Here is a 144,179-nt window from a genome sequence, read left to right as displayed (position 1 = left end):
GAGGTGTTCAGTTACATCATCCTTGATTATAGACTCCAACAATTTCCCCACCACAGTTGGACCAACTGGTCTGTAATTCCCTGATTTTCCTTTTACATCCTTCTTAAAAAGTGGAGTGACATGAGCCTTCACCCAGCTCTCACGTGTGGCTCCAGGCTGCTGTTACTCTGCGACAGTGACCACACACAGCTAAACTGCTTTGATGAGTGGGCCAAACTAGGTAAGGATGGCCATCAGGAATCCTACCCTCGGTGACTTAGGGATTTGTCTACCCTGGCATGTAGAGACTGATTCCAGCCGACCTGGCAGATGAGACCAATCTAAGGTCTAACAGTCTTGAAGGTGGAACAGCTCGACAAGACACAGTCGACATCCTGGTCATCCCTTGCACCAGACCTTCCCCCGGCCGTCTGGACACATCCTGTCACTGAACCAAGGTAGGTCAGGAAGAGATTGTGTAGCTGGCGATGCACAATTCTCCCTCGCTGTAATCCAATTCACGTGCAAGTCATGTACATCATCTCTCTATCAACTGTCATCCGTCATCCATCTGTCACAAGTCCTGTGGCGATGGCTGAGTGACATAGCAGCAGATGTGGATCCACTGGGGGCTGTAACTGGAAACCTGCACAAGTGGCTCAGGCCAGAGGATTATTTACGCTGGAAGGAAGAAGAGTTGGAACTTGGCTGCGCTCTGAGTGACTGAGGAGCCTGTTTCAGTCCTACCCTGCTCACCTCCCACGTATGAAGAAGGTGCTGGAAAAGGTGCCCTGAACATTGGGCTGCACATCACAGGGGTGCGAATTTTTAAGGTAAGGTTTGCTTGCAGGCCAGAAGGGAAAGACGTGCTTTTTTATATAGCCCTCGACCAAACCTTGGGCCTCCTTCTCCTGGGCTTCCTCTCACTTACCAACTACAATTGCCTCCTTCAGCACGATTGCTCACTCGGTCCTTGGTAGGTACCAATATTATGCTCTCACCCAATATATTGCTCCTGCCCGATATTCCCCTCCCATCCGCTGGTCACCAGGTTTGAGCACAAATGCTTCCTCCTATGTGCGATCAATCATTAGCACACATCAGGAAGGCCATGACAACGTTGGCCCATTCCCTCCCCCCACGCTGCACCACACTCGGTAAAATTGAGTTTTAAGAGTTTATCCAGAACTGACGCGGTTACACAATTTATTTTCTCCTCTTTTTCTTCCGTAAAGGAGTCACGTCAGTTAACCTCCGGCCTCCACACCGGCTCAATTTGCACATTTGAGGAGGTTTGAAAAATTGAGGTCAGTGTCTCTGACCCCCCTGTGTTTCAACGTCCTAGGCTGCATGCCGTCAGAGCCAAGTGACTAAACTGTATTGGATCCTCTTAACGTTTTCAGATTCAATTCCTTTTCTACAGTTATCTCTGACAATTGTTCTATTTCCTCCTTGGTCACACCCACATTATAACTTCCATAATCATTTGTAAAACCGACGCTTATCTCTGCCATATCTTAATCCTGCATAACTAGATTCCCTCCTTCACCTCTGAATCATCTTATGCTCTCTTTAAATGTTCTTTCACTTTTTATATGCTTACATAAGCCCTTACTGTTTCCTTTTATAGTATTTTCTATATTTCATTACATTCTCTTTTCACCCTTTCCATTTCCCCTCTATCCTTTCCACATTTCTTGTAGCTACCTTTAATATTGTTGCTGTTAATTTTATTATATTTTCCTATTTTAGATTTCAAGTTAATTCATTTTTTTCTTTTTATACATGATATTCCATACTTTGAGATATTTCACTTTGTCTAATAGTAAAATACTTTGCATTCTATCTATCCCCTACTTTACTTTTCATCTATTTCCTAACTCATTAATTTGAGCCAAATCATTTTTATCTTAATTCATTTTATTCCTTCTTTTCAGTCCAGCGCCGTTACCTTTGGTTCGACGTTATTATTTTCTGTTCCTTTATTGGACCTGGCTATGCTGTGGTCACAATTGTTCTCTTATTTTTAGTTCAATTATTTGTCCCAGTTAATTTTGCAGAGCTCAGTCAGCAGTCCTTGATCAATTAGAAATATACTGACCCTAGAAGCAGTCTTGGATGCATTTTGAATTGCACTTCTCACTTTCACAATAGGCGTTACCATTATTTCAGTTTGTCTTGGGATATTCATTGCCTAATATTATTGCCCAGTTTGCAGATCTCACCTCTCATCTCTCGTTTCCACTCTTTGTTGGCTGTGGCATGCCCCGATTGAAATCATGCCCCGCAGCTCCATTTATCCTCTCTGCGAGGACATTTGTGCTATTGATGACGGGAGTTATAATGTGGATGCAGCAAAGGAGGAAATTGACCAATTGTCATTGCGGGGGAAGGCTTTCCTTTAAGAATAACCTTCCCTGGATCAGAAAGACCCACCAAGGATGTAAACCCTTTCTTCCTTCTCCAACTGTGCAGCCCCTTGTTGACCCTCCTACTCTACTTAATCCGGTTCAGTCCATGGTGCAAGAAACAATCTAGAAATTAAAACATTTGAGGTTGTAATAATTTCGCAGAACACACGTGGTGGGGTCGATTGTTTTCCCCCCGTGTGGCTCAAGGGGCATGGGCTTCCCCTCTAACTATGGGGCTGAAAACCATGTTGTATAACAGGTCGGCCAGATAGTAACCTACCGACAACTGAGAGAGGACCCGGTGTGGTATAACCGGGCCTCATGTAAATAGTTGTTCTGATAAATAAACATCTTTTTTTGTTTACTTGCCGGACTCCTCTTGCCTTTATTAAAGAGGTTTTCTTTTGCAATGCACATCTCCAATTCCTTCAGTTCCATGTGCAGAACTCAAATCTAGATGGTATTGCTTTGAAGGTGGCCCACAACATTTGGCTTCCCTTTTTAGACAATAGCACTCAGTGTTCCCTCTAAATTAAATTTTGCTGGGCAGGCAACAATCTCCTTGAGCAATTCTTTTTGTCCATGGACGGCTTATGTTTTGAAAGGCACTAAACTGTTATGATGCTGTGAGGTGAAATGAAATGAAAATCGCTTATTGTCACAAGTAGGCTTCAAATGAAGTTACTGTGAAAACATAGAACAGTACAGCACAGAACAGGCCCTTCGGCCCTCGAAAAGCCCCTAGTCGCCACATTCCGGCACCTGTTCGGGGAGGCTGATACGGGAATTGAACTGTGCTGCTGGCCTGCCTTGGTCTGCTTTAAAAGCCAGCGATTTAGCCCAGTGTGCTAAACCAGTGCACGGTGCATTCCAGAATGCTGCACTGCAGCTCGCAGCAACACCTTAGAGAAAACATTGCTCTCCGATGCAAGATTTGAGCGTTTTGAGGTATAAACCCTTCTAATTAAAACTCTTAAGATCTGAATTCTTAATTTCTAACACTAACACTAACACTAGGGTCCCCAGTTGTGCTTGGCTGAACAATCGAATCGAGTAGAAATTATTAAGCAAGATTTTACAGAATGCACAAAGCAGTAGAAGACAATATGGAAGTTCCACATCCCTCAAGTTTCTAGGAGTCATTGAATGCTGCCGGCACAGACGATGTCTTTCTCTTTTCTGTCTTTGAAGTGATGTTGAACTGTATCCAGAATAGTCACACACAGAAATCATGGTAACGCAGTGTCAACAAAGATGATTTTTCAATTTTTTTCCTCACTTCTCATTATTCCTCCTCTCTAATTTGGACCTCTTCCATTGGCTGTAAAGTACAGGTCATCGCAGGTCACCCTCCCTCAGTAATGAGAGCCAGAGCGACTAAAGATACATTTCCATCCCTTGTTTCCTCAGGCCCCTCAGGGCTTACATCCCATTGCAAACAAATAATATATTTTACCTAGATACAGTCGTCACAAACAAAGTCACATTCTCTCAACATATTTTAACCCACTGCCAAAATTATGAAAGCATTAAAAACAAATGTGAAAAAAACATAAATATCAAAAAAATAAAGGTTTCCATCTGGTACAGATTAATTAAAACAATGCATGGTTTGTTTAAACATAAATGTCAGCAAAGGTGGCAGAGGCTCCGCGTCAGGTGGAGCCATGCCAATCACAGTCCATAAGCTATCCTTATATATGGGTTGTGTAATGCCCCCTTGTGGTAGTGTCACCTCTGGGTGTCTTGACTGCCCACTGGTCGCGTCCTATTCTATGTGTTCATTAGCTGTATGTCTGCATGTCGTGACGTCTCTGGTGCTCCCTCTAGTGTTTACTTAGTCGTAGTGTATTTACATTAACCCCTTGTGTATTTACAGTGATGCATCGAGGCTGTTTAGCACAGGGCTAAATCACTGGCTTTGAAAGCAGACCAAGGCAGGCCAGCAGCACGGTTCAATTCCTGTAACAGCCTCCCCGAACAGGCGCCGGAATGTGGCAACTAGGGGCTTTTCACAGTAGCTTCATTGAAGCCTACTTGTGACAATAAGCAATTTTCATTTCATTTCATTTTCATCACCACCTCAGACCTTCCACCCCCTTCAGCAATCCCACTGATGTGTTATGTACTCTGGGATAACACAGGCTGCAACTTGATGCAGCTTTGACCAAAAGATACTCCAGACTTTGAAGTAAGTTCAATGTGATTTATTGAACCATTAACACAGTTCTCTATGAGTTCGACTCTCCTGCTATCTTGCTATAGTAACTCAGTCTAACTAACCAGTCTGCTCTAAGCCACGTGGTGGGTGTGATGCTTCTGATCTGCCCCTGTCCTACTCTCTAAGTGTCGCCTGTGGAAAGAGACAGAGCATGTGTGCCCTGTCATTATATATGGGTTGTGTAATGCCCCCTTGTGGTAGTGTCACCTCTGGGTGTCTTGACTGCCCATTTGTCATGTCCTATTCTATGTGTTCATCCCCCTTGCTTGCCTTGGCAATCGAGATAGAGAGACAATTCGGCAAGCACTTTGAGAGGCAAGGAAGGGGGATGCTGGAGGCCCTCAAAAGATCTGTGGAGGACGCACCGGGCCCAATAAGAGAGAGATTGGGAAGGACTTTGGAGGCGATGCAGGAGCAGGGAGAGGTGATGAAGGGGTTGGAGGGGGCCCGGTATGACACAGCGACCAAATAACCTTGCTGGAAGCTGAGCTTCTGGTGGTGGAGAGGAATAAGGGCCTGAGGGAGAAGGTCGAGGACCTGGGAAACAGGATCCTGGGTGTGGTGATATTAAGGGGTTAATGAAAATACACTATGACTAAGTAAACACTAGAGGGAGCACCAGAGACGTCATGGCATGCAGACATACAGCTAATGAACACATAGAATAGGACACGACCAATGGGCAGTCAAGACACCCAGAGGTGACACTACCACAAGGGGACATTACACAACCCATATATAAGGACAGGGCACATATGCTCTTTCTCTTTCCACAAGCGATACTTAGAGAGTAGGACAGGGGCAGATCAGAAGCATCACACCCACCACGTGGCTTAGAGCAGACTGGTTAGTTAGACTGAGTTACTATAGCAAGATTAGCAGGAGAGTCGAACTCATAGAGAACTGTGCTAATGGTTCGATAAATCACATTGAACTTACTTCAAAGTCTGGAGTATCTTTTGGTCAAAGCTGCATCAAGTTGCAGCCTGTGTTATCCCAGAGTACATAACACATCAGTGGGATTGCCGAAGGGGGTGGAAGGCCTGAGGCCGACCAAGTACTTTGCCCAGATGTTTGCAAAGGTGATGGGGGTGGGATGGGGAGGAACAGATGTCCACTCCTGAGCTGGATAGGGCCTACCGAACAGGTAGGCTTCTTGGTTAGGGTAAGGCGGCATGGGGGAAGAAGGGAAGGTCGATTATTGATATTGACGAGAGGTTTTTCTTTGTCTCACCTGCAGCCATCTTGGGTGGGGCTTGGTCCTAGTAACTTGGAAGTGGGAGAAGGTGTGAGAAACCCGCGGTCAGTCTGGGCTAGTGGAATATTAGGGGTTTGGGGGGGGGCCCAGTGAAATGATCAAGACGTTTCTCTCATCTGATGAATTTAAGGGCTGATGTGATCCTTCTGCACAGACCCACCGATGGGTGAGGAGTCAGCCTAGGAATCAGAAGGACTGGATAAGTCAGGTCTTTGAGAGAGGAGAGGCAATCTTAATTAATAAAAGGACCTGTTTACTGGCGGGAAGGGTCATGGAAGATTATGTACATTATAGTCACTGGGAGGTTGGAATGTAAGTTGGTGGTGATGGTGAATGTGTTCACCCTAAACTGGGACGATGTTACATTCATTTTTTAATAATTAATTTAGAGTACCCAATTCATTTTTTCCAATTAAGGGGCAATTTAGCGTGGCCAATCCACCTACCCTGCACATCTTTGGATTGTGGGGGCTAAACCCATGCAGACACAGGGAGAATGTGCAAACTCTACACGGACAGTGATCCAGAGCTGGGATCGAACCTGGGACCTTGGCACTGTGAGGCAGCAATGCTAACCACTCCGTCACCATGCTGCCCCGATGCAACATTCATGATGAGATTGTTGGCCGCAATACCAGACTTGGATACTCATCAGGCGATCTTGGGGGAAGATTTAATTGGGTCTTGGATCTGAAACTAGATCAGTCTAAGCAAAAGTCGTTGGCCCCTTTGGGGGTAACAATCGTGCTACGTTGGCATTTATGGAGGAGATGGGGGGGCAGGGCTGATCTGTGGTGGTTTATGAACCCTGGGGGGGGGGGGGGGGGGGCGGGTAAGGAATTCTCTTTTACATAAAGCATATTCGAGGATTGATTTTTTTTCTGATGGGAAAGTCTCTTCTGCCTGGGATGAGGAAAGCTGAATACTCTGTTGTAGACATCTCAGACCATGCTCCACATCTGGAAATTTGGTATTAGAAATAGTAAATAGGTCGGGTTCAGCGTCCAGCATGGAGGCTATTGACAGACATCGGGTTCTGTGGATGGATATTGAAGGTGACAGACAAGTATGTGGTTTAATGGGAATGGATCAGTCTCCCCCTCGCTTCTGTCGGGGACCCTGAAAGCAGTCATTTTCCAACCACTCATGCTTTTACCATTGGGTTTGATACCCAGACCTGCCCTGCGCTGGAGCTTATACAGTTGTGAGTGTCCATTTAATTTCAATTAACGATAATTTCCAGATTGCCGCATGGTTGAGAAAGCTCCTTGGAGGGAACACTATTTCTCCCCAAGAAACATTCCAATGTAGAGCAATCCATAGAATCCCGAAAGTGCAGAAGGAGGCCATTTGGCCCATTGAGTCTGCATCGTCCCTCCGAAAGGGCACACTTGCTAGCCCCCCCCCCCATCCTATCCCACAATCCTACCTAACCTGCATATCTTTGGACACTAAGGGGTAATTTTAGCATGGCCCACCCACTTTAACTGCACATCTTTGGAGTGTGGGAGGAAACCAGAGCAGCCGGAGGAAACCCACGCAGAGACGGGGAGAACATGCAACAGACAGTCACTCACGGCCGAAATTGAACCCATGTCCCTGGCGATGTGAGGCAGCAATGCTAACCGTGCCACCTTGTTGTGTAGCTTTATTGCTGGTTTCCTATATGAACTATTTGGAAGATTTGAGTATTTCCGGCTCTTCTCTCTGTTGAAACAAAAATCGTTCTCGTTTGCAATTCCTGAAGGCCTAAGTGCTATTTTCAAAATATGATTTGATGCCTAGAAGTAAAAGAATGACCAAGTATGACGCAAGATGCCAGAAATATTGTGGCTATTGTATGATCACAAATTCCTTTTCACAGGGAATCATTTTGCAACTTTACTGCTGATTATTCATAAATGATGACAGAGGTCACTACCGGCTAAAACGGTTTCCCAAAGATGCCTGAAATGTGAGTTATGTTGCAGGGAGGTTTTCTGAATGAAGCTGAAAAATCGCCAGGCCTTGGATTGCGCTGAAACAGAACATTGAAGGGCACAGTTCGAAAATGTCAAGAATTATTGTGTGGGGGAAAATTGGTCATTTTCTATTGCTACTCTGAAATTGGTCAATTTGCCACTGCTGAGTTTGGAAAAAAAGAGACTGTAATTTAGCCAAAGAATGTTTTATGTTTTATTATTTTCTGATACATGTGCAACAGGGACATTATAGCTCAAATGAGGCAGATTGATACCTCATGAGGATTTAGTGCAAAAATATGATTTGGGTTATAAAAACATATCTTTAATATTTTGACTGATTGCATGTGTCATTCCATCATTTGTTTTTCCAATTGAGGGGTAATTTAGTGTGGCCAATCCACCCACACGGCATATGTTTTGGGGTATGGGGGTGAGACCCACGCAGACACGGGGAGATTATTTTCTCCATGCTTTTGATATCCTTTCTGGGGTTGTAACCAGATCCTTTTCAAGTCAGTTGATGAGTAATTAGGCAATTAAATTGTATCTCTTATTTCCCCAAAATTCTTCTTTTCTTCTTTGGCGATCACTCGCAATGATTGTTCAGGTCTCTCCACCGCGTGACGGTAGCAATTCAAGGAAGGCCTTGTGTTCCCCTACATTAGGCAACACCTGAAATACAAGTGTGGAATAGTTTTGTGGACAGAACTCAGACGCACCAACAACAGCAAATATGTGGAAATAGGAAAAGGATCAGATTGAATCAAATTGGAGAAAATAACAAAGGTTAAGGAGTTGGCAATGTGCATTTTTTAAACGTTTGAGGGGGGACTTGTTTTTCTTTCAGAATGTAGCAAATCTAAAAGCAGTTAGCAAACCAACAATTCTTAAAAAGAGTGTAAGGCAGCTGGTGTATAAGGTGTAAGAGGCATTAATAAATTGAAAACAAAGCTGAAATCACCAGATTTGTTTTAGTTGTAAATGGTTTTACATTGGTCTCTTTGTGGCCATTGGTGACATAACTCAGGTGTTGGATGGGTCTCAAGAATAAAATATCATCATGCCACCATTGATGTCCTCAAGCTGCAACCTTTAATTCTAAAGAAGGTTCCTTGTTTGTTGATTGAGCCTGAGGCTAATAGCCTGATCGTAACCCCCTCCCAGGCTCAAAGGAGGAAGGGGTTTAAAGCAGCTGTTATAATCTTATATTATACAGAAAGAGTTAGTAACTACTTGTTATGTGAATATTTATCCAGGGAGCCACATTGACTGTTGCACTGCAGTCAGATGCCATTTAACATTATATCAGTCCACCAGCCACATAATAATAATAATAATCTTTATTCATGTCACAGGTAGGCTTACATTAACACTACAATGAAGTTACTGTGAAAATCCCCTAGTCGCCATATTCCGGTGCCTGTTCGGGGACACTGAGTGGAGAATTCAGAATTTCTAATTAACCTTACAGCACGTCTTTCGGGACTTGTGGGGGGAAACCGGAGCACCCGGCGGAAACCCACGCAGACATGGGGAGAACATGCAGACTCCACACAAACAGTGACCCAAGCTGGGAATCAAACCCAGGACCCTGCCGCTGTGAAGCAACAGTGCTAACCACTGTGCTACGGTGCCACTCATTGAGCGTCGCAAGAAATAAAGTTGATGAAGCCCCAGCATTTTCAGTTTAAAAGTCTGATTACTTTAAACTTATAAGAAGTAGACGACATAAAATGGGAGCAGCGAGCGTGTGTAAGACTCCCAGTTTAAATGGAGTTAGTGTTGAATTAGATTGAGAAAAATCAACCCAAATTTGTGCCAGAGAGAAACAAAGATCTGAGTGAATCATGTGGGGGGTAAAAATGGTCACAACTGCAACAATGAACACACAGCTACTGATCATAATAAATTGGGAAGATGGTGACGGCGAAGAGGCATTTGAGAAGTTTAAACAAAGTTCAGACTGCCACCAATGTCTTTCTAAAAGGCAGGAGAGAAGAGGACAGTGTCAGCTACATACTTTTGTGGGTAGGAGAGAAAGGCTTAAATTTGTTTAACAGCTGGGAGAATTTGAAAAAAATATTTCGCACACATCTTCCGCCAAAGGCAAATCTTGGATCCATCAACATGAGTTTCAAACGTTGAGGCAGGAACCAGATGAGCCTGTTGACAATTTCTCAACAAGATTGAAAAATACAGCCAGAAAATGTAAATAATAATAATCTTTATTGTCACAAGTAGGCTTACATTAACACTGCAATGAAGTTACCATGAAAAGCCCCTAGTCGCCACATTCCGGTGTCTGTTCGGGTACATGGGGGAAGAATTCAGAATGTCCAATTCATCTAACAGCACGTCTTTCGGGACAGATAAGATGAATCAGCTCCTATTGGACTCTGTACACCTTGATGTCCAAAAGCATTTGATCTGGAAGAACAAGCTCTCAATATCACAGTATGTAGATTCCATCAGAACATAGGAAGCCACAGGTAGATTAATGAAGATATAGATTACCCAAATTGCTAGCTTTTGGTTAAGTCAAGAGAAAGGCAACAGGGTGTATACAGCAGTGATGCACATACCAGACAGAGAAATAATGAGTGCACAAGCTATGGATGACAACATGTGTTCACAGACAGAAGGAAATGTCCTGCATGTGGATCAAACTGCAGAGATGGTGGAAAGCCCAGTCACTGGGAAAATGTATATAGGACAAAGAAAGAAGATGGTAAAGGAGTTATCAGAGGCAGAGGAACAGGGCAAATGAGAAGGGACAGAAACCAAAATATCCATACCCTGGAAAGTATTGATAAGTTTGAGAACATAATAGACATAGGGACGATACAACTGCATGAAAAAGCTGGATGTAACGGAGAAAACAAACTAAAGTATTATTCAGATAAGGGAGAGGGTGGAAAATGAACCGACAGCCATAGATTTGAAGATGAAGCTTCTTTTTGAAGCAGACAGTAACACATATTGCTCAGACTATCCCAGAAGATCATTCCTGAAAATTTGAAGAAAAATGGTTACCCAAAGAATGATGCTTTATAACCGAACAAGATCATGCTCATGGCATTGTGGAATTGGGATTCAACAGATAGGAATGATCCAAATTAGAGAGACACAACAAAGAAAAAGATGTTAACTGTATGTTTTACATCACCGAAACAGACAAACTCCTGTTGTCCTGAGTTGTGATGAGCTGTAGCTTAACTCAGTAAACTACATGGTCAAGGAGTTGACACTAAAGATTGAAGGTTGAAGGTAGTACATCTATTAAAAAACACCCTTGACAAGAAGCAAGGAAGATCTGGTACAAATATATCCAGAGTGCTTTGACGGGAGAATTTTCAAGATTTTGACAATCAAATAACTATTGACCTGGTGAAGAAACCAATGATTCACCGTACCCAACGTAATGCACCAATAGAACCAAATGGAAAGCTTGAAAGCGAGTTCCAAGAGATGGAAGAGAAGAAATGATGGTCACAGTCACTGAACATAAAGATTGGATGAATTCCATTATGGTGCGAGAGAAGCCAAATGGATGGCCAAAACTTTGCTTGGATCTCAAAGGTCTTAACCAAATAATAAAGAGGAATCAGTGCCCTATTCCTATACCGACACTGACAAAGTCATAGGTTCTCAACAAGCCCATTGCTGCAAATGGCTCCTGGAAGGTAAAGCTTGAAGTGGAATCTTCACTGTTGATAACATTCAATACAGCCTTTGGCTGTTACAAATTGTTTGTCTATCTTTTAGCCCTAAAGTGAGCCAAGATGTGTTCCAGCATAAAATTGATGGGACATACCAAAAATGTAAAGGAGCATAGCTGATGATATCCGTATCTATGGTGCAGATGGGAATGTTTTTGGGCACGATCTTCCCAAAAGGGAATAATGTTCCCTAGCGAGTGCATTTAGCCACGTGTTTCCCGGCACTTGCATGTGTATAAGGAGCCTAAATGAGAAACGCACAGCTGAGGCCACACAGAGCCCTATTTTTTACAATGGGGAGCTCCGTTCACCGGAACTACCTGTTGTAGCAAGATTTAAATGGATTCCCGATCTCAGAGGTACACAAAAAAAAATGGCCTCCTCCCAGCCCGAACGCACATAAGACCATAAGACCATAAGACATCAAGACATCGGAGCAGAATTAGGCCACTTGGCCCATGGCAGATATTTTCTCATCCCCATTCTCCTGCCTTCTCCCTATAACCCCTGATCCCTTTATTAATCAAGAACCTATCTACCTCTGAATTGGCCTCCACAGTCTTCTGTGGCAAAGAGTTCCACAGATTCACCACTCCCTGGCTGAAGAAATTCCTCCTCATCTCTGTTTTAAAGGATTGTCCCTTTAGTCGGAGATGGTGTCCTCTGGATCTAGTTTTTCCTACAAGTGGAGATTTACCAGGATGTTGCCTGGTATGGAGGGCATTAGCTATGAGGAGCGGTTGAATAAACTCGGTTTGTTCTCACTGGAACGACGAAGGTTGAGGGGCGACCTGATAGAGGTCCTCAAAATTATGAGGGGCAGAGACAGAGTGGATAGTCAGAGGCTTTTCCCCAGGGTAGAGGGGTCAATTACTAGGGGGCATAGGTTTAAGGTGCGAGGCGCAAGGTTTAGAGGAGATGTACGAGGCATGTTTTTTATACAGTGGGTAGTGGGTGCCTGGAACCCGCTACAGGAGGAGGTGGTGGAAGCAGGGACGATAGTGACATTTGAGGGGCATCTTGACAAATACATGAATAGGATGGGAATAGAGGGATACGGACCCAAGAAGTGTAGAAAATTGTAGTTTAGTCGGGCAGCATGGTCGGCACGGGCTTGGAGGGCCGAAGGTTCCTGTGCTGTACTTTTCTTTGTTCTTTGTTCTTTGTTCTTGTTCTATGTTCTGCTTTCCGAAGCATTTCCCCATTCAGAAAATTGTCTATGCCTAAATTCCTCCTTCCAAAGTGCATAACCTCATACTTTTCCGCATTGTATTAATTGCCACTTCAGTGCCCACTCTCCTAGCTTGTCCAAATCCTTCTGCAGCCCCCTTGCTTCCTCAATACTACCTGTCCCTCTACAGATCTTTGTGTCATCTGCAAACTTAGCAACAATGCCTTCAGTACCTTCTTCCAGATCATTAATGTATATTGTAAAAGGTTGTGATCCCAGCAAAGACCTCTGCTGCACACCACTAGTCACCGGCTGCCATCCTGAAAAAGACAGCTTTATCCCCACTCTCTGCCTTCTGCCAGTCAGCCAATCCTCTATCCATGCCAGGATCTTAACTTGAACACCATAAGCTCTTAACTTATTTAACAGTCTCCTACATGGCACCTTGTCAAAGGCCTTCTGGAAATCTAAATAAATCACGTCCACTATGGGCAGCACGGTGGCACAGTGGTTAGCATCAGTGCCTACGGCGCTGAGGACCTGGGTTCGAGTCCCGGCCCTGGGTCACTGTCCGTGTGGAGTTTGCAAATTCTCCCCGTGTCTGCGTGGGCTTCGCCCCCACAACCCAAAGATGTGCAGGATAGGCAGATTGGCCACGCTAAATTGCCCCTTAATTGGAAAAAATAATTGGGTACTCTAAATTTTTTTTTAAAAAAATCACGTCCACTTGTTCTCCTTTGTCTAACTTGCTTGTTACCTCCTCAAAGAACTCTAACAGATTTGTCAGACATGACCTCCCTTTGACAAAGCCGTGCTGACTCAGTCCTATTTTACCAGGCACTTCCAAGTGCTTTGCGATCTCATCTTTAATAACAGACTCTAAAATCTTACCAATGACCGAAGTCAGGCTAACCGGTCTATAATTTCCAGTCTTCTGCCTCCCTCCCTTCTTAAACAGTGGTGTTACATTAGCCACCTTCCAGTCCTCTGGGACCCTTCCTGCCTCCAGTGATTCCTGAAAGATCATCACCAATGCCTCCACAATTTCCTCAGCTATCTCTTTTAGGATCCTGGGGTGTAGTCCATCCGGTCCAGGTGACTTATCCACCTTCAGACCTTTCAGTTTCCCCAGAACCTTCTCCTTGGTGATGGCCATTGCACTCACCTCTGCCCCCTGGTTCTCCTGGAGCTCTGACATCCCACTGGTGTCTTTCACAGTGAAGACTGATGCAAAGTAACTATTCAGTTCATCTGCCATTTCTTTGTTTCCTATTATTACTTCTCCAGCCACATTTTCTAGTGTTTCAATGTCTGTTTTTGCCTCTCTCTTACCTTTTATATATTGAAAAAATCTCTTCCTATCTTCTTTTATATTACGAGCCAGCTTGCACTCATCTTCTCCCCCCTTATTGCTTTTTTAGTTGTCCTCTGATCACTTTTATGTGAGGCCCTTCCCCCTGCACCCCCCACGGTGGGCAACCCCGGCCTGATCGTGCACGCACACAAAATGCCATCTTAGCACTGCCAACCTGGCACTGCCCCGGTTATTCCCACCCCCTGGCATACCAGAACAGCCAGCTGCCACTCTCACCATCCCCTGGTACCCTGGGGCTCTGCCGCGGCACTCTGGCACTGCCCCGACACCCTGGCACTGCCCCCGGAACTGCACCTGGCTCCCTGGCACTACCCTTGACACTGCCCCAGCACCATATACTGCTCTGGTACCCTGGTACTGTCTCTGGCACTGCCCCCAATGATGCTCCCGGTACTGCCTCACACCCTGTCACTATACCAAGCTCTACTCCCTGGTCCCAGCATTAACCCAGGTATTTCCCTGGCACTTCCTCTAGGCAGTCTGTCACTGCAACCGGTACCCTTGAACTTCCCATTGGTACACTGGCACTGCCACTTGGCACTGTCCCCAGCACGTCCCCTGACACTGCCACATGGCACTCTGGCACTGCCCTCTGTTGCTAATCGGCACCGGAGTAATGTCGGCAATTAATAATGACGCGCTTTAGAGTCGCCAGGTGTCAAATGATACCACCACAAGGCTTTACCGGATATCGATCAAAGACCAAACAACCAGTTAGTTAGTTCAAGTTCAATGATAGTTTATTTACACACAAGAACTACTTCAACATGCAACATAAAACACTACAAGCTTAATTACACCTCACACTACAACAACTTGTACTTAACTTCAGGCACCCGGCTTAATGCGGAGGAACAAGGCCTTTGTTTGGATCTTGCGTGGCTGGGTCTGGAGAAGTGACTTTGTTTTTGCTGGGCTCACTGTCTGGTAGAGATCGTTGGTCTTGAACTTGCTTCTGGTCGTGATGCTGCAATTGGTTTTAGGCGTAAGCCAGGGCCAAGAGAGACCGAGCGCCGGGACCAAAAGAGACTGAACACATGGCAGTGTTTTTTTTTATCCTTCGGGGGGTTTCGCACTCTTTGGGGCGGTCCTTAGCTTTGGACCCAATAATTCGGCAGGCTTCAATTACTGCCTTCGATTTTAGCCAATAAAGGGGCGGGTGCCTTGATGGCTGGGTATGTCCTGAGCGGTCATTGACCTTGGCTGTTTGGGCATCCTGGGTGAAGGGAGTGGCGCTGATGAGTCTGGACCTGTATCTGATACCTGAGTACAAGTCTTTTGTACTGGGGAAATGGGCCATTAGAATGCAAATCGGCTAGGGGTTTCAATAGTGTCTAGTTATCCAGTGGCAAACATACACTTAAGCTCTGAGTTTGTCTGGATCCTGCATTGGCCATATTTCCCATGATTCTTTGCAAGTGGCCATGTTTCCCTTTGTAAGTGGCCATCCAAGATGGCTACATCTCTGGCCCCTGGCACTGCCACTTGGCACTGTCCCTGGCATTTCTCCGGCACTGCCACATGGCATCCTGGCACTGCCCCCTTGCACTGGCCACTGGTGATCGCTCCCTCTGAACTGCTGATCCGATACTTCCTTCTTGCATTAGCTTGTCGATCAATAAGGAGTCAGCTACCTCTCCAGCCAGTTTTGGTTATGTGATGGCAGTATTGATACATTCCATTGGCCACACAATTGGTTGAAACTGACGTAATTGTTACACAAGAAAGAAATGCTTATATCACATCAATGTTGCAACCATGTTCATCTCACTGAATTACTTTATTAGATACCCCACCTTCATAGGGCTGGCAGGTCTTGAAGCCATTGTCCTTTAAACCTCTTCCATGGGAATGGCAAAGGGTAGTTACAATGAATTTGCATTTCGAGTAGCTTCCCTGGCATAGTCTCAGTCTGTCCAGCGGCCAAAAACAGAAGTCACTTTCTAGAATCAAGTCTGTGGTGAGGTGTCACTGACCTGTATTGCTGTTTCCATTTGTTAAGGAAAGTAAAGTGCCTGTTTTCCAGGTTGCTTTGCTGGCATGCCGTGACCATCACATCATTCGTTCATAACCTTTCAAGGACCAATACAACAATTCCCAAATGCATTGGGTCACAATGCCCTCTTCTACAGCTTGTTCTTTTCCTTTTCTAAACTTTTCCATTCTGTCCCTTTTAATCCACTCTCAATCCACTCTCTTTCTGTGCCGCTCTTTATTTCTCTTTCTAGATATAATCTGATTCTAGTTCAATCTATTAGCTCATTTCTCATCAGCACTTGTTTCTTCTCTAACCTTAAAGTATCTTTGATTACAGAGATAGACTGATGGTCACGCTGTTCACAAGGCCCGAGACGTGACAGTGACATTGGTGCATTTCTGGCCATTTGCAGTGCAAATATAGTGTGATCAAAAGGGTAAGGAAATAAATGTGATTGAAGTTAATCAGCAGGAGATGTGCCATTTCAACAGTTTCTGGGACATCATGTCATGGATAACCATCAAAGCCAGCCAGACCCCTTGGAAAGTCAAGAAAAAGCATGCCCTATAATTGACAGGATGATGCAGGTCTTGAGGAATTAATTTACCTTCAACATCGGAGAGGCGTTTCCTTTAACATTAATGGCGTTGTGCCATTTCCTGAGAATTATCTTTAATGTAGTAAGATGGCCTGAGAAGCACATAGCACATGTGGGAAGTGCATCTTCGATGGACTCATATTTAGTCTGCTGCTATGGAAACAAGAGGTAATCATTTTCAAAGCTCAACCATGGGTGAATAATCTGAGAGGTTCCGAGGATATGTCTGAGACAGCAAAGGTGGAAACTGTTTGGCCTTTTCCCCTGCCTCGCATGTGTTGTCCACACCTCAGCACTGTCGAGGAGTGCACTTTCTCTGTGAGCAAGCAGTCGGGCTGTCCTTTAAAGAAGGCATCCTCGGACTTCCAGTGGCGGCGATGAGTGAGTGAGCTGCACATTCGGTGGCTCTCACTCCGACAGGATTTGAGGACCTGGTTCCCCGGTTAGTCAGAGGACTAAATGGGCCAGTTAAAAGGGCACGTGTGTTCGCACACTTGCGGGCTCTAAAGCCGGACGTAATTATGTTGCAGGAGACACATTTGAAAATGTCTGACCAGACTAGACTAAAGAAGGGCTGGATCTCCACATCTTTATTAAAAGAGTGCTGGGGGAGATCCCAGACCTAGACTCACGTAAGTTGATGATGGGGGGGGTCTTTAATATGGTCCTCGACCCGGTGCTAGACTGTTCATGTTGCAGAATGGGTAGGCTCCCAGCAATGACAAGGAAGCTGAAAGGGTTCATGGAGCAAATGGGGGCTGTGGATCCATGGAGAGCCGGACAGCCAACGGGAAGGGGCTACTCATTCTACTCGCATGTTCATAAAGTATACTCTAGGATTGATTTCTTTATCTTGAGCAGGGACTGTGTAGGGGAGGTAAAAAATACGGAATACTCAGCACTCGCTACCTCGGACCATGCCCCACATTGGGTGGACCTGCAGGTCGGTGGGGAAAATTACCAACGCCCGCAATGGAGGTTAGACTTAGGATTGCTGTTGGAGGAGGGGATATGTGAGAGACTGCGGAAGTGTATGCAAAATTACTTGCCGGTGAACGATACGGGGGAGGTTTCAGCAGCGACCCTGTGGGAGGCGCTGAAGACAGTAGTGAGGGGGGAGCTGATCTCAATTCGGGCTCACAGGGATAGGACGGGCAGAGCAGAAACGGATAGATTGGTTAAGGAGATTCACTGGATAGATGAGGAGCATGCGGCGTCCCCGGGGGAGGACCTACTCACGGAGAGATGGAGACTGCAGGCGGAACTGGGAGTGCTATCCCGAGTAGAGCCGTGAAATGACTTTAGGTACTTACAGGTGCGGGAGTTTGTACGCAGACAGGTCCCATCCTTCCCATGCCTCCCGCCAATAGGGATTCAGGACAGAATAGTCTCTGGAGGAGAAGGAGGAGAGGGTAGAGTCTCGTATATTTACAAGGTGCTCATGAAGGGGGAAGAGTCCCAGACAGAGGAGCTGAAACTCAAATGGGAGGAGGAACTCGGCGGGGAAATGGAGGATGGGGTATGGGCGGAAGCCCTGAGTAGGGTAAACTCAACCGCAACGTGTGCCAGGCTCTGCCTGAGTCAGTTTAAGGTCGTTCACCGGGCTCACATGACGGTGGCTCGGATGAGCAAATTCTTTGGGGTAGAGGCCAAGTGCGCTAGATGAGTGGGAGGACCAGCGAACCACGTCCACATGTTTTGGGCATGCCCTAAGCTTAGGCAGTACTGGGAGGGATTTGCGGGTGTCATGTCCCGGGTGCTGAGAACAAGGGTGGTGATGAGTCCAGAGGTGGCAATTTTCGGGGTGTCGGAAGACCCGGGAGTCCAGGGGGAGAAAGAGGCTGATGTTCTGGCCTTTGCTTCCCTAATAGCCCGGCGACGAATACTGCTGGCATGGAGGGACTCAAAAACCCCCGAAGACCGAACTATGGCTTCAAGTTTTCTGGGTATGGAAAAAAATCAAGTTCGCCTTGAGGGGATCTGTATTGGGGTTTGCCCGAAGGTGGCAACCACTCATCGACTTCTTTGCGGGAGAGTGAGCGTCAGCAGGGGGGGGGGTGGGGGGGGGGGAGATTAGGGTAGAGTAGGAGGGATAAACAGGCGGGGAGTGTAGGTGGGAGAGGAGTATGTGCATTGTGGTTTGGTTGAAATGTTGGTTTTCGGTTGATGCTTGCATATTTCTGTAATCTGTAACTGTTTACAATGCCAAAAAATACCTCAATAAAATTGTTTGTTTAAAAAAAAAAGATGGCATCCTAAAGCCCCTTGCCAGCAGTAACTCCCACCTGACAACCACTTTTGTTCGCTCCCCCACCGGCGTGCCAAAGGTTGGCCACATTGCACAATAAGCCTACAGGGCCTCAAGCCATTTGGCAAAATCCAATCTTAAGAACCAAGCTTCAAGGCGCTATCACCCCAATCCTTCACCGCCTGCAAGCAGAGCCGAATAGAATTGAGCTGATAGCTGATTTATGGTGAACTGCAAGTTTGCCTGGCAGGATGTGAAAAGTATATTTCATTTAATGCCGAGGTCCATTATTTTCCTGCATTGACTAATTGTTCTGATTGCAGATCAACACTACTTGGATGGTCTTAATTTTTATAAAAACAAATTTAATGTACCAAATTAATTGTTTCCAATTAAGAGGCAATTTAACGTGGCCAATCCACCTACCCTGCACATCTTTGGGTTGTGGGGACGAAACCCACGCAAACACGAGGAGAATGTGCAAACTCCACACGGGCAGTGACCCAGAGCCGGGATCGAACCTGGGACTTCAGTGCCATGAGGCAGCAGTGCTATCCACTGTGCCAGGGTGGTCTTAATTTAATGCCCTCCCGTGTGGTGAGTTTGGTGATGGGGACGTATTTAATCAGGCAGGGTAGTGGTGAGTGGGGGACTCCAGAAAGGCTGAAGGACTTGAGGCTGTTTTCGTTAGAGAGAAGAAGGTTAAGAGGTGACTTAATTGAGGCAAACAAGATGATCAGAGGATTAGATAGGGTGGACAGTGAGTGCCTTTTTCCTCGGATGGTGATGTTTAGCACGAGGGGACATGGCTTTAAATTGAGGGGAGATAGATATAGGACAGATGTCAGAGGTAGGTTCTTTACTCAGAGAGTAGTAAGGGCGTGGAATGCCCTGCCTGCAACAGTAGTGGACTCGCCAACACTAAGGGCATTCAAATGGTCATTAGATAGACATATGGACGATAAGGGAATAGTGTAGATGGGCTGTAGAGTGGTTTCACAGGTCGGTGCAACATCGAGGGCCGAAGGGCCTATACTGCGCTGTAATGTTCTATGTTCCTGCCTCCATTCCGATTAATTCCATGGTGAAAAGGCCTGTGGACAGCTTTCTGACCCCACTGTCAATTTATGCCCTTAGTTCAAAGGCATAGTGCCTATCACAAGAACCCCCCCACTCCCGCCATCACTTACCTGTGGCCACCACTGCCTCCGTGCTGATGCTGTCATTCAATCGAGATGCGACTTTGATTGGCTGGCAGCTCTCAGCAGGTGGGACTTCCACCCCTGGAGTCCTTGATCCTGGGGCTAGCCCGTTGGTGACCAGTTAAGTGCCTGAGTGGCCTCTAATTTGGCAGACCTTCTCTAAATGAGGTGGCATGGAGGTTCCCCTGCCCAGCTGGCAGGCGAGAGCCCCATCACTTTCATTAAACAACGTCCTATGTTCAACCATTAGCCTTTGCTTTCCGGCATATAAACTCCACTTCTATCTGGGCTTAAGTGTGAACAAAGAATGTCATACAACTGCATTAGAACACAAAGACTAAATGAAATACAAATCAGACCTAGTAAGTCTAATATTTCTGAGGTTATATTCATTGTGTTTGGTACAAAAATGCAAGCAACTACATCAACACACCTTCACACGTGTGTAAATAGATTTAAGATAGATTTCACTCAATGTTCTCATGGATGCCCCTCCATGTATAGTGCCAAAGTTAGAAGCTAAGTAGAGCTGGATCAGTTAATATTGTTGGATTGAGTGATGCTAATGCCATATTAAGCATCAAGAAGATTAGTGAGCAGTTTCATTGTTTTATTTATTTTCTCTCTTCAAACATCTACTTTGATTAATTTTGAGAACTTAAATTCTGTTTCCCGTTTTATCTTACTTTAGTATTGGACCATCTTAGCAAACCAATTCCTCCCTAATTTGGTTCATTGTATGGGATAGAAGTGGACCTCTCATTTCTCTTGCTTCAGTCACATGTTCCAGCCAGTGGTCCAATGAGAGCAGATCAATTTGAATATCAGCTCAGACTGGGAACAGAATTTAAAGGGGATTTAATGCTCAACTGTTAAAATGATTAGTGTAGTCACTGACATTACTGGTGTGCAGTAAAATCAAAGGAACTAACATAAAAACACAGAGCGCGATCGTCCGGCCACCCTGCACCGGAAAAGCATCTCGCTGTGGCGCAATGTGGCCGTTGAAGCTGGGAAACCCCGCCCCGGGATCCTCCCGACTCGCAACGCCTTGCGAGATTCAACGCGATCTCGCGAAATGGGCGGAATCACTTTTTGTCAAATCTGCATATGAGAGCGAGGCAGTAAGACTTCCTCTAAAGTCCAGATCCCAGAGGTACCAGAGGCTTTGGGATTCAATCCCTTTGCCTCGGGGACCTTGGGTGAGTACTGTTTGGTACTGGTTTCCACAAATGGGGACCAGATGGCACTTGTGGGGGTCCATAAGGGGATTGGAGGCCACCAGCTGCATGGACAGGGTGGTGCTCTGTCACTGCTGGTGCCACCTGGGTACCATCCTGCCACTGGCAGGGACACTGCCATGGTGCCAGGTTGACACTGTGAAGGTGCCAAGCTGGCATTTTTTGTGGGTGTGCCATTAGGCCGGGTTGCCCACCGTGGCTGGGTCCAACCATGTGGTAAAAATGGCGTCCCGATCTCTCGATACAAAGGGTGGTACTGGTGAGCGGACTTCCCTGTTGTAATAAACGGGGTTATGTGCGGCCTTGGCCACGCGTTTCCTGTTTAGGCCCCTTATTCAACAGGAGTAGCATTGAATAGCCAAGTGTTTCTCGGCACTGTGGCTGCTGGGAAACGCGCGGATAAACGCGCTCGCTAGGGAACTTTGTTTCCTTTTGGGAAGATCGCACTCATAGAAAATAGGAGCAAGTGGAAGGCATTCGGCTCTTAGAGCCTGCTCCACCATTCATTATGATCATGGCTGATCATCCAACCCAATAGCCTGATCCTGCTCCCCCACTATATTCTTCGATCCCTTTCGCCCAAGAGCTATATCTAACACCTTCTTGAAAAAAGACATTATTACTATTACCAGCAACATTTGTGACATGCCAGCTTCTTTCATATGTTGCTGTGAGTGGGAAATGATTAGATTTTGTTGCCATTCACATGCTATCAGTTTAGAGTAATAGAAAACCAGTTGTTAACCAGGCATTGCACTGGGTAACTGGGGCTCATTCTGGGGTCGGTGGGACCTCTACAAACGGGATGGGCTACACCTGGACCAGAGGGGCACCAATATCCTGGGGGGGAAATTTGCTAATGCTCTTCGGGAGGGTTTAAACTAGTTCAGCAGGGGCTTGGGAACCTGAATTGTAGCTCCAGTATACAGGAGGTTGAGAGTAGTGAGGTCATGAGTAAGGTTTTAAAGTTGCAGGAGTGTACCGGCAGGCAGGAAGGTGGTTTAAAGTGTGTCTTCTTCAATGCCAGGAGCATCCGGAATAAGGTGGGTGAACTTGCGGCATGGGTTGGTACCTGGGACTTCGATGTTGTGGCCATTTCGGAGACATGGATAGAGCAGGGACAGGAATGGTTGTTGCAGGTGCCGGGGTTTAGGTATTTCAGTAAGCTCAGGGAAGGTGGTAAAAGAGGGGGAGGGGTGGCATTGTTAGTCAAGGACAGTATTACGGTGGCAGAAAGGACGTTTGATGAGGACTCGTCAATTGAGGTAGTATGGGCTGAGGTTAGAAACAGGAAAGGAGAGGTCACCCTGTTAGGGGTTTTCTATAGGCCTCCGAAAAGTTCCAGAGATGTAGAGGAAAGGATTGCAAAGATGATTCTGGATAGGAGCGAAAGCAACAGGGTAGTTGTTATGGGGGACTTTAACTTGCTAAATATTGACTGGAAACGCTATAGTTCGAGTACTTTAGATGGGTCCGTTTTTGTCCAATGTGTGCAGGAGGGTTTCCTGACACAGTATGTAGATAGGCCAACGAGAGGCGAGGCCGTATTGGATTTGGTACTGGGTAATGAACCAGGACAGGTGTTAGATTTGGAGGTAGGTGAGCACTTTGGTGATAGTGACCACAATTCGATTACGTTTACTTTAGTGATGGAAAGGGATAGGTATATACCGCAGGGCAAGAGTTATATCTGGGGGAAAGGCAATTATGATGCGATAAGGCAAGACTTAGGATGCATCGGATGGAGAGGAAAACTGCAGGGGATGGGCACAATGGAAATGTGGAGCTTGTTCAAGGAACAGCTACTGGATGTCCTTGATAAGTATGTGCCTGTCAGGCAGGGAGGAAGTGGTCGAGCAAGGAAACCGTGGTTTACTAAGGCAGTCAACACACTTGTCAAGAGGAAGAAGAAGGCTTATGTAAAGATGAGACATGAAGGTTCAGTAACGGTGCTCGAGAGTTACAAGTTAGCTAGGAAGGACCTAAAGAGAGAGCTAAGAAGAGCCAAGAGGCGACATGAGAAGTCTTTGGCAGGTAGGATCAAGGATAACCCTAAAGCTTTCTATAGATATGTCAGGAATAAAAGAATGACTAGGGTAAGAGTAGGGCCAGTCAAGGACAGTAGTGGGAAGTTGTGCTTGGAGTCCAAGGAGATAGGAGAGGTGCTAAATGAATATTTTTAATATTTTGGGAAGCTAGGGAGGAGATTGCTGAGCCTTTGGCTTTGATCTTTAAGTCATCTTTGTCAACAGGAATAGTGCCAGAAGACTGGAGGATAGCAAATGTTGTCCCCTTGTTCAAGAAGGGGAGTAGAGACAACCCCGGTAACTATAGACCAGTGAGCCTTACTTCTGTTGTGGGCAAAACCTTGGAAATATTTATAAGAGATAAGATGTATAATCATCTGGTTTCGTGAAAGGTAGGTCGTGCCTCACAAACCTTATTGAGTTCTTTGAGAAAGTGACCAAACAGGTGGATGAGGGTAAAGCAGTTGATGTGGTGTATATGGATTTCAGTAAAGCGTTTGATAAGGTTCCCCACGGTAGGCTACTGCTGAAAATACGGAAGCATGGGATTCAGGGAGATTTAGCAGTTTGGATCAGAAATTGGCTAGCTGGAAGAAGACAAAGGGTGGTGGTTGATGGGAAGTGTTCAGACTGGAGTCCAGTTACTAGTGGTGTACCACAAGGATCTGTTTTGGGGCCACTGCTGTTTGTCATTTTTATAAATGTCCTGGAGGAGGGTGTAGAAGGATGGGTGAGTAAATTTGCAGATGACACTAAAGTCGGTGGAGTTGTGGACAGTGTGGAAGGATGTTACAAGTTACAGAGGGGCATAGAAAAGCTGCAGCGCTGGGCTGAGAGGTGGCAAATGGAGTTTAATGCAGAGAAGTGTGAGGTGATTCATTTTGGAAGGAATAACAGGAAGACAGAGTACTGGGCTAATGGTAAGATTCTTGGCAGTGTGGATGAGCAGAGAGATCTCGGTGTCCATGTCCATAGATCCCTGAAAGTTGCCACTCAGGTTGAGAGGGTTGTTAAGAAGGCGTACGGTGTGTTAGCTTTTATTGGTCGATGGATTGAGTTTCGGAGCCATGAGGTCATGTTGCAGCTGTACAAAACTCTGGTGCGGCCGCATTTAGAGTATTGCGTGCAATTCTGGTCACCGCATTATAGGAAGGATGTGGAAGCATTGGAAAGGGTGCAGAGGAGATTTACCAGAATGTTGCCTGGTATGGAGGGAAGATCTTATGAGGAAAGGCTGAGGGACTTGAGGCTGTTTTCGTTAGAGAGAAGAAGGTTAAGAGGTGACTTAATTGAGGCATACAAGATGATCAGAGGATTGGATAGGATGGACAGTGAGAGCCTTTTTCCTCGGATGGTGATGTCTAGCACGAGGGGACATAGCTTTAAATTGAGGGGAGATAGATATAAGACAGACGTCAGAGGCAGGTTCTTTACTCAGAGAGTAGTAAGGGTGTGGAATGCCCTGCCTGCAACAGTAGTGGACTCGCCAACACTAAGGGTATTCAAATGGTCATTAGATAGACATATGGACGATAAGGGAATAGTGTAAATGGGCTTTAGAGTGGTTTCACAGGTCGGCGCAACATCGAGGGCTGAATGGCCTGTACTGCACTGTAATGTTCTATGTTCTATGTTCTATTGCACAGTGATCTTTCTCAGCTTTACTGCCAGGTGATGGAATCTATGGGTCGGGATTCTCCGTTGCTCAACGGCGATAACGTAATCGACGATCGGGCGGAGAATCCCTGTTCACAACTGAATCGGGGGCGGCAACTGTATTCGGATGCTCCGCCCCCTCCAAAACAGCATCATCGAGGAGTACGCCGTACGCCGTTTGGACGCCCTCAGGACACTATCTGAAAGCCCTCCCCCGTGCTCAGCCCCCGATGGGCCGACTTCCCGATGGCGCAAGACAAGTGTGCTCTTAGTTTTTGTGAACCCAGCGTGGCAGCTGCGGACTGTGTCCAGCGTCGCCACAGTCGGCGAGGGCTGGGGGGAATGATGGGTGATGGCCCGGGCGTGGAGAGGGGGTGTCCATGGGGGCACTCTCTGGCAGGTCGGTTCCGCGTGCGGCCGGCGCCATATTGTACGGCGCGACCGCTGCAGGTTGTCGCCGTGCACATGCACGGCCACGGAACCGGCAATTCTCCAGGTGTTTAATCGGGAAGGCCATGCGATTTACGTGGCGCAGCCGAAAGCTCCTCACCAGTCGGAGGATCAGTGCTGGGGCCTCGCCGATTTTTCCGTCGTAAATCTAGACACTTCCTCCGGACGTAGCCTCAAAATCAGAGAATCCAGCCCACGTATTTTTGAGGAGGAGAATTAGACGACCCTAACTCAAGAAAGAAAATTGCAAAGTGAAAAGGAAACTGAACTTTTTGGTTTCTAAGGAGACTAAGTCTGAATCTGAGACTGGAAACCAAAACCTCTGGGGAACTTAAACCGGTTGAGGCCACATAAAAGGGCACAGTGTCCCCAGAGCCGTCAGATCACAGACCCCCATCGTGCTGAGCAAACAGGCTGAAGAAGACAGAGGCTGAACCCAGGAGCTAAGAATCGGCACATACACAGTTGCTGCAATGGGTTCCGTTACTTGAATGCAACGTTAGTGGATCATTGCAGGGCAGCACGGTGGCGCAGTGGGTTAGCCCTGCAGCCTCATGGCGCTGAGGTCCCAGGTTCGATCCTGGCTCTGGGTCACGGTCCGCGTGGGGTTTGCACATTCTTCCCGTGTTTGCGTGGGTTTCGCCCCCAGAACTCAAAGATGTGCAGGCTAGGTGGATTGGCCACGCTAAAACTGCCCCTTAATTGGAAAAAATTAATTGGGTATTCCAAATTTTAAATAAAATTAGTGGATCATCGCCACCAAGCCTGTGGTGAGCTGAGCTGAGGAGGTTCTGCAGACATTTGCCATTTTTGGTGGAAATGGAACTTGGGTTGGTTGTGTGCTGCTGTCGCCTGGGAACCGGGCTGAATCCTGGAAGGAGAAGAGCTGGATCCCTTTGTGAGGAGGACAGACTTTTGAAGGACTTTGTTGCTGAGATTGGAGTCATCGCCTGCTGAGAATACAACCTGAGCCATCAGTAAGATCCACCCTATATCAGCTATTTAATGCGCAAATTATAGTTTGTAATTAATTACAGTGTTCTGTAAACTCATGTTTAAATTATTTGATTTTAGGCTTGCTTATTACAGATTTGTTTTTAAATTTAAAGTATCAAATTATTTTTTTCCAATTAAGAGGCAATTTAGCGTGGCCAATCCACCTACCCTGCACATCTTTGGGTTGTGGGAGTGAGACCCACGCAAACATGGGGAGAATGTGAAAACTCCGCACGGTCAGTGACCCGGGGCCGGGATCGAACTCGGGTCCTCAGCACTGTGTGAAGCAGTAGTGCTAACCACTGCACCACTGTGCCGCCACCAATTGTTACAGATTATTTTGAAAAGTGAAATTTTATCCATTGGTTTTCTCACTATGGCCACTTGGGAAGTTTGTTTTTTCTCACATCTCTGCGGGAATCGTAACAACTAACATTTCATTTATGCGGCAATGGAGACTTGTCACCTTCTGCTCGTGATTATTATTTCATGCTTGTATTTTCACTGAGATAACCAGTGTGGGGGTGGGGTGCGGGTGGGGGGAGAAAATAATAAGATATTTCTCCTTGCATGACATGAATGAGATTACCAGCAGTGGTTTACAGCTGGAATTGTAAGTCTCGGAGTGGATGCTAAATATTACCCCTATCCATTAATGGTCACTCACTCGCTACCTGTCTCTCATAATTCGTTCCTTTCTAACTTATTCTCTGTATTTTCCCAGGTTCAACCTGTGCCGTTCATCATTCCCAGTCTGGTTCTCTCTGTTGGCTGTCTGCTGTCGTCTATTTTACTTTCACCCTTGTCTGATTAGTAAGACTTGTTAAATGCGCACAAGGCTCTCAGTCACCCAGAGCCACCAATTGCACCCCCCCCCCGTACCAATGAAAACTGTAAATGTTGGAAATCCACAGCAAAATCAGATATGGCTAGAAACCGGATCAGTCAGCATCCGTGCAGTGAGCAAAATGAATGTTCCAGGGGAAGGAACGTCTTAATAGAAACAGAGGAAAGAGGGAGCTTAACCTTCCATTTCTTCAGTTTGAAAGACCTAACCTGAGACATTGCCTTATCTGTTTTAACTAATCCCATGTGTGTTCCCAGCAAAGTCTGTAAGCACTTGTACCAAAAATGCACAAAACGTACCGAAATCTCTGTGCCGCACGAGTCAGTATTTTAAATAAAACATGAAATAAAACATTTTTTGTTCTGAATGAGATGCGATGTAAACAAAATGCATGTTCGGACAGTGCTCGTGGAGCACAAGAAACAGGCTGCTCGCAACATAACTAATCCAAATTCCTTATCGCTCTACTACACATGAAGTACTGCATTCAAAACTGAGCATCTTTTGCACTATCCAGTGCCTTCAACCATTTCTGGTCATCACGTGGAGGCAGTTCAGAGGAGGTTGGCTGACGAGAAAAGGTTGGACAGGCCGGGCTTGTTACCACTGGAGATTAGAAGAGTGAGGGGTGACTTGATTGAAGTTTATCAGATCATGAACAGTCCTGGCAAGGTGGACGTGGAAAGGATGTTTCCCCTTGTGGGTGAGTCCAGACCTAGAGGGTAGTGTTTGAAAATTAGGGGTCGCCCTTAGAGGACAGAGATGAGGAGAAATAGTTTCTCTCAGAGGGTTATGCGACTTTGGCACTCTCTGTGTCAGAAGGAGGTGCAGGAGAAATAAATATATTTCATTGAATAATTTTAAGGTGGAGGTAGATAGATTCTTGTTAGGCAAGGGAACCAAAGGTCATCAGGGATAGATGGAACATGGAATCGAAACACAAACATATCAGCCATAAGGTTATTGAATGGCGGAGCAGGCTGGAGGGGCTGAATGGCCAACTCTGCTGCTATTTCATATGTTCATGTGGAGTGAATTGAATAAACCGAAGAGTGCCATCTGTGAGCTGGGGACCTCAGGAGGAGGCCGAGATGGCCCTTCTGGTAAAAGATAGTCATAATTGTTATCATTGTCTTTCACACTGAAGTGCTTTGCTTTACCATTCTCCTCCTTCCATTAATTGTTGAATTGTCCACCGCCATTCAAACTTGACATGGAGGGGGTTGAGAGCATGGGGAGGCCGTATCGTAGTGGTATTATCGCTCGACTGGTAATCCAGAGTCATGCTGGGGGTTCGAATCCCACCACGGCAGATGGTGAAATTTGAATTCAATAAAAATATGGAATTAAAAGTCTAAAAGGTGACCACAAAACCATTATCAGTTGTCGTAAAAACCCATCTGGTTCACTAATTTCCTTTAGGGAAGAACATCTGTCATCCTTACCTTGTCTAGCCTACATGTGTCTCCAAATCCACAGCAATGTGGTTGAACATAGGAATTAGGAGCAGAAGTAGGCAATTCAGCCCTTCGAGCTTGCTCTGCCATTCAGTCAGATCATGGCTGATCTCTTCCTGGTCTCAAATCCACCTCCCTTACTGTTCCCCAAATCCCTTTAACCCATTTTTAAAATCAGAAATATATCTATCTCCCTCTTGAAACCATTTAATGACTCTGACTCCACCGCACTATGGGGCAGCGAGTTCCACAAATTCACCACCCTCTGCGAGAAGTAGTTTCTCCTCATCTCAGTTCTAAATCTACCGCCTCTCAACCTATATCTGTGACTTAACCTATATCTGTGCCTCTTAAATGCCCTCAGGGGTGGGCAAAAAATACTGGCCCAGCCAGCGATGTCCACATCCCATGAGTGAATTTAAAAAATGATCTGATCCATTGGTTACGGGGTTGAAAAAGTCTGCTTATCGTCTGCTGCTTCTGCTGTTTATTTATTTGTTCATAGGATCAGTGCTGGGATCTTTGTTGTTGGTAGTATATCTAAATGATTTGGAGGAAAATGCAGCTGGTCTGATTAGTAAGTTTGTGGTTGACACAAAGATCGATGGAGTTGCGGATAGTGAAGAGGATTGTCAGAGGAAACAGCAGGGTATAGATCGGTTGGAGACTTGGGCAGAGAAATGGCAGATGCAGTTTAATCCGGACAAATGTTAGGTAATGCATTTTGGAACGTCTAATACAGGTGGGAATTATTCAGTAAATGGCAGAACCCTTAGGAGTATTGACAGGCACGGAGATCTGGGCGTACAAGTCCACAGATCACTCAAAGTGACAATGCAGGTGGATAAGGCAGCAAAAGGGTATACGGCATACTTGCCTTCATCAGTCGGGGCACTGAACATAAAAGTTGACAAGTCATGCTGCAGGTGTGCAGAAACGTATTTAGGCCACATTTGGAATGTTGCGTACAATTCTGTTCGCCACACTACCAGAAGGGTGTGGATGCTTTGGAGAGGGTACTGAAGAGGGTCACCAGGATGTTGCCTGGTCTGGAGGGTATTGGCTATGAGAAGATGTTGGACAGGTTCAGATTGTTTTCACTGCAACGATAGAGATTGAATGGCGACCTGACAAGTTTTACAAAATTATGTGTAGCATGGACAGACTGTGTAGTCCGACACTTTTTGCTGGAATGGAAAAGCCAATTACTAGCGGACATAGGTTTAAAGTACGAGGGGGAAAGTTTAGAGGAGATGTGTGAGGCAAGTATTTTACACAGAGGGTGGTGTGAGTGCCTGGAACGAGCTGTCGGGGGTGGTGGTTGAAGCAGGGACGATAGTGACGTAGAAGAGACATCTTCACAAATACATGAATAGGATGGGAATAGGGGGATACTAACCCCAGAAGTGCAGAAGGTTTTAGTTTACACAGGCATCATGACCTACGCAGGCTTGGAGGGCCGAAGGGCCTGTTCCTGCGCTGTACTGCTTTTGTGGGCATCGTTGAAAAAGCGAGCATTTGATACGCATCCTTAATTTCCCTTGAACTGAATGGTTGCTGGGCCATTTCAGAGGGGTAGAAGGGTGTTAAGATTCAACCACACTGCTGTGCGTCTGTAGTCACATATAGACTGGACTGAGTAAGGTCAGCTGATTTCCTCCCTCAGGGACATTGGTGAACCAGATAGGTTTTTACGACAATCAATGATAATTTCATGGTCGCTATTACAGAGACGAGCTCTCAACTCCAGATTTAGCGAGCTTGTAGTCCTCTGTTGTAACTTCACTATGTTGACCCCGCATTTTTAGGTATGCCTGGTGCTGCTCATTGTATGCACTCCTCATTGAACCTGGGTTCATCACCCAGCTTGATGATGATGGTAAAGTCACAGATTGTGGTTGAATACAATTCTGTTCCTACTGATGGCCCACACAGCCTCGTGGATACACAGTTTTGATCTGCTAGATCTGTCCTGAATCTATCCCATTTTGCACGGTGGTAGTGCCACACAACAGGGTTGGAACTAACCCCAGTGTGAAAATGGGACTTTGTCTTCACCAATGCTGAATGGTGGTCACTCCTACCACTACTGACATGGACATATACACCTGCGACAGACAGATTACTCAGGTGAGATCAAGTACGTTTTTCTCTTGTTGGTTCCTTCACCACAGGCCACAGGCTCGGTCTGGCAGACATGTGTCCAAGATTCGGTCAGTAGTGGTACAACTGAGCTACTCTTGGTTTTGGAAATTGAAATCCTTCACCCAGATTACAGTCTATGCCCTTGCTACTTTCCTCTGACTGGTGTTCAACATGGAGGAGTACAGACTCATCAGCTGGTGAAGAGCTGCAGGTGATAATCAGTAGATTTCCTGACTCTCGTTTGACCTGATGCCTGAGACTATCTGGGCTGGATTCTCTGTCCTGCGGTGCGGTGCGCCCTTGCCGGCAGCGGCATCCTCCTTCTCACCAGCCAGCCAATGGGGTTTCCCATTGTGGGCGCCCCCACGCCGTTGAGTGCGCTGCCGGCGAAGCGGATAATCCCGCCGGCAGAGAACCCAGCCCCCTGTCTCTTTAAACCACCATCTCCCCCTGTGTTCTGCCTGGAGCTCCTTGCATGTTGGCATTGGACCCTGGGAGAGGGTCATGGCTGCTGTCTTTAAAGTCATCACGGGAATGCAACTTGAACACCGAAGAACGGGAATATATTTTGAAAATAGAAAGGATAAAAAGAGAGGCAGAAAGGAACCTGAGTTGGTGACTCTTTACCTGACTGTATCTAACCTGAGGAAGTATCTGCAAGGTAAGAATGACAAAAAAAACATTGCCATGAAATGCAACCAGAAACGTTAATATTTCCAGATGCTGGAATCGGAAATTAAAATATCAAATGGGGAAATATTCAGCATGTCAGTCAGCTTTCATGGGAAGAGAAACAGAGTTAATGTTTCAGGCTGTTGATCTTTTATAATTTAAAAATTATTTTCCCAGGATGTTGGGGTTGCTGGAGAGGCCCAGCATTTATTGCCCATCCCAATTGCTCTTGGGAAGGTGGTGGTGAACTGCCTTCTTGAACCACTGCAGTCATGTGGTGTAGGGCTACACCCACAGTGCTGCTGGAGAGGGGAGTTCCAGGATTTTGACCCAGTGACAATGAAGGAACAGCGATATAGCTGCAAGTCAGGACGGTGTGTGGCTTGGTGGGGTCGCAAACTTGTAGGTGGTGGCGTTCCTGCTGTCCTTGTCCTTATAGGTGGCAGAGGTCATGGGTTTGGAAGGAGCTGTTGAAGGAGTCTTGGCGAGTTACTGCAGTTAATCTTGTAGACGGTACTGCTGCCACTGTGCGTCAGTGGTGGAGGGGGTAAACGTAAAAGGTAGTTGATGGGGTGCAAAGCAAGTGTGCCCGTTTGTCCTGAATGGTGTTGGTTTCTTGAGTGTTGTTGGAAGCTGCGTTTATCCAGGCAAGTGAAGAGTATTCCATCACATTCCTGACTTGTGCCTTGGGGAGTAGGAGGTGAGTTACTTGCTGCAGACCTCCCAGCCTCTGGCCTGTTCTTGCAGCCACAGTATTTATATGGCTAGTCCAAGTTCAGCTTCTGGTCAATGGTAACCCACGGATGCTAATAGTAGGTGTTCAGCAATGGTATCGCATTAAACGTCATGGGGAGATGGTTAGATTCTCTCTTGTTGGAGGCAGTCATTGCCTGGCATTTCCGTGGTGTCAATGTTACTTGCCACTGATCAGTCTAAGCCTGAATGTTATACAGATCTTCTAGCCTATGGTCATGGACTGCTTCATGTATGAGGAGTCGCAAATAGTAATGAACATTGTACAAACATCAACAAACAGCCCCACTTTTGATAAAAGCAAATGACTGTGGATGCTGGAATCTGAAACCAAAGAGAAGATGCTGAAAAATCTCAGCAGGTTTGGCAGCATCTGTAGGGAGATAAAAGAGCTCATGTTTTGAGTCCAGAAGACCTTTTGTCAAAGCCTATTTTTGACCTTGTAAAGGAAGGAAGGTCATTAATGAAGTAGCTGAAGATGGCTGGGACTAGGAACCTACCCTGAGGAACTCCTGCAGCAGTGTCTGCAGACAGTAAAAACACAACCAACTTCCTTTGTGATAGATATGATTCCAACCAGTGATGAATTTTCCCTCTGATTCCAATTGAATCCAGGTTTGCTAGGGCTCCTTGATGCAACACTAAGTCACAAACTGCATGTGGTAAACCACTGTGTTCTGATATTAGAGGTTGTACGGTGGAACCTGCACTACAGGTTCACCTGTGGCCCCTGCATGCTAGCTCCGCCCAGGAGCCGGGTTATAAATATGCGTGGCCTCCAGCTTGCAGCCATTTCGCCAGCTGCTGTGGGAGGCCACACATCTGATACTAATAAAGCCTCAGTTTGGATTCAACTTCATCTCCAGTCAAATTGATCGTGCCTCACTGCATTGATGTCAAGGGCAGTCATGCTCCCCTCACTTTTTGTGAGCCGCTCATTTGTCTATGTTCGAACCAGGGCTGGAAATGGGATCCGGAACAGAATGGCGCTGGTGGAACCCAAGCTGAGCAACAATGAGCAGGCTATTGCTGAGAAACTGCCACTTGATAGCACTGTTGATGACATCATCTCTCACTTTGCTGATGATCGAGAGTAGACTGATGGGGTGGTACTTGGCCAGGTTGGATTTGTCCTGCCTTTTATGGACAGGGCATACCTGGTCATTTTTCCACATTTCCGGGTAGATGTCTGTATTGTAGCTGTACTGGAACAGCTTGGCTAGGGGCACAGCATGTTCCAGATCACAATCCTTCTGTACTATTGCTGGAATGTTGTCAGGACCCCGTAGCTTCTGTAGTATCCAGTGCCTTCAATTCGTTCTTGATATCACACTGAGTGAATCCAATTGGCTGAAGACTGGCATCTGTGATGCAGGACACCTCAGGGGGAAGCTGAGATGGATCATCCAAACAGCACTTCTGGCTGAAGATGGTTGTCAATGCTTCAGCCTGATATTTTGGACTGATGTGTTGGGCTCCTCCATCACTGTGGATGGGGAGAATTGTGGATCCCCTTCCTCCAATGAGATGTTTAATTATCCAACGCCATTCATGACTGGATGTAACAGCATTTCACAACTTAGATCTGATCCATTGGTAGTGGGATCACTGAGCTGTGCACATCGCATGAAGCTTCTGCTATTTGGCACACAAGCCATCCTGTGTTGTACTTGATCAGGTTGACATTCATTGGCCAAGTTTTCTGGTCCTGTCAGCATTGGGAAAATCTGGAGATTGGCCAAAAATCTGTTGACTTTGGGCAAGAACTTATGGTTCTTCCGCTGGTAAGACCCGATATACCGAGCTTTTTTTACATATCTGTCCTGGTCCACCCATGTCGACACTACCACCAAGAAAGCGCAACAGCGCCTACACTTCCTCAGGAAACTAAGGAAATTTGTCATGTTGACATTAACTCTTACCAACTTTTACAGATGCACCATAGAAAGCATCCTATGTGGCTGCTTCACAGCCTGGTATGGCAACTGCTCGGCCCAAGACCGCAAGAAACTTCAGAGAGTCGTGAAAACAGCCTAGCCCACCATACAAACCCCCCTCCCATCCATTGACTCCATCTACACCTCCCGTTGCCTGGGGAAAGTGGGCAGCATATTCAAAGACCCTTCCTGCCCGGCTTACTCACTCTTTCAGTTTCTTGGTTCAGACAGAGGAGACAAAAGTCTGAGAACATGCACGAACTGAGTCAAAAACAGCTTTCCCGCTGTTACCAGACTCCTAAACGACCCTCTTATGGACTGACACGATGAATACTGCACCCCCGTATGCTTCACCCAATGCCGGTGTTATGTAGTTACATTGTGTACCTTGTGTTGCCCTATTATGTATTTTCTTTTATTTTATTTTCATGTACTTAATGATCTGTTGAGCTGCTCGCAGAAAAATACTTTTCACTGTGCCTCGGTACACGTGACAATAAACAAAATCCAAATCCATATGCCTAGTTCTGTTCCTGGCATGCCACCCTGCACTCTTCATTGAGGATCATGATTGATCCTCCACCTTGATGGTAATGGCAGAGCGGGGGATATGCCGAGGCACAAAGTTACAGATTGCGGTTTAAAACAATTTTGCTGCTTGTGATGGTCCATAACTCCTTACTGATACCCAGCATTGAGTTGCTGATCTGTTCAAAATCTATCTCACTTGAACACAACATGATGGCAGGCATCCTTAATGTGAAGGCACAGATTCTTCTCCACAATATCTGTGCGGCGGTCACTCCTAAATTACTGTCAAGGACAGATGCAACTGTGAAAGATAAGTTAGTGAAGATGGGGTCAAGTTGGTCTTTCCCTCTTGTTGGTTCCCTCACCACCTGCTACTGAGTCTTGCAGTTATGTCTTTTAGGACCTTGTCAGCTCAGTCCGTAGTGGGGCTACTGAGCCACTCTTGATGATGGGCATTGATGTCCCCCACCTAGAATCTGTTCTGTGATCTTGCCACCCTCAGGATTTCTTCCAAGTGAAATGAAATGAAAATGAAAATTGCTTATTGTCACAAGTAGGCTTCAAATGAAGTTACTGTGAAAAGCCCCTAGTCGCCACATTCTAGCGCCTGTTCGGGAAGGCTGTTACGGGAATTGAACCGTGCTGCTGGCCTGCCGTGGTCTGCTTTCAACGCCAGCGATTTAGCCCTGTGCTAAACTGATGTACAATATGGAGGATCACTGAGTCATCAGCTGAGTGGGGAATGGGGGGGGGGGGAATGAGGGGAGGGAGGCTGCGGCAAAATGAATGAAGGCGGCAGGTGGTTCCCTCTCTCGTGTTTGACCTGATGCCACATCTCATGACGTCCAGTGTCAATGTTGAGAATTCTCAGGGCAACTGTGTCCCCAACTCTTGCGTATCTGCCCTTGCCCTGGCAATAAAAAAACGAACAACTTCCCCCCAATCAGAACTGTGGGGTTACCTTCAAAACAAGGACTGCAGAAAGGTGCCTATCTTCTCAAGAGCAATTAGGAATGGGCTATAAATACTGACCTTGCCGCTAATGCCCACATGCCCAACGAATATACGCAAATAAATATGAAGGCTTTTGGAGAGATAAGGAGGGAGCAAAGAAAGCACCTGGGGAAACTAGAATCTCATTTCTATCTCCAAAGAATAAGGAAAAGTGCTAAAAACAAACTTCCAAAACTCTAAATGGAGCTCCAGATCGCAAAGAATTATTCACCTTACTGTGGTAATACCAGGTATTGCAGTACCTGAGAGGTGGATGCCCATTGGCAAGACCTAGGGGTCTACCATTGGCTAACGCACATAGCCCCGCCCTGAGAGGCGGGGTATAAGAACCCATGCCGTCCCAGCAGCCTTCACTTTCTGTATTGAAGCTGCTGGGTACAGTTCTAGCTGATTAAAGCCGATTAGTATGACTCTCCTTGTCTCACAAGTAATTGATTGTGCATCACTTACTATGACAATTCATGAAGCCTTTAATTTGATTCTAAATGCAGTAAAGCAAATTGTGCGTTTTCCAAATATTTAATAATCTTTGCTGCCCGTAATTTCTTTGAAAGGTGAATATTTTTTAAACATTGTTTTTTTTTATTTGTACATGTGTCCTAAGCTCAGACTTATTTGGACATATTTCCGAAACAATTAATGCTCATTTAAGGGCCTCATCCCATCACCGCTGGTTTTCAACCATCGGTGGGCAGGGCACTCATTGAGCATGATCCAATGGCCACGCTGTGCCCGAAAAGCAGCACGCCGCGGCGCAGCGTGGCGGATAAAAGCTGGGAGACCCCGCTTCTGGGATCTACTCGGCTCGCAACGCCTCGTGGGATCTAGTGTGATCTTGCGAGACATTGCTATGTAAATCGCGCCCATTGTGGGCGAGATCACGTTTCGGCAAATCTGCATATCAGAGTGAGACAGTAAGCCTCACTCTAAGGTGCAGATTCCCGAGGTACTTGAGGCTTTTAGATTAATCCCCTTTGACTTAAAGACCTTGGACGAATGCCATTCAACACTGGACCCACAAATGGGGACCAGCCGGAATGACACTTGTGGGGGTCTCCCAGGGGTTTGGATGCCACCAGCTGTGGGGCAGGGTGGTGCCCTGGCACTGTTGGTGCCACCTGGTCACCCTGGTGGCTGGTGGTGCCACACTGACATTTCTGAGTGTGTGATTGGGCTGGAGGTGCCCTGTGTGGGTGTAGCTGAGGGGCCCAGCCCCTCCCATAGTGTGCTCAGGCTGGGGGTGGCCAGGGGTCATTTTGGGGACCTCAGAGATCGGGGCACCACTTTGAAATGCAAAGACACTCAGTGCCTGATCGCGGGACCCGACATGGGGAGGGCCCATGACAGCCATCTGCTAACCTTCCGTCCAACCCTCCCCTCTTCATGTGACCCCCCCCCCCCCCCCCCCACTCTCCCCCAGCCTCATTCACCTTTTCCCTGGGACCCTTGGCTGCATTGCTGGTAGCTGCCTGGTTTAACTGCCCACTGAAATGGTCTGGCAAGTCACTCAATTCAAGAGCAATTAGGGATGGACATCAAATGTTTGTCTTGCCAGTGACAGCCGTGTTCTATGAATGAATAAACAGTTAAACAAAATAAACTACCTGTTTTGAAATAATTGTCCTGAAAATATTTACCTTTGTTTGAGAATGTTGACCTTTGTCTTGCCTGAAGGAAAGGGGAGAGGAAGTTACCGTTATCACAGTGGTGGGGAAGTTCTTCTGAAGGAGCAGAGCACATTAAGATGGTGAAATAAAGATTTTATTTTGGAATAGCGCACTAGAGAAGGAATGGACCATTTGACCCCTCGAACTTGATCCACGTGGGGAGCTGGATTCGATTCCCAGCTTGGGATACTGTCTGTGCTGAGTCTGCACGTTCTCCCCGTGTCTGCGCGGGTTTCCTCCGGGTGCACCGGTTTCCTCCCCCAAGTCCCAAAAGACGGGCTCGTTAGGTGAATTGGACATTCTGAATTCTCGCTCTGTGTGCCCGGACATGCGCCGGAATGTAGTGACTAGGGGATTTTCACAGTAACTTCATTGCAGCGTTAATGTAAGCCTACTTGTGACACAAATAAAGACTATTATAGATCCTGGCTGATCTGATGATGGTCTGACGTTCACCAGCCCACCACCCTTGATTTCCATGCCTATCTTGTTGCTCTGCGGCTAACCTAAGTTCTTGATCTAGCGCTGGGGAGTGCAAGGTTCCCTCTGGTTGTACCATCACAAACATAATAACCTCTCCTGATAGTTACTTCTGTGAAAATTGTGCACCTGTTCTTTAACAATCCTTTGGGGTGCCACCGAACCCCCAAATTTGACAATGCTGCTGATACATTCTGACAGAGGAAACCTTTCCCCGGGGAGTTTTTAAAATCTTGAACCAGTCACCATGACAGCAGGTTGCTGAAAGACGCCCTTTGGCGTTTAAGGGACATCTTGACAATCCATGAATAGGATGGGAATAGAGGGATACGGACCCCGGAAGTGTAGATGATTTTAGTTTGGACGGGCAGCAGTGTCGGTGCAGGCTTGGAGGGCTGAAGGGCCTGTTCCTGTGCTGTACTTTTCTTTGTTTTTTGACCGAGCTGTGCACAGTAGTTTTGCAACTTAAACAGCAGCGTACTGCTGGAGTGCAGGGTGCCGACTGATTCATAGATTCATAGAATTTACAGTGCTGAAGGAGGCCATTCGGCCCATCAAGTCTGCACCGGCTCTTGGAAAGAGCGCAAGGTCAACACCTCCACTCTATCCCCATAACCCAGTAACCCCACCCAACACTAAGGGCAATTTTGGACACAAAGGGCAATTTATCATGGCCAATCCATCTCACCTGCACATCTTTGGACTGTGGGAGGAAACCGGAGCACCCGGAGGAAACCCACGCACACACGGGGAGGATGTGCAGACTCCGCACAGACAGTGACCCAAGCCGGAATCAAACCTGGGACCCTGGAGCTGTGAAGCAATTGTGCTAACCACCATGCTACCGTGGAGCTGATCATTGGAGGGAAACACCCCCAAGAAAGTCCCCTTCACCATGGGAAGGGAGTGAGTCTCACTGGGCGTCAACCCCTCCCAAAAGGGAAGGGAGTCACTTATCAGGCGGCTGTGTGAGGGGCAGGGCACACGCCAGCATCTCAAACCTAAAATGAATACGCTTTTTTGCTGTTTGTTTGTTGGTTTGCAAGCAGTCTGTCCAACATTCCTTCTCAGCTCTGGGCTTTCAAAGGAAAGAGGACATCCGACTTAAAGCAGAGGAATGCACATTTGATCGGGGAGGCGAATGAACGACTGGAATGCAAGCAAATCAGATGGAGTGAGGGATTAAAAGAGAAAGAGAGAGAGAGATGCTATTTGGTTGCGGCTGGAGTGCGGTGGGCCTGTGGACCCCGCGGGTCTCCCGCTCTCCTCCTTCTCAATACCATTGGCATCCGGAAATGATGAAAAGTTGTGGTGTGAGGAGAAGAGAGAGAGAGAGAGAGGACTCTGTGAGGAAAAGTGAAGAGATGAGTTGGAGAGGAGGAATAACGTGAACCCAGCTTGCGGCCACTCAGCCCGTCCCCGCGGAGCGCAGGGGCTAGTCTTGCGGAGAGTGGGTAGACCGTGGTAACTTTTTTTGGGGGGGGAATTTGTTACTTGGCGCACTCGAAACAAAAATACCCAGTGAGGGGGCCCGGTGTGGTTTGCAGGTACGTAACCCCAATGTGTGTGAGCTGAGTAAAGTGTTGGGAAAGTGAGCACTCGATTACCTCAGTCTCTGCTGAGGGAGATCCATCACCGTCCCTCTCGGCACTTTTATTTTCTTCAGCTTCTTTGCCACAACTTGTTGATGTGGTTCACAGAGTTGCTTTGCAGGGGGGGGGACATAACAGTTTTCCAGATTAGATGAGTGCTTTTTTTCTTCTAAATCTGCTGCCTGATACCTTTTTCTTTTCGGAGTTTTATTCCCCTTCCTCTCTCTCTCTCCCCTCAGGATTGCTGATTCCGTTTCTCGTATCTGCGCCTGCCTGAGTGAGTGAGTGAGCTAGCTGCTTGGCAGATGTCCCAGGCGGAGGAGCCCCTTCAGGGGCCTGGAGGGCCAGAGGAGGACGTTTTTACAGAAAACAGCCTTTTACTCCACACTGAAGGTAAGGAGACTTTGAGTGGGGGTGGTGGGTTGTATGGAGGGGGGAGGGAGGGGGGGGGGGGGGTCCTTTGGGGGCAGTCCTCAGTGCTGTTGGGGAATTCAGCCTCCAGACGTTTCGGTTCAAACTGAAACGTTCGGCCCCAAGTGCACATCGTTATACAGAGCAAGCAAAGTGAGAATTCATTAGAGGTAATGCTCACTGATTTTACACCTTTTCAACCTGTCGAGCTTAAGTGCTTCACAGCCCCAGGGTCCCAGTTTGATTCCCGACTTGGGTCACTGTCTGTGCGGAGTCTGCACGTTCTCCCCGTGTCTGCGTGGGTTTCTTCCGGGTACTCCGGTTTCCTCCCACAAGTCCCAAAAGACGTGCTTGTTAGGTGAATTGGATATTCTGAATTCTCCCTCAGTGTGCCCGAACAGGCGTCGGAGTGTGGCGACTAGGGGATTTTCACATGTTAATGTAAGCCTACTTGTGACAATAAAGATTATTTCAATACAAAAACATAGAAAATAGGAGCGCGAGGAGGCATTTGGCCCTTCCAGCCTGCTCCGCCAATAGAATTAGAGAATCACCACAGTTCAGAAGGAAGCCATTCGGTTCATCAAATTTGCACCGACCCTCTGAAAGAGTACCCAGTAAACCCATGTAACCGTTGAACACTTGAGGGGCAATTTGACATGGCCAATCCACCTGCACATCTTTGGTCTGTGGGAGGAATCCCACGCTGACACGGGGAGAACATACAATCACCACACACAGTCACCCAAGGTCGGAATCAAACATGGATCCCTGGAGCTATGAGACAGCAGTGCCAACCACTGTGCCACCGTGCCACCCATTCATTATGATCATGGCTGATTGTCCAACTTATGGGCAGCACGGTAGCATAGTGGTTAGCACAAATGCTTCACAGCTCCAGGGTCCCAGGTTCGATTCCGGCTTGGGTCACTGTCTGTGCGGAGTCTGCACATCCTCCCCGTGTGTGCGTGGGTTTCCTCCGGGTTCTCCGGTTTCCTCCCACAGTCCAAAGATGTGCGGGTTAGGTGGATTGGCCATGCTAAACTGCCCATAGTGTCCAAAATTGCCCTTAGTGTAGGGTGGGGTTACTGGGTTATGGGGATAGGGTGGAGGTGTGGACCTTGGGTAGGGTGCTCTTTCCAAGAGCCGGTGCAGACTCGATGGGCCGAATGACCTCCTTCTGCACTGTAAATTCTGTCTGTAAAAAAAAGCTTGATCCTGCTTTTCCCCGTATTGTTTGATTCCTTTAGCCCCATGTGCTATATCTAACTGCTTCTTGACGACATACAATATTTTGGCTTCCAACTCCTTCCTGTGGTAACAAATTCCACAGGCCGACCACTCTTTGGGTGAAGAAATATCTCCTTATCTCTGTCCTAAATTGTTTACACCGTATCATCAGACTGTGACCCCTGGTTCTGGACACCCCAACATCGGGAACATTTTTAATGCATCTACCCTGTCAAGTCCTGTTAGAATTTTATAGGTTTCAATGAGATCCCCCCTCATTCTTCTGAACTCCAGCAAATAGCATCCTAACCTACTCAAGCAAATAGCATCCTAACCTACTCAATTTCTCCTCATGCATCCTGTCCTGCAATCCCAGGAATCAGTCTGGAATATGACACTAGACATTCAAATTTTTTGTGTATACATTTGATTGCTACAAGGATTAGATTAGTTTTAGGACTTTGGTTGAAACTTGAGATGAATATCCATCTAACTTAAACTTTGTCTTTTGGGATATGTTGAAGCTTGACATCATGCTACGGTAACTTAATAAGTTCCCCAAGTTTTTTGTTTGGTTTGGTTTGTTTTGGAAGATGCTCATATATGTTGCATTGCAGTACAAATATGTGCAGTTTAGGTGGATTGGCCATGCTAAATTGCCCCTTAGTGTCAAAATGTTAGGTGGGGTTATGGTGATAGGGCGGGAGATTGGGCCTAGGTTGGGTACTGTTTTGAAGAGTCGATGAGCTGAATGGCCTCCTACACTGTAGGGTTTCAATGATTTTCTGCAGGGTTGATATATATTTTTGAGATTCAAACTAGGATGCCTTGCTACTTAGGGCACTCGTGCAGTTAATGGTTTTTCAGACTTATACTGTCTCTTCTGCCAGGCGATGCACTCAAAACTAAAAGTTACAAATGTGTGAGTATTCATCTTATTAAAATCCAAACAGTTTCATTGGTTCTAAAAGGACTTCTTCAAAGATTTACATTGACATTTAGCAACATTTTTTAAAGCTACTGTGACATTTTAAATTAGTTGAATTGTGTAGAAGTTTCGTTCTTGAAGTTAATGCTGTGGAAAATCTTTATTAAGGCTCCTGTAATTGCAGTTTAATGCTTGCGGTTTAATGCTATCTGTATCTCGTCAATGGCTTCTCTGGCTAACACCATAACACAGTTACAACTTCAAACAAGCAATTTCAAAGTTGTAAGTTAAGTAAACAAACTGGAGGGACAGCAGTTTGGGTAAAATTGGTGCTTGGGTGTGTCACCTGATCAGCTGCCAGCAGTTTAATCTTGGCAGTTCATTGTGCATTATATGCTCGGCAGCTGTTTTACTTCTGCTGTCTTTGTATTGTTTTGTTTCTATAAAAGCCCTCAATTTTCTGATTTCAGTTGCTATGAATTTGCAAATTTGTTTATCCTTGTGCCCTGAAATTACCTTATTACTACATTGTTAACTTCTTTCATACTTGGTAAATGAACCAGTAAACATATTTTCTTTTAATGTCAGTAGAAGTGTGTCATTTTGGCATGAACCACTAAAACAAATGAGTTCATTTCATTAACAATGTTGAGGAGCAAGGGAGAGAGAGGGAGCATTAACATGCGAGATTTCCCACACCCAACTGATGCAATATATTGTGATGAATACACATCATTACAAACAAATCTATAAAAGTGCTTTTCATTTTTTAACGGTTTAATCTCTTGGTAACTGTTTCATGTAAGTAAATGACCGAGCCTAATTTAGTCATTGACTGGCGTTGAACCAGGCCGTCAATGACTATAATTTCCTGTGAATGTTTCACATGCACAATGTAAGGCTAGCTCGTGTATGGTGCTGCTTCACAATTCAGAATTTGACTATTCTCCTTTTGCCCAGGGACAGAAAATGTAAAGAGTGATAGTTTTCTTTTTTATTGGGAAGACTAAACCATTCATTCTCTTCGGGTCCTGCCACCAATTCTGTTCCCTCAATCACTGCCTTCAGCCCTGCCGCTGGCAACTGGCCGAGGCTGTAACAGACTGCCTCGCAACCATGGTGTGTTGCATTTAAATCCGAATGAGCTTCTGAACATGCACCTACGCGACCACGAAGACCGTTTATTCCCACTGTTGTAATATTGCACAACTCTTGCCTTGACTGCTCCTGGTCGGCCTCTGATCGTCCACCCCCATAAACTCAACTCGTCCGAAGCTCCGCTGTCCATTCCGCACCAAGTTCTGTTCAAGCGTCGGCCCTGTTGGCTCCAAGATGAACAAGTCTTTGACTTTTAAAAATAAATCTCACCCGTATTTTCAAAACCCCATCCACGACCTCCCGACTCCCTACCTCTGCAACCTCCCACAGCTTCACAATCCTTTGAGATATTGTACTTCACCAGCTCTGGTATTTTTCCCATCCCCAATTTTATTTTTATAAATTTAGAGTGCCCAATTCATGTTTTTTTTCCAATTAAAGGGTAATTTAGCGTGGCCAATCCACCTACCCTGCACATCTTTGGGTTGTGGAGGCGAAACCCACGCAAACACGGGGATGAATGTGCAAACTCCACACGGACAGTGACCCAGAGCCGGGATCGAACCTGGGACCTCGGCGCCGTGAGGCTGCAGTGCTAACCACTGTGTCACCGTGCTGCCCTCCCCATCCCCAATTTTAATCATTCCACCGTTTAGCAGTTGGACCTTCAACGACTGAGGCCTTTGATCTTGATTATTCCGCCCCGCCTGCCGTAAGATCACCATGGGTGAGACGCAGACAATGGAAAAGTCCATTGACCTCCGGTGGGATTCTCTGGTTGCCTGGCGGGCTCTGAAATTCACTGCCTCCTCTGCCCCAACCCTCCAAACCTAGTTTTAAGATGCTGATTAAAATTTGGTCAAAGTAGGGCAGCACGGTGGCGCAGTGGGTTAGCACTGCGGCCTCACGGCACCGGGGTCCCAGGTTCGATTCTGACCCTGGGTCTCTGTCCATGTGGAGTTTGCACATTCTCCCCATGTTTGCGTGGGTTTCGCCCCCGCAAGTGCAAGCTAGGTGGATTGGCCACGCTAAATTGCCCCTTAATTGGAAAAAATGAATTGGGTACTCAAAATTTATAAAAAGAAAAAAAAAAATGGGTCAAAGAGGAAGTATTTTAGTTCTCGCCTTTAATATCTCCTTGAGGTTGAATTTTGTTTGATTAGCGTGCCTTGGAACCATTTACTCCATTTAAAGGTACATATAAACGCAGTTGTAACTTTGCAGATCGGGGTTGAAGATTCTTGAATTCCAACATCCACAAAAGCAGTGTTGTGGGTTGGTACAGATATTTAGTTCACTGTCCATTCACCTCTTAGAAACTATTCAAATACAAATATAGAGTTACAACGAGGATGCAGCATAGAAACTGACCTTTTGGCCACTGCTAATGAACCTTCCCCCGCTGTATTTTATGAAACCAGGGATCACAGTCTGAGGATACAGGGTAGACCTTTTGGGACAGAAATGAGGAGAAATGTCTTTACCCAGAGAGTGGTGAGCCTGTGGAATACGTTACCACTGGCAGTATAAGACCATAGGAGTGGAAGTAAGGCCATTCGGCCCATCGAGTCCACTCCACCATTCAATCATGGCTGATTTCAACTCCATTTACCCGCTCTCTCTCCATAACCCTTAATTCCTCGAGAAATCAAGAATGTATCAACTTCTGTCTTAAAGACACTCAACGTCCCGGCCTCCACCGCCCTCTGTGGCAATGAATTCTCAGACCCACCACTCTGGCTGAAGAAATTTCTCCTCATCTCTGTTCTAAAGTGACTCCCTTTTATTCTAAGGCTGTGCCCCCGGGTCCTAGTCTCCCCTGCTAATGGAAACAACTTCCCTACGTCCACCCTATCTAAGCCATTCATTATCTTGTCAGTTTCTATTAGATCTCCCCTCAACCTCCTAAACTCCAATGAATATAATCCCAGGATCCTCAGACGTTCATCGTATGTTAGGCCTACCATTCCTGGGATCATCCATGTGAATCTCCGCTGGACCCGCTCCAGTGCCAGTATGTCCTTCCTGAGGTGTGGGGCCCAAAATTGCTCACAGTATTCTAAGTGGGGCCTAACTAATGCTTTATAAAGCTTCAGAAGTACATCCCTGCTTTTATATTCCAAGCCTCTTGAGATAAATGACAACATTGCATTTGCTTTCTTAATTACGGACTTAACCGGCAAGTTTACCTTTAGAGAATCCTGGACTAGGACTCCCAAGTCCCTTTGCACTTCAGCATTATGAATTTTGTCACCGTTTAGAAAATAGTCCATCCCTCTATTCTTTTTTCCAAAGTGCAAGACCTCGCACTTGCCCACGTTGAATTTTATCAGCCATTTCTTGGACCACTCCTAAACTGTCTAAATCTTTCTGCAGCCTCCCCACCTCCTCCATACTACCTGCCCCTCCACCTATCTTTGTATCATCGGCAAACTTAGCCAGAATGCCCCCAGTCCCGTCATCTAGATCGTTAATATATAAAGAGAACAGCTGTGGCCCCAACACTGAACCCTGCGGGACACCACTCATCCCCGGTTGCCATTCCGAAAAAGAACCTTTTATCCCAACTCTCTGCCTTCTGCCTGACAGCCAATCGTCAATCCATGTTAGTACCTTGCCTCGAATACCATGGGCCCTTATTGTACTCAGCAGTCTCCCGTGAGGCACCTTATCAAAGGCCTTTTGGAAGTCAAGATAGATAACATCCATTGGCTCTCCTTGGTCTAACCTATTTGTTATCTCTTCAAAGAACAAGTAGTTGAGGTCAAAGCGTTATGTTTTCAGTAGCAGTTAGATGTAGCATTTGGGGCAAAGGGGATCAAAGCAGAAAGCGCAATTAGGCTATTGAGTTGGATGATCAGCCATGATAATGGCGGAACAGGCTCGAAGGACCGAATGGCCTCATCCTTCCCTATTTTCTATGTTGCTATCTCATCCCAGTAACGTATTCTTCACTTCCTTTCTCCCACATGCTGTTACTTAGTTTCCTCTTAAATACATCCATGCTATTCCCATTGACCACTCCATGTGGTATTGGGTTCCATGTTTTCATCCCTCTTCTGAGTTTTAAAAAAGTGGCTTCTGAACTCCTGACTGATTTATTAACAACTTCAGAATCACAGAATTGATTATGGGACTGAAGGAGGCTATTTGGCCCATCATGTTTGTACCTGAATGAGCAACTCTCCCAGTATCATTCCCCTGGCTTCTCGCCATCACCCTGCAAGTTGTTCCATTTTGGAAAAGAATCTAAGGGCTGGATTCTCCTGCTCGGCCCGCCGCACGATCGCCACGGGTGGGGCGTGTATCATGTAAAGGTCCAGTCGCCGGGCGGGCACTGCTGGAGAATCCCGCCCTAACTCCCCTTTTAAGCGCTTCAGTTGAACCTGCTCCTTGTGCATTCCAAGCCTTAACCACTCACTCTATAAAATATTTTCACCTCGCATCTCTGGCTTCTGGCCAATGATGTCTCCGGAGGGGGTCTCAGCAGCCAATGGTCCAGTCGATGACAGTTTGACAGGCCACCTGAGCCCATCCCATCTCTGGTGGTGTGGCTGCACATAACCTGTTCCCATATAAGGTGAGAGTAGAATCTCTGGGTGATGGAGCGTCTGGCTCGATCTGGGCTACGGACAACGGACCTGTGCATTTCGATGGGACACTATGATCCCTTGCTGTGTCTCAGTAGAGTGTGATGATCTTTGGCGGGTGATTGATGGGTCAGGCTGAGACGTGTTCTGGCAGCTTGTCTGATGGTTGTGTATTTGACTTTGGTCAAGTCTGAATTCCAACAGCCTTCCTGAGATTTTGACTACAGTATGATTATAAAATGCCCAATTCTTTAATTTAGAATATCCAATTTAATCAGCAAATTCTTTAATTTTAAATACCCAATTTTAATTGGGCCTAAATCTAGGCCTTGCTAGGTCACCACAGTCTCTCCTCTTGCTCCAGTGAGCATCAGTGAACTGGATCACACAATACCAACCAAACCATCTTTGATGAGTAAGTATCCTGACCTTGGGTTTACAATGTCATCCCCAGCCCACAATAGTGGAAAATCTTAATAAATAGTAGAACACAGTAACAGCAAACAAAAAACAATTTCAACAACAATAAGACGCAACAATATTATGAGGAATTTACAGGTGTAAGAAATACGTTAATGTCAACAGTGAACAGGCATACCTACTCTGGAACTATTACAATATATATACATTCATTTTATACAACGGAACAGTAGAACTAGGTGCATCGGCGCTGAATGGGTCGTCACGGGCTTCCTGTATATATTCTTTCTCGAAGTCGGAGGGCCATTTCTGCCTCCAGACGGCGCATACATTTCTTTTTCAAACAGCCAAATTTGAAGAGGTGGGGTAGTAGGCATGTGCTCGGCTGGATTGGAGATTTAACGGGAAGAGGCGTATCCCTCCTCTGGACAAGTCCTTCCAGGGTGCTGTTGATTGACGGGTTTTGACACTGGATAGAGTGGGACGGGTGAGAGCCCCTTCGGAAGCTTTGGTAATTGGGGTGGATGCGTGGAGTGGACACAGTGTTTTGTGACTGGGTGGATACGTGGAGTGGATGGAAAGTTTAGTGATTGAGAACGGTTTTCCCACCTTCGTGGTGCGTTTTATTCTTTCTGCGATCCCACTGGAGTGGGGGTGGTATGTGATGTGGAACCGTTGTTTTACCCCAAACAGTTCCATTACCCTCTGCATTACCTGGGCTGTGAAATGGATGCTCTTGTCGGAATCTATACTGTGGGGGCGACCCCACCTAGTGGAAATGTGCAGCACTAGGATGGCAGCGATGACTTTGGCCATGGTCGTCCGGGTTAGGAAAGCTTTCACCCATTTACTAAAAGTGTCTACAATGACCAGGAAGTATTTGTAACCTTCCACCCCGGGCTGTAGGGGACATTAAGATTTGCCTTATCTCGCGCTCATCGATAACTCAGGCCGGTGGCTGACTACGTATGCTATCGCTGCCAGTTCTGCAGCCAGTGTAGAACATAGAACATAGAACAATACAGCGCAGTACAGGCCCTTCGGCCCACGATGTTGCACCGAAACAAAAGCCATCTAACCTACACTATGCCATTATCATCCATATGTTTATCCAATAAACTTTTAAATGCCCTCAATGTTGGCGAGTTCACTACTGTAGCAGGTAGGGCATTCCACGGCCTCACTACTCTTTGCGTAAAGAACCTACCTCTGACCTCTGTCCTATATCTATTACCCCTCAGTTTAAAGTTATGTCCCCTCGTGCCAGCCATATCCATCCGCGGGAGAAGGCTCTCACTGTCCACCCTATCCAACCCCCTGATCATTTTGTATGCCTCTATTAAGTCTCCTCTTAACCTTCTTCTCTCCAACGAAAACAACCTCAAGTCCATCAGCCTTTCCTCATAAGATTTTCCCTCCATACCAGGCAACATCCTGGTAAATCGTGTACTTGTGTGCTGGAAGTTTTCAGCCTATCTCCCTCAGGGGGCTTGCCTTCTTGGTCTTCCACTTGTATCCCACATTCTGTTCTCCTTTTTCCCCTCTTCCACCTGTGGTAGTACCAGGTATTGCGGTACCTAAGAGGCTGATGACCATTGGTTAGACCCAGGAGTCTACCATTGGCTGTTGTTACGTAGCTCCGCCCTGACAGGCGGAGTATAAGAGATGGTGCTGTCCCAGCAGCCTTCACTTTCTGTACCGAAGCTGTTGGGGAACAAGTTCTAGTAGATTAAAGCCTTCAGGTATGAAATCACTTCGTCTTGAGTGTAATTGATCGCGCATCACCACCATGGATGACCAATCTACAAAAATGTTTTAAACTGTCCTGAGCCTGGGTTTGGCAGATTCCTCCCTGGCACCTCCCCCTTTTTGTTTGGGCAAAAATGGCCCCTTGGGGTATTTTACTGCCGGAACCTGGCATTCGTGAAGTTCCTCTCCATAAGTTATCTTATCTGCCAGGAAGGTGGGGGTTTGGGTGTGTTTCACGGCAATGACCCGGCCCTGAAGCATAAGGGTCCACCTTGCTATTCTATTCTGACTAACCGTCCCGTCTTTGATCCGCCCGTTCAGCAGTAATTGAATGGGGGTATGTTCAGTGAGGATGGTCAGGGCATTGAGTCCAGCTATATAGTTGAAGGGTGTACTGCCCAGAGCACTGTTAGGAGGTGCGTCACACACACCGAGAAGCTTTGTTCCACCAGGGTGAGTAGGCGTGAGGCGTAGGCTATTGGGCCTAGGCGCCCATGCCATTCCTGGAAGAATACAGCGGCTAGTGTGCTGGCAATGGCCGCAACTTCAAGTGCAAAGGGGAATTAAGGGTTCGGTACCTGTAAGGCAGGGGCTTGTGCAAGGGATTGTTTGAGGTCTGAGGTTGCTTGTGTCCAAACCCACGGGGTGTGTTTCTCGTAAAGGTTCGGACAGAGGAGCAGCTTTAGTGGCGAAACCGTCGATGTGGTTCCGGCAGTACCCCACCAAGCACAGAAAGGAGCGCAGCGAGCTCTCATCCTTCGGTAAGGGAAGGCGTGTTGCAGACTCGACTCGCTTCCTTTCTATCTCATGCTTTCCCTCTGTCACTACTACACCCAGGTAGGAGACTTGTGGTCTCATGCTTTGGGCCCTTTTGGGGTTTATTTTGAATCCTAGGGGAGTGAGGAGGCTTAGCAGCTCCTTTAATAATTTTAAGCGTTCCCCACTTGTTTCAGTTTGTCGGAGGAGATGGTCCACATATTGGACGAGACATCCTGGTCTGGATGTCTTTCCAAAAATCTTTCCAAGCCTTTGGCCAACCTCTAGTGGAATATGGAGGAGGAGTTTTGAAAACCCTGGGGCAAACAGGTCCAGGTATATTGCTGGTCCTGGAACGTAAAAGCAAACTTACACTGACAGATGGTGTTACGAATGTCGAATATCGTGATGTATTTGGCATATGGGGCTTGTCATTTCCTGGCTTCGGGGCTGGTTTCCACTGTGGGGGCCGTGACTGGGGTGGTCTGGTTCAGTGCACGGTAGTCAATGATGAGCCTCCAAGAACCGAGCAGTTTCCTCACCGGCCAGATGGCGGAGATGGTTATTGGTGGAGGCGACGGGCCGCAGCGTCCCTTGCTTCAGTAAACTATCAGTTACCCTGGACGCTTCCACTTCGGCTTGCTGAGGAAAGACGTACTGTCTTTGGGGTTTTGGGTCGGGCCCTTCGCTAATTCCTACCCCGCCATTCGGCCACAATCGTGTTTGTGGTGGGCGAACGTCCCCGGTGTGTTTGGCTGATATACCCTGTGCTGCCGGGTCATCGGTCCTTTCGGCGGGTTAACCCACAGCTCTCCGATAGTGGATATTCTATCAATATCCTTAGCGGTGGCCACCTCGACCGGGCAGTCCCAGTTGGTCGGCATGAACCAGATGCAGGAATTGGCCGGGTCAAAAGACCAGTTACATTTTCGCATTAGGTCGGATCCCAATATATGCTCTGCCTTGGGGTGGAGTTTGACCAAGATGGCTGGATGGTGACAGACCAGGTTTCCTAACCTAAACACTAATGGGTCAGTTTCAGCCCCTTCCCGTAGATGTCCTGTGAAACAGCTCCGTATGATTGTCCTGCAGGTGAACCATGTACAGTGAAGGCCGCGGGATTTGTTTAGAGTAGTGAGGGATCCCCGTGTCCCATAGGAACTCCATGGGGCGGCCTCCTACCTTGCCTTTTACTAGGGGTCTCCCTACACTATCCAATGTGGTGTTACACACCCATGTCGGTGAGGCCTGGCACCATCATGCATCCAAAGGGAGTGTTGGGCTCCTCTACTGGGGTTATGTTCGCCTATCGTCCTAGTCCTAGGGGCATGGGTCAGTGTCCACTGTCTTGGAAATGTGGAGCCGGTCGTGGGAGGTAGTTGGGTGGGGCCCTACAATTGTGGATGTAATGATTGGTCTGGTCGCAGCTGAAGCACTGCGCTAGTGGGGGTGGGGTCTGGTTTTGTCTTGTTCCCTGTTCCTGGGGTCGGGAATATACCGGGGCTCTGCGGGTTGCTGCTGTTCTCTGTATCGATGATTGGCAGGGTGGATGCCCTAAGTTTCCCAGTCCCCTGTTTCCACCACCCCCTTCGTTACGCCATACCAGGGCCGGGTCTGGGTCGATCGGTTCATCTTTCTGTGTTTCGTGGACGGGGGTGGGGTGTCTGTTTGTCTGAATTCTAGTTCCCACACGCGAGTCATTTTGCGGATGGCCCAGGCTTCTGTATGTGTTTTGTCATCGGGGTCAAAATTCTCACAGGCTTTCCAACTCACCTCGGTGGAATGTGCTATCTGGGTGCGGAGTGTGGTGTGCGTTTTATTGAACTCTATTTAATTGGTCGGAAACCGCAACAAATTGATTCCATAGTCGGCCAACATAGGTAGTCGGGCGTTCCCCTCTCTTTTGTTGGCAGTTGTTTAAGCCGCTTACCAGGTCATCCCTATTGTAGCCTACGGCAGCCAGAACGGCTACCTTCCATGCCCGGTAGGGTTCCCCCGGGCCCGTTCTGGGGTTCAGGTAGGGCGGGACAGATAGCGGGACTTAAACATAACAGAATAAGTTTAACGTCTTCTGCCTCGTCTAGGCCGGTTAAAAGATGATAGAATCATAGAAGTTTACAGCATGGAAACAGGCCCTTCGGCCCAACCAGTCCATGCCGCCCAGTTTTTACCATTAAGCTAGTCCCAGTTGCCCGCACTTGGCCCATAACCCTCTATACCCATCTTACCCATGTAACTATCTAAATGTTTTTTAAAAGACACAATTGTACCCGCCTCTACTACTACCTCTGGCAGCCCATTCCAGACACTCACTACCCTCTGAGTGAAGAAATTGCCCCTCTGGGCCCTTCTGAATCTCTCCCCTCTCACCTTAAACCTATGCCCTCTAGTTTTAGACTCCCCTACCTTTGGGAAAAGATGTTGACTATCTACCTTATCTATGCCCCTCATTATTTTATAGACCTCTATAAGATCACCCCTAAGCCTCCTACGCTCCAAGGAAAAAAAGTCCCAGTCTATCCAGCCTCTCCTTATAACTCAAACCATCAAGTCCCGGCAACATCCTAGTAAATCTTTTCTGCACTCTTTCCAGTTTAATAATATCCTTCCTATAATAGGGTGACCAGAACTGCACACAGTATTCCAAGTGTGGCCGTACCAATGTCTTGTACAACTTCAACAAGACGTCCCAACTCCTGTATTCAATGTTCTGACCAATGAAACCAAGCATGCCGAATGCCTTCTTCACCACCCTGTCCACCTGCGACTCCACCTTCAAGGAGCTATGAACCTGTACTATCTCTTTGTTCTATAACTCTCCCCAACGCCATACCATTAACTGAGTAGGTCCTGGCCTGATTCGATCTGCCAAAATGCATCACCTCACATTTATCTAAATTAAACTCCATCTGCCATTCGTCGGCCCACTGGCCTAATTGATCAAGATCCCGTTGCAATCCTAGATAACCTTCTTCACTATCCACTGTGCCACCAATCTTGGTGTCATCTGCAAACTTACTAACCATGCCTCCTAAATTCTCATCCAAATCATTAATATAAATCACAAATAACAGTGGACCCAGCACCGATCCCTGAGGCACACCACTGGTCACAGGCCTCCAGTTTGAAAAACAACCCTCTCCAACCACCCTCTGCCTTCTGTCGTCCAGCCAATTTTGAATCCAATTGGCAACCTCACCCTGGATCCCGTGAGCTTTAACCTTCTGCAACAACCTACCATGCGGTACCTTGTCAAAGGCTTTGCTAAAGTCCATGTAGACAACGTCTACTGCACTGCCCTCATCTACCTTCTTGGTCACCCCCTCAAAAAACTCAATCAAATTTGGGAGACATGATTTTCCACGCACAAAGCCATGTTGACTGCCCCGAATCAGTCCTCGCCTCTCTAAATGCTTGTAGATCCTGTCTCTCAGAATACCTTCTAGCAACTTACCTACTACAGACGTTAAGGCTCACCGGTCTGTAGTTCCCAGGCTTTTCCCTGCTGCCCTTCTTAAACAAGGGCACAACATTCGCCACTCTCCAATCTTCAGGCACCTCACCTGTGGCTGCCGATGATTCAAATATCTCTGTTAGGGGACCCGCAATTTCCTCCCTCGCCTCCCACAACACCCTGGGATACATTTCATCAGGTCCCGGGGATTTATCTACCTTGATGCGCTTTAAGTATTCCAGCACCTCCTCCTCTGTAATATGCACACTTCTCAAGACATCACTATTTATTTCCCTTAGTTTCCTAACATCCATGCCTTTCTCCACCGTGAATACCGATGAGAAATATTCATTCAGGATCTCACCCAACTCTTGTGGCTCTGCACATAGATGCCCTTGTTGATCCTTAAGAGGCCCTACTCTGTCCCTAGTTACTCTTTTCCCCTTTATGTATTTGTAGAATCTCTTTGGATTCTCCCTTGCATTATTTGCCAAAGCAATTTCATGTCGCCTTTTTGCCCTCCTGATTTCCCTCTTAACTCTATTTCGACAATCTTTATACTCTTCAAGGGATCCACTTGATCCCAGTTGCTTATGTACGTCATATGCCTCCTCCTTCTTTTTGACCAGAGTCTCAATATCTCGAGTCATCCAGGGTTCCCTACTTCTACCAGCCTTACCCGTCACTCTAAAGGGAATGTGCTTACCCTGCACCCTGGTTAACACATTTTTAAAAGCCTCCCATTTACCAGCCGTCCCTTTGCCTGCCAACAGTCTCCCCCAATCTACCTCTGCAAGTTCCTGTCTGATACCATCAAAATTGGCCTTGCCCCAATTAAGAATTTTAACTCTTGGGCCAGACCTATCATTCTCCATAGCTATCTTAAAACTAATGGAGTTATGGTCACTTGTCCCAAAGTGATCTCTCACTAGCACTTCTGTCACTTGCCCTTCCTTATTTCCCAAGATGAGGTCAAGTTTTGCCCCCTCTCTAGTCGGTCCATCCACATACTGAATGAGAAATTCCTCCTGAATACACTCAACAAATTTCCCTCCATCCAAGCCCCTAATGCTATGGCTGTCCCAGTCAATGTTGGGAAAGTTAAAGTCCCCTACTACTACCACCCTATTATTCTTGCAGCTATCTGTAATCTCCTTACATATTTGCTCCTCAATTTCCCACTGACTATTTGGGGGCCTGTAGTACAGTCCTACCAAGGTGATCTCTCCCTTCTTATTTTTCAGTTCCACCCATATAGACTCAGTGGGCGAACCCTCGGATATATCCCCTCTAAGTACTGCCGTGATGTTCTCCCTAATCAAAAACGCCACGCCCCCTCCTCTCTTACCTCCTGTTCTATCCTTTCTATAGCATCTGTACCCCGGAACATTGAGCTGCCAGTCCTGCCCCTCCCTTAGCCATGTTTCAGTCATAGCTATAATATCCCAGTCCCATGTGCCCGTCCATGCCCTGAGTTCATCCGCTTTGCCCGTCAGGCCCCTTGCATTAAAATAAATGCAGTTTAATGTAGACCTTCCTTGCTCTCTGCCCTGCTTTCACAGGTCATGCTTTACACACTCTCCCTTCCTGCCTTTTGTTTCTGTCCCCACTGACTTCCTACATCGGTTCCCATCCCCCTGCCACATTAGTTTAAACCCTCCCCAACTGCACTAGCAAACACACCCCCGAGAACATTGGTTCCGGTCCCACCCAGATGCAGACCGTCCGATTTGTACAGGTCCCACCTCCCCCAGAACCGGTCACAATGTCCCAGGAATTTGAAACCCTCCCTCTTGCACCATCTCTCAAGCCACAAATTCACCCTTGCTATCCTGTCATTCCTACTCTGACTATCACGTGGCACTGGTAGCAATCCTGAGATTACTACCTTTTGAGGTCCTACTTTTTAGTTTAACTCCTAACTCCCTAAATTCAGCTTGTAGGACCTCATCCCGTTTTTTACCTATATCGTTGGTGCCTATATGCACCACGACAGCTGGCTGTTCACCCTCCCCCTCCAGAATGCCCTGCAGCCGCTCCGAGACATCCTTGACCCTTGCACCAGGGAGGCAACATACCAACCTGGGTTCTCGTTTGCGTCCACAGAAATGCCTGTCTATTCCCCTTACAATTGAATCCCCTATCACTATAGCTCTGCCACTCTTTTTCCCGCCCTTCTGTGCAGCAGAGCCAGCCACGGTGCCATGAACCTGGCTGCTGCCACCTTCCCCTGGTGAGCCATCTCCCCCAACAGTTTCCAAAACGGTAAATCTGTTTTGGAGGGAGATGACCGCAGGGGATCCCTGCACTGCCTTCCTACTCTTCCTCTGTCTGTTGGTCACCCTTTCCCTATCTGCCTCAGTAATTTTAATCTGCGGTGTGACCAACTCACTGAATGTGCTATCCACAACTTCCTCAGCATCGCGGATGCTCCAAAGTGAGTCCATCCGCAGCTCCAGAGCCGTCAAGCGGTCTAACAGGAGCTGCAGTTGGACACACTTCTTGCAGATGAAGGAGTCAGGGACACCAGAAGGGTCCCTGACTTGCCACATCTCACAAGAGGAGCATGACACGGGTCTGAGCTCTCCTGCCATGACTTAAACCTCAAGTTAAATTTGAACTACACTACACAGCTAAGAGAAAGTCAAAGAGAGAGAAATCACTTACCTGTTACAAGCCAATCACTCACCTGCTGGCTGTGATGTAATTGCTCCCGAGGCTCCCTCACAGGCCTGCTTCTCTGCACCTCCTTAAGATGAGCACCAAATTCCCTTAACTAGTTAATTAATTTACTTAATTAATTGGATTTTTTTTTTTGGGGGGGGGGAAACTCAACCCCAAACACCAAACTCCAAGAAACAAACACAGCCTTCACTCACCTCTTACCCGAACTCAGCCTTACCCAAACTTAGATACACTCTGTTTGCCTCCAGCACTCTGTTTCTATAGGCACTTCAGACACACCTTTTGTATCCTTCCTGATTTACAGTCAGCCAATAGGCCTGCTCCCGAAACTGATCTCCCGAAACTAACAGCTGACCTGCAAGGTAAGGAAGTTGTTAATCAGTACTTACCTCACCCAGGCAGCGACCTTTTAATCTGTCCCCTCTGCCTCGCAGCTCCCGCGCTTTTTCAAACTCCCGCGCTGTTTCCGAGGTCCCGGCTCCCTCTCTCTCCCGAACAGCTGACCTGCAAGGTAAGAAAGTGGTTAATCAGATATTGGGTTATCTGGTCAAAGAGAGCATTGGGATTCCCGGAGGGTTCGAATACTCCAACCGCTTTAGCCATGTCAGTGAGTAGGGTCATGGTGTATGGCGTTACATAAGTCACATTGGGGTTCTGTCCATCCTGTGGTCGGGTGGTGACCCCGGATTAATAATTGGAGTTACCGGGATGGGAATCTGACTAGGGGCTGAGATTGCATTTTCTGGGATGGGGGCCAGATTGGGTGTGCCGTTGGTTCCATTACCAGGAACGGAGGCGAGGGTCCACAGTCGGCATTGGCGCTAGCTGTTGCATAATGGCAGGCATCCTCTTCTAAGTCCCCCTACTCTCTCCCTGGGTCACTATCCCCGGTTCCGGTGGTGTGTGCGCACAGTACACCCTTTTTTATGGTTAGTTGTGATTTTAAATCTTCAATCTCGCGCATGCATTTGGAGTGGTTTGTTGCACGGGCAGTATGTTATTTTCCTGCTGGGTGCAAAAATTTTACTGCAGCCTGCAGATCGCTGCATTTATGTTTAACTTCCTCCACCTGTTGCAGCGCGGCGTCTCTCTCACTGACAGCGCGCTGTGCCTTTTGGTAGGCTCTATCACATTGAGCCTGGAACTGGCTCATGTGTGTCATATTAATCTGGCTCCTTTCCTCTCGTGTGCCTGCCTCCGCTTCCAATTGTTGTACGCGCGTGGCAGTGCACATTAAGTCCTGGTTTACGCGAACAGTTGCCGGAATGTGGGGACTAGGGGATTTTCACAGTAACTTTATTGCAGTGTTAATGTAAGCCTACTTGTGACACAAAAAGATTATTATTGTTATAAACTATAATTACCCCAGGTCTGTTTGAATTGCACTTACTTTAGGGTTGTGTACCAGTTTCTTAATATTTTCATTTGTCTACATTTAGAATTCAATTCCTAAAACTAACAACTATGAGCGCAATTTGATGCACAGAAAGCAGAGAGCCGTGAACAACCGCACTATCAAAGGGCCTTGGTTGGGAACCCCCCTGCCACACCTCCTCCCCTGACAGGTTCAGCTCTTCAGTGCAGAAATTAGGGGGGCGTTTTAAAATATCTCGATTTTTTTTTCTCCCCCCCCTCCCCCTCCTTTCAGAATCCCCACTGCGGTCTCTGGAACCCCCATCTGCCTACTTCTCAGAGGGTCCTCGATTTCCCCCCGAACCCCACCTCTTGAGGGCTGTGCACCCCTGGGCCCGATCCCTTGCACTGCCAACCAGGCACCTGGTAGTGCCAGGGTGGCAGTTTCAATGTGCTTAGGTGCCAGTGGGAGGACAGGGTACCAGCCTGGGAACCCCCACCCCTCCCCCCACCAGGTGCCATTATGCCTGTCCAACATTGAGTGAATCGGTGCTAAATAGCGCCATACAGAGGTCTCCCAGGCACGGGTCTCAGGACAATCGGGCGCCAACATACTTAAATTAGCGTAATGGCTCTCTTAAATATGTAAATCTGGACCTCGCCCAGTGAGGCTGAGATCCAGATCGCGACGTCTCGCGAGATCTCATTAGATGACGTGAGGCGTTCCGCGTCACAAATCTCGTGAGGGACCTTTCGCGAGATTTACCGGCCTCATCACGTCACGGGTGCGCTGAGGCCGTTTGATCGCGCCTAATCTGTCTGAAACATATGAATAAGAGATTTGTCAAATGTTATTTTCGTTTCATAAAATCCTGCTGACTCTTCCTAATTATATTTTGATTTTCTAACTGCTGTTATTACTTCCTTCATAATGATTGCAGCATTTCATTGCTGACTGATGTCGGACTAACTGGCTTCCGTTTTTCTCTGCCGCCTATCTTGAATAGCCGTGTTACATTTGATATCTTCCAATCCACTGGACTATTTCAAACCAGAACCAAGGGAATTTTTGGAAGATCACTGCTATTTCTGCAGCCAATTCTTTTAAAATCTTATGATGTAGGCGATCAGGTCACTGGATATGCCAACCATAGGTCCTGTTAATTTCTCCAATACTTTTTCCTTTACTAATATTGCTTACTTATTTGACACCTGCTTCACCATTATTTCTGGTATTCTTTTGTCTGTTACTGTGGAGGTGGGCACAAAATATTGGTTTAATGTCTCTGCCATTTCTTTAGTTGCCATTTATATTTCGTCCTGAGCGATCCAGTTTTACATTTCTCGAGGAAAGTACTCCATTTTGGTCAGTCGTTGTTCAGTTCCAGAAGGCCTCTATCTTTGCTGATGCAAGGCCTGTAAGTTAAATGAGTTGACTGATCTATATCTGGTTTCATGTCACAGTCCAAACCTATTGGCCTTTGCATTAAAGTGGCAATCTCACTTTGTGAGACTTGCACGGGAATTAGAAATGATACACTTGAGCATTCCAAGAAGTGCTCTGCGATATTCCCCGTCTTTCAGTTTACGTGGTGTGCCGTCACACCATTTGTCTTATCCAGCAGCTGACTGATTCTTTCTAGCATTCCCCACAGCAGGTCTCGGTAGAATGCTATTTGTGCAGTGATATGTGCTTTGATATCAGTGTGGGAGCAGCACTGCCCACGTGACCAACTGTGGTTATGGAAAGAAAAACATTATTTTGTATTATGGTCAGATATCTGAATACAAATATCCGAATGAAGATTGCACAAAACCCAGTAAGTGAGATTAATTGTTTCCCATCGTCACAATGGGAGATCGTCACATAGCTGCCAAAGCATCGTTATTTGGATTTGGTTGGATGCATGATGATTCGTCGCATATCTCTCTCGTCTTCTGTATGTTTTCACCCAGGTGCAAATTTCTTTGCTCTTAGTATTATTTGGCCACAGAGGCGATTTTTACAGGGAGGTGGGGGCAGCTCAATTTATAGCCGGGAGTGAGATTTGAAAGAAAGCCCATGGAGATGAATTTAAAAGTTTTTTTTCGGAAGTGTTTTTCATTTCCCCTCTACTATAAAAGTGTGAACATGTAAATTGTTCTGAAATTACCCCCAAGCAGCTCTCAAGAGATTGGATCGGGGAATCTTTTTCCCTTCATTTATTTCTTCTGGTAAGTAGAATTGCTGGGTCTGCACCTTACAGATCTATCAATTAGTTTTTGAAAGAATTGTGATTTTTATTACTTCATTAGTCAGAGACCACCCAGTAGTCTGTGCTGCTGTGTCCTTTTGGATATTCCATTCATTGTCCTCTAATATCCTTCCTGACCATGCTGCCCCCTTGGCTCTTCCAGCTCCCCAAATTGCGAACACACACAGTTCTGCAGAGGTGCCGCGAGAGTTCATGTCATGAGACATGAGTTTAAGAATATGAAGTTGTCTTTTTGGAAATCAAGGAGTTGGAAATTTTTGGGGTGGATCTCTGATGCAACAAATGCCCTTCCCCGAATGCACCACCGACTCTGTTCCAGCTTCTTGGGTCAGTGCAACGTGGGTTTATGTTTATTTACACATTTCAGGTTGCCATAGAGACCTTGTTTTGGCTGAGGTCGGGGAATTTAGTTCCTGCGAACTTTAACCAAAATCTTGCTCACTAACAGCCGTTTTCCAAAGCAGTCCATTGACCTCGATTACTTGTTGAAGGAAACAGCCTTTTAAAATTCCTTCCATTCTGTCAGGTCTTCAGCAATTCTGGTCACAGGACATGAGGGTCGTTCATGCATCCATTAGTGTATAGCTTTATAATACGCCAGCTCAGAAACAAAATATGTTGCACAAGCAAATTGCTGACAATACTCTGGACATAACGGGAGGTCACTGGCCTGAAAGGTAAACTCTGTTTTATCTCCCTCCACAATTGCTGCCTAGCCTGCTGAGTATTTCATAATTCACCAATATCTTGGCGAGTGGACCTGTTGCAATGAAGATTATTTAAGCCGTAGTTTCTGATTTGAGACACGAAAGGTCTGTAAATGCATCCTGTCCCCAGGACTTACGATTTCCTTTTTCGCCTTTCTGTTCAAGTTTTATAAAATAACTTTTAGTGTAGAGTGATAACATCAGTACTGGTGCTTAAACAAATTCAAACCCATGAGAACGAATGATCTTTTAAAATTAGTCACTGAAAAATCCTTTTGTTTGAAGAGATCCTCTGGGACTTTGTTTTGGTGTGCATCAGGGTGTTCCACCAACAGGAGGAGGATTATCTTGAGAGAGAAAAATTGGCAATGGTAAACCCAAGTCCTGGTAATACGAAAGCATTATTATCTGATTGGTTGGAATATCCTTCTGCATTGTAAATTCTATAAAATCTATGAAGTATTGGTATTGTCATGTGAGAGTACCTTTAAGAAATGGGTGTTTATAAATGGGTGTGTATATAAATATCTGTGGTTTAGAGTACCTTTAAGAAATTGGTGTTTACTACTGCAGTGATGTCAGAGAGTGGGTGGAGCTGGGCTGTCTGTCAGCGTTTTACTTTCGTTTTAGGCGGTTTGCTGCAGGGTGTGTTTTAGTTTTGTTTTCAGTGTTGGAGCTGAAGCCAGCCCAAGCAGGTGTACTGCTGTTCTCTCTGCCATCAAAAGACTATCTCTTGATCATTTGGTGAATTCAGAACTATAACTCCTCAGTAGTGAATGTAAACCTAATGTGCTTCTGCTAAAAGGTGTGTCTTCTGTCTTCTGGATGTTGTTTGGGAAGTTATTAAGGTTTACTCAGTGTTGTATTCTTTGGGGGTTGTATTTGAATTGATGGTTGCTAAGATGGTCACGATGTATCAAAAAGGTTAACTTGAGTTCATAGAATAAACATTGTTTTGCTTTAAAAATCACTTTTCCATTTCTGCTGTACCACTCTTGTAGAGTGGGCCGTGTGCTCCCCATACCACAATCTATTAAAAGTTGTGGGTCAGGTGAACTCCATGATATACTTTGGGGTTCTCTAAACCCTGCCCCATAACAGTATACGCTTGCAATTTTAACTAAGGTTCATTTTTTCTGAGTGTGTATATGGCCTGGAAATTTACTAAGGCCCGTGCAGTCTCGCTGCTGCCTAACGAGCACCTCTGACTTCAATATTGAGAGCAGAAATTACACACTTGTAGGCTGGCAGTGCACCATCTAGGATATCCATAGAATCATAGAATTTTGCAGCATAGAAGGAGGCCATTCAGTCCATCGTGTCTTCACCAGCTCCCGAAAGGGCTCACCGAGCTAGTCCCATTTCCCAGCCCTATCTCCATAACCCTCGAAATTCATGACTTTCAAACATATATCCAGCTCTCTTTTGAAACCTCCTATGGAATCCGCCACTCTCCCAGACAGTGCATTCCGAATCCCAACAACTCTCTCGGAGTAAAGAAGTTTCTCCTCGTCTCACTCCTAGCTCTCTTGCTGACCATCTTGAAATTGTGGCCCCTAGTCACTGACTTGCCAACTAGTAGGAACAGAATATCCTTCTTTACCCTGTCAAAATTGTTCATAATTTTGAACACGTCAGTAAGGTCACCTATCGATCTTCTCTGCTCCAAGGAGAAAAAGTCCAATTTTTCTAATCTTTCCTTGTATCTAAAATCACTCATTGCTGGTAACAGTCCAGTAAATCTCGTGTAGGCGGCACCTGTCCAGAGTTCATGCTTCTCTGAGCCACTGTGCAAAACTGGGTTCACCCGCTGCATTCAGGAAAAGTAAGACTGTGTGAAAGCTGAAATTGTCACCATCACAAAGCAAGTTTTTAAAGTGCAACCGGACTACAGCCCTGCAGAGTTTTGTCAGCAAACCACTCCTCCACCCCCCCCCCCCCCCCACCCTAACATCCTGATCTTTTCTATCCCCGTCATGCCGCACCAGCACCACACTTCCCAGTTGCTTTCCCTTCCCCTTTTAATCACTTGAAAGTGAGGCCTTTGCCACTGACGGCGTGGCCCTGGATTGAAACCTCCTCAGTGAGCTGCCTGAGAGTGGCCGGTAGGTTCTCGAGCTTGACACGGCAGCGGCAAACTCAGCTTTTGGCTGTGCACAGTGGCTTATAGCGGTAAATTAGTGAAGGCAGTAGCACTTTGCCGTCTCGGCTTTTTATCATTTTTTTTTTTTTAAATTAGCCCCGCCATCTCTTTGAAAAGTGTCACGAACAATCTCACTGAACTGTGCATGTGCCACACTGTGCATTGGAAAATAATGAAATGTTAACTCATCCATTTAGATGAATAATGGACAGATAGTGGTGTTCAAAATGGGGTTGACAAGCAAATACAATATCAGGGCTTTTAATCTGCGACATAGTTCTACAGAATATGAATTAATGCTCAGTCCAAAGCAATCTGTACAGAACATCAGCAGTGAATTTTCACACACGACTTGTCATGCTTGTGGTATTCACAGTGTCATTGTCTGGCACTCTGTCCCTTTACACAATTGTGTTTTAATATAGAATTAACCTTTCTGGGGGAATGTATTAAGGTGTGAAGATTCAGATTGAATAACAAATGAAATACGAAGGTGAAGCACCAAACTACATGATAAAAGAAAAATTGAAAATATACCACATAAGGACGTAGTGATACGAAGTTTGGGGTTTGGATGTTTTGATGATGCTAAGAAGAAGGTAAATTTGAGAGAGTTAAGAGGTTTTGTTTTTGAGACCCACACCAAAGTATGTTCAAATAAGTCGAGAGATACCGGCATGCAATGCTGTTTGAAAGGTGGAATGTGGGATGTCATACGTAAAGTGGCACTGACCTAGTCGTGTTGAGAAAATAGAGGACGGGTAAAATGGCTGCAGGGGTTTAAAGTTGGAGGGAGGATATAAAGTTGGAGGGTCAAAAGTTTTACAGGAATTGCAATATTACTTATTTCCTGTCAAGAATGCAAGACAGGATCCAGAAAAGTCTTCATAGATATGGGAGGACTTTTCAAATCTTGAGAGTCTTGGGTTTGCAAATACAATTGGAAATGATGGCAGGATAATCTATATTGGCTTCCCAGGAAGACCCTGACGACTTCCAAAATGGCATCCAGATGTTTGCAAATTATTTCAAAAAATTTTCCTCCACTTCTCTACCTGAAAACTCATTCCATGTGTTGACCATTTAATGTGCAGAAGAACTCCGTGACATCACTCCGAAATTTGCACTTTACTATTTTGAACCTATATCCCTTTTCTACATTGTCATGTAGTAGTTGGTCACAGCATTCTGAATTTCGCTTTCCTATGTTATATGGCTCTATAATATTTTTTGACCTTCCTTCGACAAGCCCAAATTTCTCTAATCTTATAACCCGTCGCTGATTAGCACCTGAATCTTATTTATGAACCACTTCCAGTACTTGAATGTCTATTTCTCCATTGTTTTGTTGAACAGGATTCAGCGTGTGATCATAATATGATTGAATTTTTACATTCAGTTTGAGGGAGGGAAGAGTGAGTCTAAGACTAGCATTTTAAACTTTCCATAGATATTTTTAAAAGTGTTAACAAAATGAGTGTTGGTCCTGCGGAAAGTGGGTCTGGCGAGTTAATAATGGGAAATAAGGAGATGGCAGATTAATTGAACTGGTTTTTGTGCCAGTCTTCACTACTGAAGATACAAGAAACATCCCAGAAGTGGGTGTAAGTCAGGAATCGGAAAGGGAGGTACTCTAGAAAATGACAATCGCCAGTGAAGTACAGATCCCAGGGTCCTGATGGAATTCATCTAAGGGCCTTAAAAGAAAGGGCCAGTGAGATAGTTGGTGCGTTAGTTTTAGTTCTCCCAAATTCACTAAATTCGGGGAATGTTCCATTAGATTGGAAAATAACTAATGTGACTCCTTTTTACTCTACTCAATAAGGGAGGGGGGGACAGAAAGCAAGAAATGATAAGCTCGTTAGCTTAACGTCTGTCATAAGGAAAACATGAGCTGTTATTAAAGATGCTATAGCAGGACATTTAAAAAAAAAAAAAATTAAAGGCAATCGGGTAGAGTCAACATGATTTTGTGAAAGTGAAATCATGTTTAATCAATTTATTGGAGTTCTTCAAAGAAGTAACGTGCTGTGGATAAAAGGGAACCAATAGATGTACTGTACTTAGATTTTTAGGCATTTGATAAGAAGCCATAACAAAGGTTATTGTGGAAAATAAAAGCATGGAAAATAAATTGGCATGGATTGAAGATTGGCTGGCTGGCAGGAAGCAGAAAGAAGGCATATATGGCTCATTTTCTGGTTGGCAAGATGGAAGCAGTGCGCTGAGATCTTCGCCTTTTACGATTTATATCAATGACTTGGATGAAGGGACTGAAGGTACGGTTGCTAAATGTGCTGATAATTAGGAAAGTAAGTTATGAAAAGAGGACATAGGCCACAAAAGATCATTGATAGGTTAGGTGAGTGTGCAATGTTATGGCAAATGGAGTATAATGTGGGTAAATGTGAAATTGCCCATTTCACATTATTCAGGAAGAATAATGAGCGATGTGATTTTTGCTCGTAAATGTTTGAGAAATTCCTGATATCCACTCGTGTGGCCAGAATAAAAGAAATGATATGTTCACTTAAATCTTTTACATGTTTTTAGTCAGCCGGAGTAAAGATTGATTGATTGCCTCTTTCAGATACCAGTAAACATGATGAGGGGAGAGAAGTTGCACAGCAGGAGGCCTTACCTTCACCAGGTAACTGGGCCATACATCAGGATGCAGAGCACCCATCAACCCTGGTGAATGACACTACTGGTGACCTCATCAGAAGTAAGTGCTTGGAAGGTCTTTTGACTAATGTAGTGCATTCTGGTACAAATTGCTGTCTGACAGTATTACAATAATACCACAATTACAGATAGTGGCAATATTGACATACAGTTAACTTGTGTCAAATGTGATAATGTCAGTAAAGTAACATGAGTCAACGGAATTGCTTTAACAGAATGATGGCTGTCTGAGTGTATTAACAGTCTTGCAAGTGCCACAGGTATTGCTGAACCAGGATTGATCTTTTTCATTATCATGCATATTGTCAAACTTGTGCGTGCGCGCAGTGGTATTTGCATTGCAGATTTGTTGCCTTTGTTTTGAAGACCAAAGAGCTCACTGTTGGTCGAATAGTTTTGGTACACATTCATTGGTGGCCCACTGTGTATACGCAATTTGACGTGGCACGACAGCTTAAGTTTAGAACAATCCTGGTTTATAAATTTCATTTTCCATTATTAATTGTAGAAAGAAAATTTGTACTGATGGTATCTTTCGACATGAAAAGCACTATTTTAAATCAAAATATGTGACACTTTTCATCTCTTTTTGCATCTACCTAAATCGGTTGTCATTAAAATTACTTTATAAGCAAGTTCTGGAAAACACTCCTTAGAAAAAGTGTTCATTTCGGGATTTTTTTAAACCAAATGAGGACCAAAAACTGTGAACAGAGTTATGTGATCAGCAGTTCTCTTCACCACCAACATTCATGGAAAACTAACTTTGTAAAGCGGTCTCACAATAAGTGTACACATATTCAAGGTAACTAAGGTCTGTTTTATGTTTGGGTCAGAAATGTCCAACCAGCAGTGGGGCCAGTGCCTGCACCGCAACGTGTCACGATCCAAGGCCAAACCCCCGGGTTCTTGCGCAAAATCCGGTTAGGGACCAACTAAGTTTTGTTCAAAGTAGACCAATTTTGGGATTCAAGACATTTGCTCAGTGATCTTTTCGTCCTCACTGTCAACCGGGGTGGTACCAGGGGATTGGAGACTGGCGAATGTCGTGCCCCTGTTCAGAAAAGGGAATAGGGATAACCCTGGGAATTACAGGCCAGTTAGTCTTACTTCGGTGGTAGGCAAAGTCATGGAAAGGGTACCGAAGGATAGGATTTCTGAGCACCTGGAAAGACACTGCTTGATTAGGGATAGTCAGCACGGATTTGTGAGGGGTAGGTCTTGCCTTACAAATCTTATTGAATTCTTTGAGGAGGTGACCAAGCATGTGGATGAAGGTAAAGCAGTGGATGTAGTGTACATGGATTTTAGTAAGGCATTTGATAAGGTTCCCCATGGTAGGCTTCTGCAGAAAGTAAGGAGGCATGGGATAGTGGGAAATTTGGCCAGTTGGATAACGAACTGGCTAACCGATAGAGGTCAGAGAGTGGTGGTGGATGACAAATATTCAGCCTGGATCCCAGTTACCAGTGGCGTACCGCAGGGATCAGTTCTGGGTCCTCTGCTGTTTGTGATTTTCATTAATGACTTGGATGAGGGAGTTGAAGGGTGGGTCAGTAAATTTGCAGACGATACGAAGATTGGTGGAGTTGTGGATAGTGAGGAAGGCTGTTGTCGGCTGCAAAGTGACATAGATAGGATGCAGAGCTGGGCTGAGAAGTGGCAGATGGAGTTTAACCCTGAAAAGTGTGAGGTTGTCCATTTTGGAAGGACAAATATGAATGTGGAATACAGGGTTAACGGTAGAGTTCTTGGCAATGTGGAGGAGCAGAGCGATCTTGGGGTCTATGTTCATACATCTTTGAACATTGCCACTCAAGTGGATAGAGCTGTGAAGAAGGCCTATGGTGTGCTCGCGTTCATTAACAGAGGGATTGAATTTAAGAGCCGTGAGGTGATGATGCAGCTGTACAAAACTTTGGTAAGGCCACATCTGGAGTACTGTGTACAGTTCTGGTCGCCTCATTTTAGGAAGGATGTGGAAGCTTTGGAAAAGGTGCAAAGGAGATTTACCAGGATGTTGCCTGGAATGGAGAGTAGGTCTTACGAGGAAAGGTTGAGGGTGCTAGGCCTTTTCTCATTAAAACGGAGGAGGATGAGGGGCGACTTGATAGAGGTTTATAAGATGTTCAGGGGAATAGATAGAGTAGACAGTCAGAGACTTTTTCCCCAGGTAGAACAAACCATTACAAGGGGACATAAATTAAAGGTGAATGGTGGAAGATGTAGGGGGGATGTCAGAGGTAGGTTCTTTACCCAGAGAGTAGTGGGGGCATGGAATGCACTGCCTGTGGAAGTAGTTGAGTTGGAAACATTAGGGACCTTCAAGCAGCTATTGGATTGGTACATGGATTACGGTAAAATGATATAGTGCAGATTTATTTGTTCTTAAGGGCAGCACGGTAGCATTGTGGATAGCACAATTGCTTCACAGCTCCAGGGTCCCAGGTTCGATTCCGGCTTGGGTCACTGTCTGTGCGGAGTCTGCACATCCTCCCCGTGTCTGCGTGGGTTTCCTCCGGGTGCTCCGGTTTCCTCCCACGGTCCAAAGATGTGCAGGTTAGGTGGATTGGCCATGATAAATTGCCCTTAGTGTCCAAAATTGCCCTTAGTGTTGGGTGGAGGTGTTGACTTTGGGTAGGGTGCTCTTTCCAAGAGCCGGTGCAGACTCAAAGGGCCGAATGGCCTCCTTCTGCACTGTAAATTCAATGATAATCTATGATTAATCTAGGACAAAGGTTCGGCACAACATCGTGGGCCGAAGGGCCTGCTCTGTGCTTTATTTTTCAATGTTTTTCTATGTTCTAAAGAAAACCATAAGATTCCACGGGTTTAGTTTTGAACAAACAGGAAAAAAAATAAACTTTACAAGGTCAGAAAGATGAAACAATTTGCATTAGGCGGGAGTTTCCGTTGTCAACGTGGTTTCCCGTTGAATGCACCCCTCGCTGCTGGAGAATCTGCGGTGGGCGTGCACCATCAGAGGGACGGGACGATTCTGCCGGCGTGAATGGCTGAAAAGCTCCAGCCGATTATTTATTTTGTACTCTAACATTCAGGGTTGATATCAAGTACCCGTGAATTAACAAGCAAACTATGGTTGAACACACCATCCTACTCAACAAATCTTAAACGTAACCGAGAGAGATTCCGTGGATTTCTCAACAAACCGCCCAGACGTCTGCCACACTGCTGAGTCCACCAATCTCACTGAAATTCTGTGTCTCTCACAAGGAATTCCAGTCTTCACCTTCAAAGATCTAGCCTTGAGATTCTGTTCACAAGTCGATCCATCTCTGACGGCAGCAACAAAGGTTTTCAATCTCGTCTTCTGCTTTTCCATTCCCCTGGGATCCAATGAGGCACTCTAGTGCCAACTCAGAAGCACAACCTCAGTTCTTCGTCCGTGCCAAGCAGGACCGAGCTGCAGAAAAGGAGTACCTTTTCCCCAATTGTCTGCAGCTTGGAGGCACTAACCTTAGTCTTCGTTCTTCACTTAAAGTCTGCACCCTGCAGCCCTCCTCCTGTTTGGAGTATGCTTCTCTGCTTTTTAAAAAAAAAAAATGAACCGGAACCTTTTCCTTTTTCTTTCCCCTTTCTGACATTTCCTTTGATCCTCTCCCTGCCCCCTCTCGCTCAGGTACTTTTCCCAGTCCCCTACCTGGGACTCTAGATTTCCATGGTGCTCTGTTCCTGGTCACCTGACCTGGTTTTTAACACTTTTTCAGAACTACGTGTAGTGATCTTGATGTAGTAATACATGATCAAGTAATGTTAAGCAAGTACAGGCAAATGATCACTAGATGGCCTCACTACCAAGACCTATAAAAAACATTTCCCACTCTTTCCTAAGGAGAGTGTGTTCGGAGTGTGGCAAGTACAGAAGGGAAACAGCGAGAGAGAGAAGTAGTTAACAGATCTTGGTATATAGCATTATCTTATTTGATCGTTTAATCTATAGTTATTTGTTTGCTTACTAGTTCAGTATTGAAGTAAAAATAACTCGCTAGTTTATTTCATATTACTCATTAGATTATTTTGTCATCACCTGGAAGACTACATCTATATTTCAACAACTTGGCTGGACAAAAAGAGTAATATATATGTTACAAAATCGTAATACAACACTACGCATGTAAATTGCAGATCTCTGCATGTGCAGCTCGCTCCAGCCTGCACATGTGCAAAAGCCTGTTCAGAATTGAAGCTCCTGACCCTTGCTCCCCAATGAGCCAAGTCTAATTTTCATAAATTTTCATTCACATTCAGATTGATTAACATTCACATCCAGAATGTTTCAGAGTCACATTCAGAATATTTCAGGTTGATTAAGATTCAAATACAGAATGATTCAGATTCACGTTCAGAATGATTAGTCCAGGCACTCGATGAGAAACCCCAACAATTTTGCAATTTGTAAACTGAGGAAAGGATACTTCACCCTCGGGAGTAATTGCACTGACAAAGGGGGATCTTTCATATTAAACCAAACTTTATTCTTAACACAGGACCAACTAGGTTAACATCACAAAAAATAGCTTACAATTAACAGTTAAACACTTATACCTTCTTTATCTCCAATTAAGCACAGCCCTTTACAGTTCAAAGCCATTTGTAAATAAAGTTAGCAAACACAGAGTCACTTGTCATCCTCTGTGTAGAGAAGTGCAAAGGAGAGAGACCCTTTCCAGGCACATCTTGAACGTCCTTCTGTCTTTGATAGAGTAATAGTTAAACTGCTTGCTACAGACCTGGCTCCTCCCATTAATTATGTAATCTCTATCCCACTAACTGCCTTATAACCATCTTATTAAGGCTGAACACAACCCCTCAATTACCTAAACCCCAGGGAACCTTCTTTCTATAAATAAAGAAGTCCATTACCTATGCAGATCAACAAATGAATAGTTATAATGAATGATTATCCCACTTTTATGACCTCTCAATTGCATCTCTTGCAGGCACGCCAGCTGCCTTTATGTTAAACTAGAATTTATAAGAATATTATTGCAACAGCTATATAATACAATTCATATAGCAATTTTCTATATTAACCACACAATTTAAATTGTTAATTCAAATTGGAGATAGGAATTCTTTCAGGCTCCATTTTTTTTGGATCTCCTTTTCTCTCCCAGAAACCAGAAGATAATTTCTGTCGGAAGGGTGACACAAAATATATAACAATTTTTTTTGTGGTCCTATTCCTATTGAACAATTTTGACATCTCGGTGTGTGTGCATTGAAAGTTTTGATGCTATTTAGTTATTTTCATTTATTTTTGTCTAATTTTTTTCTCGTGTTTTAAGGTTTTCTGACTTGAGTATTGAATGATTTTAGGCAGAAAATCTGAGCAGACATTTGTTTGTATTGTATGAGTTTATGGTCTGTAGAGTTTTACACCACGTACAATTTAGTATGAAGAGTTTTTAAAAAATTGGTTTTGTGCAAAGTGAAGTGTGAATCTTTTACAAGTATTTATCATTTAGTTTACGATATGGAGATATATTTTGCATTCCAAAGTAGTTTGTAGCTAACAAAGTGCTCAGGTAGAGTTGCTGTTATTTTTAAAGCAAATACAGCAACTAATTTGCACTTGGATAGACCGCAACAAGGTAAGTAACCAAACATTTTGTCTTTGAAGATGCTGGTTGAGGGATAAACCTTTGGTCTGGGAGGCAAGGGAAAGAGCCATTATAAATCTCAGTTTAATACCTCATCCAAAATGCACTGCCTACAACTTTGTAGCATCCCCTCAGTATCACACCAAACTGTCAGCCTGGATTATATCCTCAAAATCCATGACATGCATCCACAACCTCTTGATTCGGGGGGAGGAGAACCTCCATTAGATCAAATATTGATTTGTTTGCAAAGATGTGACATTTGTAATCACAGCCGCCACCAGTGTCAAAAGCTTGGGATCAAAAGGTGTTGCATTTTCTTTAGTATGCTGATACAAACGTCTGCATTTTCCATGAGGATGGAAATCCTGCCGGAAATGTGGCAGGATGAGAATGACTCACACCAGATGTCACTGGTGCTGACGCCGCTCTGATTTCTGTGGGTGTATTGTGGGTCAGTTTAATTAAAATAATTTTATATCTACTCTTTTGGTTTGGAGCTTCAAGACAGTAAACCAGCTGCTGCAGGTTTTCAAGGCCTGCGGTAGTTTAAAAAGACTGTTAACATCAAATGTTATGGCTACAACTGAGGTGCTTACCGTCCAAATGTGAGGTTAATTTTTCATGTCCATAAAGCCTATTGCATTTAGTTCCTCACTCTGCTGCTGGGAGGCGAGTGTCCTCCTAGTCCTGCCATTACAAATCAGAAAGCTATCTTAGTTTGTTTGTTGCTAATATCTCAATGGCCAGAATCATATAAAAAGAAAAGCATAAAGTTGCCAAGGATGGGCTGCTGTGAATGGGGTGCCCATGCGGCGGTGAGCAGGAAAGTCATTGCTGGCAATGTGTAGTGGACGGGGGAAATGAACCCATGCAAGGGCAATTTCTCATGGAAGCACGAGAGATGGGTTGGAGGATTGTGGTTTGATCGACTGTTTCAAACACCACAGAAAGGTTGGAATAAGAAGGGTCAGAAAAGTAGAATTGCAATTGCAGAACACGTCAAAGGACCAAGTTCACCCACGATCCGATGAATAGGATGGATGTTGGATTGAAGGATTTTGACAAGGAATTTTCAGAGGGTTACACTTGGGCAGTTATCATGATGTGAGATGAGCTTGGAGAACCATAGGAGGAACCATAGAAACCCTACAGTGCCTAAGGAGGCCATTCGGCCCATCGGGTCTGCACCGAACCTCTGAAAGTGCACCCTATCCTGGCCCAGCCCCCTAACCCTACCTAACCTGCACATCCCTGTACACTACTTAACCCTGAAAAGTATGAGGTGGTGCACTTTGGGAGGACGAATTTGACAAGTAAATATTCAATTGGGCTTGAGCAGAGTGATCACACGGAAACGGATGTTTGGAGGCAAAACGAGATTTAAGGAAATTCACAACTACTCTTCTGCACTCTCTGGAGAGCTCTCCCACCCGGACCCACATTTAGGCTGGGGCTTTTGTACCCAACAGGCTTTCCTTGGTAAGGTTGAAGCCCCGCTCCTTTGACATGGAAGTTCATACTCTGATGAGGTCACGGGGAATCTGATAGTCGATACCCCGTGTGGGTTGTAACAGAGTCAACGAATGGCAGGACACTGGGAAGTTCCGAGGGACTAAGAGACCTTGGCGTGTTTGTCCATAGATCTTTGAAGGCAGAAAGGCAGATGAAAAAGGCTTATGGGACACATGCCTTTATCAATCAAGGCACAGATTACAAAAGCAGGGAGGTCATGTTGGAGTTTTTACAGAGCTTTGGTGAGGCTATAGCTGGAGTAGTGTGTGCAGTTCTGGTCGCCACATTATAGGAAGGGTGTGATTGCACTGGAGGGGGTGCATAAGATATTCACCAGGATGTTATCTGGGATAGAACATTAAGTTATGAGGAGAGGTTGGACAGGCTTAGGTTGTTTTTGTTGGAGCAGAGAAGATTGAGGGGGCGACCTGACCGAGATGTACAAGATTATGAGGGGCATGGATAAGGTGGATAGGGAGCAGCTGTTCCCCTTAGCTGAAGGGTCAGTTACGAGGGGGACACAGATTCAAGGTGAGGGGCAGGAGATTTAGGGGGATGTGAGGAAAAACGCTGTTTATGCAGAGGGTGGTGACGGTCTGGAATGTGCTGCCTGAGCTGGGTTGCCTCTCATCTGTTAAAAAAGCACCTAGTTAGCGCTTTATTAAATTCAAGGCTATGGGCTAAGTGCTGGCAAATGGGATTAGGTAGGTAGGACATGTACTTTACATGTGTTGGTGCAGACTGGATGGGCCGAAGGGCCTCTTCTGCATTGCATTTCCTGTGATTTACTAACGCGTAATTTTTATCATGGCCAATCCACCTAACGTGCACATCTTTGGACTGTGGGAGGAAACCAGAGCACCCGGAGGAACCCCACGCAGACACGGGGAGAACGTGCAGACTCCGCACAGACAGTCATCCAAGGCTGGAATTGAACTTGGGTCCCTGGCTAACCACTGCACTGAGAAGAATGGAAAATTGTATGTGGGATGATGGTGCGAAAGGGCGAAGGAAGACAAGTGGCTTTTGTGAAGGAGAAGTTGTGGTTTTGGAGAAAACGGTAACAGGGGGTTAAACTTCCTGGGCCCGATCAACGCAGGTGCAAATCCCGTTATGACCGCTAACTCTCGCGAGAGGGCCATGACGGGATTTGCAGCGGCGAGATCTCCGTTTGAGATCTTCCCCCACCCTCCGCGCCGGCAACTGAATCAGGTTCACGCCCAGCGAGAGGGTGAACCTGATTAACGTTCATTTGCACGCATTGTAATATTCAGAAGCGGCTTAACGCCGTTGTTTCCGGTGTCATCAGATATTCCCACTCTACCGGCGTGACGTGATGCTGGCGGGAATCATCACTGGTTTCCAAAAGTGGTGAGGGAGGTGGCCTGGCAATGCCAACCTGCCAGTGGTGGGTCTTCCAGGGAACCCCATTTGGGGGGTGGGGGGTGTTCTAATGGGAACCCCATGGGGGGGGGGTTCTCATTATGTTGGGCAGGGGTCAGCCAACCATTGAGTGGTTGGGGGGGTGAGGGGAGGGATGGTGGGAGGTGGCGGAGGTTGGCCCTCTATGTTGCAGGACTGCGGGTCTTCCCCTTCTCTGCTGGGGTTCATTCATTCTGTTTCTGGGGCAGCACGGTAGCACAGTGGTTAGCACTGTTGCTTCACCTCTCCAGGGTCCCAGGTTCGATTCCCGACTTGGTTCACCATCTGTGCGGAGTCCGCACGTTCTCCCCATGTCTGCGTGGGTTTCTTCCGGGTGCTCTGGTTTCCTCCCACAGTCCAAAGATGTGCAGATTAGGTGGATAGGCCATGCTAAATTGTCCTTAGTGTTCAAAAAGGTTAGGTGGGGTCACTGGGTGACAGGGATGGGGTGGGTTTAAGTGGGGTGCTCCTTCCAAGGGCTGATGCAGACTCGATGGGCCAAAGGGCCTCCTTCTGCACTGTAAATTCTATGATTCTCTCTCCACAGATGCTGCCAGACCTGCTGAGTCTATCTGGTATTTTCTGCTTTTTTAAAATTACAGATGTAGGAATGTTGTGCTGGAGTTGTACAGGGTGTTGTTGAAATCCGATACTCAACTGATACCTGTGATTGGGGAGGGTTATCTGATGAGGAAAGGTTGGACAAATTGGCCCTTAACCCATTGGAGTTTAGAAGATTGAGAGCTGATCTCATTGAAACATTCTGGGCGGGATTCTCTTGGCCCATGGCGGGTCGGAGAATCGGCGGGCGGTGCGCAACGCCGGTCCGTCGATTCTCCAGTTACCGGAGAATCGGGGCCATTGGCACCAGCGTGGTCGGCTCTATGTGCCCCTCCCCCCGCCACCCCGGCGATTCTCCGCCCGGGATGGGTCGAGTGGCAGCCCAGAGAGTTTCCTGCAGAATTGATGATAGATTCAATGACCTGCAGGGGGCCAGCAGGGACCTAAAGTAATTCACACACCTTTAGCTGCTGATATCGGCCCCCGCACTTCGGGTTTTGAGTTCGCGTATACGCACGGTGGTGGCCACCAGCGGATCTGTCTCCCGGTCGCCTATAAGGCCCCCGCCCTGGTGTCCGATTTTTTTTTTTCCCCCCCCATCTCCCACCAGGGCGGCCGCGCACTGAGTCCGCAGCCACCACGCGAGCATCCCGACCGGCAATAGGCGGTTAGAACCATGCCGTCGGGAACTCGGCCGGTCGGGAGCGGAGGATCGCTTGGCGGGCCTCTGGCAATGGGCCCCCAGCCGGGCGGAGTACTCCGCAATCACGCCGATTCTCGGGTTCCGGAGATTCGCCAGACCGGCGATGGGCCCGATTTTGCCGTGAAATTGGATTCTCCTCCCCCGCGCCGAAAGCGATTTCAGCACGGGGCTGCGGAGAATCAAACTCAAGGTGTTTTCCATTAAGATGGATGTGATCCGGGAGAATCCGGCTAAGAAGGTCGTGCAGTTCTGGTCCGAGAAAACAGAAGAGCTCCTATGTGACTGGAATCTTTAAGAACTCAGCGACCAACCTAAATGAGTATGCCACCACCGTCACAGGCCTTGTCAGCAAATGTGTGGACAACTGCGTGCCAAAGAAAGCAGTACGTGCGTTCCCCAATCGGAAGCCATGGCTTAATTGGGAGATTGACTCAATGGAAGAGTCCTGAGGAAAATTGATGTACAGAGAGATCTGGGAGTTCGGGTCCATTGTACCCTAAAGGTGGCAACGCAGGTCGATAGAGTGATCAAGAAGGCATACAGTATGCTTACCTTCATCGGACGGGGTATTGAGTACAAGAGTTGGCAAGTCATGTTACAGTTGTATAGGACTTTGGTTCGGCCACATTTGGGATACTGCGTGCAGTTCTGGTCGCCACATTACCAGAAAGATGTGGATGCTTTAGAGTGGGTGCAGAGGAGATTCAACAGGATGTTGCCTGGTCTGGAAGGTGCTAGCTATGAAGAAAGATTGAGTAGATTAGGATTGTTTTCGTTGGAAAGACGGAGGTTGAGGGGGGACTTGATTGAGGTTTACAAAATTATGAAAGGTGGATAGCAACAAGCTTTTTCCAAGAGTGGGGGTGTCCATTACAAGGGGTCATGATTTCACGGTGAGAGGGGGAAAGTTTGAGGGAGATGTGCGTGGAAAGTTTTTTACGCAGAGGGTGGTGGGTGCCTGGAACACTTTGCCAGCGGAAGTGGTAGAGGCGGGCACGACAGCATCATTCAAGATGCATCTAAACAGGTATATGAATGGGCGGGGAACAGAGAGAAGTAGATCCTTGGAAAATAGAAGACAGGTTTAGATAAAGGATCTGGATCGGCGCAGGCTGGGAGGGCCGAAGGGCCTGTTCCTGTGCTGTAATCTTTGTTCTACTGAAGGACAAGCCTGGGTGTTCAAGTCAGGCAACCCTGACCTGTACAAGAAGTCCAGTTACAACCTCTGCCATCCGGGATGCCAAAAGACAATAACAGACCAAGTTAGAGTCACAGACTAGCGTTATAGACTCTTGTCAGTTGTGGCAAGGCCTTACTGGTCAAGGTGGTATATAGGCTTTGGAGAATGAAGGATAGTACACCTGCATTATCATATAGATCCAATCTGTGACTTTGATATGGGTTATTCTCTGTGGAGAGGTGGAAACATAATTGGAAAGGTTCAAACATGACGTTGCGGGAGAGATGGGCATGGATTTGGAAGCAACAACATTTTGAAGGACACTGGAACAAAAAGCAAAGATGAATGATTACAAGGACACTGGGGAGGTCAAGGGTGGGTTTTTAAGATGGGAGGTAATGACAGCAGATTTGAAAGCGAGGAGTACAGTCCGAGAGAAGAGAGAACTTTGAATGATATCGGAAAACAAGGAGGAATGTTTGAGTATCATGACAGTAAAGTTTTGAGAGTGGGAGGTGGGTCTCCTGGATAAAATAAGCTCTGAGAATGATGCAAGTTTAAGGCTGGGGGAAGTCTTGACTATGTGGGTTAGGAGGAGGGGGACACATCGCAGAAGCAGCTGACCAGATGGTCTCAAATCTTTGTGATCGGAACTTCTGTTAGCTGCTCAAACTATGTGGAGGGGGAAAGGCATAATGGCTTAAGAAACTGGCTGGTAGTGAGATATGCCAGGCATTATCATTTCATTTACGGATGTTCCGAGAGTAGCGAGCAATTTTGGCAGAAGAGGGCAGGACCGAATGGGACTTTTGTGGTGCAGCCAGATCTGAGAATAAATAGTTGAACCAGTTGTCTGTGAAAAATGTTCAGCTCTATGACTTTGGGTTTAAGGAGGTGGTAATGAGGGAGGCCCCATTACCAGGAAGCTCTTCAGAGACATCTTCTTTTAAAAAAAAAGCTGTGGTGAGAAAGCATACCTGCTCATAAAACGGAGCGCTTCAGAGTTAATGCAGAGCTGTAAAAACAAACAGTGGCAATTTTTCCTTTGTAATTACCTGGACCTGGCAATCAAGAGACTTGTAAAAGGTAATGGACGTGAAATTGAATGTAACAAATGCAGTTCAAAGCTTTTAGGTTTCCAAGCATGCCCAGAGGCTTGGAAAAGTTACAGGGAAATTAAATTTACTACGAAAACAGCAGTTCAATGGTTTCCAACACATTTAAAAGGAGGGACTTTTACCTTCATCTGACAGATCATTGATATTGACATGCTCGGAGAGAGTTTAAAGGTTTTAGAGCTACAGAGCAAACAATTTCACCATCTTCTGACAGATCTTTGAACTTGACATGCCGGGTGAGACATCGGAGGGTTCCAACACATCATAGGGGAGACTTTAAACTGAAACTTCACTTCTGAAAGAACGTTTAATGATTTTCAATGCTGCAGATCGGAAGACCTGGCGAACGACCACTAACCCGGGAAAGGTGTGCCACCTGAGCCCTTCCAAACCACCCCTCGACCAACCCTCGATCACTCTGGGCATCTGAGAGGCAAAGGTAGAGAGGGTACTCGCCCCTTGTCTCCCCTCCCCCAAGCCCCAGGTGTCAGATTGGCACTGCTGGAGAGGGGGGAGGGGGGGGGGGGGTGGCACGAAGGGGGGAAATTTTCATTATCTCATAATAAAACTTTGGCCCAGCCCTGAATTAACTGCACATGGTCAATGAATGTTAATTAGCTGTTTGCTAGTACAGGACTATATTGCTGAAATAAAGTCATCAGCTGGAATCTCTCCTCGGCCGTTCAAGCCGATGGGGTTCCCTGGCCCCGCCTGCAGCACATCCCTGCCGTGGATTTGCCGACGGCATGGTGTGACTTCCATGGGAATTCCCATTGACAGTGGCAGGACCAAAGAATCCCACCACCAGTGAACAGTGCTCCGCCTTCCATTACTGAGAAACACGTGGCTGGGAGACCGGTGAACCCCACCCTTGTTTTTGGACAATCAATTAATTTCTTCCAGTAATATCGAATGAATGTTATCACTGTGAATTGCCCTTGCCTATTTAATCTTCACCATATGTTGTGCTGCAATTCGATAGTGTGAGAACTGGTGCTACGCTCCCCTACGGGGCATCAGGGGTCAGAGGGAACGAAGCAAGATATCCCTGAACTAATCGGAATGAAGAACTGTGAGGTCTCAAAAAGGATCCGTTAGTTAGAATAATCATCCTATGTCAAATCCGGTACAGGAGAATAATTAAGAAGGGGAACGAAAGTCTGGAATTAAGAGATAAAGAAGTATATAAAGTTCCATTTCTTTAATCTTTATTATTGTCACAAGTAGGCTTACATTAACACTGCAATGAAGTTACTGTGAAAAGCCCCTAGTCGCCACACTCCGACGCCTGTTCGGGTACACAGAGGGAGAATTCAGAATGTCCAATTCACCTAACGGCACGTCTTTCGGTACTTGTGGGAGGAAACTGGAGCACCCGGAGGAAACCCACGCAGACACTGGGAGAAGGTGCAGACTGCGCACAGACAGTGACCCAAGCCTGGGACCCTGGCGCTGTGAAGGAACTGTGCTACCGTGCCACCCACCTGACAATTGAAACCTGAAGGAATGAGATGCCATGCTTCGTATAGTTAATTTCAAGTGTCAGCGAAATTGGTTGGCAGCCATTAACACAAATTACATTGTTGAAAGTGTATTTAGACTTGACTTTCCTTGGAAAGTTTTCTTCTTCCCTACAGGGAGGTGGTGGCCTAGTGGTATTGACTAGTAAACAAGAGACATGGGGCTGGATTCTCCCAAAATGAGACTTTGTTCCCATGCTGGCGTAAAAATGATGGAGTTTTACTCCCGAATTTCCTTGGAAAAAGTTGGACGAATTCAATGCCCTGCAGGGGGCTAGCAGGGACCCGGAGTGAATCTCGCAGCTTTTGCTGCAGATACGGGCCCCGGCACATCCTGGTCAGAGGCCGCACATGCGCACGACGGCGACCTCCAGCGGCCACGCGTGCTCCATGGCGGACTCGGACCGCGGAGCCAGACAAAAAAAAATAAACACCCTGATTGGCCGCGCGCCCGAGCCTCTAACCCTGCTCATTTAATCGGCAGCCGCCCACAAGCCCCCCCCCCCCCCCCCCCCGGTCTCCGGATCGCCCGCCCTCGACAAGGGCGGCATCCCGACCGGCAATAGGTGGTTAGTTCCACTCCCTCGGGAATTCGGATGGTCGGGAGCAGAGGTTTTCTGAGCGGGCCTCGCAATGGGTCCCCGACCGCGCGCCGTACTCCTCGGCGATGCCGATTTTCGGTGCCCGGAGAATCGCCGAACCGGCACCGGTCCCAATTGCACTGTCAAACTGGATTCTCCGACCTGGCGCTGGCTGCGATTTCGGCACGGGGCTGCGGAGAATCCAGCCCATGCTCTGGGGAAGCCAGGTTCAAATCCCGCAACTGGAGATGGTGAAATTTAAATTCAATAAATATCTGGAATTAAAAGTCTAATGATGGCCGTGCAACCATTGTTGATCGTTGTAAAAATCCATCTGGTTCACTGATGTCCACTAGGGAAGGGAAGTCTGTTGTCTTTACCTGGCCTTGCGACCATTCTGTCAAAACCTTGGCTCCCTATAAGGGAATTGTCCAGACTGCAGGAGTTCGGTAAGGGATATTACCATTACCTTCCCAAGACAATTAGGGTTGAACACGAAACTGCTGGTTTTGCCAGTGAGGCTCACATCCTTTGACTGAATGATTTTAAAAATAGAGCATAATCTGACCTGATGTTGGTATTTTAATTTAAACACTGGGGTGAATTTTCCCCAAATTCATCAGCATCCGGTTCAGGCTGCAAATCGCCTTGTAATTCTCCAGATACACTTTGTGCACAGTGAACCTGAGGATGTGGTTTGCACCATCAGGATGGGGCCTGATAGGGCCAGCCACACACAGATCGGGGGTGTGATCTGTAAAGGGCACCCTGACCTGAGCCTTGTTTAGCTGCAAATTCTAAATGACATTGTAGCTGTCAGTGATGCTTTTTCATAGTTAAGGCAACAGGGCAGTTCTTTGTGAGGTGGTATAAAATGGGTCACAGGGAATCTGCAAGCCTAATTTGCATCTCTCCCAGTGCAAGCCAGAGAAAAAAAAATCACCGACTGTGTAAAACGGCCTGCTGACTCACTGTCATTTGTTTGGCACTATTGTACAAAGTCCAGACCTGCCTCCGCACTTCTAGGACCATTACAGATTTGATTATGGAATTGTTCACTGCAATACTCACCAGGGACATTACATCTGTGCAAGGGGAAAATTTGCAGTGATGGGTTTAATTAAACTATTCTGAAACATTCCAAACATCTTGTACAATGGACTACTCCCCCAATTTTTCTAGTTTACTGAGTGGCATGGTTGTACTACCCCCAACCCCTTACAGTGCAGCTTTTTAAATGAAATTATTTTGAAGCAATTGGAAAGGAATTATACATTGATCGTGCTATTTGTTTAGTGTTAATTGGGCACTTGATCATTACTGTACGAGTTGTTTGGTTGACCAATTTACTCAAAAGTGTTGAAGAGTTGTAAGAGGTTTAGTTTAAAGGGGTTTACTGAGATGTGATAGTTCCATCACAATCTGAAGAGAGAAGGCAACACGGTAGCACAAGTGGATAGCACTGTGGCTTCACAGCGCCAATTCCCCGCTGCACGTTCTCCCCGTGTCTGCGTGGGTTTCCTCCGGGTGCTCCGTTTTCCTCCCACAGGCCAAAGACATGCAGGTTAGGTGGATTGGTCATGCAAAATTGCCCTTAGTGTCCAAAAAGATTAGGAGGAATTATTGGATTACGGGGATAGGGTGGAAGTGAGGGCTTAAGTGGGTTGGTGCAGACTTGATGGGCGGAATGGCCTCCTTCTGCACTGTATGTTCTATGACCCTTGACAGGCGCAAAGGTTTACAGGTACCAGATCCGATGGATTAAATGACCTGTTCTCTGCTGCCTGCTTCCTTTCCTTTGACCTGATCAGGATGTTAAGCCGAATCTTGCCAACGCAAAGAATTTCTCCCCTTACCGTACGTAAGAACATTTTGTCAATTTCAGAGATCATTGAATTTACAGTGCAGAAGGAGACCATTCGGCACATCGAGTCTGCACCGGCCCTTGGAAAGAGCACCCTACCCAAGCCCACACCTCCACCCTATCCCCGTAACCCCACCTATTTTTTAGACACGAGGGGCAATTTAGCCAATCCACCTAACCTGCACATCTTTGGACTGTGGGAGGAAACCGGAGCACCCGGAGGTAACCCACGCAGACACGGGGAGAACGTCCAGACTCCGCACAGACAGTGACCCAAGCCGGGAATCAAACCTGGGACCTTAGAGCTGTGAAGCAACTGTGCTACCAAAGAACAAAGAACAAAGAAAAGTACAGCACAGGAACAGGCCCTTCGGCCCTCCAAGCCTGTGCCGACCATGCTGCCCGTCTAAACTAAAATCTTCTACACTTCCTGGGTCCGTATCCCTCTATTCCCATCCTATTCATGTATTTGTCAAGATGCCCCTTAAACATCACTATCGTCCCTGTCATAATATACATCAGTACATTATGGTGCAATCACATACACACACTGATGGACATGCAGTAGGATCAACCAGCATACATAACACCGCAGCCAATCACCAGTGAGAGCACAAGCTCTATAAAGACAGGGGACAGGAGAGTTCCCACTCATTCTAGCAGCAGCCAGCTCAGAGCACAGAGCTCACAGCCTGCATCACAGACATTCACCATGTGCTGAGTGCCTCACCAGAGCTAGTGATAGGAAAGGGTCCACAGTTAAGCTGGTATTGCTTATACCCACGTTTACAGTATGTTAACATAGTTGAACAGTTAATAAAATAGCGTTACACCACTTCCAGCATTGTTGGCTTGTTTGTAAACCAGAACACCCAACACGACAGTCCCTACTTCCACCACCTCCTCTGGCAGCGAGTTCCAGGCACCCACTACCCTCTGTGTAAAAAAAAAAAAACCTTGCCTCGTACATCTCGTCTAAACCTTGCCCCTCGCACCTTAAACCTATGCTCCCTAGTAATTGATCCCTCTACCCTGGGAAAAAGCCTCTGACTAAAAGATGATGCCCTGTTTGTTTGGATAAGTGGGTGCATGCTCCCATCTTATCAGGCCCAGACTCGTTGATTTGAAGGCCTGTGCTTGAAGGAGCTATGTGATATAGATAACGAGGGCATCTGGAGAACAATAGATAATTGACTTCTGTGTTTGTTATCTCCAGCAGGAGCTGGATAGTTCCTTGAACTCGAGAGACAAACATATTGCCAAGAAAACACAGCCTCAGCATTTCTTCCACAAATATTATTTCGAGCATTTTTCTAATAGTCTTTCTAAAAATCTTTGTGCGGTGAATTTTGGTGGGCAGCACTTACAAAACAGATATTTGTGAAATTAATTTAAAAGCTTATCTGTGGTGCAAAAAAGTGAATGTGACACAAGTAGTTATTTTCAAATTGACTGGGACTTAATAATTTATTAAAATGTCAAACTGATATATATATATAAGTGCAGAAGGATTACTCATTGCATTTTCAAAATGAAAATCTCCTTTGTTCCTATTCTATGTAAGTGCAGCTGAATTTGTCCAGCTGGATTGATGTATGAGGCTAACTACGGCTAGAACAGCAAAGGGCAGCAAAATATAATATAGATCAATGTGATGCTATCCTTGACATTTCCAGCTGTTGGGTGCAGCACTTCTTTCTTTAATGTGTTTCTCAGCAATGGATTATTTTACAGGGTGAATTTTCTGCATGTGCTTCCCTCGAGTCAAAGTTTGGAATCTCTTCAGCAAACAACGATTGTTACAAGATTAATTGGAAATTTTAAATCTGAGGCCAGTAGATTTCTTTTTCCTCTCCTGGACATGTCAAGGGATATAGAACCCTCCAGTGCAGAAGGAGGCCATTCGGCCCGTCGAGTCTGCACGGTAGCCCTGGGGCAGCACGGTAGCCTTGTGGATAGCACAATTGCTTCACAGCTCCAGGGTCCCAGGTTCGATTCTGGCTTGGGTCACTGTCTGTGCGGAGTCTGCACATCCTCCCCGTGTGTGCGTGGGTTTCCTCCGGGTGCTCCGGTTTCCTCCCACAGTCCAAAGATGTGCGGGTTAGGTGGATTAGACATGATAAATTGCCCTTAGTGTCCAAAATTGCCCTTGGTGTTGGGTGGGGTTACTGGGTTATGGGGATAGGGTGGCGGTGTTGACCTTGGGTAGGGTGCTCTTTCCAAGAACCGGTGCAGACTCGATGGGCTGAATGGCCGCCTTCTGCTCTGTAAAAAATTCTATGACCCTTCGAGCGAGCGCTCTACCCATATCCACTCTCCCAACCACCCCTCCCCATTCCCCATAACCTAACCTGCAATTCCCTGAACACTTGAGGGGCAATTTAGCATGGCCAACCCACCTAACCTGCACATCTTTGGACTGTGGGAGGAAACCAGAGGACCCGGGGGAAACCCACGCAGACACTGGGAGAATGTGCAGACTCCGCACAGACAGTGACCCGAGGCCAGAATTAAACCCAAGTCCCTGGTGCTGTGTGGCGGCAGTGCTAACCCCTGTGCCACCCGATGAGCGCATCGAGATGGGTACATGGAGGTAGGTCACAGAGCAGCCACGAGCTTGTTGAAATACACATCAGGTTCAAGGCTTCAGGAGCTTACTCCTGTCCTATCTCTTTTCTTGAAAGTTGCCCACTGGTGCTGGATTTTAGGAAATTATTGGCAAGTGCGTGTCCCATGCTATTCAACCCATTAATTTAAAGTTGTGGGCCTTGCACTGACAAGTTACTAATGTGTACTCCCAAGATGTGTAAGAAGGAAACTTGGGGAGAGAGTTTTTAAAATTCATTTTTATGCGTTGTGGGCTTAGCTGGCTGGGTCAGCATTTGTTGTCCATCCCTAATTGTCCTTGGGAAGGTGGTGGTGATCTGCCTTCTTGAACCGCTGCAGACCATGAGGTGTAGGTGCACCCACAGTGCTGCTAGTGAGGAGGTTCCAAGATTTTCATCCAACAACAGTGATGGAACGGTGATATATTTCCAAGTCAGTTTGGTGAGTGACTTGGGAGGGGAACTTCCAGGTGATGGCGTTCCCATATATCTGCTGTTCTTGTCCGAGACTATTGTAGTCGTGGGTTTGGAAGGTGCGGCCTAAGGAACCTCAGTGAGTTCCTGCAGTGCAACTTGTAGATCGTACACACGGCTGCTGCTGTTTGTGTTGTGGGAGTAAATGTGTGTGGAAGGGGTGACAATAAAGTGAGCTGCTTTGTACTGGATGGTGTCAAGCTTCTTAAGTGTTTTCAGAACTGCGCTCATCCAGGCAAGTGGGGAGTATTCCATCATACACCTGTCTTATGCCTTGTAGGCGGTGGGCAGGCTGAGGGGAGACGAGAGGTGGGCTACTCACCTCGGGACAGGATTCCTAGCCTTTGACCTGTTCTGGTAGCCACAGTATCGGGATGGGCAGCACGGTATCATTGTGGCTAGCACAATTGCATCACAGCTCCAGGGTCCCAGGTTCGATTCTGGCTTGGGTCACTGTCTGTGCAGAGTCTGCACATCCTCCCCGTGTGTGCATGGGTTTCCTCCCACAGTCCAAAGATGTGCAGGTTAGGTGGATTGGCCATGATAAATTGCCCTTAGTGTCCAAAATTGCCCTCAGTGTTGGGTGGGGTTAATGGGTTATGGGGATAGGGTGGAAGCTAGGGGATAGGGTGTGGTGTTGACCTTGGGTAGGGTGTTCTTTCCAAGAGCTGGTGCAGACTCGATGGGCCGAATGGCCTCCTTCTGCACTGTAAATTCTATGGTATCTATATGGCTAGTCCAATTCCGTTTCTGGTCAATGGTAACCCCCCAGGATATTGACAGTGGGAGATTCACTGGCAATGCCAATGAATGTCAAAGGGCGATGGTTTGATCCTCATTTATTGGCGATTGTCATTTCCTGGCACTTGTGTGGTATAAATGTTGCTTGCCACGTCGGCCTAAGCTTGGATATTGTCCGGGTATTGCTGCATCTGCATGTGGACTGTTCAGGTGTCTGCGGAGTCATGAATGGTGCTGAACATTGTGCAATCTTCAATGATCTTCCCCACATCTGACCTGATGTTGGAAGGAATGTCATTTGATGAAGTAGCTGAAGGTAGTCCGGCCAAGAACTCCTGCAGTGATGTCCTCAGATTGAGATGATTGACCTCCAACAACCACAATCATCTTTCTTTGTGTTAGGCAAGATTCCAACCAGCGGGGAGTTTTCCCCCGATTCCCATTGACTCCAGTTTTGCTAGGGCTCGTTGATGCCACACTCGATCAACTGCTACCCTGATGTCCAGGGCAGTCGCTCTCACCTCACCTCTGGAGTTCAGCTCTTTTGTCCATGTTTGAGCCAAGGTTGTAATGAAGTCAGGGGCTGAGTGAGCCTGGAAGAACTCAAACTGAGCGTCAGTGAGCAGGTTATTGCTGAGTAAGTGCCACTTGATAGCACTGTTGATGACTCCTTCCATCATTTTACTGATGAGTGAGATAGATTCATAGGGCGGTAATTAGCTGGGTTGTATTTGACCTGATTTTTGTGCACAGGATATACTTGAGAAATTTTACACATTGCCAGGTCGATGCCAGTGTTGTAACTACTGGAACAGCTTGGCTCAGGGCATGGCAAGTTCTGGAGCACTCATCTTCAACACCGTTGCTGGAATATTGTCAGGGCTCTTTGAAGTATCCAGTGTTTTCAGCTGTTTCTTGATATCACATGGGGTGGATCAAATTGTCTGACGACTGGCATCTATGATGCTGGGGACCTCTGGGGAAGACTGAGATGGATCTTCCACATGACTGGCTGAAGATTAATGCTTCAACCTTTTGTACATATGGATTGGGCACCTTCATCATTGAGGATGAGGATATTTGTGGAACCTCTTCCTCCAGTGAGTTGTTTAATTGTCCACCACCATTCACGACTGGATGTGGCAGGACTGTAGAGCTTAGATCTGCTCCGTTGTTTGTGGGATCGCTTAGCTCTGTCTATTACTTGCTGCTTATGCTGTTTGGCAACAAGTAGTCCGGTGTTGTAGCTTCAGCAGGTTGCCACCTCATTTTGCCTGATGTTGGTCCTGGCATGCCCTCCTGCACTCTTCATTGAACCAAGGTTGATCCCTTGGCTTGTTGGTAATGGTAGAGTGGGGATATGCAGTTACGGATTGTGGTTGAGTGCAATTCTGCTGTTGCTGGTGGCCTACAGCACCTTATGGATGCCCAGCCTCGAGTTGCTGGATCTGTCCTGAATCTATTCCATTTTGCAAGATGATAGTGCTACACAACATGATGGAGGGTATCCTCAATGTGAAGATGGGACTTTGTCTCCACAAGGACTGTGCGGTGGCCAGTCCTATCAATACAGTCATGGACAGACGAATCTGCAGCAGGCAGGTTGGTGAGGATGAGGTCAAGTATGTTTTTCCCTCTTGGTTCCCCCACCATCTGTCGCAGGACCTGTCTAGCAGCGACGTCCTTTAGGACCTGGTTAGTAGTGGTGCTACCGACCCACTCTTAGGTGATGGACATTGAAGTACCCCAACCAGATTACGATCTGTGCCTTTGCCACCCTCTGTGCTTCCTCCACGTGTTCAACATGGAGGAGTGCTGATTCATCAGCTGATGAATGGTACATGGTAATCAGTAGGTGTTTTCCTTGCCCATGTTTGATCTGAAGCCATGAGTCTTCATGGGATCCAGTGTCGATGCTGGACCCATGGATTCCCCGTGTCACTGTCACAATTCAGTACTGTGCCTGGGGTTGGGGAACACAGGGGGGTCTCCTTTCCCCTGATGCCACACACCAGTGTCTTTCACGATCGGACTGCACTATAAGACTCATGCAGGTCCGAAGCTCGTTGGGGGAGGATGGAGTGTGAGTTGAGCCCAGGGAGAGGGGTGCTGATGAAGACAATGGGGGGCAATGTGGAAGGAGGGCTGTGCAAGTGGTGGGGGGAGGGGAGGGAGGCAAGGGCGAGGGCTCACGATGACGAGCAGGGGTGCAAGCACGTGTTTAAACAAGACAAACAACGTAAGGCAGAGGAAGGACCGAGAGGAAGAAACTGGATCCAACAAAGCTGCATGAAAAGGTACAGGCAAAAGATGTGGTGGATCGAAGTCCAATTGGGGCCTGGGCACTTCACAGGGGGGTGTGGGGGTTGAATCAAGGAACAGACTTCTTCTTGAGGCTGCTAGCCTTTTTTCTTTGAGTTGCTGGCAACCTGCACTGTCTGGTGAAGACAGGTGTGTTGGACAGAGTGATACGAATCTTCTCGACTGCTACTTAAATATGGCACCAGGACCTTTGAACCTGCCAGTTGAAGTCGGGAAGACGAAGCAGCTGCCGGCCGGCCAGATGACGCAGAGAGGACCTCCCCTGTGCATAATTAATGAGGTTTCAAGATCAGGTTTTGGGTCGGGTCATTCTGGCCAGCAGGAGAGAGACCGCTTGAGCTGTCCTCCACCGCACTTGGTTTCAAATTGGGGGAAATCCGCCCTGAATTGAATCTTCCTTGTTACAATGCAACTTTCACAATTGCACTATAATTCTAATCAAATTTCGTATTTTTCTGATGATCCAGGCATTACTTAACTTTCCAGTGGATGACAATATATTGGGGGTATTATCAGCCACCTTGGTTTAACTTTTTATTGCAAAGTTATTGATGATGTAACAAAGATAAGATGCAGGAAGTATTCAAATACATACAATTTCCTTTACAGAGTTCCAGCTTTGCCTTCTTCCACTGATGACCTCTTTTTCTTTCATAATTCACTTTTGTGGTATTTAAAAAAAAAAAAAAAAATTTAGAGTCCCCAATTCATTTTTTCCCATTAAGGGGCAAATCAGCATGGCCAATCCACCTACCCTGCACATCTTTGGGTTGTGGAGGCGAAACCCACGCAACTTGGGGAGGAATGTGCAAACTCCACACGGACAGTGACCCAGAGCAGGGATCGAACCTGGGACCGCGCCGCCGTGAGGCAGCAGTGCTAACCAATGAGCCACCGTGCTGCCCAACTGTGGGGCTGGTTTAGCACACTGGGCTAAATAGCTGGCTTTTAAAGCAGACCAAGGCAGGCCAGCAGCCCGGTTCAATTCCCGTACCAGCCTCCCCGAACAGGCGATTAGGGGCTTTTCACAGTAACTTTGTTTAAAGCCTACTTGTGACAATAAGTGATTTTCATTTCATTTTAATTTCATCTTTTTTAATGTTGCTGAAATTTCTCATTTTTATCTCAAGTCCTTCAACAATATCCCCCAGTCCTCAATCTGACGGAAGAACTTCCTACATCCAAACTGTCATGTCTTAAAAGTCTACTAATAACACCTTTCCATAAGGTCCCAGGACAGATAATTCTTCTTAGCTGTGCTCCAAAATGACAATTAGCCTTGCACCCACATCTCGCCCCCCTCAGATTCTGCATGTTTTTGATCATTTGGGAGTTTTGCTGCAAATGCAATCTCACCAAAGCCAGATACACCTTTTAATGTCACCGTTTCAGGCTTGTATATATTACATTCCCACATTTAATTTTGAGTTATTTTCCGCCTTTTGAGTGCTGAACCAATGATTTTCATGGCATATCAGCGAAAATTGTAATATCTCTATCCCGTTGCTTTCAAGCATGCTCTGTTTGATTGAAATCCACATGCTCATTTCCTTTTTCTGATCCATGTTGAATTGATTTTGTGTCTGCTACCTCTCTGGTGATTGACCTAGCTTGTGTTGATCTCTGGATTATCGCACGTTGGTTAACATTATTAATTTCACACAGTTTGCGGTACATACAAACTGGGCGACAGGGTAGTACAGTGGTCCCAGGTTCGATTCCCACTGGATGACTGTCTGTGCGGAGTCGGCACGTTCTCCCCGTGTCTGCGTGGGTTTCCTCCAGGTGCTCCGGTTTCCTCCCACAAGTCCCGAAAGACGTGCTTGTTAGGTGAATTGGACATTCTGAATTCTCCCTCCGTGTACCCGAACAGGTGCCAGAGTGTGGCGAGTATCACAGTAACTTCATTGCAGTGTTAATGCAAGCCTACTTGTGACAATAATAAAGATTATTATTATTACTTGGACATGCTGGTCAGTATCTCAAGAGTTTGTATATAGCTATCAAGTTTGTAAATACCTAGCAATAGCCTCAACATGAATTCTTTTGAGACTCTATTTTCAACAGTATTTAACTCTGACTTGTAAACATCATTCGCTCCTTCGAAAAAAATTCTGCCCATAACTTTGCTAAGTATCCCAGGCAGCAACTTGTTCACAGGCTAGAATTGGTATCATGAAACATAATTAATTTATTTTTAAATCAATTAAAATGTTTCAATCGAATGAAAATCCAATCCCTACCCCTCCCACTTCACGAGGCAACCTACCTACCATTATCCAATGGGATCTTCTGGTCCCACCATTAAATTGGGTTTCCCATCGAATCCACCCCGGCAGCGGGGTTTTCTGTCAGCGAGACCAGACCAGAAGATCGCACTGATGAGAATGGCTGGAAAATGAAAATCCCCCACCCCCCAGGTACCAGATGGGTAATAAATCAGACTATACTTATTCTTTGCATGGGTAGTAATGACCATGGCGTATAATCTGGACGAAGGTTGCTTTTACAATGGAGTGGCTTGTGACGTCCATTCACTCAGTGTTACGTGCCACATGCAGGCTGAGCTCAATAGTGCCTCTCCCCTTGAGGACGTTCGTAAACCAGTTGAGATTTTATGGAAACGTTCATTGCATTTTTTGTTTTTGGTGCCATCTCCCAAAAATGGCCACGTTTATTGATTTCAGAATTGCGCAGCCTGTTCTCGATGATTGATCATTGATTGGATCAAAGTAACCTTTTTTCATTATTCCAACAAGATTTACTGCGAGTTTTCAAATGACTCTTGGGGTGAAATGAAATGAAATGAAAATCGCTTATTGTCACAAGTAGGCTTCAAATGAAGTTACTGTGAAAAGCCCCGAGTCGCCACATTCCGGCACCTGTTTGGGGAGGCTGGTATGGGAATTGAACCGTGCTGCTGGCCTGCCTTGGTCTGCTTTGTATTTAAAGTTAATCACATCTGTGGAAGTTCTTTAAAGCTCCCTAATGTTGGCCTGAAGCAGTTGGCTTTTCATTAATCTGTGGCGTGACGTAAAAACAGCACGACATTTTGTCAAGCGAACAGGAGGAAAAAGACCTTAAAAGGTAGCACTATCCTTACCCCCACTGCTAAATGTGAAGAAAGGAGGTGCAGTTTTATTTGCAAAGCATTGTTGTTTAATGTATATGATTAACCCTTTTTAGGTTAACTATCGGCAGCAATTATCGTCCCCTTGGTATGAGCCTTGTGCCCTTGCCTTGGCTCATCCATGCCTTTGATTATTCCAGTGTTACCCTGGCCACCTTCCAGAAATATTAACTCACTTAGTGCTCCATTGTCTGTATCCTATCCCACATCAGTTCCCATTTACGCTTCAGCCCTGTGCGCACTGACCTAATGCGCTCCACGGTGCTCCAAAGTATTATGGATTTAATTTGGAAAAAACAGACTTTCAGTTCCCAGCACTAAACTTGATTAAGTACAGTGGCCCCACTCCCTCCCATTCCTCAATACTTTCATTGCCAAGCATGGCTTTGGGACGTGGGGCATCGCTGGTTGGGCTGGCATTTGTTGCCCTAATTGCCCTTGAAGAGACTGTTAAGAGTCAACCACATTGCTGTGGATCTGGAGTCACATGTAACCCAGACCAGGTAAGGATGGGAGATTTCCTTCCCTAAAGAACATCATGCTGGTAAACTAGCGAAAGCTGACTCACAACTTCATAGAAACCCTGGCATCTCCGAAATATCTCTGAATATGGGCCGATGATAAATGGTGGATGAAACATCATGGGCTGCTGGCCTGCCTTGGTCTGCTTTTTAAAAGAAAAGCCAGCGATTTTAGCCCAGTGAGCTAAATCAATGACGATCCCCATTTCTCACCTTATTAATGGAGGGAAGGTCATTGATGAAGCAGCTGAACATGTTGGGTCTAGGACACCACCCTGAGGAACTCCTGTAGCATTGGTCTGGGACTGAGATGATTGACCTCCAGCAACCACAATCATCGTCCTCTGTGCTAATTGTGACTCTTCCCCTGATTCCCATTGACTTTGATTTTGGGCAGAGCCATTTGATGCCACAATATCACCAATGGGGCATCCATCCTCCCTTTGAGGAGGAGAAGTCTGAAGACCCGCCATGGTGGACACCAACAGAAGATTGTGCTCTGATGACCAGGGTTCGAATCCCGCCACGTCAGATAGTGAAATTTGAATTCAATAAAAATCTGCAATTAAACGTCTAAATGTGACCATGACACCATTGTCGATTGTCGTAAAACCGATCTGGTTCACCAATGTCCTTTAGGGAAGAAAATCTGTCACCCTTACCTGGTCTGGCCTACATGTGGCTCCAGATCCACAGCAAAGTGGTTGACTCTTAAATGTCCTTGGGGAAGGGCATAAATGCTAGCCCAGCCAGCGACGTCCACATCCCACGAACGAATAAAAAAACAAATTTCACCAGCCCCACACCCGCCATAAAATCCGCCGGCAGGTGCTTGGGCACTAACAGAATTCCTCCCAATGTCTTTCTGAACATCAGCATTCACAAGGTTCACGACGATTGAGAAATGTTCTGCCTTTCCATCCTCCGGACCGAAGTGAATGACCTCGCACTTCCCTATTAAACCTGTATCAAACAGAACACAAATATGGACGTAAGAAGGAAGAGTTTAGCAAAAGTTATTAAAGTCTTACAGCCCCGACCTGATTAATTGGAGGGAAGGTCAGGAGAAGTGATAATGAAGGATAAGAAAATAGCAGAAATGTTAAACAATGCTTTTTTAAATAATTATTTTTGGTTGAAGACGTTAAAAAGAAATTCCGAAATGGTGTTCAGTGAAAATAAACAACTTAAATTAGCATTTAAAAAAAAAAACTAGAGTAATTAAATGGGAATAAAAATGAACAAATCGCTCGTCCTGATGTCTTCGTATTCGGGTTTAAGATAGCTAGCCACCGAGATGGATGATTGCTTGAATAGAACAATATGAAGGGGAATGACACTAAGCACAGTGCTTGTTTAGAGAGTCGGTGCAGAGACAATGGGCCAAATGGGGCCGGGATGATTCTGTGATTCAGTTCCTGACCAATCCGAGTTCCATGGGAATCGCAGAGTAATATAACACCGAAGCGACCCTTCGGCCCATTGAGTCTGCACCGTCACATGAAAAACTCCCGACCTGCCTACTTATTCCCATTTGGCCCATAGCCTTCGATGTTGTGACGTGTCAAGTGCTCATCCAGGTACCTTTCCTCTACCACCCTCCCAGGCAGCGGATTCCAGACTGTCGCAACCCTCTGAGTCTAAACAGAAAAGCTCTTCCTCAAACCCCCCACTAAACCTGCTGCCCCTGACCTTGAACTTGTCCCCCCTCGTAACTAAGGGGAACAGCTGCTCCCTATCTACCCAGTCCATGCCTCTCTCTTATGTTCTTCAACAAAATGGTGCCCTTCTCCAGAATCTGTTTAGCTCTTGGCAGTCAATTACTTCAAGTAACAGAAACAGCTGCGGCAACCTTGTGTTTGTATGTTGCCAACTTCTGGATCCAGCCTTCGTTTTCTTCAGCTTGCCTGTGCTACTGGGTGATCAAACGGCTCAGTGTCCTCTTATCTGTTTTCAACCGGTTTCAATCTCTGTTTTAGTTTGTTTCCTTAGAAACTCGACGGTTCCGGTTCCCTTTCAGCCAGGGTCTGTCTGAAAAAAAAAGCTTTGAAACCAGGAATTCCATCGTATGTCCTTATTGAAGGCTCACATTTTCCACTCAATGCAGCATTCAGAGTTTCTGAAAAGGCAGAGCTTGGACACATGAGTTTCATACCTTTACAGTGTGGCACTGGTGATAGAAAGTCCACAAATCCTGCTTCCAATGGTCATTGGCTCTCCCTCGATTTGAGGATGATGACTGTTCAAGGTTGTGCGTTTCTGCTATGGGTCTTCATGTGACTGAACAGGGCAGCTGTTGACCTGCAGATCTTTGGCCACGTAGGACGGGGGAGGACATTCCACGGGGTAGCGCAGGATTTGCTTCCTTTACTTTCATTCTTTGCCGCAAATCCGCGTCACCATTAAAGCGTTTCAGCTCAAAGCATGATGCATCTCGATGGGCAAGATGTCACCAATTTGAGATTAGTCACAAGCTCCTCCCAGTCGCTAATACCTGTGATGCACTGTTTGTTAACCTTATTTATTGATTTTTAAATTCACATGAAAGCTTACCTGAATATTCTTTTAAGGGGGAGGAAAGAGTGTTGTCACTAAGCCTATTTTGTTTTGGGTGTATTAAAAGTTAGTAAAGTTCACAAATGTTTGTTTACCGTGAAATACAGGAGCATTTTGAAGGTTAATTATAAAACTATGTCACATTTCCAGCAGTATTTGTATTCTGATGGATGGTCCACATCTGTTTATGATTAAGGTACACAACATTTAACCTTTCTGAAGCCAGTGTCTCAATGTTCTGCTTGAGCAACGTTAGTTAACTTGGAAATGCTTAAATGGGAGTGTTACTAAATGCCCCAAGGGTAGTGCAGTAACTGGAAAGCATTTGAAAGCCATTGATTCCGTGACTCTTCAACATCATAAAAGCAAACATGCGTGAATAATATGAGAGCCAGAACTTTATTTTTTACGTGAATTGTAAAATTGGTCTGTATCTGTAAAGTGGATGCCAACATTTTTCATTGAAGAATGAGAGGAATGGATAGAACAAATGTTCCAGTGTAAGGCTCTGATTTTACACGGCAAAATGCTTTTTTTTTTAAAAAAAGGAGCTTTTGGAAGGTCCACCTTTGCCAAGACATTTTGTGTGGTGACCATGTGTGCTTCTAATTACAAGTGTAGTGGGGGAAACATTTGCTTCGTTAATTGCTGGCAACTTTTATTGTTGGACCAGCCAGATGTTTTGCACTTGAGAGCCCTCAAACGTCCAGTTGTGCACACGAGTGGATAACTTTAAAGTCGCCTCGACACTTTTATGCCTGTACATGAAGGATGCAACAAAATAAAAGTGTTGTCTAATCTATTTTCTGTTTTGGGGATCTTGAAAAGCTGGTGAAGTTCAAAGATGTTTGTGTGCAGTTCAAACTGAAATGCAGCACCATTTTGAAGCTGAACTATAAAGTAAGTCACATTTTGAGCAATGTTTTTCTTTGAGTTTGTATCCTGATAAAAGAGTGGGCAATTGATTTTTTCCATATCTATCTTTGATTTATGATATACTTGCGGACTTCTTTCCAATTCCATGCCAGAACCTCTGCATATAAATACTTGCAAGAGCAGAAGATCAAAGGAATACGAGACATGACTTTGGGATAGTTTTTGCAATGCAAATATTTCTGTAATGATCGAAAAGTACCATCTTAATAAGAAGGCTTTAATAAAATGGCACATGGAAGTGTCCAAAAATAGCATGATTGAGAAATCAACAGAAGACTGCTTCTCTCTGTCCTCATTGATTTTTCAAATGAAGCACTGTTTCCATACAAGACAATCTTGGGTTTGAATGTTGGAATTTCATTTAGAAATGCCAATTAAATTTTTGTAAAGCAGGAAGCTATTAGGAAGCATAGTACGACACCCCATTGACTCAACCATATATAAGTTAAGGAAAGATTGAAAAAAAAAACATAAGTAGCTCATTATCAGCACTGTGCCTTTTTTCAAGGAAGCCCTCTTCCATAGGTAGCTGTCAACTATGATATTTGTCAGTATCTCCATTAATTAGACATGGGCCTGCATGCTTTTTATTGCTGAATTCTGAGCCGAAATTGCCCAGATATGGTCCTATAATCCTAATGCTATGCTTGTCAATGAGAGGGAAGTCTGCTGGGTAAGGTAACAATTAGCAATATTGACATCTGATGCTGTGCCCAAATATTTGGTACAACTGAAATGCGGGCGAGATGTTTGCCTTTGTGTTCATCCACTGCACCAAACGTTCCCAGTCCAGGACTATCTGACTTTGGGTCAATCGTTGGGGACAGAATGTTGCTGATTTGTTTGATCGGAATTTGCCCCCCCAAATTACATAACATAATGAATAATGCTATTGTTAAACTGCTGTCCTATAGAATATCTTCCGCTGAACTCTGCACTGGCTGTGATATAAAACTGATCCAGTTTGTGTAGGACGTTAATACCAAATCTGATAACAGCAAACACTTGGCCAGTTTGAACTGCGTTGGATACACTTCGGCAGGCTGTGCAGAGAAGATAGTGGGGTGGGGATTTCTGGGCGCCACCTGCCACCGGTCCCACCAAAAGTCAGTAGACTTTTAGCCGGGCTGCCGAATCTTTTGTGGAGGGCCCTGCCATGATGGGGCTTGAAAATTCCCTCCGGTCTTATGGCTTTTGCCACCGATTTTGATCTCTCTTGATTTATGGCAAGTTAGCTGAGTTACTCTGTGAAATCTACCTGTTACTAAATGTTATGTGCTGCACACTCAGGACAAAAGAAGGTGAGGTTGCAGCACCTGGGGTTGAATTCAAATAACAAAGCAGGTTTATTGCATAGCTGTTAACTCTGACTAGGGGCAGGATTCTTCAATAACGGGGCTATGTCCCCACGCCAGCATAAGGACGCTGGTGAATCACTCTGGACTTTCCTTAAGAAAGTCCTGAGTGATTCTCCTACCTGCAGGAGGCTCTCGCAGCTCTATCAGCGGATACTGGGCCCTGCACTTCCAGTCGGGAGTCCGCGCATGCGCACGGTGACGGGCTGCAGCGGCCGTCCCGTGGGACATGGTGGACTCGGACTGCGGAGCCACACCAGAAATGTAGGCCACCTGCGGGTCTGTGATGATTTGCCCCCCTGGCCGCCCATGAACCCCCCCCCCCCCCCCAAACCAGGGCGGCCGCAGACTGAGTCCGCAGCCACCACTGGCCGTTCCCGATGGCCGATAGGTGGTTAGAACCACGCCGATGGAACTTGGCCAGTTTTCCTCGGAGAATCGCGGGGGTGGCCTCTGTCAGTGGCCCCCTACCCGCGCCGATTGCGATCTCGCCGTGGAGGCTCGGAGAATCCAGCCCTTGATCTAGACCAAGGTAAAGCCCGCGAAGCAGCCGATGATGTCGCAAATTTTACACGCGAGTAGACTCCAGCACGTAACAATGCAACAACAACCCCAAATACAACATCCCTCCCCCTTTAATTCTGAGAGCCCATAGCAACAATTAACCATAGTACTTTTACATAATTATCAAAACATATATACAAGGGCAGGCAGTGAATCATTACACTGTAATAATACAGTCAATAGGAAAGGCCATCTGGTAGGAGTCTCTTCCTCAGTGGTTGCTTGCGCACTCCAGGAATTTGGTTGCTCTTGACCGGAGAGAGGTACTCTCCGGTTCTTCAGTCTCTTCCCCAGAACGGGTTTCAGTCCCTTTTGCAGAGGAGGGCTAGTAGTAGCAAGGGGTTCTTCGGGCAATCTCTGTTTCTGCTGATTGACAAGAAGTCGCTGTCACACGATCTGGTAGTACAGATGGTGGATCTCCCGGAGGAGATCAGTACTGGCACATTGATGAATGTGGCTAACAATTGATCTACATGTCACCTCTATGCTAGCTCCTTTTCAAGGGTGGCACAGCAGTTAGCACTTCTGCCTCACAGCGGCAGACACCCGGGTTAAATTCCAGCCTCGGGTAACTGTGTGGAGTTTGCACTTTCTCTCCGTGTCTGCGTGGGTTTCCTCCGGGTGCTCCGCTTTCCTCCCACAGTCCAAAGACATGCAGGTTAGGTGGATTGGCCTTGCTAAATTCCCCCTTCATGTCCAAAAGGTTAGGTGGGGTTACTGGGTTACGGAGATGGGGTGGGGGCCTAGGTAGGGTGCTCTTGCCCAATCCACCTAACCTGCACATCCTTGATGCCAGGAACCCAGGTTCAGTTCCAGCCTCGGGTGACTGTGTGGAGTTTGTACCTTTTCCCCATGTCTGCGTGGGTTTTATCCAATTTCCTCCCACAGTCCAAAGATGTGCAAGTTAGGTGGATTGGACATGATAAATTGCCCTTTAGTATCCAAAAGATTAGGTGGGGTTACTGGGATAGGTGCTCTTTCAGAGGGTTGCTGCAAGCTCAATGGGCCGAATGGCCTGCTTCTGCACAAGTGATTCTGTGAGTGGCGACTGTGGTGTTGTGATGTGCTGCCAAGTAACATTTAGACGGAGATTTAATGAACCTTGGTTAGTGCATGCTTCATGGACTGGACAAACCGTGCGGCTAAACCATCCATGGATGAGGGGTAAGGTGCTGATTTTGGCTGTTGGAGAACACTCTCGGTAGATAGTCCTCAAACACTGGGTCGTGATTCTGGACTGTTATCACTCTAAATTTGTTCTGGTTTCCCAAATCTGGCGCAAATCTTATCAAGCTTTTCGATGGTTTGTTCCGCAGTTGTTGACCTGCATCAGGACGACCTCAGGCCATCTATGACGGTCATGCATGAAGGCAAATGTGACAATGTACGAGCATTAGCTTGGCTCTCTGGCTGATGGTATTTGATCTCAAAGCAATGTGCAGATTATATTAAAAACTATCATTGAAGTCTGCTTGCTGCCAATGAAGGAATGCCCCTGGGTGGCCCAAAGATGGTTGTTGAGGGTCCAGAGCAGTGGCACCACGGCTGGCTCTGAGCACAGAAGAGCAATAGTAATAGGGGACTCTATCGTCAGGGGCACAGATAGGCGCTTCTGTGGACGTGAAAGAGACTCCAGGATGGTATGTTACCTCCTTGGTGCCAGGGTCCAGGATGTCTCCGAACGGGTAGAGCGCATCCTGAAGGGGGAGGGCAAACAGGCAGAGGTTATTGTACATATTGGTACTAACGACATAGGCAGGAAGGGGCATGAGGTCCTGCAGCAGGAGTTCAGGGTGCTAGGCAGAAAGTTAAAAGACAGGACCTCTAGGGTTGTAATCTCGGGATTACTCCCTGTGCCACGTGCCAGTGAGGCTAGAAATAGGAAGATAGAGCAGCTAAACACGTGGCTAAACAGCTGGTGTAGGAGGGAGGGTTTCCGTTATCTGGACCACTGGGAGCTCTTCCGGGGCAGGTGTGACCTATATAAGAAGGACGGGTTGCATCTAAACTGGAGAGGCATAAATATCCTGGCCGCGAGGTTTGCTAGTGTCACACTGGAGGGTTTAAACTCGTATGGCAGGGGGGTGGGCACGGGAGCAATAGGTCAGTAGGTGAGAGCATTGAGGGAGAACTAGGGAATAGGGACAGTGTGGCTCTGAGGCAGAGCAGACAGTGAGAAGTTGCTGAACACAGCGGGTCACGTGGCCTGAAGTGCATATGTTTTAATGCAAGAAGTATTACGGGTAAGGCAGATTAACTTCGAGCTTGGATTAGTGCTTGGAACTATGATGTTGTTGCCATTACAGAGACCTGGTTGAGGGAAGGGCAGGATTGGCAGCTAAACGTTCCAGGATTTAGATGTTTCAGGCGGGATAGAGGGGGATGTAAAAGGGATGGCAGAGTTGCGCTACTGGTTAGGGAGAATATCACAGATGTACTACGGGAGGACACCTCGGAGGGCAGTGAGGCTATATGGGTAGAGATCAGGAATAAGAAGGGTGCAGTCACAATGTTGGGGGTTTACTACAGGCCTCCCAACAGCCAGCGGGAGATAGAGGAGCAGATAGGTAGACAGATTTTGGAAAAGAGTAAAAACAACAGGGTTGTGGCGATGGGAGACTTTAACTTCCCCAATATTGACTGGGACTCACTTAGTGCCAGGGGCTTAGACGGGGCAGAGTTTGTAAGGAGCATCCAGGAGGGCTTCTTAAAACAATATGTAGACAGTCCAACTAGGGAAGGGGTGGTACTGGACCTGGTATTGGGGAATGAGCCCGGCCAGGTGGTAGATGTTTCAGTAGGGGAGCATTTCGGTAACAGTGACCACAATTCAGTAAGTTTTAAAGTGCTGGTGGACAAGGATAAGAATGGTCCTAGGATGAATGTGCTAAATTGGGGGAAGGCTAATTATAACAATATTAGGCAGGAACTGAAGAACCTAGATTGGGGGCGGATGTTTGAGGGCAAATCAACACCTGACATGTAGGAGGCTTTCAAGTGTCAGTTGAAAGGAATTCAGGACCGGCATGGTCCTGTGAGGAAGAAGGATAAATACGGCAATTTTCGGGAACCTTGGATAACGAGAGATATTGTAGGCCTCGTCAAAAAGAAAAAGGAGGCATTTGTCAGGGCTAAAAGGCTGGGAACAGACAAAGCCTGTGTGGAATATAAGGAAAGTAGGAAGGAACTTATGCAAGGTGTCAGGAGAGCTAGCAGGGGTCACGAAAAGTCATTGGCAAATAGGGTTAAGGAAAATCCCAAGGCTTTTTACACGTACATAAAAAGCAAGAGGGTAGCCAGGGAAAGGGTTGGCCCACTGAAGGATAGGCAAGGGAATCTATGGGTGGAGCCAGAGGAAACGGGCGAGGTACTGAATGAATACTTTGCATCAGTATTCACCAAAGAGAAGGAATTGGTAGATGTTGAGTCTGGAGTAGGGTGTGTAGATAGCCTGGGTCACATTGAGATCCAAAAAGACGAGGTGTTGGGCGTCTTAAAAAATATTAAGGTAGACAAGTCTCCAGGGCCTGATGGGATCTACCCCAGAATACTGAAGGAGGCTGGAGAGGAAATTGCTGAGGCCTTGGCAGAAATCTTTGGATGCTCACTGTCTTCAGGTGATGTCCCGGAGGACTGGAGAATAGCCAATGTTGTTCCTCTGTTTAAGAAGGGTAGCAAGGATAATTCAGGGAACTACAGGCCGGTGAGCCTTACTTCAGTAGTAGGGAAATTACTGGAGAGAATTCTTCGAGACTGGATCTACTCCCGTTTGGAAGCAAATGTATGTATTAGTGAGAGGCAGGATGGTTTTCTGAAGGGGAGGTCGTGTCTCACTAACTTGATAGAGTTTTTCGAGGAGGTCACAAAGATGATTGATGCAGGGAGGGCAGTGGATGTTGTCTATATGGACTTCAGTAAGGCCTTTGACAAGGCCCCTCATGGTAGACTAGTACAAAAGGTGAAGTCACACGGGATCAGTGGTGAGCTGGCAAGGTGGATACAGAACTGGCTAGGTCATCGAAGGCAGAGAGTAGCAATGGAAGGATGCTTTTCTAATTGGAGGGCTTTGACCAGTGGTGTTCCGCAGGGATCAGTGCTGGGACCTTTGCTGTTTGTAGTATAAATAAATGATTTGGAGGAAAATGTAACTGGTCTGATTAGTAAGTTTGCAGACGACATAAAGGTTGGTGGAATTGCGGATAGTGATGAGGACTGCCAGAGGATACAGCAGGATTGAGATTGTTTGGAGACTTGGGCGGAGAGATGACAGATGGAGTTTAATCTGGACAAATGTGAGGTAATGCATTTTGGAAGGTCTAATGCAGGTAGGGAATATACAGTGAATGGTAGAACCCTCAAGAGTATTGAAAGTCAGAGAGATCTAGGAGTACAGGTCACTGAAAGAGGCAACACAGGTGGAGAAGGTAGTCAAGAAGGCATACGGCATGCTTGCCTTCATTGGCCATGGCATTGAGTATAAGAATTGGCAAGTCATGTTGCAGCTGTATAGAACCTTAGTTAGGCCACACTTGGAGTATAGTGTTCAATTCTGGTCGCCACACTACCAGAAGGATGTGGAGGCTTTAGAGAGGGTGCAGAAGACATTTGCCAGAATGTTGCCTGGTATGGAGGGCATTAGCTATGAGGAGCGGTTGAATAAACTCGGTTTGTTCTCACTGGAACGACGGAGGTTGAGGGGCGACCTGATCGAGGTCTACAAAATTATGAGGGGCATAGACAGAGTGGATAGTCAGAGGCTTTTCCCCAGGGTAAAGGAGTCAATTACTAGGGGGCATAGGTTTAAGGTGAGAGGGGCAAGGTTTAGAGTAGATGTACGAGGCAAGTTTTTTTACATAGAGGGTAGAGGGGTGCCTGGAACTCGCTACTGGAGGTTGTGGTGGAAGCAGGGACGATAGTGATATTTAAGGGGCATCTTGACAAATACATGAATAGGATGGGAATAGAGGGATACGGACCCAGGAAGTGTAGAAGATTGTAGTTTAGTCGGACAGCATGGTTGGCACGGGCTTGGAGGGCCGAAGGGCCTGTTCCTGTGCTGTACATTTCTTTGTTCTTTGTTTTGTTCTTATTGGTGAAGTTTCCTCACCCGAAAAATAATGCTCTGCCTCCTTCTCCAACTGGGCGTAATTGGATTCAGCACTTATTAAGGTACACATGCAAAACCCATTGGTCCTTCTTCCCCTGAAGGGAGTTTGTGTGATACCACCGCCCCAACTCCGTATGGCGAGGCATCACGGGCAGGTTGTAATGGTATCTTTGGGTTGAAATGTATCAACACTTCTGACTTCGGTGCTTCTTTGATTGACAGATGTGCTTTTTCACACTCTGTTGTCCATTTCCATGCTTGTTTTATACACAACAAATTATGTAATGGTTTAAGCAGGGTCGCTAGATCCTAAACAAATTTCCTAACTCTCGGAATGATCTTAGCTGTGTTACGTTCATTGGTCGTGGGCCCTCCATTGTGGCTTCCATCTTCTTGGGTGCCTTGTGTGAACCCTTGCCAATGATCACATGACCTAAATATTGTATCCATGTTTGAAAGAAGTCACACTTATCTTTCCTGGCATGAAGACCATGGGTGGGATTCTCCGACCCCCCCGGCGGGTCGGAGAATCGCCGGGGGGCCGGCGTGAATCCTGCCCCGCCACTGCGATGCCAGCTGCCGAATTCTCCGGCGCCGGTTTTCGGGCGGGGATGTATCGCGCCACGCTGGTCGGGGGCCGTTGGCAGCGGCTCCCCGGCAATTTTCCGGGCCCCGATGGCCGTTTTCGGCCAGTCCCGCCGGTGTGAAATGGAAATGGTCCATCCCGGCTGGACCTGGCTTGGAGGGCGTTTAGCGGGGTCCCCGGGAGTGTGCGGGGGGAACCGGCCCCCACGGTGGCCTGGCCCGCGATCGGGGCCCACCGATCTTGGGCGGGCCTGTGCCATGGGGGCACTCTTTCCCTCCGCACCAGCCTCTGTAAGGCTCCGCCATGGCCGGCACAGAATAAACCCCCTGCGCATGCGCAGGAAACACGCCTGCGGTTCTGCGCATGCACCAGAACACGCTGGCAGTCTTGCGCATGCGCCAACTCGCGCCGGCCGCCGGCGGCCCTTCGATGCCGGTTGGCGCGCCGCCAACCCCTCCAGTGCCGGCCTAGCCCCCGGAAGGGCGGAGGATTCCGCACCTTCCAGGCGGCCCGACGCTGGAGTGGTTCACGCCGCTCTTGGCGCCAGTACGGGCCGTTCCATCAATTCCGGGAGAATCCCGGCCCATGTGTCTCAAGGCTTCTAGGTTATGTATGTTCCTGTCCTTTAGTACCAGTGATCAGTATCATCTGCAGACCACAAAGAATCTGGTCCATGGACCGTTGAGACAAACTGGGTGCCGACGTTGTACCAAAGCATAATCTCTTCTAGCAGAATAGGCCATTATGTGTTATAATACTGAACAGGTGTTTTGAAGGTAGGCCTGCGATAGGTCGATCTTGTTGAAATGTTGTCCTACTGCTCGGCTAGCAATCAAATCCAAAATCAATGGCAGCGAGTATTGATCTGTGCATGAAACCGTGATGATGGTTGTTTTGAAATCTCTGCAAATGTGAATAGTTCCATCCTGCTTCATTACAGGCACTATAAGGGTTGCCCAGCCACTAGTGATGATGGGTTCTAAGATCCCTGTAATCACAAGGCTGATTAGTTCAGATTCTACCATTTGGATGTATGGCAATGGGCGCTGCTCTAGTCTTGAGACTTTTAGGCTGGCTGTTTTGTTTGATCTTAATGCCACCTGTGCTCCCTTCATGGACCCCAGTGTGTCTTCAAATACACTAGTGTCCTTCTCCAAGATGATCTGGAGATCTGTTTTTGAATCAGCTAACCTGTTCACAGCACTCCCGATCAACTTTTATCTTCTCCAGCCAAGAGTGGCCAAAGAGATCAGGAAAACTTTCTCCAACATGGAGTGTCAGTTCTGCAGTTCGCCCACTTCTACAGTTAACTATGATGTATCCTCTTAGAAATGCTATTTCCTAAGTGTAGGTCCTCAGGGTGACACCTGGTGACTTTAATGGTAGATGATTCAATATCTGCTCATAGGTGGTCCTGGGATATAGGGAGATGGCAGCCCCAGTATCAATCTCCATTTTTGTAGGCTGTCCATTTAATTTTGGAACTACCCAGAACTGAAGTGATTCACCTTGAGCAGTACATTTAACTTCAATTCCTCGTTAGATTGATGTGCTGTGTCTTCATTTTTCTTATTAGTCATCTCTTCCACAGTGTGAATTATTTTGGTGGAATTCATTTTGTTTTTCTCTTTGGGTGTCCCCCTTTTCTTTCTTAAGACATTTTGCTCCAGTTTACTCCACGCTGTGTTTTTACCACATTCTTTGCATTGGCTATCTTTGCTGCAGCAATCTGTCTGTGAATGGCCTGTTTTTGCACAGCGATGACATGTCTGTTCCTGACTCAACTTTCTCTGGCCTGCATCTTTCTGCATTGGACTCCGATTTTCAGAATATTCCACCGATGGGCCAATGGGATTGAACTGTCCCGCCATTTAATAATAATAATCAGTTATTGTCACAAGTAGGCTTCAGTGAAGTTACTGTAAAAAGCCCCGAGTCGCCACATTCCGGCGCCTGTTCTGGGAGGCCGGTATGGGAATTGAACCTGCGCTGTTGGCCTTGTTCTGCATTACAAGCCAGCTGTTTAGTCCAATGTGCTAAACCAGCCCCATATTTTACTGGGGTACCGGGATATGCTAGTGACTTCCCTTCAGGAGCTTCCCTTAATATCAATAGTCCAGTTTATATTGTAATATAATATCATCGTAGCAACTTGTCTTGGGTTTAATGCGATGCAAGAAATCTCTCCGTCTGGCTCTACCTCTGTGCCTTGATCTAACTGCGCACGTGGCGAGCACTGCAGCCTGAATTCCTCGGGGTGTCGGTTTTAGTTTTAGGTATGGGCCTTTTTGGTTCCTGTTCTGACCTGCCGTTGACCCTGCCTCAACGTCAAAAGGTTTGATTATCTTTTCTTGATTGGAAATAATTTTTCCTGTTCCTCGTCGCCAGTATTCCTATGATCCTGTAATGTTCCACATTCGCAGGACAAAAGAATGTCACGTTGTCGCATCTGCGGTTAAATGCAAATGACAACTCCGGTTTAGCTGTTACCGCTGCAAAGGCTTGATCTAGACTGAGGTAAAGCCCGCCAAGCAGCCGATGGTGTCACAGACTAGTCACGTGACTTGACTCTTAAAGTGTGCACGCACAACACTACATTTTTTTCCAATTAAGCGGCAATTTGGCATGGCCATTCCACCTACCCTGCACATCTTTGGGTTTTGGGGGTGAGACCCACGCAGACATGGAAGAAGTTCTTGGACTCCCTTCCATTCGGGGTGGATGCGCACCATGTAGTCACAGAGCCATTTTTGTAACATTTATAAATAATACTGATAAACCGATGCGGATTACACAGTAATCCAATTGATAACGAAGGTTCATTGCTCCTCTTCTAGCTTAGTGCCTCCAGAGCATACAATGGTCAGGATTGAGCATTTTTCCATTTTATGTAATTGCAATCACAAAGGATGTTGCTGTTCTCCAAGCTGTAATTTTTCCAAAACGCGGGTTTCAAAATTTTTTTAAAAACTTTGGTTGTTGTTTGAAATGCAAAAATTATCAAATACTGCGGGGCAGTTACTACATTATGAAGAAATATGTAGAATATGCACAACAGAAACTTTCAGTTCAACGCGTTGTGCTGATGTGTATATGCCAGATGAATCACCTCCATTCTAGCTACTGATCTCTGCTTTTTAGTCTATCTTTCTATTTTATTTTTACTCTTTTTCCTTTGGAAAGTATCTAAGCTATCGACCTCAATCATGCCCAGTGGTGTTGAGTTTTATGTGGGCTAACCATTAACCAAGCAAAAACATTCTCCTTTTTCCCTATTGGTTTTATCAGTAATTATCTTAATTTATGACCCTAGTTCTGTTCTACTGAACTAAGGGGACAAAGGTTCAAATTAATTTGAAAGAAAACCAATTTTGGAACTGACGTTGGAAAGAACAACACCTGGATCAATCAGCGGAAAGTTATTTCAATATTTCATGTTAATTGCAGGAAGTTCTTGTACGTAAACCAAATGAACACAGCCCTGCAAAGTATGTTCTGCTAAGTTCCCAGGTTCGATCCCCGCTTACGTCACTGTCTGTGTGGAGTCTGCACTTCTCCCCGTGTCTGCGTGGGTTTCCTCCGGGTACTCCGGTTTCCTCTCACAGTCCAAAGATGTGCAGGTTAGGTGCATTGACCATGCTAAGTGTCCAAAAATGGTTTCCTAGGTTATCATAGAAGTTACAGTGCAGAAGGAGGCCATTCGACCCATCAAGTCTGCACCGGCTCTTGGAAAGAGCACCCTACCCAAGGTCAACACCTCCACCCTATCCCCATAACCCAGTAACCCCACCCAACACTAAGGACAATTTACCATGGCCAATCCACCTAACCTGCACATCTTTGGACTGTGGGAGGAAACCGGAGCACCCGGAGGAAACCCACGCAGACACGGGGAGGATGTGCAGACTCCGCACAGACAGTGACCCAAGCCGGAATCGAACCTGGGACCCTGGAGCTGTGAAGCAATTGTGCTATCCGCAATGCTACCGTGGGGTTACTGGGTTATGGGGATAGAGTGGAGGTGTGGGCTTGGGTAGGGCCGGTGCAGACTCAATGGGCCGAATGGCCTCCTTCTGCACTGTAAATTCTATGAAGTATTGTGAGTTGGCTTATTTTGTCTTGCTTCAGTAGTAGGAAGATCAAGTTGAGAACTTGACAATTAAGTTTTTAAGTTAGCTCCACCTTCCTTTCTGTTCATACCGTATGTTGGAACAACCTTGAAAAGTTAGCTTGGCCCCTTGTCCTTTTAAGGTTTAGTTCAGTAGAACACAACTCATTAATCAAGATGATTACTGATAAAACCAATAGGAAAAAAAGGAGAATGTCTTTACTTGGCCATATAATCTTGGCAAGAATTGCTGTACTACTCAGTAGATTGACCTCTTAAAGCCCACCTTATCAATCTACATTTCTACATTTCATTGTACAGTCAAGTTTTCAGTGTTCAGGTTCTTAAATCAACAGAGGGACACCAAATCTATCGTGCTCATTTGGCTTCCTATGTACCCCTGTCATAAATCCAACAGTAACTTGGGCAATACTAAACATGACGGAGCAACATAATTGACACTGCATTGTAAGTATCACCTTATTGAAAGGGCAGTCGGTTAACCTTTCAAGACAAATTATTTAACCCAGGAAGATTCCCCTTAAGTGCCTATTTACAGGTCTTGGAAGTAAGCTGGCAAGAAACATTCTTCATTCTATAACCTTTTTTCTCGCAAATTTTCTCACAGATTGGGCGCACACACACATACGTATGCATCAAAAGTGACATTCAACATGATTTTATTTTTTAAAACTTTGTGTACACCCGCTCTCTCTCTTTCCCTCTCGCTCACCTTCTCAAATAGCTGGTTCTCTGACCTTGTGTACTTCAGTGCATCTGTTCTTTGACTACATGAAGGATTTTAATTGCTCCAGTAATGCATAGCTTGCTATTTCCAAGTCATAGAATGATAAGAAATAGCAGTTGGCCATTCGGCCCCTTAAGCCTGCTCCGTCATTCAGTAGGATCATGGCTAATCCCATATTCCTCAAGTCCACTTTCCTGCTCTTTCCCTGTAACTCTTGATTTCAGTGTTGATCAGGAATGTATCTCTCAGCCATAAACATACGTAAGTTCCAAGGATGTAAGCCAGGATCGTATTGATTAGAAATGATTGGTCTAAGTTGTTCTGGGCAGCACCGGAACACAAGTGATTAGCGCTGTGGCTTCACAGTGCCAGGGTCCCAGGTTTGATTCCCTGCTGGATCACTGTCTGTGCAGAGTCTGCACGTTCTCCCCGTGTGCGTGGGTTTCCTCCGGGTGCTCCGGTTTCCTCCCACAGTCCAAAGACGTGCAGGTTAGGTGGATTGGCCATGATAGATTGCCCTTAGTAACCAAAAACGGTCAGGAGGGGGTATTGGGTTATGGGGATAGGGTGGAAGTGAGGGCTCAAGTGGGTCGGTGCCGAATGGCCTCCTGCACTGTATGTTCTATGTTCTTGGGTAGGATTGTGCTTTTATTGCAGCAGGTAAACCCAACTGGATCTTGATAACTATTAAACCCAGAATGTACGGAAGCAACTATTAACACTATTCTAATTTAATAGGCGGATACGCAGGTTGGGAATATCCTGAGCCCAGTTTCATTAAAGTTTGATATTTGTGGTCTCCTTAAACATCTTCTGTATAGCTTGTGTAAATGCTTGCCAAGTTTCTGTTCTTTTGATCACCAGGAGCATAATGTGTTGAAGAATAAACCAGTGTCCTGAGTTAACACCGAGAATTTCATTCCTAGTACACATACGCTTCTACTTTCACAGAATGTACATGATTGTTTTGAAAGAGGCAGCTTAACTCTCATCAAGTCCGTGGTGGCTCTCTGCGGAACAGTCTAGTCAATCCCACTCCCCTACTCGATCCCTGTAACCCTGCAGATTTATTTCCTGCAAATTTCCTTCCACTGCCCTCATGGACAGCGCGTTCTAGCTTATTGCCACTTGCATTAAAAAAAAAAGTTATTTTTCGTATCTCCCCTGCACATCTTGCCCATAATCTTAAATCTGTGCCCCCCCCCCCGGGTCCTTTGCTACTTTAGAGCAAATTAATTATCTTTAAAATTTATTGTACAACATAGTTACTTCTGGTGTTGACACGTGGGATTTAAAAACTTGCATTCAAGGATTGTTACGGCTGTTTGTCTTCTGGCTGTTTCAGCCATTCTGCTGCCCTTTGATTGTTTTGGGTGGAAATCAGCCTTTGTTTGTCAAGTAAAACTCTTCGGTTTTCTTTCTTTTTTTTTCTTCTTCCTTTTCAGCTCAACCTCGATCACTGCCTTGGCCAACTGCTTCGGCACCGGAACAGACTGAGGGGGAAACTGGCAAATTGCCAAATGGCCTCATGGGTCTGAGTAGTGTAAACGGAATGCACAACGGGGTCACGCATGGCATTCCAGACCACAGAAAGCTCTCTGCTCCAGTCTCTCAGAAAATGCACCGAAAGCTCCAATCGAGCCTTTCCGTCAGCAGTAACGGCAGCAGGAAAAGCAAATTGAGCTCGATAAACTCTCAGAAACCTGCATCCACACCAGAAGGTAAGTTTAACTCTGCAGAATTGTTTTGTCACATTCCAGTACTTGTTTTAAATAATGCTACGGGACATGACTAGTAAAGAACCAGGAGCTACGCTTAACCTGTGAGAATTCTAGGTGGCTTTTTAAAATTCTTTTTGGTTATTATATGCCAAGGAATATTTCATTCAGTAAACTCTTCAAAGCAGAGTTAAAGAAAAAAGAGAATGATACAGTTCCTTCGTAGGCTTATGAATCACTGCTTTATCCGGACATCCTTACCAACCAACAGGAAGCAATTTCTAATTTAAGGATTTAACATCATGTAGACTGGTTGCTTGTCATGTGATTCGGTGTGACTACATATTGACTTATCTCGAATTATACATCGATTTTGCAGATGTCAGCTTCAAAATCCAATCATTCCGTTCACTTAAGGCCTCTTGTGTCTTGCATAATCTCGATTCAAGGACTCTTATCAAAATAAGTATCCTATTGGCACTGAGTAATTTGTTTTGCATTCTTAACGTCATGTCCAGAAAGGTGCCTCACTTTTAAGCCAAAGTGTGTCCACATAATTATGTTGTGGCGCAAGCGCCAAGCCCTTCCCTTTTCAATGTGTCAACCATTCATATGCAGTTGGCACCTGATGGTTGGATGCTACTCAGATTCAGTATTTCTGATCGAATTTCCCCTCCCTATCTCACGATGGTGATTACTGAATGTGTTGCACATCCCACTGTCCTGTCCGGCAGAGATCAGCTGACACCCTGCAGAAGGAGATTTGAACTTGGAAATCACCGTTTTTTTGTGGCTCAATAGCAGACTGTGGGGGCAAACAGATCATTTTTGGGGGGCACTTCCTCTTGCATTACGCCATATTGGTAAAAACAGCTTAGGTTCCGAGATCAGATGCAAAATACTGAGGATGCTGGAAACCTGAGATAAAAGCAGGGAGTATTGGAAGAAATCAACAGGTCTGGCAGAATCTGTGGAGGGAGAAACTAGAGGGACGCGTATTAATTTTAAAATCTGAGTCCATTCCGGGCGGGATTAGCGGGGTACCGGGAACAACCACGCTACCAATGGCACTCTGTAGCTATTTCGGGCCCTGCTGGGGAACACCCCTCCAATGCTACACTTGGGTAAATTATTGCACTGAGGAGTTGCTCAGTACAGGAAGAGATCGGGCAGCTCTGACTCCTGACGCAAGCCCCGGACCCCACCCAATACCCCAACCCACCTATAGTGGGTTCTTCGAGGCCCCTGCATCCCACCTCTCAGGGGCAGGGCACTCCTGGGCCCGATCCCCTGCGTGGGTAAAATGCCAGCTTGGCACTGCAATCCTGGCACCCTGGCAATGCCAGGGTGGCGTCCAGGTGGCACTGCCAGGGTGCCAGTCTGGCCATGCCAAGATGCCCATGTGGCACCAGCATGCCAGACTGGCCAGAGGCTGACCACCCAAGGGCCGATGATTGCCTGAGACGCCCCCCCACCCCAAATGCTATTCTGTCTGGTCCCCATTTGCGGGGACCAGTGCTAAATGTCACCCAACTGGGGTCTCCTTGGCGAAGCCGGTAGATGCCTGGTGGCCGTCCAATCCAGACTTGGTTAAGTTGGCAATTAAGCTCACTTAACTATGCAAGTATGGACCCCGCCGATCCAAGCCTTTGTGAGCCCTTTGTGGAAGGATCCAGATCGCGATGTCTCGGGAGACGTAACCCTCGGGAATCCCAGGAGAGGCCTCTCCCAGGATCTGTCGGCTGTGTCCTGTCCTGATTCTGGCAGGACATGGCCGGTAAATCATGCCCAGAGCTAACATTTTGAATCCGTGGGACACAGATGCTTTTCCTGCAGAGTTTATCCAGTATTTTCTGTTTTACTTGCGTTCCTAGATGACTGCCTAAAACAAATGTGTAGGTAAATGAGGGTAAATTTGCCTTCGATAGGCTTCTGGAAATAGTTGAACAGGAGTTGGGAATGTTGTACTCGGAATTCATAGGGTTGATGCAATCTAAGTGGTGACCGCCACCTAGCCTTGGGCCTTCTAGTTGGGGGTTGCATGCTTCCAGCCTGCCATAGGATACAGATGCAAAACTGAGCCACAACCAGGCTTCATGTGAAATCTTTAACAGAGGAGTCTGTTTAACAAATATTTTCAGTCTCACTTCTTCTATCCATCTTCTTTTATGACGATTAATTGACTGGAGTGGTATGCTTTGCAGGTGTGGTGAACACAAACTGCCCCTCTGAGAGCAAATGCAGTTATGCGCTCTTTTCATATAGGTTTAGACAGTAATAGTTAACATTCCTGGGATGCTTGAATGCTGATCAAATAACTAAGAGATTGATGGTGTTTAACTGCATTTTCTTGAGCTTTGTTTAACTAGTTCGATTGAATCTATGTTGGAATAGTGTTGCATATTTGTCTGTCTTAAATATTCCCTTGAATTCAGTGGCATTGGTTGCTCAGTAAGGGGTTTCTGCATCTCAGATGTGCAGGGTGTGTCCATACAGACTAATACATAGACGGAGTTGGACTTCTGTGCCAGCCAAATGCTCTGAGCACATGGGCTCAAACCCCAAAATGGCAGGCATGGAATGTAAATTCAGTTTATAAAAAAAAAAAAATCTGGAATAATTTTGAATTGAAAGGCAGCATGGCAGCACAGTGGTTAGCACAGTTGCTTCACAGCTCCAGGGTCCCAAGTTCGATTCCCAGCTTGGGTCACTGACTGTGCGGCGTCTGCACGTTCTCCCCGTGTCTGCGTGGGTTTCCTCCGGGTGCTCCGGTTTCCTCCCACAGTCCAAAGATGTGCAGGTTAGGTGGATTGGCCATGATCAATTGCCCTTGGTGTCCAAAAAGGTTAGGTGGGATTACAGGGATGGGGTTGAGGTGTGGGCTTGGGTAGCCGGTGCTGACATGATGGGCCGAATGGCCTCCTTCTGCACTGTAAATTCTATGATTCTATGAAAGCTAGTCTAATGGTGACCATGGCAACTATCATTGACTGTCTTAAAAGCCCATCTGGTTCACTCATATCCTTTGGGGAAAGAGATCCACCGTCCTTCCCTGGGTGGTCTATGTGTGACTCCAGACCCACAGCAATGTGGCCAACTCTTAGGTGCCCATCTGAAGTGGCCGAGAAAGCTGCTCAGTTGAAGGGCAATTGAGGGTGGGCAACAAATACTGGCCCGAAATAAATAATAAAAAAAGATACAGTGGCCTGTCTAGGAGGTTGGGAGGTTTAACAATAATACATGTGATCTGAAACTGATATTTTATCTTTCATGTGCATTTTTTCAGTTGGTCGGTCAAAGTTCTTCTCAGTGAGTCGAGAACAGATGCAAAATCGTTAAATTGCTTTATTACAGTGAATGTGGACTCGCAGGGCTACTTTTTTTTAAAAACAGCTCTTGTGAATAAGAAAATTATTAAACCATGCAACAATGTCACAGTTCTCTAGTTGAATGTGGCAGCTTTGCATCCATCTTAGCATTGAAATTGACCAAGCTTGCACAGGCTTGGTCGGCTCTCGTCTTACAATGGCCATTCTGATAGACTTTGTATCCATCCCTTTCTGTTACTTCTCCCTCTCTTCACGGGGAGTGACCAAACTTTCCCCCCATTTAGTGATACACCAGTAAATCCATCAGCCCAGACAGCAGTCCCGCCCCGAAGAGCGTATTCTGAACAGAGAACACCCAGCTGGGTTTCCAAGAGAACGATCTAAATTGCATGGCTTATTTATTGATGGACAAAAAATTGTCCATGGGCATGACAGTGAACTGTAAGTGCAAAGCTGTGCAGGTTAGGTGGGGTTACGGGAATAGGGCTGGGTGAGTCGGCTTAGAATGGGGTGCTCTTCCGGAGGGTCGGTGTAGACTCGTTGGGCCGAATGGGATTCTATGGAAGTAGGCACACTAACACAATCATCCTTCCCTGATGTAATAGCTTCAGCATATGTCTGGAAGCTTTTAAAAAATATTTAAATTTTTCCAATTAAGGGGCAATTTAGCGTGGCCAGTCCACTTACCCTGGGTTGTGGGAGTGAGACCTATGCAGACACTGGGAGAATGTGCAAATTCCACATGGACAGAGAACGAACCTGGGTCCTCGGCGCCATGAGGCAGCATTGCTAACCACTGCGCCACTATGCCACCCGTCTGGAAGTTTTTAAGCCTGTGTGAATCTGCTTCAATTTTAAAGGGGAAAAATGGTCCAAAATGACAATGGCAGACTGCTGAGAGTTGATAGATATACCACCGGCATTAAGTTTAAACTTGCATTGTTTCCAGTATCCCTCCTCACCCCCCGCCCCCATCAATGGTTTTGAACGTGTAATTTCTGGGGATGTGGAGTAAGATGCATTCACCGTTGACATTTTTAGTTACTCTGGAAAAGAAAAATTGTGTCGAAAAATAAATTTATGAGGCTTTTGAAAGGATGGTTTACATCAGGTGCTCAATATGTCTGTTTTATATAGGTAGAGGTTGTGGCTGAGGACATCTTACGGGTGACCCAATTTAACTGATAAATGAGGGGCTCTTACTTGCCTGCAACACAACCTCATCTACTGTCTTGCCACCTCCCCCTAAATTGCATTTTGGAACATTGGACCCAGTGCCCACGAAGCCGCTTGGCTTCAACCTAAGCGTGGAAAATTGAGGGTTTGATTTTTGGGCCTAATTCTGGACCAATATAAAACTGTCACTGCTTCCATTCCATCTTGTATTCACACTTTTGGGGGAAGCCAAACTACTCTGGCATATTGAGATGAGAAAAGATGGGAGGAAGCTCGAGTGAGGCATAAACATCAGCATGGATTGCTTGGGCCAATTACCTGTTCCTTTGCTGTATATCCTATATTTGCGGTTGGGGGGGGGTGCAGTGTGTGGGGAGTTAGATGACGATCTAACGCAAATCCAGTTGGCCCAGGCTTGGCGGCTCGGCAGCACAGTGGTTAGCACTGTTGCTTCACAGCGGCACGGTCCCAGGTTTGATTCCCGCTTGGGTCACTGTCTGTGCGGATACTGCACGTTCTCTCCGTGTATGTGTGGGTTTCCTCCAGGCGCTCCAGTTTCCTCGCCGAAGTCCCCGAAGTCGTGCTTGTTAGGTGAATTGGACATTCTGAATTTGCTCTCTGTATGTCCGAACAGGCGCTGGAATGTGGCGACTAGGGGCTTGTCACAGTAATTTCATTGCAGTGTTAATGTAAGCATACTTGTGACAACAATAAAGATTATTATTATTATTATTATTAATGGTCCTGGGACACGGTGCCGAGGTCCTGGAATATCCAGGCTAATTGCCCTGGGACATGGTCTCCAATCCTACCACAGCAGCTGGTGAATTTTAAATTAGAACATAGAACATACAGTGCAGAAGGAGGCCATTCGGCCCATCGAGTCCATTTAAGCCCTCACTTCCACCCTATCCCTGTAACCCAATCACCCCTCCTAACCTTTTTTGGTCACTAAGGGCAATTTATCATGGCCAATCCACCTAACCTGCACGTCTTTGGACTGTTGGTAGAAACCGAAACACCCGGAGGAAACCCACGCAGACACGGGGAGAGTGTGCAAACTCCGCAGACAGTAACCCAGCGGGGAATCAAACCTGGGACCCTGGCGCTATCCACTTGTGCTACCGTGCTGCCAAATTGAAATTCAGTCAATTCGTTTGCAATTTAAATTGTGTCTCAGTCACCATTACTATCAACGGTATGTTATAAAATCTAAAGGGTTCACAAATACAACCAAAATAATGAGGAGCAGAAGTTGGCCAATTGCCCCCTTGAGCCTACTTTGCCATTTAAATAACCCATGACTGACCTGTTTGTGTTTCGAATTCCACGTTCCTGTTTAACCCTGATCACCTTTGATTCCCTTGTCAAACAAGAATCGTTCTACCTCGGCTATAAAAATATTCAATGCTCCCCACCACCACCTCCAGCACCTTGCGAGGCAGGGTTCCAAAGTTGCTCAACCCTCTCATTCCCCTAATTGCTGTTCTAAATGTCCTTTAGGAAGATGGTTCTGTCAAACCTACCCGGCCTGTATTTGTCTCCAGACCCACAGCAATGTGGCCCCTTCTCAACTGCCCTCTTAAGTGTCTCCTTGCAGGCTGCTTGCTTCTGGGGCCATTGGGGATGGACAACAGATGCTGGCCTTGCCGCTGATGCCCGCATCCCATTGAAAGAATAAAGTGAAAGAAAATCCAGGTCTGTTTCGAAGCAGCCGATCCCAGAGACTCCTGGAACACTTCCAAGTCTAAACATTCCACACGCAGTTCCATGGGAGAGAGAGTGGAATTTACGCATCAACCAGGCAGTATGAGCTTGACCCTGCCACCTGAAACTCTAAACTCTGACACGGTAGAAGGCATCTGCAGTCTAAATACAGGGAGATGCCATGCGCACCTTTTATTTAACCCCGTGCATGCCAATCAGCCAATTATGCCTGAAACTGCCATCAATCTGATGGTACCGTGCATTATTTGAAATGTAACTAGGTGTTTATTCACTTTTTTATTTTCACCTCTGCAGGGGACTCGTACGTCTATTGCATAAATATGAAAATCTCTGGACGAGATTTCTTTGCTAGGTTTAAAATATGGGGGGATTCATCAAATGCTTAGTTAGATCCTTCTCTAATTTGCATTTAAACAGAGAATAGCCTGCTCCGTTTCTGATCTGTATTGAATAAAAATGTGATTTATTCATACTTGTGAATTTCTCTCTTTCGGTTAAACCATAGCAGGTAGTTTATTTTACCAGGGCCTTATTTATATTTTATAATGGAGCAAGGAAGTCAAGCGTATTTCTCGTATTCTCATTTAACCAAAGAAATGCCAGCTAATTCCAGTCTTTGATGTACTTTTTTGTCTTTTCAAATCACTTTGGGTTTAGCGAAGCTAGAAAGTGCATTTATAGTGTTTTAATCGATGTCTTGAACTTGGACAATACCTGAAAGTGGAGATAAATTGATGAGTCAATTACTGCTTCTGCCTTCGAGGCCTCACAGTCAGTTATATTAACGATAATTAATAGACTTGAGGGAGCAACTAATTTTTCAGGAAATCAAAACAGGATGTGCGAGACATAAAGGAAGTGAGTTGAGAACTCTATTTGAAGCAGCATATTAATGGGTGATTTTTAACACAACATCCCTGCCTGTTGGCCTTCACTGACAGAATTAGCTCATTATCACCACTCGTATGATTATGTAATGTACCAATAAGTACTTGGGGGACAGGAAATAAATTGACATATGAAACTCTTTCCACTAACAATACAGATATTTTCCAGAATCTGTGGCGGGGGGTGGGGGGAAACAAGTGTGTAGATTTTGCGCGTGGAACCTAAATACACACTTTCCTCCTTTGAATAGCTTGCACGTCTACATATAATCAGGGAATGTATGAAACGAGGGGAAAGGGATCGGAAATAGAATATCCCGGGAGAAGAAAAGCGTGGCTTTCAAGTACACTTAAGATATATCAGCATGCCTAATTGTTTCAAATTGAGAGAAAATGCATGTTGCACTCCATTTCAAAAGCAGCACCAGAGCATTAAACAATAACGTATGTAAACTATAAAGTTGCTCAATATGCAAAATAGCATATTCCTGGAGAATAGTTTTGTTTAGTGTAATTATTTTTCTCGACATATAATGTTTAAACTGTGATTATTTGACCAAAACTTTCTTTAATTATGTAAATTAATTATTTGAAGTAGCTGTTCCTGTATATTAAGATACATTTAGACATCTGTCCATTAATTATTTGTTTACATTATAATCATTGGATTGTTATAGGGTCAGTTTGTCCAGTCAGTTATCTTAGTTGGCTAAATAGGTGTGTGGTGCAGAGTGAAGCATACAATACCGTTCAATCTCTATACTGGCTGTAGTACATAGAGCAAACAAGGAGGCAGGCTTTCATACTTGATGCGGAGTGATGCACTTGTCTTTCTCTAACAGAGAGAGGTGTCTATTGACCACAGTGGACGATGGCTAATTACCTTGCCATTGGATTGTTGCAATATGGATCCTGCCTCGAAGAGTGACCAGAAATGCAATTTATATCTTGTTGGATTTTCAGAATTCCAGGAGTTTAGCATTTGGGCACAGTTGTACTGAGGAAAAGTTGTAGGAAATTTACTTGCATCAATATCCGCCCTCGACCAAGGGTGAGCTAAATCCTTATAACTTGCAGACTACAGCAAGTCCGGAGAAGCCCCTTTTACGACTACAGTCAGAAGTGACTGGGGTTGGTTTAGCACAGTGCTAAATCGCTGGCTTTTAAAGCAGACCAAGGCAGGCCAGCAGCACGGTTCAATTCCCGTACCAGCCTTCCCGAACAGGTGCCGGAATGTGGCAACTAGGTGCTTTTCACAGTAACTTCATTTGAAGCCTACTTGTAACAATAAGCGCATTTCATTTCAAGTGCCGTTTGAATGAAACCAGTTGCTAATCCCAATCCCAATCCCGACTGTGGGGCTGCAACCCATGGGGGTGGATTTTGCAGCCGTTCTCGTCAGTGGGATCTCGCCAGTGGGATCTGATCCATCAGAAGGGATCTTCTGACCGGCGACCTCTGGGTGGATTCAATGGGAAATCCCATTGACAGCGGGAGAACTAGAAGATCCCGCTGCCGAGGAACCCTCCACAGGGGGCATGGAAAAAACCCCAATGGCCTCCAAATTGAAAAGAAAAAAAAGTCGATAACTATCTGAATCAACTCTGGGTATCTCGTGACCAACCGAATCCTTAAGCAGCAAGTCTGCGCTTAATTTAAATGCCTTGTTACTATTTGCAGTGCTACATCGCTGGGTGGGTTGGGTTGGCAGACAGTCAACCTGTGTGACCGCTGTTAAAATTATTTTTCCAGAAGCATGCCATTTTGTGAAGCCCACCAAATACCATTTGAAGTCCAGAGAATGTCAGTAGCTCCATCCGGGGGGAGATGGTTTGAAAAATACAGAAGGCAGAAAGAAAATCACCTTCTAGAGCTTTTCTCCGATTTGAAACTCAAGCAGAGGGCCAAAGCTCATTTTTAATACCCCCTGTGCAGCCAGAAAATATAAAATGAGGGACTAAAAACTGCCTCGTCAGCACAATGAGAGCTTGCAAAACTGACGTGCGTAGGTAAATTTCACACAAAAAACTGACAGCTGTGAAGCCATCTTGAAGAAAAACAATTGGAGGTACTCGCCTATCATAAAGTACCATGGATAGAAAATTAAAACCAAACTAAGACCAGACCTAAACCAGACCAAAGGGGATGGGGAAGGGGGTAAATTATTGGAGTGCATCAGGTCTAGGCACAAAATCCAAACAAGCCCAGATTAATATCTTTTTAACCCCCCCTTGTGAACTTGTTAATTACGTAGTCCTAATGCAATACATTGATGAAACCTCATTCGGCTTCGATGATGGATTCACAGCCTTTGATGAATGTGGCAGAGAGTGCAGAGCATGAAAGGAGACCTAGAAAACAGCCAACAAATTGTCGGAAAGATAAAAGACCGCTCCCATATCGGCGTGAGGAGGGCAGAGAGAAACAGAATTTCCAGAAGTCCTAGCAATATATCTTCATGGTAAACCTGAGTCAGAAGTCTTAAATGAATTCCTTTTTGAAGATGTGAACGTGTTTTCAGGACTGTACCAGCAGCCGGGAGTGAATGGCTGGGGAAAAACCCTGCAGCAAGCTGATCAAGAGAAAGCAGAAGTACAATTCGAGATGGTAGCAGGCAGCAAAAGTACTCAAAAAAAAAAAAAAAAAAAAAAAAAAAAGTTACTGCCCTGATAGACTCTTGCAGAATCAAGATGTGGCCCTGGAAAAACACGGACTGTAGGAAAAAACATTTGAATGCTATTTCAGAAAAGCTGCATTGGAGCTATCTGCACTGCCGATCAGTTCTGAGAGGCAGATTGAGAAGACGAGCTGAACAAGAAAATAAGCAGTCGAAAGAGCAGTTTGTTGCTCTTCGCGATCGTGTTCAAAAACAGTCCGTTACTGTTACAACCCACACAGGAGTCACATTTGCATGGGCTATTGGGTTCCGTGTGACCTCAGCTGAATATGAACTCCTCGTAAAAGGGACTTAACCAGGGAAGCATGTCGCGTATAAAAGCCCCAGCCCGGGCGTGGGGCAGAGCGCGAGAACCTTTCGGGGAATGGAGTAGAACCTTTCTTTTAAAATTCCAATTCAGGGACAATTTAGCGTGGCCAATCCACCTCCCCTGAACATCTTTGGGTTGTGGGGGTGAGACCCACGCAGACATAGGGGGATGTGGATTTTGGTGTGCAGTTGAACCACTTTGTTTGCCTTCAAACATTTGTTTCCTTGTGGTCACTCTGCTCGGACCCAACACTGGTGACGTGGATGGGATGCGGCACCAATTTCTAAGACTGACGTCCACTTTTCAAAGACCTCAGTTGGTCGCTCTTCCGATGGCAGACATGCCACATATTGGGGAAACTGGAAACGTTTGATGCACGTAAGGATGACTAGGGCCAGTATGTCGAACGGATGTAGTATTTTATCCATATGATCGTCGACCGATCATCTTCTTCACCGGCTTGTGGAGCAGCCACATACAGCAGCCTCACTTAACCCCAACACGCCGGATACATGGTCTTTTGCCGCCATGGTAGCACTAGTGGGTGAGCACTTCAACTCCAAGCCGCCCATAATAGTCCACCGTTTCAGGTTCCATATGGCTGCCCAGACTCTGGGGAAATCCGTCTTCTTGGCCCGCCTGAGGACGCTCGCGTATGTTGCGAGTTCAGGGCACCCTTGACCGAAGCATTACAGGACAGACTGGTTTGCGGGATCCATGATGGGGTGACCCAACGGAAGCTACAGGCCGACCGCGTTTGGGGCTGCAGAGAGCAGTCGAAGTCACCATATCCCGTGAATGTGTGGAACCAGGGATGGAGGTCTTCAGCTTGGGATGCCCGACCGCGCGCCATGCACTCCTTCCAAGAACCGAGGGGGCTGGCCCCCGACTTTGGGGGCGGTACCGCCGGGAGCCGGACCATGGTCGGTGAGGCCCAGGTGCTGACAGACAGTGTCCCCTGACCCGGAAGTACTGGAACTGGAAAGCAGTAGACGCCCGATCACCGAGAGCGGTGCCCGGCTTGCAGGATACAGACCTCTGACTGGCCATATTTGCTGGGAAGCCGTTGGCCGTTTGCCGGTGCTTTGGCTGGTCCCGTCTAATACGGGCAGCAGTCAGCCAGTTTGCCCGAGGTTGTGGTACGCGGGGCTGGCCCTACTTTGCTGGGGCATGATTGGTCTACTTAAACTGGCAATGGGTTTGCCGAATATGCCTTGATGGACCGGAGGCCATGTTGGCAAAATTCCTGGAGGTATTCCTGGCTGGTTTGAGCACTATCAAAGGAGCCGTGGCAAAGATCTGCGATGACAGTCGGCACAGCGGCGCTACTTTCGAACCCGCCTGATTCCACACGCCCTGCGCCCAAAGGTGGACGCGGAGGTCGACTGTTTGGAACAACTTGGCTTCACCATTGTGCAATTTGCAGACTGGGCAGTGCCAGTCGTGCCCGTATTGAAGCCCAACGGTTCCGTTCGTCTTTGCAGAGGGTCCTGTTGGACCGTTACCCCATCCCGGATATAGAGAACCTCTATGCAAAGCTGAGAGGAGACCGCACCTTCATGAAGCTGGATATGAGCTGCACTTGCGTCCAACTGGTCTTGGACCCAGGCTCCAGGAAGTTTGTAATAGTGAACAAGCACCACAGGTTGTGCGTATATGCCTTGTCTGTCTCTCGGGATTTTGTCGGCCTGCACGATTTTCAGCATGTCATGGAGAGTATACTGCAGGGTCTACTGCGGGTCACAGTCTACCATGACGATGTCTTGATTACCGGGACCAAGAACCAGTAACAGCTGCAGAACCTTGCCGTTGCTCTCCACGGTTCTGCAGCCGCCAATATTCGGCTCTGCAGAAAAGTGCGTGCCCCAAACCGAGGAGGCCACCTGCTTTGGTTACTGCGTGGACCGCCACGGCCTTCAACTGGCCGAGGATAAAATATGGGCGATCTGGCAGACCCCCACTCTGGAACGACCACAGGAGCTCTGTTCTTTTTTAGGGTTTCAGCGCCCACTTCCGCTCGCAAAGTCATAGGCACCTTGCACTTTATGGATACATTGCCCATCGCAGCGTCCCAAGTTCAGGCCTTGACCCAGACGGATCCGCAGTTAGCCAGTGTCCATCATTTCATCTTACACCGAGCTCAGCACCGCGCTTAGCCAGACAATCTGAGGGGTTTCACTACAAGGATTAGGGAGTTCCACATAGAGGATGGTGTCATCCTCTGGGGACACATGTCGGTCCTGGGAAAAGGTCATGGCCCCATTCTGCAGGAAATCCACAATGGGCATCCCGGGGTCTTGAAGATGTTGGCCCGCAGCTACGTCTGGTGGTTCGGCATCGACGCTGACATAGAGAAGCTCACCCAACAGTGTGGCTGGTGCCAGGAGCCCCAGAAGCTTCGAATGACGGTGCCCCTCCACCCGTGGGAATGGCTGGGTCGGAACTGGTCTTGCCTTCACATCGACTTCGCCAGGCCATTCCAAGGATCGATGCTTCTAATCATGGTGGACGCCCACTCCATGGATGGATGTCCACCGGATACAGGTGACGACCTCGAAGGCCACAATTGAGCACCTCTCCCAGTGTGTACGGCATTCCGGAGGTACTCTTCTCCGATAGTGGGATGGCATTTATCAGTGCGAATTCTGTTCCTTTATGAAGAGTAACCGGATACGACACACGTGAACTGTGTCATACCATTGAGCCTCCAGTAGGCTGGCAGAGCGGGCAGTCCAAACTTTTACACATGGAATGTGAAAGCAGAACTGCGGGCTCCCTTGAGACACACCTGGCTCATTTCCTTTTTTGTTATCAGACCATACCAAACACCGCAATGGGGGTTGCATCATCGGAACTACTCACAGGGCGATGCCTCTGTGCACGCTTAAGCTTGGTGCTTCCGTACATTGGCGGGCAAGTCTGCAACGGACAGATTCAGTCCAAAGTAGATGCACTCTGCCGTTTTTCGGCAAGCGGCACGGTGCACGGCAGGAATTTTGGCAATAGATCCAGATTGTTGTGCTGAAGCAAATGGGACTGGTTTCCTATACGGTATGGGCGCAAGACCGGGGGTCCAACAGACACATGGGCCACTCCTGTCCCGGCTGCTCCGACACCGTCCCCACATGTCCCAGATCCTTAGGACACTGAGATGGTGGATGCAGAATTCCAATGGAGACACTGGCCGCGGACCAGGGCGCGGATGCAGGTGCCGCTTCGAAGCGCCGGTCCCCCGTGTGGTACTTCCGGACCCCAAGCAGAGGACACCCGAGCGCCAGCCCTGGGCAGAGCGAACAAAAGGACATTTGTGACACTGCCACGGCGAACACCATTCAGGACTATGTGGGGGAGGAGTGTTACAACCCTCGCAGGGGACACTGGGTTTGGACTCTCGGGTTCCCCCTGACCTTTGCTGAATATGAACCTCCCCATTAAAGAGGTGGGGCTTTCCCTTAACAAGGGAAGCCTGTCGAGTATCAATGCCCCCAGATGTGGGACAGGGTGGCTGAATACATTCGGGTGTAGAGTAGGATTTCGTACGTATTATTAAACCTTTTTGTTTGCCTCCAAACATTTGTTTCCATGTGGTCACTCTGCAAAGACTAGATCAAGTACTTGAGCTTCGCAATGAAAAGGAAAACCTGCGGATGGATGCTAACATGCTGCAAAGATTCCTCAGGTCTCAGTTAGTCTTTTTGGGAACATTACGAAGCAATGCCACTCTGAGAAAACTGACAAAGCAGTTTTCAGAGAGGTTTTGGGAATGTTCAGTATTCTGGGAGGAAATCGGGAGGTATCAAAAAACAAACCTGCGGTATCAAAAAAAAAACTGCAGTGCTGAAAGTAGCAGATGCACATCTGGAAAGAACTCTGCAAAAAGGTTACATTCCAAAAGAGGTATATTAACAGTGTGGTATTATCATAAATGTAAGAGCTGCAAGGGTTAATGAAATGTCTAGATCAGCCACTAAAGGGACAATTATATAAAACATTGATGCTAAGCCTTGTGGGAGAGTGAAGTGACGGAGATAGCTAGAGTACAGACTGAAGGAAAGATGGTGTGAGTGAGAGCAGATCATAGTTTATAATAGCGTAGAGATTAGTTGTAGATGAGTGTAGATTATATGTTAATTATCAACTGTGCATTATTTAGGAATACATGTCGAAGCCAAATTAGTAGTGTCAATAAATTTATAGCATTGTTCAAGTTAAAGCTATTTTGTGGTCTTTGTGAACACAACGCCAACCATCCTGAATTTAGCAACACAAAGAACACCACAAAGAGGTGAAAATCAGGAACATCGAAAGACTGGTAAAGATCGATTTCCTCACCAAGGAGTGTGAGGTCTTTCATAAACAATTGGCAGGTGCACAATTACCAAATAATAGGTCAACAACAGGTTCTAGTTGTCTGCGTAAGAGGCTCTGCCGCTGCTGCGCTTGCACGAGAAGTGAAAAGTAGGAGACGGCATGGGTGTGGTCCTGTTGCTTTCCAGCGATAACCGCAAGCTGTACTCCAGGGAGACGTTCAAGGAATTTTTGTTCATACTTATTCTGCATTTGCCCTGCCGGTGGAGAATTCCAGTAATTGATTAGTATTCTTGCTGCTAATGTCCAGCCAGCTGAGCGAGATAGAGAATTGAACACTTGCTAATAGCGCAGAATTATTTTAACCTAACCTGCCCATTTGGAAGCCGATGGGATTGGGAAGACCACTGAGTTTACTCACTGCCTCATTTTACTCTCCATCAAAATGAATGCAGAGTGATATTGTGTTGGGGTATAACCACCTGAGAAATACCCAGCCAGTGAAATGGGTTAAAATTCACCCGATTGTTGCTGCCCATTGAGCTGCTTTTTACAGGCATCTAGTCTGAGGTATATTCAAGTGTCAATCTCATTTCATTTTGTTTTATTTTTTTAAAATTTAGAGTACCCAATTATTTTTTCCAATGAAGGGGCAATTTAACGTCGCCCATCCACCTAACCTGTACATATCTTTGTGCTGTGGGGTGAAAGCCACGCAGACACAGGGAGAATGTGCAAACTCCACATGGGACAGTGACCCAGGGCCGGGATTCAAACCCGGGTCCTCAGCGCCATAGGCAGCAGTGCTACCCACTGCGCCACCGTGCTGCCCTTCAACCTCATTTCATAACAGGACATTGCTTTAGGAATGGAGTAGAATGATCTGCCATTGAATGTTTCCTCTTCCATTGTGACCCTATCCCTGTGGGTTATCTTTTATTCTTCAGCTCAGTTTGCGTTTTTTCGTAAAATACTTTCTGGGGTGGAAACATAGCAAGATCGACTCCTCCGACATTGTGGTGGCTCTGTCGGTGAATTACTCAATGTTTGGTGAAAATTTGTACCACAATAGAACCTACCTGCCATTAAATTTTAAAATTGCACCTGTCAAAATTTGAAATTGGAAGACATTTTGAAGGTTGCCCGGTGTATGAGGACGAGGACGATGTGTTCCTTTTAAAAATTAGTTTTAAGGGCGGCACGGTGGCGCAATGGTTGGCACTGCTGAGGACCCGGCCCTGGGTCACTTGTCATGTGAGAGTACTTTTAAAGAAATAGGGATTTATCGAATAGCTGTACTGGGTGTACCTTTAAGAAAAGGGTTTTTATTAGAGAGCTGCGGTGATGTCAGTCAGTGGGTGGAGCTGGGCTGTCTGTCTGCTTTACATTGTTTTAGGCTGTTTGCTACAGGGTGTGGTTAGTTTCGTTTTGAGAGCTGGATAGCCGCAGGCAAAGCAAGGAGCTGTATAAGGATCTCTCTCTGCAAATTAAAGAGTCTCCAAATCAATTGGGTGATTTCAAAGTGCTGACTGCTCTCAATAGTGAATTTAAACCTGATCTCTGTGTTAAAAAGGGCCTTTTGTCTTCCGGATGTTGTTTGAAATGAAATGAAAATCGCTTATTGTCATAAGTAGGCTTCAAATGAAGTTACTGTGAAAAACCCCGAGTCGTCACATTCCGGCGCCTGTTTGGGGAGGCTGGTACGGGAATTGAACCCGCGCTGTTGGCCTGCCTCGGTATGCTTTAAAAGCCAGCTATTTAGCCCTGTGCTAAACCAGCCTCTATGCTAAACCAGCCCCTTTATTTATTAAGGGTCATCTATCGAGTACTGTATTCTTCGGGGATTTATTGGTGTTGATCGTTGTTAAGATGTTTACTGTGGGTTTATAAAGTGTTAACTGGTTTCATAAATAAACATTGTTTTAATTTAAAAGTACTGTAAAGCTCTGTTGCAGCACACCGGTAGAGTGGACCGTGTGCTCCCCATACCACAATCTAGAAGAAGTCGTGGGTCAGGTTAACTCCATCATAAACTTTGGGGTTCTCTAAACCCTGGCCCATAACACACTGTCCATGTGGAGTTTGCACATTCTCCCCATGTCTGCGTGGGTTTCACCCCCACAATGCAAAGATGTGCAGGTTAGGTGGATCAGCCACGCTAAATTGCCCCTTAATTGGGAAAAAAAGAATTGAATACTCTAAATTTATTCATTTTGTTATGTTAGTTTTTAATGGAACACAATGCTGTTGTCCTTGAGATGCACTCTTGATTGTTGGGATGAATTCTCCTTTTTGGCTGTAGGGACTCTGAGATGAATTAGGTTCTGCAGTCTGATACTTTGGCACACCCAATGCTGGTGAAGTAGGGTCATCTTCTGGGAGGAAAAGATAAGGCATAGTATTGTAACAGAATAAAACGAGTTTTACTAAACATATGTCATTTAATGTGCGTGGTCTATAAGATTTATATCTGACACTTCATGGAACAATATTCATTCCTTCAACATTGTCAACCTTCGCAGTGAACCGAAAAATAAACAAAACCAATTTGGTTGACTTGTGCGCCTATCAAGTGCCCCACTGTGTTAAGGACACATTATGTTTTGGTCATGGGGTTTCTCTGTGGCTGGCTAACATGAAGCTGTACCCTTCTGGTATGGACTGGATTTCTTATTTTTGAAGATTCCTCATGATGCTTTATCTGTAAACCCAAGTATTAACTGGCAACGCCTACTCTGTCAGGATAGGTGAGTCACACTTGTCAACGAAGGCAGTGATTTAAATTTATGACCCTCTGAGTAAGGAGGCCAACAAACTACAGAAATGCTTATTGGGTTGTTCATGATAAACATCACAGGAAATTAAACTTACAATATCCAGATGCTGCATGTACATGGGTAGCACAGTGGTTAGCACAGTTGCTTCACAGCTCCAGGGTCCCAGGTTTGATTCCCGGCTTGGGTCACTGTCTGTGCGGAGTCTGTACGTTCTCCCCGTGTCCGCGTGGGTTTGCACCTGGGTGCTCCGATTTCCTCCCACAAGTCCAAAGATGTGCAGGTTAGGTGGATTGGCCATGATAAATTGCCCTTAGTGTCCAAAAAGGTTAGTGGGGTTACGGGGATGGGGTGGAGTCGTGGGCTTAAGTAGGGAGCTCTTTCCAAGGGCCGGTGCAGACTCGATGGGCCAAATTGCCTCCTTCTGCACTGTAAATTCTATGAGTCTATGATACTATGTGTGTTTATAGATGTACTTTAAAGAAACAAGGCTCCTCACCTGTTCTGCATCTCTTCTTTTGTCCTTGTATTAGATCATAAATTGGTTTAAATAGTCTAATGATTGCTTTATTCATCCCATCCCATATAATCTCCTGTGCTGCTCATTAGTATGAAAGCCAGATATTTAGGACCAAGATTTAAATAAATGTGCTTATTTTCATGTCCTTTATATTATTTTACTGAAATTATTTGTTGATTCAAACCTTCCTTTCTGCGGCAGACTGCTGTACTTTGGTCCTCGCCATTCTCTCCTGTCACTGTGCCAGGCTCACCCTTGCCCGTCTTCAGGTTTGCTCTTGTCAGCTTGCTGTCTGTAATTCCTGTTGTGATTGCCGTGCCTGTTGCTGCATGAGCCTTGAGGAGACCCCTGCTGAGGATCTCAACTGTGCCTGCGACTTTGATTTTGCACTCTTTTTAATTCTTGTTGTGAGACAATCTAGCGTCTGGAGATTTGTGTTGAGAGCTCTGAACTCTGCCAACGTAGATAACTTGAGTTGGAGCTGGCTCTCCCGTTTGCGTTGCATAAGCAAGCTCAACAATATGTTAATGTCATGTTCAAACCTTAAATTAGCTACTGAGGGAAAACCTTGCATTTGTTCTCTTCAGTTAGCAAGAAATTAGAGTTCAAAGATTAAACTGGGTAACAATCTTCACATTGTTCAGTCTGTGCACTAAAATCTACTTGCATGCAATTCAGATTGTGTCGATTGCCAGCCATTCTCCAGATTGGCTGTCGTAAATTTGGAAACGTTATTTACGCAGTTGAATTGAGTACGCGGATCTTTGTCGAATTTCCACTGGCTGTTTAGGAACAATCGCGAGGAATTGCCTGGTGCAATTCTTGAGAATCCTAGGGTGCAACTAATGGAAACTTTTCTAAGTGTCGTTTGTGGCGGGTTTCACTGGGAGTTTCTCTCCAGCTTTGTCGGCGGCTTCCCCACACTTATTGTTTTGCGTCCTGGGGCATTTTCCCCCGGTCAAACCCACACTTAGAATTATTATCATCACTGGGTATTTGATGTTGCTGGTCAGAGCAGCTTGTGGGTGCCCTAAATCCCACCTCTGTGGGTAATCCCACCGCCCACACACATGGACATTTACCCCCCCCCCCCCCCCAAAAGTGATGATACCTCGCTTTGGAGTCACTGTGGGCTCCCTTTTTCATGCTTTCTCATGCCCCCTTTTGGGCCCCTTCCAACGTCCCCTTCATACCTGCTCCGTATCTCCCCCAACCCTTCATATGACCCCTCAGCCCTCCTTTCATGGGCATGGCTCCCCTCGGGCCCTGACCCTTAGCATTGCCACCTGGCATAGAAGCTGCCACCCTGTGACCATAGCAGTGCTCCTGCCAGCTTTGCAGTGTCATCTGAGCACCTTTGCAGTGCCAGGGTAGCAATGCCAAGTTGCCTGTGTTCAAGGGGGGAGGGCCATGGGGCAACCTGCCCTGCCCCTAACTACCCAGGGGCCTCCGATGGCCCGGGACCCCCCCCCCCCTCCAGGTGCCGTTCCACCTGATCCACGTTTGTGTGCAACAATATTGAACGGCGTCTGGCTGGAGTCTCCCTGGAGAAGCCGGAGCCCGATAGATTCCGGGTCAGCATGTCTAAGTGTCTAAGAAAGATAAAATGAATATGTTAATAAAAATAAATAAGTTTGAATGAAAGTGTTATTATTATGGCAGTGTGGAGGGAGATTTTGTCTCTGCTGTATCTGACCCAAGAGTGTTTGAGAGTGACGCTGGATAATCAAGTGGGAAGAGTTCAGTTGCCCGGCCCAGAAGACAATCGGCAGATATTGGTTATTTTTCAATAAATTATTGGATCTCCGGTTTAGAAGACTTTCAGTGGTAATGGGAACACGTTTTGAGTATTTCTCCAAACAGAACTCCTTTGCCTCTTGTTTTCATGTGTTATTTATGATCCCTACTGGTTACCTGCAAGTGATTTAACCATTCACAGTGCATTGGTAATCAATCAGAATACGGAAAATTACAGTGCAAGTGCAGTCTGTATACTGGTGCCTAAGCTTGCTGTAAGTAACATTCTCAAATGTATTTTACAATCTTTCAGGTCTTCACCTTTTAAAATCTTAACATAGGCAAGGGAAAGGAAGGGAAATATTTCCTTGGCAGTATGCAAGGACATTGCATTTAGTCTCCCTTACCACAGATAAATATAAACTGGCATTGCATTTGTTTTTGGGGATGGAGCACAAAATAGAATGATAATTAAGTTTATTTTTCTATTGGAATCACTCCAGTGTGAAGTTGGTAAAATAGGTGTCAGTGTTTCTGCTAAGTAGCACTGATAGTTGCAGATAGTAAAATGGTCATAGCATGTCACTGTTAACCAGGTGATACCTTCAGACTGTTGTGTTTTGATTTACTGTTTGACTGGCTATTATGTGATATTATCCCTTTTCTTCCACCATTCACCACTTATTATTTTTTCCCCGTTTGAAGATGGTTGCGTGCATTGCATTCTCACCTGCCTATTCTGCGAGTTTGTCACCTTCTGCAACATTATCCTGGGACAAGCCTCGTGTGGCATCTGTACGTCTGAAAACTGTTGCTGCTGTTGTGGGTCAGATGACTTTGGGGATGACTGTAACTGCCCATGTGACATGGACTGTGGCATTATGGATGCCTGCTGCGAGTCCTCAGACTGCCTGGAAATCTGTATGGAATGTTGCGGGATTTGCTTTCCTTCATGATCACCCGAAGCAGCATTACTTTTTTTTAAAGATATCTGAATAAACTGAATAAACTGTTGCCAAGACAGGAGACACTAATATACCCTTGTTACGTTCAACATTATGAAGACAAAACAGTTGCACTCTTAATTTCGATATAGATTTTTTTTTTTTTTTTAAATCGCTGTGGAATATCATCTCTACTAGTGTGGACAACAGAATTGGTATTTTTGTTTTAAAACATGCAGCACAAGTTCATCATTAAGGTTTGCAAAAGTTGCTTTATTAATGGGCAAAGATGTTGCCATGAACGTTGTAAATGTGCATGTTTAATTTGTGTACAGTTTCAAAAACCAAAGCTGTTTCTCCGCAAACTTTTTACATGCATTAATGTTGTATGTCATTTGAGATTAAAAGTATTTTTCAACAAATTTGTATTATGCAGTTAACCAGATTTACAATCCAGGTTCGCAACCTTCTGCCTTCATTTTCTCAATGCTTTTGGTTCAAACTAAGGAATCCGTTTGGTTACCAATTATATGAAATGTTACATTAAATTATGAAATATGCATATTACTGTAAACTACTGTTAGGAGCATAATCTTTAAATGTCTGGTTTAAATACAAATTGAGGATTAAACTGTGTAAAACCGCCTTTTTAACTGCATCTGAAAAATAGGAATGATTGTTACAAATATTCATCTCTGCTTATTTTCCTGAAGTTATTTTTAATTGAAAACGTGATTTAGCATACCTGCATGGGGAAAGTGGGAAGGGTTTTAAATACACTCATATTTCATTAATTTAAGATTGGTTTGAATGTTTTATTTCTGGCAACCTATTGTGTCTCATCGTAATGAACCAAATTAAGTCGATAAAGCAGTGTATTATTGCAGGTTAGAGATATTTGCTTACTCTGAAAAGTAAATTGCGTGTTTTCTTCGAACTTGTATGTAGCTTTATTTTGTGAGATAAACCAAAGCAGACCAGATACATATATTTTTTATGGCTTTCTGTATTTTTTTAAAGACTAGAGTATTAGCCTAAGCCATGTACTAAAAAACCAACACAAAAATAAAAGTAATTAAACTCAATTTAAACATTGGTTATATTTTATTCCACCCTGTGTGAATGTGAAACCTGGTTAACAAATTGGATTTTATTGAATATATTCTGAATTATAAGGATTGCTTTTCTCTTCCTTGTGATGTTAATAACTTTAAAGATTTTATTTGCGTGTTTTTTAGCCTGATAATTGTGTGAACACAGAACCTATTGAACAGAATATAACAGGAACTGTGTCACAATGGGAGGGTTTTTGCAGTATAAATAATGAAAGCTCTGAAAATGTTCCTGTTTGATAGACAATGGGTGGGATTCTCCGCCCATCGCACCAGATTTCTGGTGTGGCACGCCCCCAGGATTCTCCGTCTCGCCAGCCTGCCAATGGGCTTTCCCATTGTGGTCAGCCCCACGCCATCGGGAAATCACTGGGCTGCCAGTGTACCGGAGAATCCTGACAGCAGGGAATCCATCCCAAGGAGTATGGGTAAACAATGACCATACCTTCAAGTGTGTTTGTGGTCAAGGCAGCTCTGCTAGGCAAACATTTTTAACTGTTAAAATGTTACATTGTGATTCATTATGAAAGGCACATGAGAAATTAATTATGTGGTTTGATTTTGGGACTTATGACCGCAGCAGGTGTTAATTGCTGAAGGAACCAAATCTCAGAGGAATACCTGGTTTATGTGGCAGAACTTTTTTTTTTGTGCATTCTATAAACAAGCAGAAAATGTACTGATCTCAGCAACAAGAAGCCTGTAGTGATCTCTATATGTGCGTGTACACAAGGGGTTAATGTGTCAACAATAGCACCACATAATCACTAAAGGGCCGGACCAACAGGGGTATAAAAGGCAACCACATTGGGTCTCTGAAAATGAAATGAAATGAAAATCACTTGTCACAAGTAGGCTTCAAATGAAGTTACTGTGAAAAGCCCCTAGTCGCCACATTCCGGCGCCTGCTCGGGGATCTCTTGGGTGCACTGTGACCAGGGCAATAGCAGACTAGTTCAGATGGCTAGTGGAGTTATGTATAGTTACTGTAGTTAGATCGTGTTAACCTTATCACTAGTATCAAAGATAAAGTAAAGAACTCATGCAATTATTGTTATAGTTACTCAATAAACCTTTTGTTACTATTGGACGAGTTTAAGTCTTCTTCATCGCGATTCAGAAGACCTCATCATTCACCAAGGATTGAGTAACACATGTTACCTACCACACGGGTAACAAAACAAAAGCCCAGTAGCACTTCGGGGATTTTAAAAATTAGAAGCAAAATATTTCTTAACAAGAAGAAAATAAAACTTAATGCAAAAAATTATAGTTATACGGTTAAAATAGTCATACAAAACATTCCGTCAGACCCACAAGTAAACCCCTTCCAAGCAACAGTCCCTCATAGGTATATGGGGCTGGTTTAGCACAGTGGGCTAAACAGCTAGCTTGTAATGCAGAACAACGCCAGCAGTGCGGGTTCAATTCCCGTACCGGCCTCCCCGAACAGGTGGTGGAATGTGGCGACTAGGGACTTTTCACAGTAACTTCATTGAAGCCTACTTGTGACAAGTGATTATTATTATTAGTAACCATAAAAATCCAGTACCCAAGGCAAAATTGCTGTCACTTTAATACGGGTATTCTACACAACCTCTCAAATTAATTTCCACTCTGCTGGGGAAATTCAAAAAGTTCACAGCAAGCCTACTTTTTGCAATCCCAGGACTTTGCTAGGTTGGCTGATACAAATTTCACCTTCTTCTCCCAGCACAAGAGCTGTCTTCAGGAGGCCTTCCTCACGCTGCCAACCCAAAATCAGCTCCGAAATATCTCCCTCCACATCCTCTTTCCCATTTCATCTTCGATTCCGTTGTTCTCGGCACGTCCTTGAACTTAACTTTTTCCAAAAAAACATTGCATGCCTTTCCTGCTGCCCCAAATTTTGAAATTGAACAGCTGAAGAAACAAAGTTACCCTCTTACCTCCGAATACAAATTTCTAAACTTTACTTATATAGTTATAAAACCACTTGACCGTAGCTTTATTACAAATGCATGCATTTAGCAGCTTCACTTCTTTCATATCTCAAGTCTTCCAGGCGGGGGGGGGGGGGGAGGGCGCGATTTTGATCCCGCATTAGTGGGATTACTGACATGGGTGGAGATCCAGAGAGAATCGTATTTTCCATGCCCCTCGCCACTGACCTTATGAGGTCCATGTCCACAAAGGGCGAGGACCTCGAGGGTTTTGTAGGCATTTTAATATATTTAGCCCCCTGTTACATGATCTCCCCACCCCTCTCTGAATATTCAATCTTTGCCACCATGACATCACATCGGCATTTGGAAAAAGATTCAGTCGAGAGGATCCCCTGGGGTTGCTAAGATAGGTGTAGCCCCCCCCCCCCCCTCTCAGGGGAGAGGGATATGCCCCGGCAGAGATTGGCACTTTATTGGCACAGTGCCAACTGTGCAGTCCCAACCTATGCTGGGTAAAGTGCCAGAGGCAGTCCTTCTGCACAACCCCATGGGAGTGGTTCCCCTTGTGCATGTTGTGGACAGCTGATGCCTGTGACGGGTGGGATGGGGGGGGGGTGCAGAAAGAGTGCCCCCTAGACTGCGGCGATGGGGGGCAATCATTCCCCTGATGCCTGCAAAAGGGCTGGGTGTGAGAGAGAGGCACCCGATGCCTGGAAAGGGGGGTGAGGGCGAGAGGGGACCACCCAATGCCTCCAAAGAGGGGAGAGCGGGAGGGTGGGGGTAAGGTGCCCCTGATGCTTGTGGATGACTGGGGGCTGGTTAGTTTGTGCGCTGAACTGGGTGCTCTTTAAAGATGACGCCCCGATCTCTGTGGAGCCGGCCTCGCCAGTCTCAGACTCCGCCCAACCAGAATGACAGCACAAACCGCCCCCATTCATTTTTTACTCAACGAGACACGAGATCTGAAGGGGAAACCGGGCTTTGCAGCTGGAGAGGGCCATGCTTGACAATTTGTCAAAATATGAGAAAATTTCACCAAGGGCTCCATTAACCTTTCCCCAGTTTAATTAAAAATTTCCACATGCGTGCCCTTCCTTAGAGAATGAGACAATATTCCCCCCACCAAAATATTTAAAATTAAGATCCGTTCTCACAGCCATGTCTGTTGCATTCACTCTTAAGGATAGTGGCAATTGTGCATGATATTTGACTTTGAAACGTTTTCCAATAACTCTGCAAAACGTTCCTTGACTGGTGGAATGGGATAAGAAGTGAGATATTCAGCCTTGCACATTTTAACAGGTATATATAAAAGATCGCTCCAATCAAATGGTGTGTGTGTGTGGAAATCAGAGGAATGACAATCAAAATTGGCCTTTTAAATTTCTTTACAGGAATAAGGTTCTGTTTGCAAGCCGGGGATGGAAGCAACTTTCCTTGGCATGTTTTTTGTCACTGTCGAATTTCTGCAATTATTTTTTTAAGCTTTCCGAAATGATGCAACGTTTACTAACTCAGCTGCCTTCCTTCCTTGCACTGATTGGTCCGCAGCCGCTGGTGCCATGTTTGTGACTGTTGCATTTCAGCAGACCAACCGAGATTTACAATGGAATCGTTATTAACTTGGTTATATGAATTCATCGGGTCAAAGTGATTTCAGAAGAAGCCATCTTGAACGGATGGCAGCAAATTATGATTCAATTTGCAGTTGAATGAGTGATGGTGGGGGGGGGGAAAGGCAGGGGAATTGCACTAAGCCATGATGCTCACTTGGGGAGATGGTGCAGACACGATGGGCGGCACAGTGTTTAGTACTGCTGCCTTAAATCGCACCAGGGACCGTGTTCGATTCTGGCCTTGTGTGACTGTCTGTGCGGAGTCTGCATGTTCTCCCGTGTCTGTGGATTTCCTCCGGGTGCTTGCGTTTCCTCCCACAGTCCAAAGATGTGCAGGTTAGGTGGGTTGGCCATGCTGAACTGCCCTTTAGTGTCTGACGATTTGCAGGTTGGGTGGGGTTACGGGGATTGGGGGGGGGGGGTGGAGTTGGCCTTGGTTGTGTGCTCTTTCGGCCGGCCGGTGCAGACCCGATGGGCCAAATGGCCTCCTCCTGCACTGCCGGGATTCGAGAGATAGGCTAAATGACCTCCTCCTGTGCCGTATTACTAAATTCTTGCAAATGCAGGGCATCATGGACTGCAGTCATGGAGCTGTGCATCCTTCTCGCCCACATCACAGATCCCTCAACAGGAAATGCTTTCAATCAATCAGTGCTCAACATTTTCATGAGCGCAGGCAGCAGATTATGCAGGTCTATGCCTGCCCCTGCCCCCCCCCCCCCCAATCCCACAGGGTGTTTTCCGTTAGCTTGCCATTGGCCGCAAGCAGGATCTTCTGATCCCTGACTATGTCTACAACGTTTTGCATGGTTCCCTGAACCGCCATTGGAAAACCTGCCACGGCAGTGGGGCTTCAGAGGGACTGGAAGATCCTGCCAGCAGAAAGGGCTGGAAAGTCCCGCCCAAAGATACTGCTGCCTGAGCAGTTCAGGAGGAGTCCTCCACTGCAGCACATAGGGATTGTAGAGAATTAACATCGTGCAGCAAACAATCTTGCAACACCAAGAGAAACTGCCTCAGAGCTGCCTGAGGGAAAACGTGGAGCAGGAGGACGAAGCAGGTGGGGAATTGCAAGTTAAAGAGGAAGGATGCAGCCAAACATTGCTACAACTCTACAAGACAGAAAATCAAGATTCATAGAATTTACAGTGCAGAAGGAGGCCATTCATCCTATCGAGTCTGCACCGGCTCTTGGAAAGAGCACCCTACGTAAGCCTACGCCTCTACCCTATTCACGTAACCCAGTAACCCCACCTAACATTTTGGACACAATTTAGCATGGCCAATCCACCTAACCGGGACTGTGGGAGGAAACCGGAAAACCCACGCAGACACGAGGAGAACGTGCAGACTACACACAGAGAGTGACCCAAGCCAGGAAACGAACCTGGGACCCTGGAACGGTGAAGCAACAGTGCTAACCACTGTGCTACCGTGCTGCCCAGTTCCCCTCTCTTCCCAGAGCACCATCACACCCCTTCCATCTGACACAGTCTGACAACTACCATAATCCCCATCAATGGGTTACATCACTATAATTATGAAAACTAGCAGGCGTGCCAAACCTTTTTATATTCACTGTTTGGAAAGGCTCTGTGAAAAGACAGCAGGAGAATTGGAGCTGGATTACTCCATACTCTCTGATGCTGTGTGTGGGTTTGCTGGAGGCAGGTTGGTGCACTTAAAAACTCTTTGTGGATTGTCACTTATGCTGGCCCTTGACATCTTCATCTGCACCCTCTGTAAGAGGACTATGTGCGAGTTCTCCTCCAAATAAACTGCTTCCGGGATCAACCTTCACTTTCTCCTGAGCGCTACTACTGCGTGCACCTCCACCTGCCGGCCCCTCTAGCTTTCTCTGAACTACGTGAGGTGGAAGTCTCAACTGGTGCCTGCAAGTCTGTGATTGAGTGATCATCTTCTTCTGCAGTGCTCCTCTCTTTTGCCCCTTGAGGAAGGGAACAAGGCAAAGATCAGGGATCATTGAAACATCCTATTGCCCACAATCTTCTCTTTCAAAGCATGCAGGCTGCCATTAAATGGCAGCAACCTGTGAGATTATACTTTCCTATTTGTTGAACTGTCGATAAATGATGTCTAAAATCCCAAAGTGCTTTACAGCCAATTAAGTACTTTTGAAGTATTGTCACTGTTGAAATGTAGGAAACATGACTGCCAATTTTCTTGCAGCAAGTTGCTACAGACAACAATTTGATGGTGAATAGATAATCAGTTCGTGAGGTGTTGACTGAGGGATGAATGTTGGCCAAAACATCGGAGCTAACTTTCCTTCTTCAAAATAGTGCCGTGGGACCTTTTATATCCACCTGAGGGGGGAAGATTGGACCTTGGCTTTAATGTCTCATCCTAAAGAGAAAAGATGCTCAATGTTGGAGCTTTAGTTGCATCCAATTGATTGGCCAGATGCTCCAAGCGTGGGGCTCATTCTGCACCTGAAAATTGTAGTTTTAATCCATAATTATTGAAAGTAATTTCTTGAAATTCAAATTAAGCTTTGCACTTTTATTTATCGAGAAAACTTTCTCTCGCACCAAATAATGAGTACAGGGTTGTCAAGTTTATTTTAAAAGGCATCGGTTTAATTTTGATCCAATTAATTTACCTGCGCAGTGTCTCCATTAGAATTCCCAGTTGTACTGCAAGTCTCCATTAAACCTGCTGAGCAGGTTTAACGGCGTTCTAACCTGGGAGCTCTAATTGGCTGTGACAATGCTTGGTCAAATCCGTCCTGCATTTTTAAAAATTGAATTCTATATTCTAATGTTAATTCACTTTTGACTGTCAAAAGTTGGTAAGAGATCTATACAGGGTTTGATCCTGTTCAACATTAACAATGATATTCCTCTCACAGAGGAAGTTCCTTATAACAGATTAACATTTATCATGAATGATCTTTTTAAAACACTTTTAGGCTCTATTAGTTCAGAATTTTTTGATTTTCTGTTGGTCAAGTTAGCAAACGTTCCTTCAGCATGGTTAAAACGACATTTTGTGATTGTCAACTATGATGAGATGCACCCAGTTCCTGTCTGACTTTTAACATGCTACGTGGAATATGGGCACCAAGTTGGTTCAATGCATATAAGGCTCTGGGATGGTACCTGATCGTGGCGTGGATTCTGCAGAGCATATCTGCCCTGAGACATTGAAAAAGTGGATATGGAAATGGAGATATGGAAAAGGAGCTAAGGTGAGAAAAATAGTTTATTCAAAAAATGGAATTATTAAAAAGTTACATTCACCAATTTCCTGGAATTTCACTTAAGTCAAGTAGCCTGGCTTACTCACTATCTCTGATATCCATGTTCAATTTCATAGAATTTACAGTGCAGAAGGAGACATTCAGCCCATCGAATCTGCACCACCTCTTGGAAAGAGCATCCAACCTAAGCTCACACCTTCACCCTATCCCGTAACCCCACCTAACCTTTTTTTGGACACTTAAGGGCAATTTACCATGGCCAATCCACCTAACCTGCACATCTTTGGACTGTGGGAGGAAACCGGAGCACCCAGAGGAAACCCACGCAGACACTGGGAGAACGTGTAAACTCCACAGACAGTGACCCAGCGGGGAATCGAACCTGGGACCCTGGAGCAGTGAAGCGACAATGCTAACTACTTTCTACCGTGCCGCCTATGTATTGATAATTCTTTCTGACTATTCAGCTTTTATCTTTCTTCTCTGTTGCTTCATGTCCCACCGTCTTTTGTTCAGGCTATGTTTGGGTTAGGAGGGGTTAACGGGTTAAATGCGATTTACAGCTTTTGTGGCTTCTTACTTTGTTGCACGATGCCATGCTAAATCACCACCTTCGCAATCACTCCTGCTTCAGCCCACCCACTATCCCTTACATCCACCCTACCTACATCCTTTCCTCCACTTAACCTGCTTGCCTCATTTTTTAACCTTCCACCCACTCTTTGTCCACTCAACTTGATTCAAGCCTGGGTACTAATACTGAGGACATCTTAACCTTTCATTAAAAAAATATAACATGTATAAGAAAAATAACAAATTTTAAATCAAAATAGCTGAACATTTGTCCATCCGTTCGTCTGTTTACCACTCTCTCTTCATCTCTTTCACCGCCATATATTTTTCTTCTACCTCAGCACAATAGCATAGTGGCTTCACAGCACCAGGGTCCCAGGTTCGATTCCCTACTGGGTCACTGTCTGTGTGGAGTCTGCATGTTCTCCCCGTGTCTGCGTGGGTTTCCTCTGGATGCTCCGGTTTCCTCCCACAGTCCAAAGACGTGCAGGTTAGGTGGATTGGCCATGCTAAATTGCCTTCGTGTCCACAAAAGGTTAGGAGGAGTTATTGGGTTAGGGTGGAAGTGAGGGCTTAAGTGGGTCGGTGCAGACTCCAATGGCCGAATAGCCTCCTTCTGCACTGTATGTTCTATGTCTGTGTCTATGTCATGTTCTTGTGCATTTTGTATTTGTTGGTTTTCATAACTCATGTGCTCTTTCTTAATGTGTCTTATCTCTTCATGTCCCAATTGCTGTTGTTATTCTGGGGTTTATAAGATGGTGATGTTTCGGATCATTAAAATGAAGGTAAAATAAAAATGTGACCTGTTCCAAAGTCTGCTTGACAGCAAGCTTGGTTAGTTCGATTGGTAGAGATCCTGCCTTATTTTACTAGTCTGCTCTCCCCCAATCTAAGACCTTTTTCTGCAATTTGTTAATTTCCTTATACATAACAAACCTAACTTGCACTGTGTTGTGGTCGCTTTCACTAAAATGCTCCCCCACCATCACATCAACCACATGCCCAGCTTCATTCCCCAGAATTAGGTCCCGAACTGCACCATCCATCCCTTGATGAACCCTGTACATTGATGGACCCTCCACATGTTGAGCTAAAAAGTTCACTTGTATACATTTCACTGAATTCTGCTCCAGCTAAGCCCTTAACACAATGACTATCCCAGTTAATATTGGGAAAGTTGAATTCACCCACTATTATTCCCCGATTGTTATTTTTATCCACTTCTGCAAATTGCACATATATTTGCTCAATTTCCTGCTGATTATCTAGGGGTCTATAATAAACAATTCGCAATGTGGCTGTCCCTTTTTTACTCCCAACACTACCTACAACACCACCCCCAAGATGCCATCTCTCCTTACTGCAGTAATTGACTCCTTAACTAATAGTTCAATGCCTCCCCCTCTTTATTCCCCTCTCCTATCCCTCTTGGAGATTCTGACTCCTGAGATGTTAAGCTGCCAATCCTGCCCCTCCCTCAACCACATCTCCGTGATGGCTGCTATATCATAATTCCATGTCTCAACCCTCGCCCTTAACTCCGTTTCACCTGTAATACTCCAGGCATTAAAGTAGAAGACATTCAGCCTTGTCTTATTCTCCTGAAACTTACTACCGCTGCATTGTTTCTGACTTGATTGTTTTTCTGTGCCTCTATTCTGCTCACAGTCTGAGTCCCCTCCCCCTGCCGAATTTGTTTCAACTCCTTCCAACAGCACTAGCCAATCCACTAGCAAGGATGTTAGTCCCGCTCTGGTTCAGATGTAGAACACCCTACTGGAACAGGTCCCACCTTCCCCAGAAACTGTCCCAGTGGTCCAGGAATCTAAAACCCTCCTTCCTGCACTAACTCTTTTTTTAAAAATATATATATTTTATTAAAGTTTTTCGATCAACCAAGAATTTTCCATTTTTACAACTTTGTAACAATATATATATATACATTGATCGTTTTTAAAATAATTTTTTAACTAAGAAATAGTAACATTGAGAAGATAACTAAGAACAACAAATATGTAACAACACACAAAAAAAACCCAAAGACCCGAATGCACCCTCCCCCCCTTCCCCCCTTTCCCCCTTCCCCCCCCGGGTTGCTGCTGTTGTCTTTCCTATTTTCCCTTATCGCTCTGCGAGATAGTCGAGGAACGGTTGCCACCGCCTGGTGAACCCCTGAGCCGAACCTCTTAGTGCGTACTTTATCCACTCCAATTTTATAAACCCTGCCATGTCGTTTATCCAGGCCTCCACGCCCGGGGGTTTAGCTTCTTTCCACATGAGTAGAATCCTTCGCCGGGCTACTAGGGACGGCCTCTCTCGCCTCCTGCACTCCCGGCTCTTCTGCAACCCCGAATATAGCCAACCTCCAGTTTGGTTCGACACGGACCCCCACCACCTTTGAAATCACTTTTGCCACACCCACCCAGAACCCGTGCAATACCGGGCATGACCAAAACATGTGGGTGTGGTTCGCAGGGCTTCCCGCGCACCTCCCGCACCTATCCTCCACCCCAAAACACCTGCTCAATCTTGCTCCCGTCATATGCGCCCTGTGTAGTACCTTGAATTGGATCAGGCTGAGCCTGGCACACGAGGACGAGGAATTTACCCTACTTAGGGCATCTGCCCACAGCCCTTCCTCAATCTCTTCCCCCAGCTCCTCCTCCCACTTTCCTTTCAGTTCCTCTATCATCGTCTCCCCCTCGTCTCTCATTTCCCTGTATATATCGGACACCTTACCATCACCCACCCATGCCCCCGAAATCACTCTGTCCTGGATCCCTTGCGCCGGTTGCTGGGGAAATTCCCTCATCTGTTGCCTCACAAATGCCCTCACTTGCATAAAACGAAATGCATTCCCAGGTGGCAACCCGTATTTTTCTGTCAGTGCTCCCAGACTCGCGAACGTCCCGTCCAAGAACAAGTCCTTCAGTTGCGCAATTCCTGCTCGCTGCCAAGATTGAAATCCCCCAGCTATCCTTCCCGGGACGAACCTGTGGTTGTTCCTTATCGGGGAACACACTGAGGCCCCCGTCACTCCCTTATGTCGTCTCTACTGCCCCCAAATCTTCAGAGTCGCCACCACCACTGGGTTTGTGGTGTACCTTTTCGGGGAGAATGGCAGCGGCGCCGTTGCCAGTGCTTTTAAGCTAGTTCCCCTACAGTACGCCATCTCCAGCCTTTTCCACGCCGCTCCTTCTTCCCTCATCCACTTACATATCATAGACACGTTAGCGGCCCAATAATTATCACTCAGACTCGGCAGTGCCAATCCCCCTCTATCTCTACTGCGCTGCAGGAACCCCCTCTTTACCCTTGGGGTCTTTCCGTCCCACACAAAGCTCATGATGCTCCTGTCCACCTTCTTAAAAAAGGTCTTTGTAATCAGTACGGGGAGGCACTGAAACACAAAAAGAAACCTCGGGAGGATCACCATTTTAACCGCCTGCACCCTGCCCGCCAATGACAAGGGCACCATATCCCACCTCTTAAAGTCCTCCTCCATCTGCACTACCAGTCGTGTCAAGTTAAGCTTATGCAAGGTTCCCCAGTCCCTGGCCACCTGGATCCCTAAATACCGGAAATCTCTTGTTACCCTCCTCAGCGGCAGCTCGTCTATTCCCCTGCCCTGTTCCCCGGGGTGCATCACAAACAGTTCACTCTTCCCCATATTCAGTTTGTATCCCGAAAACTCTCCAAACTCCCTGATTGTCTGCATTATCTCAGGCATCCCTTCCACTGGGTCCGCGACATATAACAGCAGATCATCCGCGTATAATGACACCCGATGTTCTTCTCCTCCTCTAAGTACCCATCTCCACTTCCTGGAGCTCCTCAGCGCTATGGCCAATGGCTCAATTGCCAACGCAAACAGTAACGCGGACAGGGGGCACCCCTGTCTTGTGCCCCTATGTAGATCGTTGCCTGTTCGTAATCACACTTGCCACCGGGGCCCCGTATAGGAGCCGAACCCATCTAATGAACCCCTCTCCAAATCCAAATCTCTTCAGTACCTCCCACGGTTAGTCCCACTCCACTCTATCAAATGCCTTCTCTGCATCCATAGCCACCACTATCTCTGCCTCCCCCTCCGGTGGGGGCATCATCATCACCCCCAACAACCTGCGTATATTGGTATTCAATTGCCTCCCTTTAACAAATCCTGTTTGGTCACCATGCACCACCCCAGGGACACAGTCCTCTATCTTTGTCGCCATCACTTTGGCCAATAACTTGGCATCTACGTTCAGGAGGGAGATGGGCCTGTATGACCCGCACTGCAGCGGGTCTTTGTCTCTTTTCAGGATCAGCGATATCGTCGCCTCCGACATCGTCGGGGGTAGTGTCCCACTTTCCTTAGCCTCATTGAAGGTTCTCGTCAGGAGTGGGGCCACAAGGTCCACATATTTCCCATAGAATTCCACCGGGAACCCATCTGGTCCCGGGGCCTTCCCTGCCTGCATGTTCCCGATTCCTTTTACCACCTCCTCTACCTCAATCTGCGCTCCCAGTCCTGTCCTCTCCTGCTCCTCAACATTCGGGAACTCCAACTGGTCTAGGAAATGCATCATTCCCTCTTTCCCTTCCGGGGGTTGGGCCTTATACAGCCTCTCGTAAAATACCTTAAATACCCCGTTCACCCTCTCCCCTCTTTGTTCCATCCTTCCCTCCTCGTCTCTAACTCCTCCGATCTCTCTCGCCGCCCCCCTCTTCCTAAGTTGTTGGGCCATCAGTCGGTTCGCCTTCTCTCCGTATTCATACTGTACTCCCTGTGCCTTCCTCCACTGCGTCTCCGCCTTACCCGTGGTCAACAAGTCAAAGTCCGTGTGTAGTCTCCGTCTTTCCCTGTGTAGCCCTTCATCCGGAGCCTCCGCATATTGCCTATCCACCCTCAGAATCTCCCCAATCAGTCTCTCCCTTTCTTTACCCTCTTGTTTCCCCTTATGAGCCCTTATGGAAATCAGCTCCCCTCTCACCACCGCCTTCAGTGCCTCCCAGACTATTCCCACCTGGACCTCTCCGTCATCATTGACCTCTAGGTATCTTTCAATACATCCCCTCACCCTTCCACATACCCCCTCGTCCGCCAACAGTCCCATGTCCAATCTCCAAAGTGGGCGTTGCTCCTTTTCCTCCCCTAGTTCCAGATCTACCCAATGTGGGGCATGATCTGAAATGGCTATAGCCGAGTACTCCGCTCCTGCCACCTTCGGGATCAGCGCCCTTCCCAGGACAAAGAAATCTATCCAGGAGTACACTCTATGAACGTGGGAGAAGAAGGAAAACTCTTTACTCCTCGGTCTAGTAAATCTCCAGGGATCCACTCCTCCCATCTGCTCCATAAAGCCCTTAAGCACCTTGGCCGCTGCCGGCCTCCCCCCGGTCCTAGATCTGGACCGGTCCAGCCCTGGGTCCAGCACCTTGTTGAAGTCCCACCCCATTACCAACTTTCCCATCTCCAGGTCTGGGATGCGCCCCAACATATGCTTCATAAAGTTCGCATCACCCCAGTTCGGGGCATATACGTTCACCAGCACCACCGCCTCACCTTGCAATCTGCCACTCACCATCATGTACCTACCCCCACTGTCCGCCACTATGGTCTTCGCCTCAAACGATACCCGTTTCCCCACCAGTATTGCCACCCCTCTATTTTTCGCATCCAAGCCCAAGGTGTCCCACCCATCCTTTTCTTAATCTGACCTGATCCGCCATTTTCAGGTGCGTCTCCTGAAGCATAACCACGTCTGCCTTTAGCTTCTTTAGGTGCGCAAATACCCTTGCCCTCTTAATCGGCCCATTCAACCCTCTCATGTTCCACGTGATCAACTGGATTGGGGGGCTCTTTACCCACCCCCTCGTCGACTAACCATCCCCTTTTTTAAACCAGCTCCTCACCCGGTTCCCACGCAACTGCTTGTCCCCCAGACAGCACCCTCCCGTCTCGACCATCCCATCCCGTAACAGCTCCCCCTTCCCCTTAGCAGCAGCAACCCAGTTAATCCCCCCCCCCCCCCCCCCCGCTAGATCCCGCTCTAGCTTGATTGCACCCCCCATATTGCTTCCCGGAATCAGCAAACTCTGGCTGACCTCGGCTTCCCCCGTTTATCCTTAGCCTCCCTGCGTGTGAGGCCCCCTTTTCCCGCCACAATTTCCATATCGCGGGAACATAGCCCGCGCTTCCCTCTCGGCCCCGCCCCTAATGCCGCAGTTCCCTCTCTCCTTCCCCATCCCCTTCCCCACCGGCGCCCACATTTCTTCGTGTCCCCCTCCTTCGAGGCTAAAAATTCCCCCATCTGATTTACAATTTCTTGCCACCACCTCACTATTTCATTCCAAACATCCTTGCCCAAATCGAGTCCAACTTCTCCTCTTGAATGAATGTCCACCCCTCCTCTGCCGTCTCGAAGTAATGGTGTTTGCCCTGGTGTGTAACCCACAGTCTTGCCGGCTGCAACATTCCGAATTTCACTTTCCTCCTGTAGAGCACCGCCTTGGCCCCATTGAAACTCGCCCTCCTTCTCGCCACCTCTGCACTCCAATCTTGGTAGACGCGGATCACCGCGTTCTCCCATCTGCTGCTCCGTGTCGTCTTAGCCCATCTCAGGACCATCTCCCTGTCCTTGTAGCGGTGGAATCTCACCACTATTGCTCGCGGTGTTTCCCCTGCCTTTGGTCTTCTCACGAGGACCCGGTACACTCCCTCCACTTCCAGGGGGCCCGT

General features: G+C 46.3%; 1 protein-coding gene across 2 annotated transcripts; it reads left to right on the top strand.

Moving 5' to 3' along the window:
- The first annotated feature begins 39,038 nt into the window (after positions 1 to 39,038).
- On the top strand, positions 39,039 to 130,088 carry mdfic (MyoD family inhibitor domain containing). Of its 2 annotated transcripts, none has more exons than XM_072485276.1 (5): positions 39,039 to 39,447; positions 39,829 to 39,982; positions 64,959 to 65,093; positions 108,341 to 108,616; positions 128,765 to 130,088. In XM_072485276.1, exons 2-5 carry the CDS (start codon positions 39,895 to 39,897, stop codon positions 129,013 to 129,015), a joined length of 750 nt encoding a protein of 249 aa, XP_072341377.1. In that variant the 5' UTR covers positions 39,039 to 39,447; positions 39,829 to 39,894; the 3' UTR covers positions 129,016 to 130,088. The 2 variants fall into 2 exon arrangements, with proteins under 2 accessions (XP_072341377.1, XP_072341376.1); XM_072485275.1 differs by having other exon boundaries at positions 39,039 to 39,544.
- The last annotated feature ends 14,091 nt before the right edge of the window (positions 130,089 to 144,179 follow it).

The sequence above is a fragment of the Scyliorhinus torazame genome, chromosome 19 (genome assembly GCF_047496885.1).
Source record: "Scyliorhinus torazame isolate Kashiwa2021f chromosome 19, sScyTor2.1, whole genome shotgun sequence".
NCBI lineage: Eukaryota > Metazoa > Chordata > Chondrichthyes > Carcharhiniformes > Scyliorhinidae > Scyliorhinus > Scyliorhinus torazame.
This window is presented reverse-complemented; position numbering and strand designations above follow the sequence as displayed.

Bases quoted from the DNA above. Each gene is read 5' to 3' on its own strand.
- mdfic (XM_072485276.1), top strand. From the start codon at position 39,895: ATGTCCCAGGCGGAGGAGCCCCTTCAGGGGCCTGGAGGGCCAGAGGAG. The intron at 39,983-64,958 runs GTAAGGAGACTT...TGCCTCTTTCAG, and splicing joins CCTTTTACTCCACACTGAAG to ATACCAGTAAACATGATGAG. The intron at 65,094-108,340 runs GTAAGTGCTTGG...CTTCCTTTTCAG, and splicing joins TACTGGTGACCTCATCAGAA to CTCAACCTCGATCACTGCCT.